Below are 144,179 nucleotides of genomic sequence, written 5' to 3'. Positions count from 1 at the left end.
GCATTGTAGCATGTAACATTTTGTTTTCTGCCAGCAAATGCTAATTGGTTCCACATGGATTTAAATCGTCCACACATTGAGTTTTCTAGGCGGAAAGCTTCAGAAACCTGAGAAAATATGCTATTTCTGTTTGAAAACATGACATTGGATCCACTTTTCAAACAGAAAGAATGTGCTTTTTTCCAAAACCAATTAGATGGTTATTTTCTGGTTAAATTTCACCCGAATTCCGCAACACTTTGTCTGGATATGCCTGGATGAAAGCAGACATATCCCGTGTGTTGTGGCTATCTCAATTCCAGATCTTGCTACAGCCTCCGTGTTTGTTTGTGTTTTCTGGACATTTTCTAAGGATTTTAGGCTTTTGAATACATTTTATCATGCAACTTTTTGTTTTCTGCCTGCAAATGCTAATTGGTTCTACATGGAGTCAAATCCTCCACACTTTCGAATTTTCTAGGCAGAAAGCTTCAGAAACCCAACAAAACATGCCATTACTGTTCGTAAACATGACATTGGATGTAATTTCCTAACACAAAGATTGTGCATTTATCCAAAACCACTTTGACGGTGATTTTTTGTTAAATTACACCCGAATTCCACAACACTTTGTCCAGATATGCCTGGATAAAAGCAGAAATATCCGGTGTGTTGTTGCTATCTTTATTCGACATCTTGCTGCAGCCTCCATGTTTGTTTGTGTTTGCTTGACTTTCTCTCGGGAATTGACGGTTTTCGTTGCATTGTAGCATGTAACATTTTGGTTTCTGCCTGTAAATGCTATTTTGTTCCGAATGGAGTCAAATCCTCCACACATTCGAGTTGTCTAGGCAGAAAGCTTAATGAACCCGAGAAAACATGCTATTTCTGTTTGTCAGCATGATATTGGATGTAATTTCTGAACAGAGACATTGTGCTTTTCTCCAAAACCACTTTGATGGTGATTTTCTGGTTAAATTTCACCCAAATTCCACAACACGTTGTCCGGATATGCCTGGAGGAAAGCAGAAATATCCGGTGTGTTGTGGCTAACTCAATCCCAGATGTTGCTACAGCCACCGTATTGGTGTTTTCTGGACATTATCTAAGAACTTCACCGTTTTGAATGCATTGTAGCATGTAACTTTTTGTTTTATGCCGGCAAATGCTAATTGGTTCCACATGGAGTCAAGTGCTCAACACATTTGAGTTCACTAGGCAGAAAGCTTCAGAAACCTGAGAAAACATGCTATTTCTGTTTGTAAACATGACATTGGATCCACTTGAAAACAGAAAGATTATGATTTTCTCCAAAACCACTTTGATGGTGATGTTTTGGTTAAATCTCACCCGAATTAAATAACACATTGTCCGGATATGCCTGGATGAAAGCAGAAATATCCAATGTATTTTGGCTATCTCAATCCCAGATCTTTTTACAGACATTGTGTTTGTTTTTGTTTTCTGGACTTCATCTAGGGAATTGACGGTTTTGAATGCTTTTTAGCATGTAACTTTCTGTTTTATGCCGGCAGAAGATAATTACTTCCACATGCAGTCAATTCCTACACGCTTTTGAGTTTTCTAGGAAGAAAGCTTCAGAAACCATAGAAAACATGCTATTTCTGTTTGTCAACATGACATTCGATGTAATTTCTGAACAGAAAGATTGTGCTTCTCTCCAAAACCACTTTGATGGTTATGTTTCAGTTAAATTTCACCCAAATTCCACAATTGTTCCAATAAGCATGGATGAAAGCAGAAATATCCAATGTGTTGTGGCTATCTCAATCCCACCTTTTGCTACTGCCTCCATGTTTGTTTGTGTGTTCTGTACATTATCTAAGGACTTTACGGTTTTGATTGCATTGTACATTGTGACTTTTGGTTTTCTGCCAGCAAACGCTAATTGGTTCCACATGGAGTCAAATCCTCCACTCATTCGAGTTTTCTAGGCAACAAGCTTCAGAAACCCGACAAAACATGCTATTTCTGTTTGTAAACATGACTTTGGTCCACTTGCCTATCAGAAAGGTTGTGCTGTTCTCCAAAACCACTTTGACAGTGATGCTTTGATTAAATTTCACCTGAATTCCACAACAGTTTGTCCGCATATGCCTAGATGAAAGCAGAAATATCCGGTGTGTTGTGGCTATCTCTATCCCAGATCTTGCTACAGCCTCTGTGTGTGTTTGTGATTTCTGTACTTTATCTAGGGAATTGATGGTTTTGAATGCATTTTAGCATGTAACTTTTTGTTTTCTGCCAACAAATGCTAATTGGTACCACATGGATTCAATCCTCCACACATTCGAGTTTTCTAGGCAGAACGCTTCAGAGACGCAACAAAACATGCTATTTCTGTTTGTAAACATGACATTGGTTTACTTACCAAACAGAACGATTGTGCTTTTCTCCAAAACCACTTTCACGGTTATGTTTTGGACAAATTTCACCCGAATTCCACAACACTTTGTCCGGATATGCATGGATTAAAGCAGAAGTATCTGATGTCTTGTGGCTATCTCAATCCCAGATCTTTCTACAGCCTCTGTATTTGTTTGTTTTTTTCTGGACATTATCTAAGAACTTCACGGTTTTGAATGCATTGTAGCATGTAACTTTTTCTTTTCTGCTGGCAAACACTAATTGGTTCCACATGCTGTGAATTCCTCCACACTTTCGAGTTTTCTAGGCCGAAAGCTTCAGAAACCCAACTAAACATGCTATATCTGTTTGTTAACATGACATTGGATGTAATTTCTGAACATAAAGATTGTGTTTTCCTCCAAAACCATCTTCACAGTTATGTTTTAATTAAATTTCACCCGAATTCCACAACACTTTGTCCGGATACACCTGGATGAATGCAGAAATATCCAGTGTGTTGTGGCTATCTCAATCCCAGATTTTGCTACCGCCTCCATGTTTCTTTGTGTTTTCTGAACACTATCTAAGGACGTGATGGGTTTGAATGCATTGTAGCATGTAACTTTTTGTTTTCTGCCGGCAAACGCTGATTGGTTCCAAATGGAGTCAAATCCTCCAAACAAGCTGGCGCCGTGGCTCACTAGGATAATCCTCCGCATAGCGGCGCTGGCACACCGGGTTCTAGTCCCGCTTGGGGCACCGGATTCTGTCCCAGTTGCCCCTCTTCCAGGCCAGCTCTCTGCTGTGGCCAGGGAGTGCAGTGGAGGATGGCCCAGGTGCTTGGGCCCTGAAACCCATGGGAGACCAGGAAAAGCACCTGGCTCCTGGCTCCTGCCATCGGATCAGCGCGGTGCGCCAGCTGCAGTGCGCTGGCCTTGGCGGCCATTGGAGGGTGAACCAACGGCAAAGGAAGACCTTTCTCTCTGTCTCTCACTGTCCACTCTGCCTGTCAAAAAATAAAAAAAAAAAACTAAAAAAAATAATAAAATAAAAAAAATAAAAAAAAAATCCTCCACACATTCGCGTTTTCTAGGCAGAAAGGTTAAAAAACACAGAAAACATGCTATTTCTGTTTGTAAACATGACATTGGATCCACTTGCCGAACAGAAAGATTGTGCTTTTCTCAAAAACCATTTTGACGGTGATTTTTTGATTGAATATCACCCGAATTCCACAACACATTTTCCGGATATGCATGGATGAAAGCAGAAATATCTGGTGTGTTCTGGCTAACTCAATCCCAGATGTTGCTACAGCCGCCGTATTGCTGTTTTCTGGACATTATCTAAGGACTTGACGGTTTTGAATGCATTGAAGCATGTAACTTTTTGTTTTCTGCCGGCAAACGCTAATTGCTTCCACATGCAGTGAAATCCTCCACACTTTCGAATTCTAAGCAGAAAGGTTCAGAAACCCGAGAAAACATACTATTTCTGTTTCTAAACATGACATTGGATGTAATTTCTGAACAGAAAGATTGTGCTTTTCTCAAAAACAACTTTGACAGTGATATTTTGGTTAAATTTCACCCGAATTCCGCAATACTTTTTCCGGATATGCATTGATAAAAGAAGAAATATCCGGTGTGTTGTGGCTTTCTCAATCCCAGATGTTGATACAGCCTCCGTATTTGTTTGTGTTCTCTGGACATTATCTAAGGACTCGACTGTTTTGAATGCATTGTACCATGTAACCTTTTATTTTCTGACGGCAAATGCTAATTGGTTCCACATGAAATCAAATGCTCTACTCATTTGGTTTTTCTAGGCAGAAAGCTCAGAAACCCGAGAAAACATGCTATTTCTGTTTCTAAACATGACATTGGATCCAGTTGCCGAATAGAAAGATTATGCTTTACTCCAAAACCACTTTGAAGGTGATGTTTTGGTTAAATTTCACCCAAATTCCACAACACTTTGTCCGGATATGCCTGGAAGAAAGCAGAAATATCTCATGTGTTTTGGCTATCTCAATCCCAGATCTTGCTACAGCCTTCCTATTTGTGTTTTCTGGATATTATCTAAGAATGACGGTTTTGAATGCATTGTAGCATGTAATTTTTTTTTTCTGCCGGCAAACGCTAATTGGTTTCACATGCAGTAAATTCTTCCACACATTCGAGTTTTCTAGGCAGAAAGCTTCAGAAACCCGACAAAACATGCTATTTCTGGTTGTAAACATGACATAGGATCCACTTACTGAACAGAAAGATTGTGCTTTTCTCCAAAACCACTTTGACGGACATTTTTTGGTTAAATTTCACCCAAATTCCACAACACTTTTTTCGGATATGCCTTGGTGAAAGCAGAAATATCCGGTGTTTTGTGGCTAAATCAATCCCAGATCTTGCTACAGCCTATGTGTCTGTTTGTGATTTCTGGACTTTATCTAGGGAATTGACGGTTTTGAATGCATTTTAGCATATAACTCTTTGTTTTCTCCCGGTAAAAGCTAATTGGTTCCACATGAACGCAATTCCTCCGCACTTTCGATTTTTCTAGGAAGAAAGCTCTTCAGAAACCCAAGAAAACATGCTATTTCTGTTTGTCAACATGACATTGGATGTAATTTCTGAACAGAGAGATGGTGCTTTTCTTGAAAACCACTTTTACTAATATGTTTTAGTTAAATTTCACCCGAATTCCACAACACGTTGTTCGGATATGCATGGATGAAAGCAGAAATTTTCAGTGTGTTGTGGCTATCTCAATTCCAGATTTAGCTACAGCCTCCGTGTTTGTTTGTGTTTTCTGCACATTATCTAATGACTTGACGGTTTTGAATGCACTTTAGCATGTAACTTTTTGTTTTCTACTGGAAAACGCTAATTGGTACCACAGTGATACAAATCCTCCACACATTCGCATTTTCTATTCAGAAAGCTTCAGAAAACCGAGAAAACATGCTATTTCTGTTTCTAAACATGACATTGGTCCACTTGCCGAACAGAAAGATTGTGCTTTTCTCCAAATCCACTTTGACGGTGATATTTTGGTTAAATTTCACCCAAATTCCACAACACTTTGTCTGGATATGCATGGATGAAAGCAGAAATATCTGGTGTGTAGTGGCTATCACAATTCCAGATTTTGCTACAGCCTCTGTGTTTCTTTGTGTTTTCTGGACATTATCTAAGGTCTTGACGGTTTTGAATTCATTGTATTATGTAACTTTTTGTTTTCTACCAGCAAACGCTAATTAGTTCCACATGGAGTCAAATCCTCCACACATTAGAGTTCTCTAGGCAGAAAGCTTCAGATGCCCGACACAACATGCTATTTCTGTTTGTCAACATGACATTGGATTTAATTTCTGAACAGAAAGATTGTGCTTTTCTCCAAAACCACTTTGACAGTTATCTTTTGGTTAAATTTCAACCGAACTCCACAACACATTGTCCGGATATGCCTGGATGAAAGCAGAAGTATCCAGTATCTTGTGGCTATCTCAATCCCAGATCCTCCCAAGGCCTCCGTATTTGTTTGTCTTTTGTGGACATTAGCTAAGGACTTGACGGTTTTGAATGCATTCTAGCATGTCACTTTTTGTTTTCTGCGGCAAACACTAATTGGATTCACCTGGAGTCAAATCCTCCACACATTCGCGTTTTCTAGGCAGAAAGCTTCAGAAACCCGAGATAACATGCTATTTCTGTTTGTCTACATGACATTGGATCCACTTGCCGAACAGAAAGATTGTGCTTTTCTCCAAAACCACTTTGACGGTGATATTTTTGTTAAATTTGACCCGAATTCCACAAGTCTTTGTCCGGATATGCCTGGATGAAAGCAGAAATATCTGGTGTTTAGTGGCTATCTCAATTCCAGATTTTGCTACAGCCTCTGTGTTTCTTTGTGTTTTCTGGACATTATCTAAGGACTTGTCGGTTTTGAATTCATTGTATTATGTAACATTTTGTTTTCTACCAGCAAACGCTAATTGATTCCACAGGGAGTGAAATCCTCCACACATTCGTGTTTTCTAGGCAGAAAGCTTCAGAAACCCGAGAAAACATGATATTTCTGTTTTTAAACATGACATTGGATCCACATTCCGAAAAGAAAGATTGTGCTTTTCTCCAAAACCACTTTGACAGTTATCTTTTGGTTAAATTTCAACCGAATTCCACAACACATTGTCCGGCTATGCCTGGATGAAAGAAATATCCGTTGTGTTGTGGCTATCTCAATCCCAGATCTTGCTACAGCCTCTGTGTTTGTTTGTGTTTTCTGGACATTATCTAAGGATTTGATTGTTTTGAATGCATTTTAGCAAGCAACTTTTTGATTTCTGCTAATTGGTACCTCCTGGAGTCAAATACTCCACAAATTCGAGTTTTTTAGGAAGAAAGCTTCAGAAACACGACAAAACATGCTATTTCTGTTTGTAAACATGACATTGGAACACTTGCTGAACAGAAGTATTGTGCTTTTTTCCAAAACCACTTTGACAGTGATGCTTTGGATAAATTTCCACCAAATTCCACAACACGTTGTCCGGATATGCATGGATGAAAGCAGAAATATCCGGTGTGTTGTGGCTATCTCAATTCCCGATCTTTCAACAGCCTCTGTGTTTGTTTGTGTTTTCTGCACATTACCTAAGGACTAGACGGTTTTGAGTGCATTGTAGCATGTCACTTTTTGTTTTCTGCCCGCAAATGCCAATTGTTCCGCATGCAGTCAAATGCTCCACACATTTGAGTTTTCTAGGCAGAAAGCTTCAGAAACACGACAAAACATGCTATTTGTTAGTAAACATGACATTGGATCCACTTGCCAAACAGAAAGATTGTGCTTTTCTCCAAAACCACTTTGAAGGTGATGTTTTGGTTAACTTTCACCCGAATTCCACAACACTTTCTCTGGATATGCCTGGATGAAAGCAGAAATATCCGCTGTGTTGTAGCTAAATCAATCCCAGACCTTGCAACAGCCTATGTGTTTTTTTTGTTTTCGGACTTTATCTAGGGAATTGACGGTTTTGAATGCATTTTAGCATGTAACTTTTTGTTTTCTACCAGCAAAATCTAATTGGTTCGACATGCATTCAATTCCTCCACACTTTCAAGTTTTCTAGGCAGAAAGCTTCAGAAACCCGAGGAAACATGGTATGTCTCTTTGTCACCATGACATTTGATGTTATTTCTGAACAGAAACATGGTGCTTTTCTCGAAAACCGCTTTCACTGTTATGTTTTCACCCCAATTCCACAACACTTTTTCCGAATATGCATGGATGAAAGCAGAAATATCCGGTATGTTGTGGCTATCTCAATTCCAGATTTTGCTACAGCCTCCGTGTTTCTTTGTGTTTTCTGGACATTATCTAATTACTTCACGGTTTTGAATGCATTGCAGCATGTCACTTTTTGTTTTCTGCCGTCAAACGCTAATTGGTTCCACATGGAGTCAAATCCTCCACACATTCGGGTTTTCTAGGCAAAAATCTTCAGAAACACGACAAAACATGCTATTTCTGTTTGTAAAAATGACATTGGATCCACTTGCAGGACAGAAATATTGTGCTTTTCTCCAAAACCACTTTGACGGTCATGTTTTGGTTAAATTTCACCCGAATTCCACAGCACTTTCTCCGGATATGCCTGGAGGCAAGCGGAAATATCCAGTGTGTTGTGGATATCTCTGTCCCACGTCTTGCTACAGCCTCTGTGTTTGTTTGTGCTTTCTGGACATTACCTAAGGATTTGATTGTTTTGAATGCATTGTAGCATGTAACTTTTTGTTTTCTGCCCGCAAATGCTAATTGGATTCACCTGGAGTCAAATACTCCGCAAATTCAAGTTTTCTAGGCAGAAAGCTTCAGAAACATGACAAAACATGCTATTTCTGTTATTAAAGATGACATTGGATCCCCTTGCCAAACAGAAAGATTGTGCTTTTCTCCAAAACCACTTTGAAGGTGATGTTTTGATTAAATTTCACCCAAATTCCACAACAGTTTGTTCGGATATGCCTGGATGAAAGCAGAAATATCTGCTGTGTTGTGGCTAAATCAATCCCAGATCTTGCTACAGCCTCTGTGTTTCTTTGTGTTTTCTGACTTTATCTAGGGAATTGATGGTTTTCAATGCATTTTAGCATGTAACTTTTTGTTTTCTTCCAGCAAAATCTAATTGGTTCCACATGGAGTCAATTCTCCACACATTCGCGTTTTCTATTCAGAAAGCTTCAGAAACCCGAGAAAACATGATATGTCTCTTTGTCAACATGACATTGGATGTAATTTCTGAACAGAAAGATGGTGCTTTTATTGAAAACAACTTTCATTGTTATGTTTTAGTTAAATTTCACCAGAATTCCACAACTCTTTTTCAATATATGCCTGGATGAAAGCAGAAGTATCCAGTATCTTGTAGCCATCTCAATCCCAGATCTTCCTAAAGCCTCCGTATTTGTTTGTGTTTTCTGGACATTATCTAATTACTTGATGGTTTTGAATGCATTGAAGCAGGTAACTTTTTGTTTTCTGCCGGCAAAAGCTAATGGGTTCCATATGGAGTGAAATCCTACACACAATGGAGCTTTCTATTCAGAAAGCTTCAGAAACAAGAGAAAACATGCTATTTCTGTTTGTAAACATGACATTGGATCCACTTGCCAAACAGAAAGATTGTGCTTTTCCCCAAAACTACTTTGACGGTCATTTTTTGGTTATTTTACCCGAATTCCACAACACTTTGTCTGGGTATGGTTTCACCTCACCCCAGTTAGAATGGCTCACATACAGAAATCTACCAACAACAGATGCTGGCGAGGATGTGGGGAAAAAGGGACACTAACCCAATGTTGGTTGGATGCAAACTGGTCAAGCCACTATGGAAATCAGTCTGGAGATTCCTCAGAAACCTGAATATAACCCTACCATTCGACCCAGCCATCCCACTCCTTGGAATTTACCCAAAGGAGTTTAAATTGGCAAACAAAAAAGTGGTCTGCACCCTAATGTTTATTGCAGCTCAATTCACAATAGCCAAGACCTGGAACCAACCTAAATGCCCATCAACAGTAGAATGGATAAAGAAATTATGGGATATGTATTCTTTAGAATATTATACTGCAGTAAGAAACAACGAAATCCAGTCATTTGCAACAAAATGGAGCAATCTGGAACACATCATGCTGAGTGAAATAAGCCAGTCCCAAAGGGGCAAATACCATATGTTCTCCCTGATCGGTGACAACTGACTGAACACCAAAAAGGAAACCTGTTGAAGTGAAATGAACACTATGGGAAACGGTGACTTGATCGGCATAGCCCTGACTGTTAATGGACAACTTAATACATTATCCCTCCTAGTATTTTTTTTGTCTGTTCTACTTAATATGACTGGTTTAATTCTGCAATTATCACACAGTTATTCTTAAGTGTTGAAAATTAACTGAAATGTGATCCCTGTTAAACATAAGAGTGGGAATAAGAGAGGGAAGAGATGTATAACTTGGGGCATGCTCGGGCTGACTTGCCCCAAATGGTAGATTTGGAAACATACCAGGGGATTCCAGTTCAATCCCATCAAGGTGGCATGTACCAATGCCATCTCACTATTCCAAGTGATCAATTTCAGTTCACAATTGATCATAATGAAAGGACTAAGAGTCAAAGGGAGCACATAAACAAGTCTAGTACCTGCTAACACTAACCAATAGAATAAATAAAGGGGAGAGTGATCCAACATGGGAAGTGAGATACTCAGCAGACTCATAGAATGGCGGATGTCCTAAATAGCACTCTGGCCTCAGAATCAGCCCTAAAGTCACTCGGATCTGGCTGAAAAGCCCATGAGAGTATTTCAGAGATGGAAAGCCAAGACACTCTGGCAAAAAGATCTCTGTGAGTGAGATCCCAGTGGAAAGAACAGGTCTTCAAAGAGGGAGGTGCCTTTCTCTGAAGGGAGGAGAGAACCTCCACTTTGACTATGAGCTTGTCTAAACAAGATAAGAATCGGAGAACTCAGAGGGCTTCCATAGCCTTGGAAACTCATGACTGGAGCATAGGGAGATTACTGATGCCATAAACAGGAGTGTCAATTTGTAAAGTCAACAACAGGACTCACTGTGCACTTACTCCTCATGTAGGATTTCTGTCCTTAATGTGCTGTACATTGAGATTTAATGCTATAACGAGTACTCAAACAGTATATTTCACTTTGTGTTTCTATGGGGGTGCAAATGGTTGAAATCTTTACTTAACTTACACTAAACTGATCTTCTGTAAAAAAAAAACGAAATTATCAATTCCCAACTTGACTCTCACTGGGATTAAACAGGACAATAGGTCTGATCTGATTTCATCATCATTTAAAAAATCATCTATTATTTTTCACTTTATGTCTCTGTGTGGGAGTAAACTGTTGAAATCCTTACTTAATGTATACTAAGCTGATCTTCTGTATATTAAGATAATTGAAAATGAATCTTGATGTGAATGGAAGGGGAGAGGGAGTGGGAAATGGAGGGTTATGGGTGGGAGGGACGGTATGGGGAGGAAGCCATTGTAATCCATAAATCGTACTTTGGAAATTTATATTCATTAAATAAAAGTTAAAAAAAAAAGCTAATGGGTTCCATATGGAGTCAAATCCTACACACAATGGAGTTTTCTAGGCAGAAAGCTTCAGAAACAAGAGAAAACATGGTATTTCTGTTTGTAAACATGACATTGGATCCACTTGCCAAACAGAAGGATTGTGCTTTTCTCCAAAACCACTTTGACGGTCATTTTTTGGTTATTTTACCCGAATTCCACAACACTTTGTCTGGGTATGCCTGGATTAAAGCATAAATATCCTGTGTGTTTTGGCTAGCTCAACCAGATCTTGCTACAGCCTCTGTGTGTGTTTGTGTTTTCTGGACATTATCTACGGACTTGACGGTTTTGAATGCATTTTAGCATGTAACTTTTTGTTTTCTGCCAGGAAATCATAATTGGTTCCAGATGAAGTCAAATCCTCCACACATTCGAGTTTTCTAGGGAGAAAGGTTCAGATACCTGACAAAACATGCTATTTCTGTTTGTTGACATGACAGTTGATGTAAGTTCTGAAGAGAAACATTGTGCTTTCCTCCAAAACCACTTTGACAGTGATTATTTTAGATAAATTTCACCCGAATTCCACAAAATGTTTTCCCGATATGCATAGATGAAAGCAGAAATATCCAGTGTGTTGTGGCTATCTCAAACCCAGATCTTGCTAAGGCCTCCATATTTGTTTGTGTTTTCTGGACATTATCTAATTACTTGATGGTTTTGAATGCATTGTAGCATTTAACTTTTTGTTTTCTGTGGGCAAATGCTAGTTGGTTTCACATGGAGTCTAATCCTCCACACATTCGAGTTTTCTAGGCAGAAAGCTTCAGAAACCCAACAAAACATGCTATTTCTCTTCGTAAACATGACATTGGATATAATTTCTGAACAGAAAGATTGTGCTTCTCTCGAAAACCACTTTCACTGCTATGTTTTAGTTAAATTTCAACCGAATTCCACAACACTTTGTCCAGATATGCCTGGATGAAAGCACAAATATCCGGTGTGTTGTGGCTATCTCAATCCCAGATCTTGCTACAGCCTCCGTGTTTGTTTGTGTTTTCTTTTTTTTTCGTTTCTGTTTCATTTATTTCATAACCTGCCACCATGGCACATATTTCCAAGACTCTTTTTTTAAAAAAAGATTTATTTATATTTGAAAAGCAGAGTTACACAGAGATACAAGGTGAGGCAGAGAGAGAGAGGTCTTCCATCTGATGGTTCACTCTGCAGTTGGCTGTAATGGCTGGAGCTGTGCCTATCTGAAGCCAAGAGCCAGGAGCTTCTTCTGGGTCTCCCATGCCAGTGCAGGGGCCCAGGGACTTGGGCCATCTTTTGCTGCTTTCCCAGGCCATAGCAGAGAGCTGAATCAAAAGTGGAATAGCCAGGTCTCGAACTGGCACCCATATGGGATGCCGGCACTGCAGGCAGCAGCTTTACCCGCTATGCCACAGCACCGGCCCCCTAGGCCTCTGTTGCCTCATACATAGATGAGGACCTGGGGTTGACAGATTTCTGAGGTCCCTTCTCATGTCAGTGCTTAATGACTAGGGGCTTAACAGTTTTTTAAAATTATCTTTAATGATTAATCACAAAGATGCAGGTAAATGGATAAAGCTCTAAAGCTAGTCATATTTATAAATGTGAACGATGCAAACAATGGTAAAAAAGCACAAAGGAAAAGCATTCCAGAAACCTTCACCAAAAAAAAAATGACAGAATTATGACATCTAGGTTTGTTTTTCCAACTGTCTCTTTAAGGGTCCTACACTGAGGCAGCCACCCGGGAGTCTCGTCCTCTGCTTCTTCTGGATGTGGTAGTTCGAGATGCTGTAAGGCACTTCCTCCAGATGCATCACGTTTTAAAGCACTTACTCTCAAGAACTTTTTGAAGTTCGGCTGGTCCTACTTTACTCACTGACTCATGTTTAGATTACAGAAACAAATGATCAAGTTGAAACTCATTCTCAAACAGAATTCCTTCCCCTCAAAATATAGTACATAAACTGAGCTCCAGGCTTTGCATTTTCACCATCTGGCCCACAGTGTGAGATGATATTAGTTGCATGTCAGGGAATTTTTCCCCTTCTTCTTTCAAAAAAAAAAAAAGAAAAAAGAATCCTAATCTATAGTATGAAAAGTATTAAATGAAACATCTGCCTCGCTGAATGAGTAGATGAACTTTGCAGTCCGCATGCTGCTGGCGTTTGTCAAGAACATGTTTACATTGCTGACTGGTGTAAATTTTCAAGATGGTGACATGAAATTCATTTACTAAAATATCTTATTCAAATCTCTTAAAACACATGTTTCATTTCATTTTTTTTTGTTTTTTTCTTTCCCCTTTAATGTTCTTCTATTTGACAAAAGCCATTGCCAATTATGACAGTGAGAGGTGGCTGAGATTCTGGGCAAGCTGAGGTCACCGATTATTTAAAGAAAAAATATATAATAAAATGTTCCAGGAGCCAGCACCACGTCTTGTTAATGTAGAGCTAATATTTTTCCCATTCTGTCGGTTGTCTCTTCACTCTCCTGACTGTTTCTTTTGCAGTACAGAAACTTCTCAATTTGATGCAATCCCAATAGTTGATTTTGGCTTTGACTGCCTGTGCCTCCTGGGTCTTTTCCAGAAATTCTCTGCCTGTGCCAATATCTTGAAGGGTTTCTCCAATGTTCTCTAGTAACTTGATGGTGTCAGGTCGTAGATTTAGGTCTTTAATCCATGTTGAGTGGATTTTTGTGTAAGGTGTAAGGTAGGGGTCTTGCTTCATGATTCTGCATGTGGAAATCCAATTTTCCCAGCACCATTTATTGAATAGACTGTCCTTGCTCCAGGAATTAGTTTTAGATCCTTGATCAAATATGAGTTGGTTTGTAGATGTTTGGGTTGATTTCTGGTGTTTCAATTCTGTTCCATTGGTCTATCCATCTGTTTCTGTACCAGTACCATGCTGTTTTGATTACAACTGCCCTGTAGTATGTCTTGAAATCTGGTATTGTGATGCCTCCGGCTTTGTTTTTGTTGTACAAGATTGCTTTAGCTATTCGAGGTCTCTTGTGCCTCCATATAAATTTCAGCACCATTTTTTCCAGATCTGAGAAGAAGGTCTTCGGTATCTTGATTGGTATTGCATTGAATCTATAAATTGCTTTTGGGAGAATGGACATTTTGATGATATTGATTCTTTTTTTTCAGTTTTTTATATTATAATTTTTTTAAAACTTTTATTTAATGAATATAAATTTCCAAAGTACGATTTATGGATTACAATGGCTTCCCCCCATACGGTCCCTCCCATTCCTTCTCCCCTTCCATTCACATCAAGATTCATTTTCAATTATCTTAATACACAGCAGATCAGCTTAGTATACATTAAGTAAGGATTTCAACAGTTTGCTCCCACACAGAATCATAAAGTGAAAAATAATAGATGATTTTTTTAAATGATGATGAAATCAGATCAGACCTATTGTCATGTTTAATCCCAGTGAGAGTCAAGTTGGGAATTGATAATTTCTTTTTGTTTAACAGAAGATCAGTTTAGTATGCATTAAGTAAAGATTTCAACAGTTTCCACCCCCATAGAAACACAAAGTGAAATATATTGTTTGAGTACTCGTTATAGCATTAAATCTCAATGCACAGCACATTAAGGAGAGATCCTACATGAGGAGTAAGTGCACAGTGACTCCTGTTGTTGACTTTACCAATTGACACTCCTGTCTATGCCATCAGTAGTCTCCCTATGCTCCAGTCATGAGTTTCCAAGGCTATGGAAGCCTGAGTTCTCCGATTCTTATCTTGTTTAGACAAGCTCATAGTCAAAGTGGAGGTTCTCTCCTCCCTTCAGAGAATGGTACCTCCTTCTTTGAAGACCTGTTCTTTCCACTGGGATCTCACTCACAGAGATCTTTTTGCCAGAGTGTCTTGGCTTTCCATCTCTGAAATACTCTCATGGGCTTTTCAGCCAGATCCGAGTGCCTTTAGGGCTGATTCTGAGGCCAGAGTGATTTAGGACATCTGCCATTCTATGAGTCTGCTGAGTATCTCACTTCCCATGTTGGATCACACTCCCCTTTATTTATTCTATCGGTTAGTGTTAGCAGGTACTAGACTTGTTTATGTGCTGCTCCCTTTGACTCTTAGTCCTTTCATTATGATGAATTGTGAACTGAAATTGATCTCTTGGACTAGTGAGATGGCATTGGTACATGCCACCTTGATGGGATTCAATTGGAATCCGCTGGTATGTTTCTAACTCCACCATTTGGGGCAAGTCAGCTTGAGCATGCCCCAAATTATACATCTCTTCCCTCTCCTATTCCCACTCTTATGTTTAACAAGGATCACATCTCAGTTAATTTTCAACACCCAAGAATAACTGTGTATTAATTACAGAATTAAACCAGTCATATTAAGTAGAACAGACAAAAAGAACTACTGAGAGGTATAATGTATTAAGTTGTTCATTAACAGTTAGGGCTATGCTGATCAAGTCACCGTTTCCCATAGTGTCCATTTCACTTCAACAGGTTTCCTTTTTGGTGTTCAGTCAGTTGTCACCGATCAGGGAGAACATATGGTATTTGCCCCTTTTCGACTGGCTTACTTCACTCAGCATGATGTGTTCCAGATTCCTCCATTTTGTTGCAAATGACTGGATTTCATTGTTTCTTACTGCGGTATAGTATTCTAAAGAGTACATATCCCATAATTTCTTTATCCATTCTACCGTTGATGGGCATTTAGGTTGGTTCCAGGTCTTAGCTATTGTGAATTGAGCTGCAATAAACATTACGGTGCAGACCGCTTTTTTGTTTGCCAATTTAAATTCCTTTGGGTAAATTCCAAGGAGTGGGATGGCTGGGTCGAACGGTAGGGTTATCTTCAGGTTTCTGAGGAATCTCCAGACTGACTTCCATAGTGGCTTGACCAGTTTGCATTCCCACCAACAGTGGGTTAGTGTCCCTTTTCCCCACATCCTCGCCAGCATCTGTTGTTGGTAGATTTCTGCATGTGAGCCATTCTAACCTGGCTGAGGTGAAACCTCATTGTGGTTTTGATTTTCATTTCCCTGATTGCTAATGACCTTGAACATTTTTTCATGTGCCTGTTGGTCATTTGGATTTCCTCTTTTGAAAAATGTCTATTGAAGTTCTTGGCCCATCTCTTAAGTGGGTTGTTGGTTTTGTTTTTGTGGAGTTTCTTGATCTCTTTGTAGATTCTGGTTATTAACCCTTTATCTGTTGCATAGTTTGCAAATATTTTTTCCCATTCTGTCGGTTGTCTCTTCACTCTCCTGACTGTTTCTTTTGCAGTACAGAAACTTCTCAATTTGATGCAATCCCAATAGTTGATTTTGGCTTTGACTGCCTGTGCCTCCTGGGTCTTTTCCAGAAATTCTCTGCCTGTGCCAATATCTTGAAGGGTTTCTCCAATGTTCTCTAGTAACTTGATGGTGTCAGGTCGTAGATTTAGGTCTTTAATCCATGTTGAGTGGATTTTTGTGTAAGGTGTAAGGTAGGGGTCTTGCTTCATGATTCTGCATGTGGAAATCCAATTTTCCCAGCACCATTTATTGAATAGACTGTCCTTGCTCCAGGAATTAGTTTTAGATCCTTGATCAAATATAAGTTGGCTGTAGATGTTTGGGTTGATTTCTGGTGTTTCAATTCTGTTCCATTGGTCTATCCATCTGTTTCTGTACCAGTACCATGCTGTTTTGATTACAACTGCCCTGTAGTATGTCCTGAAATCTGGTATGGTGATGCCTCCGGCTTTGTTTTTGTTGTACAAGATTGCTTTAGCTATTCGAGGTCTCTTGTGCCTCCATATAAATTTCAGCACCATTTTTTTCCAGATCTGAGAAGAAGGTCTTCGGTATCTTGATTGGTATTGCATTGAATCTATAAATTGCTTTTGGGAGAATGGACATTTTGATGATATTGATTCTTCCACCCCATGAGCATGGAAGATTTTTCCATTTCTTGGTATCCTCTTCTATTTCTTTCTTTAAGGTTTTGTAATTTTCATCGTAGAGATCTTTAACGTCCTTGGTTAAGTTTATTCCAAGGTATTTGATTGTTTTTGTAGCTATTGTGAATGGGATTGATCTTAGAAGATCTTCCTCAGCCATGGCATTGTCTGTGTATACAAAGGCTGTTGATTTTTGTGCATTGATTTTATACCCTGCTACTTTGCCAAAATCTTCTATGAGTTCCAATAGTCTCTTAGTAGAGTTCTTTGGGTCCCCTAAATAAAGAATCATGTCATCTGCAAAGAGGGATAGTTTGAGTTCTTCCTTCCCAAATTGTATATATTTAATTTCTTTTTCTGGCCTAATAGCTCTGGCTAGAACCTCCAGAACTATATTGAATAGTAGTGGTGAGAGTGGACATCCCTGTCTGGTGCCAGATCTCAGTGGAAATGCTTCAAGCTTTTCCCCATTCAATAGGATGTTGGCTGTGGGTTTTTCGTAGATTGCTTTGATTGTATTGAGGAATGTTCCTTCCAAACCCAGTTTGCTTAGAGTTTTCATCATGAATGGGTGTTGTATTTTATCAAATGCTTTCTCGGCATCTATTGAGATAATCATATGGTTTTTCTTCTGCAGTCTGTTAATGTGGTGTATCACATTGATTGTCTTGCGCACATTAAATCATCCCTGCATACCAGGGATAAATCCCACTTGGTCTGGGTGGATGATCTTTCTGATGTGTTGTTGCATTCTATTGGCGAGAATTTTATTGAGGATTTTTGCATCTATGTTCATCAGGGATATTGGTCTGTAATTCTCTTTCAGTGCTGCATCTTTTTCTGGCTTAGGAATTAAGGTGATGCTGGCTTCATAGAAAGAATTTGGGAGGATTCCCTCTTCTTCGATTGTTCTGAATAGTTTGAGAAGAATTGGAGTTAGTTCTTCTTTAAATGTCTGGTAGAATTCAGCAGTGATTCCATCTGGTCCTGGGCTTTTCTTTGTTGGGAGGGCCTTTATTACTGTTTCAATTTCTGTCTCAGTTATGAGTCTGTTTAGGTTTTCGATGTCTTCCTGGTTCAATTTAGGTAGGTTGCATGTGTCCAGGAATCTATCCATTTCTGATAGGTTTCCCTGTTTGCTGGCATACAAGTCCTTGTAGTAATTTCTGATGATTCTTTTTATTTCTGTGGTGTCTGTTGTTACATTTCCTTTTTAATCTCTGATTTTATTGATTTGGGTCTTTTCTCTTCTTTTTTTAGTTAGTTGGGCCAATGCGGTGTCAATTTTGTTTATTTTTTCAAAAAACCAGCTCCTTGTTTGGCTGATTTTTTGGAATGTTTTTCTTGATTCAATCCTGTTGATTTCTTCTCTGATTTTAATTATTTCTCTTCTCCTACTAGATTTGGGTCTGGTTTGCTGTAGGTTTTCTAGATCCTTGAGGTGAATTGAAAGCTCATCTATTTGGTGCCTTTCCAATTTCTTGATGTAGACACCTATTGATATAAACTTTCCTCTTAACACTGCTTTTGCTGCGTCCCATAAGTTTTGGTATGTTGTGCTGTTATCCTCATTTACTTCCAGAAAATTTTTGATATCTCTTTTGATTTCTGAATGACCCATTGTTCATTCAGGAGCATGTTGTTCAATCTGCATGTGTTTGCATATGCTCTAGGGATTCCTGAGTTGCTAATTTCCAACTTCATTCCTTTATGGTCTGAGAAGCTGCATGGTATGATTCTAATTCTTTTGAATTTGCTGAGACTTGCTTTATGACCTAGTATGTGGTCAATCCTAGAGAAGCTTCCATGTCCTGCTGAGAAGAATGTAAAATCTTTGGCTGTAGGATTGAAAGTTCTGTATATATCTGTTAGATCCATTTGGGCTATAGTGTCGTTTAAATCTACTGTATCCTTGTTGATCTTCTGACCGGATGATCTGTCTATTTCTGAGAGTGGAGTATTGAAGTCCCCCAGTACTATTGTATGGGGGTCTAAGTCTCCCTTTAAGTCCCTTAACAAATCTTTTAGATAAACCGGTGCCCTGTAGTTAGGTGCATATACATTGAGAATTGTTATATCTTCCTGTTGAATTGATCCCTTAATCATTATGTAGTGTCCCTCTTTGTCTCTCTTAACGGTTTTTGTGGTAAAGTTTATGTTGTCTGATATTAAGATGGCTACGCCCGCTCTTTTTTCATTTCTGTTGGCATGGTATATCTTTTTCCAGCCTTTTTCCAGCCTTTCACTTTCAGTCTGTATGGAGATTGTTGGAAAGATGTGTTTCTTGTAAGCAGCAAATAGATGGGTTTTGTTCCTTAACCCAATCAGCCAATCGGTGTCTTTTAACTGGACAGTTCAGGCCATTCACGTTCAATGTGACTAATGATAAGTGGTAACTTTGCCCTGCCATTTGCCAAAGATAAGTTCTAATATATGCTTTGAATTCCCTGTGATCTTTTGCTGTGAGGTTTCCTTCCTTGGTTTCCTTCCTTTACCTTCTTTCATATTGATGACCGTGTTTCTGTGTTTCTGTGTGTAACACATCTTTAAGCATCTTTTGCAGGGCTGGACGAGTGGCAACAAATTCTTTCAATTTCTGTTTGCAACGAAAAGTCTTTATTTCACCTTCATTCACAAATGATAGCTTTGCAGGATATAATATTCTGGGCTGGCAATTTTTCTCTCTTAGTACCTGGGCTATATCTCGCCATTCCCTCCTAGCTTGTAGGGTTTCTGATGAGAAGTCAGCTGTGAGTCTGATTGGAGTTCCTCTGAGAGTAATCTGACATTTCTCTCTTACACATTTTAGGATCTTTTCTTATGTTTCACTGTGGAGAGTTTAATTACAACGTGTCGTGGTGAGGATCTCTTTTGGATGTGTTTATTAGGGGTTCTGTGAGCTTCCTGTACTAGGATTTCTCTGTCCTTCTCCAAACCTGGGAAATTTTCTGCTAATATCTCACTAAAAAGGCCTTCTAATCCTTTCTCCCTCTCCATGCCTTCAGGAACTCCTAGAACCCGAATGTTGGGTTTTTTTAATAGTATCCTGAAGATTCCCGACAATATGTTTTAGATTTCTAATTTCCTCTTCTTTTCTTTGGTCTGACTGTATCCTTTCCTGTTCTCTGTCTTCTAAGTCCGATATTCTCTCTTCTGCTTCACCCATTCTGTTTGTAAGGCTCTCTATTGTGTTTTTCATTTGATCTATGGAATTCTTCACTACAGTCACTGTCACAGTTTCCTGTTGTACTAGTTGTTTCGTTTCATTTTGATTCCTCCTTAATATTTCATTTTCATGAGAGAGATTTTCTATCTTGTCCATTAAGGATTTCTGTAGTTCAAGAATTTGTTTTTGAGAACTTCTTAATGTTCTTATCAATTTTTTGAGATTTGCTTCTTGCATTTCTTCTATGTCATCATCTTCATAATCTTGAATTGGGGTGTCTTTTTCATTTGAGGGCGTCATAGTGACTTCCTTGTTTTTATTACCTCGGTTTTTGCATTTGTTATTTGGCATATTGAAGATATTTAGTTTCTTCACTGTGGTGCTTTTTCTTGTTATAGTATGACTCTAGATTAAGTGGACTATCTGTTTTTGATGGAGACTTAGGGCTTGAGATGGGTGCGGCCTGAGAGCTTTGTTTGGTGTGCCAAAGGTGACACTCCCAGGTTAGGCGTGGTAATTCTCTCTCTCTCTCTTTCTTTTTTTTTTTTTATTGATTCAAAAGGGAAGTAATTCTGCACAGCTGAACGAAGTTGCAGGTAGTTAGCAGGCAAATGATATACCCACAGGAGCCAGAGATCGGAAGCTCTTTCCCAAGATCCCCACAGGGAATCTGTTCGGCCCGCAGAGTGGGCTCAAATTCTCCTTCAGCCTCCGACTGGGTTGCCAAAGTTACGGAATTGTAGCATCTCTGGAGAGTGCTCATGTGAATTCAGTGAGTTCTCTCCCCCACCGTCTTTTTTTTCACAGTCTCAGTTCAGTAGCACCACAAATTTACTAGGTCCTAATCTCCTGTTAATTCACCCCACCCAGAGTCAGGTTTTTCTGCTAGGCTCAGGGCCGGTGCAGACCTGAGGTCGCTCTGCTTATGACGTATGTCCAAGATGGCGCCTGCTCTTTGTCTTGCTCGCCCTTGAGAGGTGAGCGGAGAGAGAGAAACCCATGTCACCTTTTTTTTTCTCTCTCTCTCTCTTCCAGTTAGCCTGGTGAACTTCCCCCCCACCAGGGATCATTCCCTATAGTCTCCTCTCTCCGCTTGCCTGCCGGTTCAGCTATTGAGGTTCAGCTCACCTCACGTTACAGCGCTGGTTTGTTGAGTCTGTCGCTGGTGTCCTGAACTGTGGGCTCCCACGCTCTCCACGCAGGTCTGCTGTGAATCACGCGTTCCGGAAGAGTTTCTTCTGCTGTTTCTTCCCCTACTCTTCCTTGAACCTGCAGTATCTCCACTTTTATTAAACTATCTCTCCCCGGACTATCAGTGTGTTCCCTTCCTATTATGCCATCTTGCCTCGTTTGTTTGTGTTTTCTAACATTATCTAATTACTTGAAGGTTTTGAATGCATTGTAGCATTAAACTATTTTAATGCCAGCAAACGCTAATTGGTTCCACATGGAGTCAAATCCTCCACACATTCGAGTTTTCTAGGCAGAAAGCTTCAGAAACTTGAGAGAACATGCTATTTCTGTTTGTAAATTTGACATTAGATCCACTTGCTGAACAGAAAGATTGTTCTTTTATCCAAAATAACTTTGACAGTGATTTTTTTGGTGAAATTTCAACCGAATTCCACAACATTTTGTCTGGGTAAGCCTGGATGAAAGCAGAAATATCTGCTGCGTTGTGGATATCTAAATCCCAGATAGTGAAACAAACTCCGTGTTTGCTTTCTGGACATTTTCTAAGGACTTTAGGCTTTTGAATGCATTTTAGCATGCAACTTTTTGTTTTCTGCTGGCAAACGCTAATTTGACTCCACATGGAGTCAAATCCTCCACACATTCGCGTTTTCTAGCCCGAAAGCTTCAGAAACCCGAGAAAACATGCTATTTCTGTTTGACAACATGACATTGGATGTAATTTCTTAACAGAAAGATTGTGCTTTTCTCAAAAAACACTTTGATGGTGATTTTTGGATAAATTTCACCCGAATTCCACAACACTTTGTCCGGATATGCTTGGATGAAAGCAGAAATATCCGGTGTGTTGTTGGTATCTCAACCCCAGATCTTGCTACTGCCTCTATTTTTCTTTGCGTTTTCTGGAAATTATCTGGGGATTTTAGTTTTTCAATGCATTTTTGGATATATATTTTTGTTTTCAACCAACTAATGCTATTTGGTTCGACATGGAGTCAAATCCTCCACACATTCGAATTTTCTAGGCAGAAAGCTTCAGAAACCAGAGAAAACATGCTTTTTCTGTTTCTAAACATGACATTGGATCCACTTGCTCACAGAAAGATTTTGCATCTCCAAAACCACTTTGATGGTGATTTTTAGGTTAAATTTCACCCGAATTGTGCAACACTTTGCCCGGATATGCCTGGATGAAAGCAGAAATATCCAGTGTGTTGTGGCTATCTCAATTCCAGATCTTGCTACAGCCTCCGTATTTGTTTGTGTATTCTGGACATTATCTAATGACTTGACAGTTTTGAATGCATTGTAGCTTGTAACTTTTTTTTTTCTGCCGCAAATGCTATTTGGTTCAACATGGAGTCAAATCCTCCACACCTTCGAGTTTTCTAGGCAGAAAGCTTCAGAAGCCCAAGAAAACATGCTATTTCTGTTTAAAAACATGAAATTGGATGTACTTTCTTAACAGAAAGATTGTGCTTTTATCAAAAACCACTTTTATGGTGATTTTTTGGTTAAATTTCACCCAAATTCCACAACTCTTTGTCCAATATGACTGGATGAAAGCAGAAATATCTGGTGTGTTGTGGCTATCTCAACCCCAGATCTTCCTACAGCCTCTGTTTTTCTTTGTGTTTTCTGGAAATTATCTGGGGATTTTAGGCTTTAAAATGCATTTTAGGATGCATATTTTTGTTTTCAGCCCGCTAATGCTAATTGGTTCCTAATGGAGTCAAATCCTCCACACATTCGAGTTTTCTAGGCAAAATACTGCAGAAACCCAAAAAACATGCTATTTCTGTTTGTAAACAAAACATTGGAGCCACTTGCCAAACAGAAAGATTGTGCTTTTCTCCCAAACCACTTTAAGAGTGATGTTTTGGTTAAAGTTCACGCGAATTCCAGAAAACTTTGTCAGAATATGCCTGGATGAAAGCAGAAATATCTGGTGTGTTGTGGCTATCTCATTCTTAGGTGTCGCTACATCCTCCATGTTTCTTTGGGTTTTCTGGACTTTATCTATGGACTTGATGGTTTTGAATGCATTTTAGCATGTAACATTTTATTTCTGCCGGCAAACGATAATTGGTACCAATGGAGTCAAATGCTACACACATTCGAGTTTTCTAGGCAGAAAGCTTCAGAAACCCGTGAAAACATGCTATTTCTGTTTGTAAATTTGACATTAGATCCACTTGCTGAACAGAAAGATTGTTCTTTTATCCAAAATAACTTTGACGGTGATTTTTTTGGTTAAATTTCAACCAAATTCCACAACAATTTGTCAGGGTAAGCCTGGATGAAAGCAGAAATATCTGCTGCATTGTGGATATCTAAATCCCAGATAGTGAAACAACCTCCGTGTTTGTATGCTTTCTGGACATTTTCTAAGGACTTTAGGCTTTTTTTTTAACTTTTATTTAATGCATATAAATTTCCAAAGTACGACTTATGGATTACAATGGCTTTCCCCCCCATACCGTCCCTCCCACCCACAACCCTCCCCTTTCCCACTCCCTCTCCCCTTCCATTCACATCAAGATTCATTTTTGATTATCTTAATATACAGAAGATCAGCTTAGTATACCTCAAGTATGGATTTCAACAGTTTGCTCCCACACAGAACATAAAGTGAAAAATAATAGATGATTTTTTTAAATGATGATGAAATCAGAGCAGACCTATTATCATGTTTAATCCCAGTGAGAGTCAAGTTGGGAATTGATAATTTCTCTCTCTCTCTTTTTTTTTTTAGAGAGGATCAGTTTAGTATGCATTAAGTAAGGATTTCAACAGTTTGCACCCCCATAGAAACACAAAGTGAAATATATTGTTTGAGTACTCGTTATAGCATTAAATCTCAATGTACAGCACATTAAGGATAGAGATCCTACATGAGGAGTAAGTGCACAGTGACTCCTGTTGTTGACTTTACCAATTGACACTCCTGTTTATGGCATCAGTAATCTCCCTATGCTCCAGTCATGAGTTTCCAAGGCTATGGAAGCCCTCTGAGTTCTCCGATTCTTCTTGTTTAGACAAGGTCATAGTCAAAGTGGAGGTTCTCTCCTCCCTTCAGAGAAAGGTACCTCCTTCTTTGATGACCTGTTCTTTCCACTGGGATCTCACTCGCAGAGATCTTTTGCCAGAGTGTCTTGGCTTTCCATGCCTGAAATACTCTCATGGGCTTTTCAGCCAGATCCGAATGCCTTTAGGGCTGATTCTGAGGCCAGAGTGCTATTTAGGGCATCTGCCATTCTATGAGTCTGCTGAGTATCTCACTTCCCATGTTGGATCACTCTCCCCTTTATTTACCCTATCGGTTAGCGTTAGCAGGTACTAGACTTGTCTATGTGCTCCCTTTGACTCCCAGTCCCTCCACCATGACCAACTGTGAACTGAAACTGATCACCTGGAACAGTGAGATGGCATTGGTACATGCCATCTTGATGGGATTGAATTGGAATCCCCTGGTATGCTTCCAACTCCACCACTTGGGGCAAGTCAGCCTGAGCATGTCCCAAATTATACATCTCTTCCCTCTCCCATTCCCACCACCATGTTCAACAGGGATCACATTTCAGTTAATTTTCAACACTTAAGAATAACTGTGCATCAATTACAGATCTAAACCTGTCATATTAAGTAGAACAGATAAAAAAACTACTAAGAGGGATAATATATTAAGTTGTTCATTAACAGTCAGGGCTATGCTGATCAAGTCACCATTTCCCATAGTGTCCACCTCACTCCAACAGGTTTCCCTCTTGGTGTTCAGTCAGTCGTCACAGATCAGGGAGAACATATGGTATTTGTCCCTTTTCGACTGGCTTACTTCACTCAGCATGATGTGTTCCAGATTCCTCCATTTTGTTGCAAATGACTGGATTTCATTGTTTCTTACTGCGGTATAGTATTCTAAAGAGTACATATCCCATAATTTCTTTATCCAGTCTATCGTTGATGGGCATTTAGGTTGGTTCCAGGTCTTAGCTATTGTGAATTGAGCTGCAATAAACATTATGGTGCAGACCGCTTTTTTGTTTGCCAATTTAAATTCCTTTGGGTAAATTCCAAGGAGTGGGATGGCTGGGTCGAACGGTAGGGTTATCTTCAGGTTTCTGAGGAATCTCCAGACTGACTTCCATAGTGGCTTGACCAGTTTGCATTCCCACCAACAGTGGGTTAGTGTCCCTTTTTCCCCTCATCCTCGCCAGCATCTGTTGTTGGTAGATTTCTGCATGTGAGCCATTCTAACCGGGGTGAGGTGAAACCTCATTGTGGTTTTGATTTGCATTTCCCTGATTGCTAATGACCTTGAACATTTTTTCATGTGCCTGTTGGCCATTTGGATTTCCTCTTTTGAAAATGTCTATTGAGGTCCTTGGCCCATCTCTTAAGTGGGTTGTTGGTTTTGTTTTTGTGGAGTTTCTTGATCTCTTTGTAGAATCTGGTTATTAACCCTTTATCTGTTGCATAGTTTGCAAATATTTTTTCCCATTCTGTCGGTTGTCTCTTCACTCTCTTGACTGTTTCTTTTGCAGCACAGAAACTTCTCAATTTGATGCAATCCCAATAGTTGATTTTGGCTTTGACTGCCTGTGCCTCCCGGGTCTTTTCCAGAAATTCTTTGCCTGTGCCAATATCTTGAAGGGTTTCTCCAATGTTCTCTAGTAACTTGATGGTGTCAGGTCGTAGATTTAGGTCTTTAATCCATGTTGAGTGGATTTTTGTGTAAGGTGTAAGGTAGGGGTCTTGCTTCATGATTCTGCATGTGGAAATCCAATTTTCCCAGCACCATTTATTGAATAGACTGTCCTTGCTCCAGGAATTAGTTTTAGATCCTTGATCAAATATAAGTTGGCTGTAGATGTTTGGGTTGATTTCTGGTGTTTCAATTCTGTTCCATTGGTCTATCCATCTGTATCTGTACCAGTACCATGCTGTTTTAATTACAACTGCCCTGTAGTATGTCTGAAATCTGGTATTGTGATGCCTCCGGCTTTGTTTTTGTTGTACAAGATTGCTTTAGCTATTCGAGGTCTCTTGTGCCTCCATATAAATTTCAGCACCATTTTTTCCATATCTGAGAAGAAGGTCTTCGGTATCTTGATTGGTATTGCATTGAATCTATAAATTGCTTTTGGGAGAATGGACATTTTGATGATATTGATTCTTCCAATCCATGAGCATGGAAGATTTTTCCATTTCTTGGTATCCTCTTCTATTTCTTTCTTTAAGGTTTTGTAATTTTCATCGTAGAGATCTTTAACATCCTTGGTTAAGTTTATTCCAAGGTATTTGATTGTTTTTGTACCTATTGTGAATGGGATTGATCTTAGAAGTTCTTCCTCATCCATGGCATTTTCTGTGTATCTTCCTGGTTCAAATTAGGCAGGTTGCATGTGTCCAGGAATCTATCCATTTCTGATAGGTTTCCCTGTTTACTGGCATACAAGTCCTTGTAGTAATTTCTGATGATTCTTTTTATTTCTGTGGTGTCTGTTGTTACATTTCCTTTTTCATCTCTGATTTTATTGATTTGGGTCTTTTCTCTTCTTTTTTTAGTTAGTTGGGCCAATGGGGTGTCAATTTTGTTTATTTTTTCAAAAAACCAGCTCTTCGTTTGGCTGATTTTTTGTAATGTTTTTCTTCATTCAATCCTGTTGATTTCTTCTCTGATTTTAATTATTTCTCTTCTCCTACTAGATTTGGGTCTGGTTTGCTGTAGGTTTTCTAGATCCTTGAGGTGAATTGAAAGCTCATCTATTTTGTGTCTTTCCAATTTCTTGATGTAGGCACCTATTGACATAAACTTTCCTCTTAACACTGCTTTTGCTGCGTCCCATAAGTTTTGGTATGTTGTGCTGTTATCCTCATTTACTTCCAGAAAGTTTTTGATTTCACTTTTGATTTCTTCTATGACCCATTGTTCATTCAGGAGCATGTTGTTCAATCTCCATGTGTTTGTGATGCTCTAGGGATTCCTGAGTTGCTAATTTCCAACTTCATTCCTTTATGGTCTGAGAAGCTTCATGGTGTGATTCTAATTCTTTTGAATTTGCTGAGACTTGCTTTATGACCTAGTATGTGGTCAATCCTAGAGAAGCTTCCATGTCCTGCTGAGAAGAATGTAAAATCTTTAGCTGTAGGATTGAGAGTTCTGTATATATCTGTTAGATCCATTTGGACTATAGTGTTGTTTAAATCTACTGTATCCTTGTTGATCTTCTGACCGGATGATCTGTCTATTTCTGAGAGTGGAGTATTGAAGTCCCCCAGTACTACTGTATTGGGGTCTAAGTCTCCCTTTAAGTCCGTTAATAAATCTTTTAGATAAACTGGTGCCCTGTAGTTAGGTGCATATACATTGATAATTGTTATATCTTCCTGTTGAATTGATCCGTTAATCATGATATAGTGTCCCTCTTTGTCTCTCTTAACGGTTTTTGTGGTAAAGTTTATGTTGTCCGATATTAAGATGGCTACGCCCACTCTTTTTTCATTTCTGTTGGCATGGTATATCTTTTTCCAGCCTTTCACTTTCAGTCTGTATGGATCTTTGTTGGAAAGATGTGTTTCTTGTAAGCAGCAAATAGATGGGTTTTGTTCCTTAACCCAATTAGCCAATCGGTGTCTTTTAACTGGACAGTTCAGGCCATTCACGTTCAAAGTCACTAATGATAAGTGGTAACTTTGCCCTGCCATTTGCCAAAGATAAGTTCTAATATATGCTTTGAATTCCCTGTGATCTTTTGCTGTGAGGTTTCCTTCCTTGGTTTCCTTCCTTTACCTTCTTTCATATTGATGACCGTGTTTCTGTGTTTCTGTGTGTAACACATCTTTAAGCATCTTTTGCAGGGCTGGACGAGTGGCAACAAATTCTTTCAATTTCTGTTTGCAACGAAAAGTCTTTATTTCACCTTCATTCACAAATGATAGCTTTGCAGGATATAATATTCTGGGCTGGCAGTTGTTCTCTCTTAGTACCTGGGCTATATCTCGCCATTCCCTCCTAGCTTGTAGAGTTTCTGATGAGAAGTCAGCTGTGAGTCTGATTGGAGTTCCTCTGAGAGTAATCTGACGTTTCTCTCTTACACATTTTAGGATCTTTTCTTTATGTTTCACTGTGGAGAGTTTAATTACAACGTGTCGTGGTGAGGATCTCTTTTGGTCGTGTTTATTAGGGGTTCTGTGAGCTTCCTGTACTAGGATTTCTCTGTCCTTCTCCAAACCTGGGAAATTTTCTGCTAATATCTCACTAAAAAGGCCTTCTAATCCTTTCTCCCTCTCCATGCCTTCAGGAACTCCTAGAACCCGAATGTTGGGTTTTTTTAATAGTATCCTGAAGATTCCCGACAATATGTTTTAGATTTCTAATTTCCTCTTCTTTTCTTTGGTCTGACTGTATCCTTTCCTGTTCTCTGTCTTCTAAGTCCGATATTCTCTCTTCTGCTTCACCCATTCTGTTTGTAAGGCTCTCTATTGTGTTTTTCATTTGATCTATTGAATTCTTCACTTCAGTCACTATCACAGTTTCCTGTTGTACTAGTTGTTTCGTTTCATTTTGATTCCTCCTTAATATTTCATTTTCATGAGAGAGATTTTCTATCTTGTCCATTAAGGATTTGTGTAGTTCAAGAATTTGTTTTTGAGAACTTCTTAATGTTCTTATCAATTTTTTGAGATCTGCTTCTTGCATTTCTTCTATGTCATCATCTTCATAATCTTGAATTGGGGTGTCTTTTTCATTTGAGGGCGTCATAGTGACTTCCTTGTTTTTATTACCTCGGTTTTTGCGTTTGTTATTTGGCATATTGAAGATATTTGGTTTCTTCACTGTGGTGCTTTTTCTTGTTATACTATGACTCTAGATTAAATGGACTATCTGTTTTTGATGGAGCCTTAGGGCTTGAGATGGGTGTGCCCTAGAGCTCTGTTTGGTGTGCCAAAGGTGACACTTCCAGGTTAGGCGTGGTAATTCTCTCTCTCTCTCTTTCTTTTTTTTTTTTTATTGATTCAAAAGGGAAGTAATTCTGCACAGCTGAACGAAGTTGCAGGTAGTTAGCAGGCAAATGATATACCCACAGGAGCCAGAGATCGGAAGCTCTTTCCCAAGATCCCCACAGGGAATCTGTTCGGCCCGCAGAGTGGGCTCAAATTCTCCTTCAGCCTCCGACTGGGTTGCCAAAGTTACGGAATTGTAGCATCTCTGGAGAGTGCTCATGTGAATTCAGTGAGTTCTCTCCCCCACCGTCTCTTTTTTCACAGTCTCAGCTCAGTAGCACCACAAATTTACTAGGTCCTAATCTCCTGTTAATTCGCCCCGCCCAGAGTCAGGTTTTTCTGCTAGGCTCAGGGCCGGTGCAGACCTGAGGTCGCTCTGCTTTTGACGTATGTCCAAGATGGTGCCTTCTCTTTGTCTTGCTCGCCCTTGAGAGGTGAGCGGAGAGAGAGAAACCCGTGTCCGTACTAGTCACCCTTTTTTTTTCTCTCTCTCTCTCTCTCTTCCAGTTAGCCTTGTGAACTTCCCCCCCTGGGGGTCGTTCCCTCTAGTCTCTCTCTGCTTGCCTGCCGGTGTCTCGGGCTATTGAGGTTCGGCTCACCTCGCGTTCCAGCGCTGGTGTGTTGAGTCTGCCGCTGATGTCCCGAACTGTGGGCTCCCACGCTCTCCACGCAGGTCTGCTGTGAGTCATGCGTTCCAGAAGAGTTTCTTCTGCTGTTTCCTCCCCTACTCTTCCTTGAACCTGCAGTATCTCCATTTTTATTAAACTATCTCTCCCCAGACTATCAGCGTGCTCCCTTCCTATTCCGCCATCTTGCCGGAAATCCTCGGACTTCAGGCTTTTGAATGCATTTTTGGATGTATATTTTTGTTTTCTGCCAGAAAAAGCTAATTGGTACCACATGCAGTCAATTCCTACACACATTCCAGTTTTCCAGGAAGAAAGCCTCATAAAGCAGAGAAAACACACTTTTTCTGTTTGTAAACACGACATTGGATCCACTTGCCGAACAGAAGGATTGTGCTTTTGTCCAAACTACTTTGATGGTGATTTTTGGTTAAATTTCAACTGAATTCCACAACACTTTGTCCAGGTAAGCCTGGATGAAAGCAGAAATATCCGGTGCGTTGTGGCTATCTCAATCCCAGATCTCGTTACAGCCTCCATGGTTGTTTGTTTTCTGGACATTTTCTAAGGAATCTAGGCTTTTCAATGCATTTTAGCATGCAACTTTTTGTTTTCTGCTGGCAAACGCTAATTGGTAACACATGGAGTCAAATCCTCCACACATTCAAGTTTTCTAGCCAGAAAGCTTCAGAAACAAGACAAAACATGCTATTTCTGTTTGTCAACATGACATTGGAAGTAATTTCCGAACAGAAAGATTGTGCTTTTCTCAAAAAACACTTTGACGGTGATTTTTTGTTAAATTTCACCCGAATTCCACAACACTTTGTCCGGATATGCCTGGATGAAAGCAGAAATATCCGGTCTGTTGAGGCTATTTCAATCCCAGAACTTGCTACAGCCTCTGTGTTTGTTTGTGTTTTCTGGACTTTATCTGTGGACTTGACGGTTTTAAATGCATTTTAGCATGTAACTCTTGGTTTTCTGCCGTAAAACCTAATTGGTTCCACATGCCGTCAATTCCTCCACACTTTAGAGTTCTCTACATAGAAAGCTTCAAAAACCCAAGAAAACATGGTATTTCTGTTTCTCAACATGACATTGGATGTAATTTCTGAACAGAAAGATTGTGCTTTTCTCAAAAACCACTTTGATGAAGATTTTTGGTTAATTTTCACTGAATTCCACAACACTTTGTCTGGATATGCCTGGATGAAAACAGAAATATCCAGTGTGTTATGGCTATCTCAACCCCAGATCTTGCTACAGCCTCTGTGTTTGTTTGTGTTTTCTGGACTTTATCTATGGAATTAACAGTTTTGAATGCATTGTTGCATGTAACTTTTTGTTTTCTGCCAGCAAATGCTAATAGGTTGCATATGGTGTCAAATCCTGCAAACATTTGAGTTTTCATGGCAAAAAGCTTCAGAAACTGGAGAAGAAAATGCTATTTGTGTTTGTCAACATGACATTGGATGTAAATTCCGAACACAAAGATTGTGCTTTTCTCCAAAACCACTTTGACGGTGATGTTTTGCTTAAATTTCACTCGAATTCCACAACACTTTGACCGGATATGCCTGGATGAAAGCTGCAGTATCCGGTGTGTTGTGTCTATCTCAATTTCAGATCTTGCTACAGCCTCTGTGTGTGTTTGGTTTTCTGGTATTTATGTACGAACTTGACGGTTTTGAATGCATTTTAGCACATAACATTTTCTTTTTTGTCCGGAAAACTAATTGCTTCCACATGCAGTCAATTCCTCCCCACATTTGATTTTTCTAGGCAGAAAGCCTAAGAAACCCAAGAAAACAGGCCATTTCTCTTTGTAAACATGACACTGGATCCACTTGCCAAACAGAAAGATTGTGCTTTTCTCCAAAACAACTTTGACGGTGATTTTTTGGTTAAATTTCAAGCGAATTCCACATCATTTTGTCCGGATATGCCTGGATAAAAGCAGAATTATCCGCTGTGTTGTGGCTATCTCAGTCACACATATTGCTACAGTCTCCATGTTTGTTTGTGTTTTCTGGACTTCATCTATGGACTTCAAGGTTTTGAATGCATTGTAGCATGTAACTTTTTGTTTTCTGTCCAAAAATGCTATTTGGTTCCACATTTAGTCAAAATCTCCACACATTCGAGTTTTCTAGACAGAAAGTTTCAGAAACCTGAGAAAACATGCTATTTCTGTTTGTAAACATGACATTGGATCCACTAGCCGAACAGAAAGATTGTGCTTTTCTCCAAAACAAGTTTGATGGTGATTTTTTGGTTAAATTTCACCCAAATTCCACAACACTTTGTCCGGATATGCATGGATGAAAGCAGAAATATCCCAAGTGTTGTGGCTATCTCAATCCCAAATTTTGCTACTGCCTCCGTGTTTGTTTGTGTTTTCTGGACACTATCTAAGGACTTGAAGGTTTTGAGTGCATTGTAGCATGTAACTTTTTGTTATCTGCCGGCAAATGCTAATTGGTTCCACATGGAGTCAAATTCTCCACACATTCGAGTTTTCTAGGCAGAAAGCTTCAGAAACCCGATAAAACATGCAATTTCTGTTGCTAAACATGACATGGATCCACTTGCCAAACAGAAAAATTGTGCTTTTCACCAAAACCACTTTGATGGAGATATTTTGTTAAAGTTCACCCGAATTCCACAACACTTTGTCCGGATATGCCTGGATGAAAGCAGAAATATCCGGTGTCTTGTGGCTATCTCAATCCCAGATCTTGCTACCGCCTCCGTGTTTGTTTGTGTTTTCTGGACATATCTAAGGGCTTAACAGTTTAGAATGCATTGCTGCATGTAACTTTTTGTTTTCTGCCTGCAAACACTATTTGGTTCCACAGGAAGTCAAATCCTCCACACATTCGAGTTTTCTAAGCAGAAAGATTCAGAAACCCGAGAAAGCATCTTATTTCTGTTTGAAACCTAACATTTGTCCACTTGACGAACAGAAAGATTGTGCTTTTCTCCAAAACCACTTTGACGGTGATTTTTTGGTTGAAGCTCACCTGAATTTAACAACACTTTGTCCGGATATGCCTGGATGAAAGCAGAAATATCCGGTGTGTTATGGCTATCTCAATCCCACATCTTGCTACAGCCTCCGTATTTCTTTGTGTTATCTGGACTTTATCTAAGGACTTGACGGTTTTGAGTGCATTGTAGCATGTAACTTTTTGTTTTCTGACGGCAACTGCTATTTCGTTCCACGTGGAGTCAATTCCTTCACTCATTCGAGTTTTCTAGGTAGAAAGTAAAGCTATGGATTACAATGGCTTCCCCCCCTTAACGTCCCTCCCTCTGCCACCCTCCGCTTTCCCACTCCCCCTCCCCTTCCATTGACATCAAGATTCGTTTTCTATTCTCTTTATATACAGAAGATCAGTTTAGCATACATTAAGTAAAGATTTCAACAGTTTGCTCCCACACAGAAACATAAAGTCAAAAATACTGTTTGAGTACTAGTTATAGCATTAAATCTCAATGTACAGCACACTAAGGACAAAGATCCTACATGAGGAGTAAGTGCACAGTGACTCCTGTTGTTGACTTAACATACTGACACTCTTGTTTATGGCATCAGTAATCACCCTAGGCTCTTGTCATGAGCTGCCAAGGCTATGGAAGCCCCCTGAGTTCACTGACTCTGACCATATTTAGACAAGGCCATGGTCAAAATGGAAGTTCTCTCCTCCCTTCAGAGAAAGGTACCTCCTTCTTTAATGACACATTCTTTCCACTGGGTTCTCACTCGCAGAGATCTTTCATTTAGTTTTTTATTTCCCCCAGAGTGTCTTGGCTTTCCATGCCTGAAATGCTCTCATGGGCTTTTCAGCCGGATCCGCATGCCTTAAGGGCTGATTCTGAGGCCAAAGTGCTGTTTAGGACATCTGCCATTCTATGGGTCTGCTGTGTATCTCACTTTGCATGTTGGATCATTCTCTCCCTTTTTTATTCTATCAGCTAGTATTTGCAGACACTATTCTTGTTTATGTGATCCCTTTGGTTCTTATTCCTATCATTATGATCAATTGTGAACAGAAATTGATCACTGGGACTAGTGAGATGGCATTGGTACATGCCACCTTGATGGGATTGAATTGGAATCCCCTGGTATGTTTCTAACACGACCATTTGAGGTAAGTCAGCTTGAGCATGTCCCGAATTGCACAACTCTTCCCTCTCTTATTCCCACTCTTACATTTAACAGCGATACTTTTCAGTTAAGTTTCAGCACTTAAGAATAATTGTGTATTGATTTCAGTATTCAACCAAAAGTATTAAGTAGAACAAACAAAAAAAATACTAAGAGGGATAACATATCAAGTTGTTCATCAACAGTCAGGGTGAGGGCTGATCAAGTCACCGTTTCTCCTAGTGTTCATTTCACTTTAACAGGTTTCCTTTTTGGTGCTCAGTTAGTTGTCACCTATCAAGGAGAACAAGTGGTATTTGTCCCTTTGGGACTGGCTTATTTCACTCAACATAAAGTTTTCCAAATTCCTAACAGGGATCGCTTTTCAGTTAAAATTTAAACACCTAAGAATAATTGTGTGTTAATTACAGAGTTCAACCAATGGTACTAGAACAAAAAAAATACTAAAATGGATAAAGTATTACATTGTACTTCAACCGTCAGGACAAGAGCTGATCAAGTCACTGTTTCTCATAGTGTCCATTTCAATTCAACATGTTTCACCCTTTGTGCTCAGTTAGTAGTTGCTGATCAGGGAGAACATATGATATTTCTCCCTTTGGGCCTGGCACAATTCACTCAGCATGATGTGTTCCAAATTCCTCCATCTTGTTGCTAATGATCGGGTTTCATTGTTTTTGACTACTCTATAGTATTTGATAGAGTACATGTCCCATAATTTCTTTATCAAGTCTTTATCCAGTCTACTGTTGATGGGCATTTGCATTGTTGGTTCCAGGTCTTAGCTATTGTGAATTGAGCTGCAATAAACATTATGGTGCAGACCGCTTTTTTGTTTGCCAATTTAAATTCCTTTGGGTAAATTCCAGGGAGTGGGATGGCTGGGTTGAATGGTAGGGATATCTTCAAGTTTCTGAGGAATCTCCATACTGACTTCCACAGTGGCTTGACCAGTTTGCATTCCCACCAACAGTGGGTTAGTGTCCCTTTTTCCCCACATCCTCGCCAGCATCTGTTGTTGGTAGATTTCTGCATGTGAGCCATTCTAACCGGGGTGAGGTGAAACCTCATTGTGGTTTTGATTTGCATTTCCCTGATTGCTAATGACCTTGAACATTTTTTCATGTGCCTGTTGGCCATTTGGATTTCCTCTTTTGAAAATGTCTATTGAGGTCCTTGGCACACCCATTAAGTGGGTTTTTTTTTTTTTGTGGAGTTTCTTGATCTCTTTGTAGATTCTGGTTATTAACCCTTTATCTGTTGCATAGTTTGCAAATATTTTTTCTCATTCTGTCGGTTGTCTCTTCACTCTCCTGACTGTTGCTTTTGCAGTACAGAAACTTCTCAACTTGATGCAATCCCAATAGTTGATTTTGGCTTTGACTGCCTGTGCTTCTGGGGTCTTTTCCAAGAAGTCATTGCCGGTACCTATATCTTGCAGGGTTTTTCCAATGCTCTCTAATAATTTGATGGTGTCAGGTCGTAAATTTAAGTCTTTAATCCATGTTGAGTGAATTTTTGTGTAAGGTGTAAGGTAGGGGTCTTGCTTCATGATTCTGCATGTGGAAATCCAATTTTCCCAGCACCATTTATTGAATAGACTGTCCTTACTCCAGGGATTGGTTTTGGTCCTTGATCAAATATGAGTTGGCTGTAGATGTTTGGGTTGATTTCTGGTGTTTCTATTCTGTTGCATTGGTCTATCCATCTGTTTCTGTACCAGTACCATGCTGTTTTGATTACAACTGCCCTGTAGTATGTCCTGAAATCTGGTATTGTGATGCCTCCGGCTTTGTTTTTGTTGTACAAGATTTCTTTAGCTATTCGAGGTCTCCTGTGTCTCCATATGAATTTCAGCATGATTTTTTCTAGATCTGAGAAGAATGTCTTCGGTATTTTGATTGGCATTGCATTGAATCTGTAAATTGCTTTTGGGAGAATGGACATTTTGATGATATTGATTCTTCCAATCCATGAGCATGGAAGATTCTTCTATTTCTTTCTTTAAGGTTTTGTAATTTTCATCGTAGAGATCTTTAACGTCCTTGGCTAAGTTTATTCCAAGGTATTTGATTGTTTTTGTAGCTATTGTGAATGGGATTGATCTTAGAAGTTCTTCCTCAGCCATGGCATTGCCTGTGTATACAAAGGCTGTTGATTTCTGTGCATTGATTTTATACCCTGCTACTTTGCCCAACTCTTCCATGAGTTCCAATAATCTCTTAGTAGAGTTCTTTGGGTGCCCTAATAAAGAATCATATCATCTGCAAAGAGAGATAGTTTGAGTTCTTCCCTCCCAATTTGTATCCCTTTAATTTCTTCTCTTGCCTAATAGCTCAGGCTATAACTTCCAGAACTATATTGAATAGCAGTGGTGAGAGTGGGCATCCCTGTCTGGTACCAGATCTCAGTGAAAATGCTTCAAGCTTTTCCCCATTCAATAGGATGTTGGCTGTGGGTTTTTCATAGATTGCTTTGATTGTATTGAGGAATGTTCCTTCCAAACCCAGTTTGCTTAGAGTTTCCATCATGAATGGGTGTTGTATTTTATCAAATGCTTTCTCGGCATCTATTGAGATAATCATATGGTTTTTCTTCTGCAGTCTGTTAATGTGGTGTATCACATTGATTGTCTTGCGCACATTAAATCATCCCTGCATACCAGGGATAAATCCCACTTGGTCTGGGTGGATGATCTTTCTGATGTGTTGTTGCATTCTATTGGCGAGAATTTTATTGAGGATTTTTGCATCTATGTTCATCAGGGATATTGGTCTGTAATTCTCTTTCAATGCTGCATCTTTTTCCGGCTTAGGAATTAAGGTGATGCTGGCTTCATAGAAAGAATTTGGGAGGATTCCCTCTTCTTCGATTGTTCTGTATAGTTTGAGAAGAATTGGAGTCAGTTCTTCTTTAAATGTCTGGTAGAATTCAGCAGTGAATCCATCTGGTCCTGGGCTTTTCTTTGTTGGGAGGGCCTTTATTACTGTTTCAATTTCTGTCTCATTATGTGTGTGTTGAGATTTTCTATATCTTCCTGGTTCAATTTAGGTAGGTTGCATGTGTCCAGGAATCTATCCATTTCTGATAGGTTTCCCTGTTTGCTGGCATACAAGTCCTTGTAGTAATTTCTGATGATTCTTTTTATTTCTGTGGTGTCTGTTGTTACATTTCCTTTTTAATCTCTGATTTTATTGATTTGGGTCTTTTCTCTTCTTTTTCTAGTTAGTTGGGCCAGTGGGGTGTCAATTTTGTTTATTTTTTTCAAAAAACCAGCTCTTCGTTTGGCTGATTTTTTGGAATGTTTTTCTTGATTCAATCCTGTTGATTTCTTCTCTGATTTTAATTATTTCTCTTCTCCTACTAGATTTGGGTCTGGTTTGCTGTAGGTTTTCTAGATCCTTGAGGTGAATTGAAAGCTCATCTATTTGGTGCCTTTCCAATTTCTTGATGTAGGCACCTATTGATATAAACTTTCCTCTTAACACTGCTTTTCCTGCGTACCATAAGTTTTGGTGTGTTGTGCTGTTATCTTCATTTACTTCCAGAAAGTTTTTGATTTCACTTTTGATTTCTTGAATGACCCATTGTTCATTCAGGAGCATGTTGTTCAATCTGCATGTGTTTGCGTATGCTCTAGGGATTCCTGAGTTGCTAATTTCCAACTTCATTCCTTTATGGTCTGAGAAGCTGCATGGTATGATTCTAATTCTTTTGAATTTGCTGAGACTTGCTTTATGACCTAGTATGTGGTCAATCCTAGAGAAGCTTCCATGTCCTGCTGAGAAGAATGTAAAATCTTTAGCTGTAGGATTGAGAGTTCTGTATATATCTGTTAGATCCATTTGGACTATAGTATTGTTTAAATCTACTGTATCCTTGTTAATCTTCTGTCCTGTTGATCTGTCTATTTCTGAGAGTGGAGTATTGAAGTCCCCCAGTACTATCGTATTGGGGACTAAGTCTCCCTTTAAGTCCCTTAACAAATCTTTTAGATAAACTGGTGCCCTGTAGTTAGGTGCATATACATTGAGAATTGTTATATCTTCCTGTTGAATTGATCCCTTAATCATTATATAGTGTCCCGTCCCTCTTTGTCTCTCAACAGTTTTTGTGGTAAAGTTTATGTGGTCCGATATTAAGATTGCTACGGCTGCTCTTTTTTCATTTCTGTTGGCATGGTATATCTTTTTCCAGCCTTTCACTTTCAGTCTGTGTGGATCTTTGTTGGAAAGATGTGTTTCTTGTAAGCAGCAAATAGATGGGTTTTGTTCCTTAACCCAATCAGCCAATCGGTGTCTTTTAACTGGACAGTTCACGCCATTCACGTTCAATGTGACTAATGATAAGTGGTAACTTTGCCCTGCCATTTGCCAAAGATAAGTTCTAATATATGCTTTGAATTCCCTGTGATCTTTTGCTGTGAGGTTTCCTTCCTTTACCTTCTTTCATATTAATGACCATGTTTCTGTGTTTCTGTGTGCAACACATCTTTAAGCATCTATTGCAGGGCTGGACTAGTGGCGACAAATTCTTTCAATTTCTGTTTGCTACGAAAAGTCTTTATTTCACCTTCATTCACAAATGATAGCTTTGCAGGATATAATATTCTGGGCTGGCAGTTGTTCTCTCTTAGTACCTGGGCTATATCTCGCCATTCCCTCCTAGCTTGTAGGGTTTATGATGAGAAGTCAACTGTGAGTCTGATTGGAGATCCTCTGAGAGTAATCTGATGTTTCTCTCTTGCACGTTTTAGGATCTTTTCTTTATGTTTCACTGTGCAGAGCTTAATTACAATGTGTTGTGGTGAGGATCTCTTTTGGTCGTGTTTATTAGGGGTTCTGTGAGCTTCCTGTACTAGGATTTCTCTGTCCTTCTCCAAACCTGGGAAATTTTCTGCTAATATCTCACTAAAAAGGCCTTCTAATCCTTTCTCCCTCTCCATGCCTTCAGGAACTCCTAGAACCCGAATGTTGGGTTTTTTAATAGTATCCTGAAGATTCCGGACAATATGTTTTAGATTTCTAATTTCCTCTTCTTTTCTTTGGTCTGACTGTATCCTTTCCTGTTCTCTATCTTCTAAGTCCAATATTCTCTCTTCTGCTTCACCCATTCTTTTTGTAAGGCTCTCTAATGTGTTTGTCATTTGATCTATTGAATTCTTCACTTCATTATGATTTCTCATCACTATCACAGTTTCCTGTTGTACTAGTTGTTTCGTTTCATTTTGATTCCACCTTAATATTTCATTTTCATGAGAGTGATTTTCTATCTTGTCCATTAAGAATTTCTGTAGTTCAAGAAGTTGTTTTTGAGAACTTCTTAATATTCTTATCAATTTTTTGAGATCTGCTTCTTGCATTTCTTCTATCTCATCATCTTCATAATCTTGAATTGGGGTGTTTTCTTCATTTGGGGGCGTCATAGTGACTTCCTCATTTTTATTACCTTGGTTTTTGCGTTTGTTATTTGGCATATTGAAGATATTTGGTTTCTTCACTGTGGTGCTTTTTCTTGGTATACTATGACTCTAGAAAGTGCACTGTCTGTTTTTGATGGAGCCTTAGAGGCTTGAGATGGGTGTGGCCTGAGAGCTCAGTTGGTGTGCCAAAAGTGACACTCCCAGTTTAGGCGTGGTAGAACTCTCTCTCTTTCTTTCTTTTTTGATTAAAAAGGGAATTAATTCCACACAGCTGAATGAGGTTGGAGGTAGTTAGCAGGCAAATGATATACCCACAGGAGCCAGAGATCAGAAGCTCTTTCCCAAGGACCACACAAGTAATCTGTTCTGCCCTCAGAGTGGGCTCAAATTCTCCTTCAGTCTCCCACTGGGTTGCCAAAATTATGGAATTGTAGCATCTCTGGAAAGTACTCACATGAATTCCATGAGTTCTCTCCCCCACCGTCTTTTTTCACAGTCATGGTTCACTTTGAATTCATTTTAACAAGTAACTTTTTGTTTGCTGCTGGAAAATGCTAATTGATTTCACATGGAGACAAATCCTCCACACATTCGAATTTTCTAGGCAGAAAGCTTCAGAAACCCAAGAAAACATGCTATTTCTGTTTGTAAACATGACATTGGATCCACGTGGCAAACAGAAAAATTGTGCTTTTCACGAAAACCACTTTGACGGTCATTTTTTGGTTAAATTTCACCTGAATTCCACAATATTTTGCCCGGATATGCCTGGATGAAAGCAAAAATATCCGGTGTCTTTTGGCTATCTCAATTCCAGATCTTGCTATAGCCTCCATGTTTGTTTGTGTTTTCTGGACATTATGTAAGGAATTTAAGATTTTAAATTCATTTTAACATGTAACATTTTGTTTTCTGCCAACAAACTCTAATTGCTTCCACATGGAGTCAAATCCTCCACACATTCGAGTTTCTAGGCAGAAAGCTTCAGAAGCCAGAGAAAACATGCTGTTTCTGTTTGAAACATGACATTGGGTCCACTTGCCGAACAGAAAGATTGTGCTTTTCTCCAAAACCACTTTGAAGGTGATTTTTTGGATAAATTTCACCCAAATTCTACAACAATTTATCCAGATATGTCTGGATGAAAGCAGAGACATCTGGTGTGTTGTGGCTATCTCAATCCCAGATCTTGCTACAGCCTCTGTGTTTGTTTGTGTTCTGGACTTTATCTACGGACTTTAGTTTTTGAATGCTTTTTATCATGTAACTTTTTGTTTTTTGCCGGCAAACGCTAATAGTCCACATGGAGTCAAATCCTTCACATTCGAGTTTTCTAAGCAGAAAGCTTCAGAAGCCCGAGAAAATATGTTATTTCATTTGTAAACATGACATTGGATGCACTTGCTGAACAGAAAGATTGTGCTTTTATCCAAAACGACTTTGACAGTGATGTTTTTGGTTCAATTTCACCCGAATTCCACAACACTTTGTCCGGATATGCATGGATGAAAGCAGAAATATCCAGTGTTTTGTGCCTATAGCAATCCCAGATCTTGCTACAGCCTCCGTGTTTGTTTGAATTAACTGGACAGTATCTAAGGAATTTATGCTTTTGAATTCATTTTAACATGTAACTTTTTGTTTTCTGCCAGCAACAGCTAATTGCTTCCTCATGGAGACAAATCCTCCACATTTTTGAGTTTTCTAGGCAGAAAGCTTCAGAAACCCAAAAAAACATGCTATTTTTCCATTTGTAAACATGACATTGGAATCACTTGCTGAACAGAGAGATTGTGCTTTTCTCCAAAACCACTCTGATGGTGATTTTTTGGTTAACGTTCACCCGAATTCCAAAACACTTTGTCTGTTTATTCCTGGATGAAAGCAGAAATGTCCGGTGTGTTGTGGCTATCTCAGTCCCAGTCCTTGCCACAGTCTCTCTGTTTGTTTGTGTTTTCTCAACTTTATCTACGGACTTGACGGCTTTGAATGGAATTTAGCAACTAACTTTTTGTTTTCTGCCGGGAAAAGCTAATTGCTGCCACCTGGAGTCAATTCCTCCACACATTTGAGTTTTCTAGGCAGAAAGCTTCAGAAACCCGAGAAAACATGCTATTTCTGTTTGTAAACATGACATTGGATCCACTTGCCAGACAGAAAGATTGTGCTTTTACCCAAAACCACTTTGATGGTGATTTTTTGGTTATCTTTCACCTGAATTCCACAACACTTTGTTCAGATATGCCTGGATGAAAGCAGAAACACCTGGTGTGTTGTGGCTATCTTAATTGCAGATCTTGCTACAGACACTGTTTGTTTGTGTTTTCTGGACTTTATCTACAGACGTGACGGTTTTGAATGCATTTTAGCATGTAACTTTTTGTTTTCTGCCAGCCAATGCTAATTGTTTCCACATGGAGTCAAATCCTACACACATTCGAGTTTTCTAGGCATTATGATTCAGAAAGTGAGAAAACATGCTATTTCTGTTCGTAAACATGACATTGGATCCACTTGCCGAAAAGAAAGATTGTGCTTTTCTCTAAATCCCCTTTGATGATGATTTTTTGGTTAAATTTCACCTGAATTCCACAACAATTTGTCTAGAAATGCCTGGATGAAAGCAGAACTATCTGGTGTGTTGTGGCTATCTCAATCCCAGATCTTGCTACAGCCTCTGTGTTTGTTTGTGTTTTCTGGACATTATCTACAGACTTTATGGTTTTGAATTCATTTTAACATGTAACTTTTTGTTTTTTGTCGACAAACGCTAATTACTTCCACATGAAGTCAAATCCTCCATACATTCGATTTTCTGGCAGAAAGTTTAAGAAACGTAAAAAAACTTGATATTTCTGTTTGAAAACATGACATTTGTCCACTTGCCAAACAGAAAGATTGTGCTTTTCTCCAAAATCACTTTGACGGTACTTTTTGATTAGATTTCACCCGAATCCCACAATACTTTTCCAGATATGCCTAGATCAAAGCAGAAATATCTGAGGTGTTAGGGCTATCTCAATCCCAGATCTTGTGGCAGCCTCTGTGTTTGTTTGTGTTTTCTGGACATAATCTACAGACTTTATGCTTTTGAAAGCATTTGAGCATGTAATTTTGTTTTTTACCAGAAAACGCTAATGGGTTCCACATGGAGTCAAATCCTCCACACATTCAATTTTCTGTTTAGAAAGCTTCAGAAACCCATGAAAACTTGATATTGGTGTTTCTTAACAAGATATTGGATACACTTTCTAAACAGAAAGATTGTGCTTTTCTCCATAACCACTTTGATGGTAATTTTTGGTTAAATATCACCCGAATACCTCAACACTTTTCCGTATATTCCTGGAGGAAAGCAGAAATATCTGGTGTGTTGTGGCTATCTCCATCCCAGATCTTGCTGCAGCCTCTTTATTTCTTTTTGTTTTCTGAACATTATCTACATACTTTACTGTATTGAATGCATTTTAACATGTAACATTTTGTTTTCTGCTAGCAAACGCTAATTGGTTCAACATGGAGTCAAATCCAGCACACATTCAATTTTCTGGGCAGAAAGCTTCAGAAACCTGAGAAAACTTGATATTGGTGTTTGTAAACATGACCTTGGATACACTATCCGAAGAGAAAGGTTTTGCTTTTCTCCAAAATCACTTTGACAGTAATTTTTTGGTTAAATTTAACCCAAATTCCACAACATGTTGTCCAGATATGCCTGGATGAAAGCAGAAATATCTGGTGTATTGTGGTATCTAAATCCGAGATCTTGCTACAATCTCTGTGTTTGTATTCTCTGGACATTATCTACGGACTTAACGGTTTTGAATGCATTTTAGCATATAAGTTTTTGGTTTCTGCCGGGAAACCCTAATTGTTTCCAAATGGAGTCGAATCCCCCACACAATCAATTTTCTGGGCAGAAAGCTTCAATAACCCGAGAAAACATGATATTTGTGTTTGTACTCTTGACATTTGATCCACCTGCCGAAAAGAAAGATTGTGCTTTTCTCCAAATTCCCTTTGATGTTGATTTTTTGGTTAAATTTCACCTGAATTCCACAACAATTTGTCTGGAAATGCCTGGATGAAAGCAGAACTATCTGGTGTGTTGTGGCTATCTCAATCCCAGATCTTGCTACAGCCTCTGTGTTTCTTTATGTTTTCTGGACATTTTCTAAGAACCTTATGGATGTGAATGCATTTTAGCATGTGAATTTTTGGTTTCTGCCTGCAAAATCTAATTGTGGGAATTCACGTGAACACTCTCCAGAGATGCTACAATTCCATAACTTTGGCAACCCAGTGGGAGACTGAAGGAGAAGTTGAGCCCACTCTGATGGCAGAACAGATTCCATGTGTGGTCCTTGGGAAAGAGCTACCGATCTCTGGCTCCTGTGGGTATATCATTTGCCTGCTAACTACCTCCAACATCATTCAGCTGTGCAGAATTACTTCCCTTTTAATCAAAAAAAGAAAGAGAGAGAGAGAGAGAGGTTTACCATGCCTAACCTGTGAGTGTCACCTTTGGCACATCAAACAGAGCTCCCAGGCCACACCCATCTCAAGCCCTAAGGCTCCATCAAAAACAGATAGTCCACTTAATCTAGAGTCATAGTATAACAAGAAAAAGCACCACAGTGAAGAAACCAAATATCTCCAATATGCCAAATAACAAACGCAAAAACCGAGGTAATAAAAACAAGGAAGTCACCATGACGCCCTCAAATGAAAAAGACACCCCAATTCAAAATTATGAAGATGATGACATAGAAGAAATGCAAGAAGCAGATCTCAAAAAATTGATAAGAATATTAAGAAGTTCTCAAAAACAAATTCTTGAACTACAGAAATCCTTAATGGACAAGATAGAAAATCTCTCTCGTGAAAATGAAATATTAAGGAGGAATCAAAATGAAATGAAACAACTAGTACAACAGGAAACTGTGACAGTGACTGTAGTGAGGAATTCAATAGATCAAATGAAAAACACAATAGAGAGCCTTACAAACAGAATGGGTGAAGCAGAAGAGAGAATATCGGACTTAGAAGACAGAGAACAGGAAAGGATACAGTCAGACCAAAGAAAAGAAGAGGAAATTAGAAATCTAAAACATATTGTCCGGAATCTTCAGGATACTACTAAAAAACCCAACATTCGGGTTCTAGGAGTTCCTGAAGGCATGGAGAGGGAGAAAGGATTAGAAGGCCTTTTTAGTGAGATATTAGCAGAAAATTTCCCAGGTTTGGAGAAGGACAGAGAAATCCTAGTACAGGAAGCTCACAGAACCCCTAATAAACACGACCAAAAGAGATCCTCACCACAATACATTGTAATTAAGCTCTGCACAGTGAAACATAAAGAAAAGATCCTAAAATGTGTAAGAGAGAAACATCAGATTACTCTCAGAGGATCTCCAATCAGACTCACAGCTGACTTCTCATCAGAAACTCTACAAGCTAGGAGGGAATGGCGAGATATAGCCCAGGTACTAAGAGAGAACAACTGCCAGCCCAGAATATTATATCCTGCAAAGCTATCATTTGTGAATGAAGGTGAAATAAAGACTTTTCATTGCAAACAGAAATTGAAAGAATTTGTGGCCACTCGTTTAGCCCTGCAGAAGATGCTTAAAGATGTGTTGCACACAGAAACACAGAAACACGGTCATCAATATGAAAGAAGGTAAAGGAAGGAAACCAAGGAAGGAAACCTCACAGCAAAAGATCACAGGGAATTCAAAGCATATATTAGAACTTATCTTTGGCAAATGGCAGGGCAAAGTTACCACTTATCATTAGTCACATTGAACGTGAATGGCGTGAACTGTCCAGTTAAAAGACACCGATTGGCTGATTGGGTTAAGGAACAAAACCCATCTATTTGCTGCTTACAAGAAACACATCTTTCCAACAAAGATCCATACAGACTGAAAGTGAAAGGCTGGAAAAAGATATACCATGCCAACAGAAATGAAAAAAGAGTGGGCGTAGCCATCTTAATATCGGACAACATAAACTTTACCACAAAAACCGTTAAGAGAGACAAAGAGGGACACTACATAATGAATAAGGGATCAATTCAACAGGAAGATATAACAATTCTCAATGTATATGCACCTAACTACAGGGCACTGGTTTATCTAAAAGATTTGTTAACGGACTTAAAGGGAGACTTAGTCCCCAATACAATAGTACTGGGGGACTTCAATACTCCACTCTCAGAAATAGACAGATCAACAGGACAGAAGATTAACAAGGATACAGTAGATTTAAACAACACTATAGTCCAAATGGATCTAACAGATATATACAGAACTCTCAATCCTACAGCTAAAGATTTTACATTCTTCTCAGCAGGACATGGAACCTTCTCTAGGATTGACCACATACTAGGTCATAAAGCAAGTCTCAGCAAATTCAAAAGAATTAGAATCATACCATGCAGCTTCTCAGACCATAAAGGAATGAAGTTGGAAATTAGCAACTCAGGAATCCCTAGAGCATACGCAAACACATGCAGATTGAACAACATGCTCCTGAATGAACAATGGGTCATTCAAGAAATCAAAAGTGAAATCAAAAACTTTCTGGAAGTAAATGAAGATAACAGCACAACATACCAAAACTTATGGGACGCAGGAAAAGCAGTGTTAAGAGGAAAGTTTATATCAATAGGTGCCTACATCGAGAAATTGGAAAGGCACCAAATAGATGAGCTTTCAATTCACCTCAAGGATCTAGAAAACCTACAGCAAACCAGACCCAAATCTAGTAGGAGAAGAGAAATAATTAAAATCAGAGAAGAAATCAACAGGATTGAATCAAGAAAAACATTCCAAAAAATCAGCCAAACCAGGAGCTGGTTTTTTGAAAAAAATAAACAAAATTGACACCCCATTGGCCCAACTAACTAAAAAAAGAAGAGAAAAGACCCAAATCAATAAAATCAGAGATTAAAAAGGAAATGTAACAACAGACACCACAGAAATAAAAAGAATCATCCGAAATTACTACAAGGACTTGTATGCCAGCAAACAGGGAAACCTATCAGAAATGGATAGATTCCTGGACACATGCAACCTACCTAAATTAAACCAGGAAGACATCGAAAACCTCAACAGACCCATAACTGAAACAGAAATTGAAACAGTAATAAAGGCCCTCCCAACAAAGAAAAGCCCAGGACCAGATGGATTCACTGCTGAATTCTACCAGACATTTAAAGAAGAACTAACTCCAATTCTTCTCAAACTATACAGAACAATCGAAGAAGAGGAAATCCTCCCAAATTCTTTCTATGAAGCCAGCATCACCTTAATTCCTAAGTCGGAAAAAGATGCAGCACTGAAAGAGAATTACAGACCAATATCCCTGATGAACATAGATGCAAAAATCCTCAATAAAATTCTTGCCAATAGAATGCAACAACACATCAGAAAGATCATCCACCCAGACCAAGTGGGATTTATCCCTGGTATGCAGGGATGGTTTAATGTGCGCAAGACAATCAATGTGATACACCACATCAACAGACTGCAGAAGAAAAACCATATGATTATCTCAATAGATGCCGAGAAAGCATTTGATAAAATACAACACCCATTCATGATGGAAACTCTAAGCAAACTGGGTTTGGAAGGAACATTCCTCAATACAATCAAAGCAATCTACGAAAAACCCACAGCCAACATCCTATTGAATGGGGAAAGGCTTGAAGCATTTTCACTGAGATCTGGTACCAGACAGGGATGTCCACTCTCACCACTGCTATTCAATAAAGTTCTGGAGGTTCTAGCCAGAGCTATTAGGTAAGAAAAAGAAATTAAATAGATACAAATTGGGAAGGAAGAACTCAAACTATCCCTCTTTGCAGATGACATGATTCTTTATTTAGGGGACCCAAAGAACTCTACTAAGAGACTATTGGAACTCATAGAAGATTTTGGCAAAGTAGCAGGGTATAAAATCAATGCACAGAAATCAACAGCCTTTGTATACACAGGCAATGCCATGGCTGAGGAAGAACTTCTAAGATCAATCCCATTCACAATAGGTACAAAAACAATCAAATACCTTGGAATAAACTTAACCAAGATGTTAAAGATCTCTACGATGAAAATTACAAAACCTTAAAGAAAGAAATAGAAGAGGATACCAAGAAATGGAAAAATCTTCCATGCTCATGGATTGGAAGAATCAATATCATCAAAATGTCCATTCTCCCAAAAGCAATTTATAAATTCAATGCAATACCAATCAAGATACCGAAGACATTCTTCTCAGATCTGGAAAAAATGGTGCTGAAATTTATATGGAGGCACAAGAGACCTCGAATAGCTAAAGCAATCTTGTACAACAAAAACAAAGCCAGAGGCATCACCATACCAGATTTCAAGACATACTACAGGGCAGTTGTAATCAAAACAGCATGGTACTGGTACAGAAACAGATGGATAGACCAATGGAACAGAATTGAAACACCAGAAATCAATCCAAACATCTACAGCCAACTTATATTTGATCAAGGATCTAAAACTAATTCCTGGAGCAAGGACAGTCTATTCAATAAATGGTGCTGGGAAAATTGGATTTCCACATGCAGAATCATGAAGCAAGACCCCTACCTTACACCTTACACAAAAATCCACTCAACATGGATTAAAGACCTAAATCTACGACCTGACACCATCAAGTTACTAGAGAACATTGGAGAAACCCTTCAAGATATTGGCACAGGCAGAGAATTTCTGGAAAAGACCCAGGAGGCACAGGCAGTCAAAGCCAAAATCAACTATTGGGATTGCATCAAATTGAGAAGTTTCTGTACTGCAAAAGAAACAGTCAGGAGAGTGAAGAGACAACCGACAGAATGGGAAAAAATATTTGCAAACTATGCAACAGATAAAGGGTTAATAACCAGATTCTACAAAGAGATCAAGAAACTCCACAAAAACAAAACCAACAACCCACTTAAGAGATGGGCCAAGGACCTCAATAGACATTTTCAAAAGAGGAAATCCAAATGGCCAACAGGCACATGAAAAAATGTTCAAGGTCATTAGCAATCAGGGAAATGCAAATCAAAACCACAATGAGGTTTCACCTCACCCCGGTTAGAATGGCTCACATGCAGAAATCTACCAACAACAGATGCTGGCGAGGATGAGGGGAAAAAGGGACACTAACCCACTGTTGGTGGGAATGCAAACTGGTCAAGCCACTATGGAAGTCAGTCTGGAGATTCCTCAGAAACCTGAAGATAACCCTACCGTTCGACCCAGCCATCCCACTCCTTGGAATTTACCCAAAGGAATTTAAATTGGCAAACAAAAAAGCGGTCTGCACCCTAATGTTTATTGCAGCTCAATTCACAATAGCTAAGACCTGGAACCAACCTAAATGCCCATCAACGGTAGACTGGATAAAGAAATTATGGGATATGTACTCTTTAGAACACTATACCACAGTAAGAAACAATGAAATCCAGTCATTTGCAACAAAATGGAGGAATCTGGAACACATCATGCTGAGTGAAATAAGCCAGTCGAAAAGGGACAAATACCATATGTTCTCCCTGATCGGTGACAACTGACTGAACACCAAAAAGGAAACCTGTTGAAGTGAAATGGACACTATGAGAAACGGTGACTTGATCAGCATAGCCCTGACTGTTAATGAACAACTAAATACATTATCCCTCTTAGTAGTTTTTTTGTATGTTCTAGTTAATATGACTGGTTTAATTATGTAATTAATACACAGTTATTCTTAAGTGTTGAAAATTAACTGAAATGTGATCCCTGTTAAACATAAGAGTGGGAATAAGAGAGGGAAGAGATGTATAATTTGGGGCATGCTCAAGCTGACTTGCCCCAAATGGTAGAGTTAGAAACATACCAGGGGATTCCAATTCAATCCCATCGAGGTGGCATATACCAATGCCATCTCACTATTCCAAGTGATCAATTTCAGTTCACAATTGATCATAATGAAAGGACTAAGAGTCAAAGGGAGCACATAAACAAGTCTAGTACCTGCTAACACTAACCGATAGAATAAATAAAGGGGAGAGTGATCCAACATGGGAAGCGAGATACTCAGCAGACTCATAGAATGGCAGATGTCCTAAACAGCACTCTGGCCTCAGAATCAGCCCTAAAGGCATTCCGATCTGGCTGAAAAGCCCATGAGAGTATTTCAGGCATGGAAATCCAAGACACTCTGGCAAAAGATCTCTGTGAGTGAGATCCCAGTGGAAAGGACAGGTCTTCAAAGAAGGAGGTACCTTTCTCTGAAGGGAGGAAAGAACCTCCACTTTGACTATGACCTTGTCTAAACAAGATAAGAATCGGAGAACTCAGAGGGCTTCCATAGCCTTGGAAACTCATGACTGGAGCATAGGGAGATTACTGATGCCATAGACAGGAGTGTCAATTGGTAAAGTCAACAACAGGAGTCACTGTGCACTTACTCCTCATGTAGGATCTCTGTCCTTAATGTGCTGTGCATTGAGATTTAATGCTATAACGAGTACTCAAACAATATATTTCACTTTGTGTTTCTATGTGGGTGCAAACTGTTGAAATCTTTACTTAATGCATACTTAACTGATCCTCTGTAAAAAAAAAAAAAAAAAGAAATTATCAACTCCCAACTTGACTCTCACTGGGATTAAACAGGACAATAGGTCTGATCTGATTTCATCATCATTTAAAAAAATCATCTATTATTTTTCACTTTATGTTTCTGTGTGGGAGCAAACTGTTGAAATCCTTACTTAATGTATACTAAGCTGATCTGCTGTGTATTAAGATAATTGAAAATGAATCTTGATGTGAATGGAAGGGGAGAGAGAGTGGGAAATGGAGGGTTATGGGTGGGAGGGACGGTATGGGGAGGAAGCCATTTAATCCATAAATCGTACTTTGGAAATTTATATTTATTAAATAAAAGTTAAAATAAAAAAGAAGTGAAGCAGCTGAGACTCACTCCAATATGGGTTGTGGATTTCCCAAGGGTCCCAAGGGTCAGCTTAACATGCTGTACCACAATGCCCGACGCAGTGTATACGTTCTTGTGTGGAACCAGGAGTCAGATATGATCCAAAATCCCCAGCCTCAACAACCAGTTTCATAAGTATCCATATGGAAAGAAGTAGATATGGTCTCTGTTTTTTGTTTTTGTTTTTGTTTGTTGCCTTCTTCCTAAAAGACTTATCACTTTAAATTGTACTTAAGCATTTGTTATTATTCAAAATACATTTGCTGAATATGAATGCTGTTTCCAGAACTAAGTAACAGTGAAAAAGCCCAAATAAAGGCAAAAAAGCGAGAAGCAAGCATACTAGTGTAATTCATAAATTCTTATTGTAAAACTGCTCTTTCTAATGGATGTAAAGAGGTAAAAAAAAATCTAATTGGTCCCACATGGAATCAAATCGTGCATGCATGTGATTTTCTGGGCAGAAAGCTTCAGAAATCGAGGAAACTTAATATTGTTGTTTGTAAACATGACTTTGGATTTACTTTCCTAACAGAAAGATTGTGCTCTTCTCCACAACCACTTTGACGGTGATTTCTTGGTTAAAATTCACCCGAATCCCACAACACTTTGTCTGGATATTCCTGGATGAAAACAGAAGTATCTGGTGAGTTGTGGCTATCTCAATCCAAGATCATTCTGCAGACTCTGTTTTTGATTGTTTTTTTTCTGGACATTATATACGGACTTTATGGTTTTGAATGCATATAACTTTTTGGTTTCTACTGGCAAATGCTAACTGGTTCCACATGCAAACTAATCCTCCACACATTCGAGTTTTTAGGCAGAAAGTTTCAGAAACCCGAGAAAACACTATATTTCAGTGTGTAATATGACATTGGATCCAGTCCCAAACAGAAAGATTGTGCTTTTCTCCAAAACCACATTGATGGTGATTTTTTGGTTACATTTCACCCGAATTCCATAACACTTTGGATATGCCTGGATGAAAGCAGAAATATCTGGTGTGTTGTGGCTATCTCCATCCCAGATCTTGTTGCAGCCTCTGTGTGTGTTTGTGTTTTCTGGACCTTCTCTACGAATTTTATGGTTTTGAATGCGTTTTGGCATGTAAATTTTTGTTTTCTACTGGCAAATGCTAATTCGTTCCACATGGAGTCAAATCCTCCACACATTTGACTGTTCTAGGCAGTGAGCTTCAGAAACCCAAGAAAACATGATATTGGTGTTTATAAACATGACATTGGATCCAATTGCTGAACAGAAAGACTGTGGTTTTCTCCAAAACCACTTTGACGGTGATTTTTTGGTTAAAATTCACCCGAATTCCACAACACTTTGTCTGTATATGCATGGATGAAAGCAGAAATATCTGGTGTGTTGTGGCTATCTCAATCCCAGATCTTGCTATAGCCTCTGTGTTTGTTTGTGTTTTCTGGACATTCTCTATGGACTCTATGGTTTTGAATGCATTTTAGCATGTAAGTTTTTGTTTTCTGCTGGCAAACGCTGATTGGTTCCACATGGAGTCAAATCCTCCACACATTCGAGTTTTCTAGGCAGAGAGCTTTATAGACCTGAGAAAACATGATATTTCTCTTTGTAAACATGACATTGGATCCACTTCCTGAACAGAAAATTGTGCTTTTCTCCAAACGACTTTTACGGTGATTTTTTGATTCAATTTCACCCAAATTCCACAACACTTTGTCTGGATATGCCTGGATGAAAGCAGAAATATCTGATGTGTGTGGCTATCTCAATCCCAGATCTTGCTACAGCCTCTGTGCTTGTTTGTGTTTTGTGGACACTCTCTACGAACTTTACGGTTTTGAATGCATTTTAGCATGTATCTTTTTGTTTTCCACCTGCAAACGCTAATTGTTTCTACATGGAGTCAAATCCTCCACACATTCGAGTTTTCTAGTCAGAAAGCTTCAGATACCTGAGAAAACATGATATTTGTATTTGTATGTCCCGTCCTGTGGGACAGGTACTGGGGCCGAGCACCTAGAAGGGACACCTAGAGCACCTAGAAGGGACAGGAGACACAAAGATGGCAGCCAGACAGGTGCTGATCAAGCTGCGACTTTATTTTTCAACCACACACTTATATATCATAGAGGCAGGGTATCAGACGGGGGAAGGAGGGGATCTTATCTTGTAGCTGCAATGCTACTGCAAGTAGGGGAAAGGTTACAAGGCTTTAAGGCATGAGGTCACACAAGGTTGCGTTATCAGCACTATCTGGTCTGGCATGTCTAGCCCTGTCTCTCCACTAAGAGATCACATGCTGTGTGGTCCCTGACATATCCCCCTTTCTTATCAATTAAACAGAAATTGCTACCGGTTAGGCCAAGCATGATGAGTGAGCAGTGCCTGTCTTAGGAATTGACCTGGAGCTCCAGCACCTCTTACCCATCATTGGATTTCCTTGCCAGTCCCCAAGGACTCCTGTCTTAGGTGGGTGAGGTTCCAGGAAGGTGCCCATCATTGGCTTACTGCTCATTTTATTGATAGGCCTGGGGCCCTTCCTGGGCTCCCAACTGGGGCAGTGGCAGACTGAAGGAGAGAGTCAGTTGTTAGAGGGACTGTGACCTCACCGGCCAGGCTTCACCGGGCAGAGAGATAACATTCTCCATGGGATCTTCCATGACCAGACTTTGGTAATGTATTTGAATTGGTCTGGCTGCTAAATTATCTACTTGTTGTCTGATAAATGTCATCAGCCTATTGAGGAGACAAGGACCTATAGATAGCACAACAAGCAACCCAACAATGGGGCCTAAAAGCGGTAGCAAATAGGGAAGCAGTCCATTCCATCCCGTCCAAGAGAGATTTTCAACCATGGCACGGTGATGATGCTCCAGATCTTCTTGAAGTGTCTTGATTTTATCACAAACAATGCCGGATTTGTTAGCATAAAAACAGCATTTTTCCTGTAAAGCCAAGCAAATACCTCCCCATTCAGCAGTAAGCAAGTCTAAGCCTCGACAATTTTGTAAAACCACTTCTGTTAGGGAGTCAATTTGATCTTGAAGGTCCTGAATGGTGGTGGATAGGGTCTGCACATCATTAATAAGTTGTTGGGACAATTCTCTATATTTGTGGACCGTGAATCCTAGTCCTGTGGATCCTGTAACCATAGCTGAGGAAATTCCCAATGTGACTAATAAAGGAATAAATTGAATAGCTCGTTTCTGTCTCCCTGCAATATAATCAAGGGAGGGGATAGGAACAGGAGTATCTCCATTGATAATCTCTATATCAGGAAAAAATATAGCATGCATGCAATTACTGGTCCAATTTGTTGGTAAAATGGTATAAGCTAAATTATCCCTACATACAAAAACGGTGGAATTAGGGGCATAAAGAGGGTAATTTAGTGTTACATTATTTGTATAGAAAGGAGCAAGGCCTACATCGATATCGAAGGGATTGTTGTTGGGAGGTTTATAAAGGCAAGTGATATTTTCTGTTGGGACAGGAAGAACAGGAAAGGGCTGCATAGGGGGGTGGCCCAAGAAGATATTAAACCCAAGGGTATTATTAAGCGGTAGAAAAATGGCAAGAGGAAGGGGGGGTCCCTGGTGTAAACAGAGCCAGCAGTCTCTTGCAAGGTTTGGGGCAGAGAGATTAAGCAGTTTATGGGTGTTGGTAAGGATATCGATGGTATTGACATCCAAGTCTTTATTTCCTCTGGAATGAACTTTAGCCAGGGGGTGGTATTGGAGGGAAGGGTAAAGGCTTTCAAATACGGTACCTTTTGTACCTTTTGTGTTTTTAATTTAGTAAGGGTATCCTGAGGGCCTCCACTGTCAGACACTCCCACAGGGGCTATAGGGTACCAGCAGGCTACTTGTCCCTTAGAGGGGCAGGAGGGGGAGCTGAAGCGTGAAGACGACAACTCTCCTCCAAACGTTCCCTCATAATCTCCTGATATAACAGCAAACAATAAATGCTGATTTCCCTTGTTACAGGTTTGATACTGTGTATAACAGGAAGAGTGCACGGAGTAATGGATAGTTTTATTGCACTCTGACGGGCACTGATCCCCAGTGCGGTAAGAGTCTAGCTTAGGTTTGGGAGCACAGAACCATCGGGAACCTGGGACGGTCAGATAAGCAGTTTTATCTCCGCAGTCTTGTGTAAAATGCAGCTTTTGAGCACGGCCACGTGTTCGTGGGAAGGATACTATTATGCCCCCTGAGCAGGTACAAGGGTGATGCTGTTGAAGGGGTTGTCAAGCCCTGCAAAGACTGGTGGAGCCCAATGGATGGTGTGGATTGCCATCATCAGGAGAGCAAGGCTGAGGGCCATTGTATTAGGGCCCTTTGGAGGGGTTAATCAGTGAGCCCTCAGGAAATGTAGCAGGGGAGGAGAGAATAGAGAGAAGATAAGATACACAAATAGCAACAATGGCAACAATTCCGGCAATAATAAGGAGTCCTGTAATGAGTCCCAGTAGCGTCCAGCAGGGTCTTTTCATTCCTGTGGGTATAAAGAAAAGGCATTCTCAAGGGCCAAGTACAGGCTCTGGAACAACATCATTATTTGTAGGAATTGGTGAATTAACTTGTTTAATTAATCTTTTGGGTAGCCATCTTGGTGCTGATTGTTTTTTGTCCAAGATGCAGGCTGAGCCACGTCCCCAAATGAGTACTGGATCTGGGCCGTGCCAGCTACTGGTGAGGGGGTCTCACCACATTACCATAGGCGGAGCCGTATCAGGGGAAGGGTGCCAATGACGGTCCGCAGCTGAATGATTATTATTATCCAAGGTCAGGAAGCTTAGCACAAAGAGTGCATGATTCAATCGGTCGCGGGGAGAGGCAAAAGACAAGGAAGTGGCTTCAAGCCGAGTGAGCCAAGTTTTTAGTGTTTGATGGGCTCTTTCAACGATTCCCTGTTCCTGGGGATTGTAGGGAATTCCTGTAATGTGGTTAATATGGAGCACCTCACAAAATTGTTTAAACTTAGTGCTGACATAGGCAGGACCATTGTCTGTCTTAATCTTAACAGGTTTTCCCAGTACAGAAAGAGCTGTGATAAGGTGCGAGATAACATCCTTAGCAGCTTCTCCTGTATGGGGGGAGGCAAAGACAAAGCCACTATAGGTGTCTATAGAGACACGGAGATACTTTAGTTTGCCAAATTTTGGGAAGTGTGTGGCATCCATTTGCCACAGTTGATTAGGGAGAAGACTACATGGATTGACTCCCAAATGCGGTACAGGTTGGCTTGTAATGCATGAGGGGCATTTTTTGACTATTTCATGAGCCTGTTCTTGTGAAATTTTACAAAACAAATGGAGCGATTGAGCATTTAAGTGATGCAACCTATGCAAGTTTTGAGCTTCCTGTACTGATCCCACAATTATGGGGAAGGTAAGCCTTGTAGCAGCATCTGCCTGGGCATTGCCTTCTGAGAGTGATCCTGGTAGGCTTGTGTGTGCCCTAATATTTCCCAAATAGAAGGGCTGTTGTCTTCCTCGTATTAGCTTTTGAATTTGTATAAACAAGGGCATAGCATTGGAAGTTGTTTTAAGAAAAGGAGAAGTCTCAAGCAGCGGAATGGAGTGAGCTACATATGCACTATCAGTATAAATATTTACAGCCTGACTGGAAAACTGTGTAAAGACTTGAAGTATTGCATACAGCTCAACCAACTGGGCTGACTGATAGGATGTTTTAAACACATGGGAACGGTTATCTGCCATGAAGGCAGCCATTCCATTGGAGGACCCATCTGTAAACACCATAACAGCCTTTGGAATGGGGTTACTTTTTGTATTTTTTGGGAAAATAAAGGAATAGGATTGGGCAAACTGTAACACGAGGTCATCAGGGAGGTGATTGTCAATGACTCCCATAAATCCTGACATGGCTATTCCCCAGTCATCAGAAGTTTGAAGAAGGAACTGGGTCTGTTCTCAGGTATATGGCACTACTAAAACATTGGGGTCTTTTCCAAAATATTGGCAGGAAAGGAAACGAGCCTTGATGATTATTGAAGCAACCTGAGACAAATATACCTTAGATGAGGAAATAGGGAGATGAACCCAGAAAAGAGGTTGACCCTTTTTATTGGGCATGAGGGATTTTTGCCAAAAAACTCCAGTGGGCATATGTGGTGTGGCTAAAACTACAAAAAGCAGGGGGAGAGTATAAGAAATCTGTGAAACAAACTGTTGGCTGATGGCTTGCATTACTTGGTTTAATGCGTCTCCTGTAGCAGGGGTGAGCTCGTGGGGGAAGAGGGATCTGAGTCGCCTCACAGAATGTCATTGAGGGGCAAAAGGACATTATTAGATATTTTTAAATAGTGCCTGAGCCATTGAATATCTCCTAGAAGTTTTTGAAAATCATTAAGGGTATGGAGGCAATCAAAGTGGAACTGGATGTGGGGCACAAATATCAAATCCTGTTGTAATTTTAAACCCAAATAGGTAAAGGGGTCTTGTAACTGGACCTTATCAGGAGCAATTTGTAAACCAAGGGTAAGAAAGGCTTTAGAAAGTGCTGTAAAGCAATCTTGTAGGTCTGACTTGTTTTGAGCCACCAGTAAAATGTCATCCATATAATGTAGAATATAAATGTGTGGCCAGTGTAAACGAACCGGGTCCACTGCTTGTGCTACAAACTTTTGACAAAGGGTGGGGCTATTGGCCATTCCCTGGGGCAAGACTTTCCAATGAAATCTTTGCATCAGTCCTTGGAAATTAACACGGGGGAGGCTAAAGGCAAAATAAGGACGATCATCAGGGTGTAGAGGAATAGTGAAAAAGCAGTCTTTGAGATCTATAATTATTTTGTAATAACCATTTGGGATGGCCACGGGGGTTGGGATGCCAGGTTGGAGGGCACCCATTGGTGTCATGACCTTATTAACGGTGTGCAAATCCTGTAAAAGGCGCCATTTACCAGATTTTTTCTTTATGACAAAAATGGGCATATTCCAGGGAGAATTGGAAGGCTCTAGGTGTCCAGCCACGAGCTGCTCCTGTACAAGCGCTATAGCAGCATTTAGCTTTTCTTGATTAAGTGGCCACTAATCCACCCAAACAGGAGTTTGAGTATTCCATGTGATTTTATCTGCATGGGATACAGGAAGGCCAGTGGCCGTTACTAAAAATCCAAATATCCGAGCCCATGTCTATCTGTTTTAGAGGGGGCTGTAATAGGTTGAGTTATGCCCTGTCTCATTTTTCCAAGTCCTGTGCCAGGCACATAATCCATGTGCAGCATTTGTTGTGTGACCACAGCATTAGGGCTGCACAGGATAACTTCCATTTGGGAGAGAATGTCACGTCCCCACAGGTTAACAGGAAGGCCTGGTAATACAAAAGGAGTCACAGTGCCCTGATTGCCTTCCTTATCTTTCCAGCGTAATACCCTTGAGCTGACTTGGGGGTTATTGGACTGGCCTATACCTCACAAATCAGTGAGCAATGCGGTCAGCGGCCAATGGGCGGGCCAATGATCTTGAGATATGACTGTGGCATCTGCCCCTGTATCCAAAATGCCCTTGAAATCCTTTCCTTCAATAGTAAGGGTTAACACAGGCCTATTTTTTGTAATTGGCTGGACCCAATAAGCATCCGAGGAGCCCAAAGGGGTAATGCCTTGGGGCCTGGAAGAAATTGAGGATGTACTTCCAGTAATCAAAGGCAGAAGAACCAGTTGTGCTAGACGGGTGCCCTGTGGAACGGCAGCTACTCCATTGATAGCGGCTGCTAGGATTTTTATTTCCCCAGTAAAGTCACCGTCAATAATAACGGGAAAAACTTGAATGCCTTTAAGGGTGGCTGATGCTTGTCCAAGAATAAAAGCACAGGTACCCGAAGGCAAGGGGCCCCACACTCCTGTAGGGATAATTTGTGGGCCCTGGGTGGAATCTAATATTGTATTGGAGGTGGCACAGAGGTCCAGTCCTGTACTACCTGGGGTTGCTCGTTGGAGGGAAGCAATTGTTGAGGTATTTGCTGAGCTTGAGGCTGGGAAGGGACAAACCGTACTGCCCCAGGGTTTGTCCTTTGAGAAACTGGGGCCAGGGGCTGGCCCCTCTGGGAGTTTCCCAGCACATGAGGAGGGAGGGGTTGGCCTGAAGAATTAGTCTTTGACCTGCATTCGTTTGCCCAGTGATAACCCCTATGACATCGGGGGCATGGGGTGGAGGGGAGCAGCCTGTCTGGGGGTGATGGATCCGGGCCTTGGGCCATGGGCCTGTTTGATAAGGCAAGTGGACATTCGCAGGCAAAATATCCAGGCTGTTTACAGGCGTAGCAAGTGGAGGTCCCCTTGGAGGGATTTTGGGTCAGTTTGAGTGCAGCCCTAATTGCCAAGCCCATGGCATGGGCCGATCCCACACCAGCGCAGAGCCTCACATATTCTGAAAGATCACACTTATGTTTATGAGGCTGAAGAATATCTCTACAAGCTGGGTTGGCATTTTCAAAGGCGAGGTGTGTAACAAATGCACTTCCATTTTCTCCTGGGCCAACTAGTCTCTCAGCTGCAATATTAAGGCGTGAGACAAAATCACTATAAGGCTCGCCGGGGCCCTGCTGAATCTTAGTCAAGGAGGTGGTGACTGCTCCCCTTTGAGGAAGCTTTCTCCAAGCCCCTAGTCTGGCAGTTTTAATTTGCGCCAGAAGTCCATCAGGGAACTGGGCTTGTGAATTGTTGGAATTATACGGGGCATCTCCCAAAAGTTTTTTGAGGGTCCAATTTTTAGATGAAGTTTTAGCAAAATTTTTTTGGGCTATTTCTTTGCAAATTTGAACATAGTCAGCCCTCCACAGGACATAATCACCTCCGCTGAGAGCAGCTCTGGCGAGGAAGTCCCAATCATTAGGTGTAAGCCACCGGGCACTCTGGCTTTCCAATAAGGCCTGAGTATACGGGGCAGTGGGACCATACTGGGTGCAAGCAGTTTTAAGTTTTTCAATAAATCTGAGACTAAGTTTTTTATAGGGTGGCAACTGTCCATTACCAGGTCCTTGATTGGGGACCTGATCTTCCTCCTCCGACCCAGGTTCCTCAATATCTTCCTCAGAGTGGTGGGGTGAATTCTCCTTAGCCTCATTTTCCCCATCAGTGGCAGGCACAGAATGACCTCTGGCTTGCCTCCTGGTTACAGGGAAAGCTAGAAGGGGTTGGGTTTTGGACCTGACTTTACCTTGTTTAGGTTTTGGAAGGGGCTGCTCTAAGGCAAGGTGGCGGAGCTCCTCATCTAGGGATTTTATTTCCTTAAGGAGTTGGATGTGCTCTCATCTGTGTTGAAGTGACTGTTGCAAGGCCGACAAGTCAGGCACAGGAGGGTTAAAGTCATAGAGAGCCGAGGCACAAATGGGAAAGTGCAGATGAGTATTGTATGGTGGGGGATTTTTAACATTTTGAGGCCAATTGGAATTATGATAGTGCACGACCTCTTCCCCTGGGGCAGCTTCCTCATCTGAATCTAATTTGTCTTGGATGGCAGGATATAGTTGGCTCACTTCATTTGTAGGGGTTAAAATGGGCTCTTTAATTTTATTGTTAGGGTCATCATCAGTGGAGGGTATATCCAGAATGACAGATGGGCATTTAGATGCAGGTCAGGAAGATTGCTGAAACGTCTCCTCACCATCCCTTACTAGGGCATCAATAGTCTTATCTAGGTGACAGGTTTTTAGAATGTCATTAATCAGGTTCCAATATGAAAAAATTGTAATAGGCACCTTTTCAGGCCAAAAGTTTCATGAAAATCCTTTAAACAACTTCCAACTCTTTCCCACTTGACCTCATCAATTGTTCCTCACTTGGGGAACCAGGGACACAATTTTTCTACAATCTCAAAAAATACCTTTAGATCCTTATTTTTAACTCGAACTCCTTGTGTCTTGAGGGCCTCCCTGAGACCCGAAATGAACATTTCCCATGATGATAATACCTGTCCCATGGCCATCACTTACCTTGCACTGTCTCCACTCCGCAGCATCGACCGATGCTAATGATCTCGGGTGGGCAGTTCCGAGCTGGTCGCACAATCACTTGGATCCAAGTTTTCCTCCAGGAAGGCAGCATTCCTCCAATCTTACAGGCACTCGAACCCCAAGAGCTGCACTCGAGCCCCACGTTGGGTGCCAGTTGTCCCGTCCCTGGGACAGCAACTGGGGCCAAGAACCTAGAAGGAGAAATGAAAGGGATAGGAGACACAAAGATGGCAGCCAGACAGGTGCCGATCAAGCTGCGACTTTATTTTTCAACCACACATTTATATATCATAGAGGCAGGGAATAGGGCGGGGGAAAGAAGGGGAGCTTATCTTGTAGCTGCAATGCTACTGCAAGTAGGGGAAAGGTTACAAGGCCTTAAGGCATGTGGTCACACAAGGTTGCATTATCAGCACTATCTGATCTGGCATGTCTAGCCCTGTCTCTCCACTAAGAGGTCACATGCTGCGTGATCCCCGACATTTGAAAATTGATATTGAATCCACTTGCAGAACAGAAAGATTGTGCTTTTCTCCAAAACCACCTTGACGGTGATTTTGTGGTTCAATTTCAACCGAATTCCACAACACTTTGTCTGGATACGACTGGACGAAAGCAGAAATATCCGGTGTGTTGTGGCTATCTCCATCTGAGATCTTGCTACAGCCTGTGTGTTTGTTTGTGTTCTCTGGACATTCTCTACGGACTTGAAGTTTTAAATGCATTTTAGCATGTAACATTTTTTTTTCTACCGACAAACGCTAATTGGTTCCACATGGAGTCAAATCCTCCACACATTCGAGTGTTCTAGGCAGAAAGCTTCAGAAACCAAGAAAACATGATATTTCTCTTTATGAACATGACATTGGATCCACATGCCAAAAAGAAAGATTGTGCTTTTCAACAAAACCACTTTGACAGTGATTTTTTGGTTAAATTTCACCCAAATTCCACAACACATTGTCCTGTTTATGCCTGGATGAAAGCAGAAATATCTGGGGTATTGTGGCTATCTCATTCCCAGATCTTGCTACAGCCTCTGTGCTTGTGTGTGTTTGCTGGAAATTATCTCGGATTATATTTTTGAATGCATTTTAGCATGTAAGTTTTTGTTTTCTGCTGGCAAATGCTAATTGGTTCCACATGGAGTCAAATCCTCCACACATTTGAGGATTCTAGTCAGAAAGCTTCAGAAACCCGAGAAAACATGACATTTCTGTTGTAAATGTGACAGTGGATCACTTGCAGTATGGAAAGGTTGTGCTTGTCACCAAAACCAATTTAACGGTGACATTTTGGCTAAATTTCACTGAAATTCCACAACAATTTTTCTGCATTTGCCTGGAAGTAAGCAGCAATATCTGGTGTGTTGTGGCTATCTCAATCCCAGATCTTGCTACAGCCTCTGTGTTTGTTTGTGTTTTCTTGACATTATCTATGGACTTGACAGTTTTTAATGCATTTTAGCATATAACATTTTGTTTTCTGCCAGCAAACACTAATTGGTTCCACATGGAGTCAAATCCTCTACACCGTCCAGTTTTCTAGGCAGAAAGCTTCAGAAACCTGAGAAAACGTGATATTTCTGTTTGGAAACATGACATTGTCCACGTGCGGAACAGAAAGATTGTGTTTTCTCCAAAACCACTTTGACGGTGATTTTTTGGTTAAATTTCACCCAAATTCCACAAGACTTTGTCCGTTTATGCCTGGATGAAAGCAGAAATATCTGGTGTGTTGGTGTCTATCTCCATCCAAGATCTTGCTACAGCCTCTAGGTTTGCTTGTGTTTTCTGGACATTACCTACGGACTTGATGTTTTTGAATGCATTTTAGCATGTAACGTTTGTTTTTCTGCCGACAAACGCTAATTGGTGTCACATGCAGTCAAATCCTCCACACATTCGAGTGTTCTAGGCAGAATACTTCAGAAACCCGAGAAAACATGATATTTATGTTTCTAAAGATGACATTGGATCCACATGCCGAACGGAAGTGTTGTGCATTTCTCCAAAACCACTTGGGTGGTGATTTTTTTGGTTAAATTTCACCCGAATTCCACAAAAAGTTTTCTGCTTATGCCTGGATGAAAGCAGAAAAATCTGGTGTGTTGTGGCTATCTCCATCCCAAATCTTGCAACAGCCTCTGTGTTTGTTTTTGTTTTCTGGGAATTATCTATGCACTTGATGGTTTTGAATGCATTTTAGCATGTAACTTTTTCTTTTCGTCCTGCAAAGGCTAATTCATTCCACATGGAATAAAACCTCCACGTATTCGAGAGTTCTAGGCTGAAACCTTCAGAAACCCGAGAAAACATGCTATTTCTGTTTGTGAACATGACATTGGATCCACTTGCCGAACAGAAAGATTATGCTTTGCTCCAAAACGACTTTGACAGTGATGATTTCGTTCAATTCACCCGAATTCCACAACACATTGTCTGTATATGCCTGGATGAAAGGAGAAATATCCGGTGAGTTGTGGCTATCTCCATCCCAGATCTTGCTACATACTCTGTGTTTGTTTGTGTTTTCTGGACATTCTCTATGAACTTGACAGTTTTGAATGCATTTTAGGATGTAATTTTTTGTTATTCTTCTGACAAATGCTAATTGGTTCCACATGGTGTCAAATCCTCCACACATTTGAGTTTTCTAGGCAGATAGCTTTAGAATCCTGAGAAAACACTATATTTCTTTTTGTAAACATGACATTGCATCCACTTTCTGAACAAAAAGATTGTGCTTTTCTGCAAAACCATTTTGATGGTGCTTTTTTGATTAAATTAAACCTGAATTCGACAACACTTTTTCTGGATATGCTTGGATGAAAGCTAAAATATTTGGTGTATTGTGGCTATCTCCATCCCAGATCTTGCTACAGCATCTGTGTTTGTTTGTGTTTTTTGGACATTCTCTACAAACTTGACGGTTTTTAATGCATTTTAGCATGTAACTTTTGTTTTTCTGCCGACAAATGCTAATTGGTTCCACATGGTGTCAAATCCTCCACACACTCAAATGTTCTAGGCAGAAAGCTTCAGAAACCCAAGAAAACACGATATTTCTGTTGATAAACATGACATTGGTTCCACTTGCCAAACAGAAAGATTGTGCTTTTCTCCAAAACCACTTTGATGGTGATTTTTTTGGTTATATTTCACCAGAATTCCACCACTCTTTGTCTGTATATGACTGGACAAAAGCAATATATCTGGTGTATTGTGGCTATCTCCATCCCAGATCTTGCTACAGCCTCTGTGTTTGTTTGTGTTTTCTGAACATTATCTACGGACTTGACGTTTTTCAAAGCATTTTAGAATGGAACTTTTGTTTTTCTGCCGACAAATGCTAATTGTTTTCACATGGAGTCAAATCCTCCACACATTTGAGTGTTCTAGGCAGAAAACTTCAGAAACCCAAGACAACATGATATTTCTGTTTATAAAGATGCCATTGGTTCCACTTGCCCAACAGAAGGATTGTGCATTTCTGCAAAACCACGTTGACGGTCATTTTTTGGATAAATTTCACCCGAATTCCACAAAAAGTTTTCTGCTTATGCCTGGATGAAAGCAGAAATATCTGGTGTGTTGTGGCTATCTCCATCCCAGATCTTAACAGCCTCTCTAATTGTTTGTGTTACCTGGACATCATGCACTTGAGGGTTTTGAAAGCATTTTAGCATGTAACTTTTTGTTTTATGCTGGCAAACGCTAATATTTCCACACGCAGTCATATCCTGCACACATTCAATTTTTCTATGCAGAAAGCTTTAGAAACCTAAGAAAACATGCTATTTCTGTTTGTGAACATGACATTGAATTCACTTCCAGAACAGAACGATAGTGCTTTTCTACAAAACCAATTGACGGTGATTTTTTGGTTAAATTTACCCGAATTGCACAACACATTGTCCATTATGCCTGGATGAAAGCAGAAATATCTGGTGTGTTGTGGCTATCTCCATCCCAATCTTACTACAGCCTCTGTGTTTGTTTGTGTTTTCTGGTTGTGATCCATGAACTTGACAGTTTTGAATGCATTTACGCATGTAACTATTAGTTTTCTGCTGGCAAATGCTAATTGGTTCCAAAGCTGTCAAATCTTCCTCACATTCGAGTTTTCTAGGCAGAAAACTTCAGAAACTGAGAAAACATGATATTTCTGCTTTGAAACATGACACTGGATCCACTTGCCGAACAGAAAGATTGTGCTTTTCTCCAAAAGAACTTTGACGGTGATTTTTTGGTTAAATTTCACCTGAATTCCACAAAAAGTTATCTGCTTATTCCTGGATAAAAGCAGAAATATCTGGTGTGTTGTGGCTATCTTCATCGCAGATCTTGCTACAGCCTCTGTGTTTGTTTGTGTTTTCTGGACATTATCTACGGACTTGACGTTTTTCAATGCATTTTAGCACGTAACTTTTGTTTTTCTGACGGCAAGCACTAATTGGTTCTAAGTGGAGTCAAATCCTCCACAAATTTGACTGTTCTAGGCAGAATAATAAAAAACCTGAGAAAACATGCTATTTCTGTTTATAGAGGTGACATTGGATCCACGTGCTGAACAGAAAGATTGTGCCTTTTTTCCAAAACCACTTTTACATTGATATTTAGGCAAAAGTACACCGAATTCACCAAAACATTGTCCAGATGTGCCTGGACGAAAGCAGAAATATCTGGTGCGTTGTGGCTATCTCCATCCCAGATCTTTATACAGCCTCCGTATTTGTTTGTGTTTTCTAGTATTTACCTGCGGACTTGACGGTATTGAATGCATTATAGCATGTAACTTTTGTTTTCTGTAGACACACGCTCATTGGTGGCACATGGTACAAACCCTCCGCACATTTGAGTTTTCTATGCAGAAAGCTTGAGAAACAAAGGAAACATGATATGTGTGTTGTAAACATGACATTGGATCCACCTGCCGTACGGAAAGATTGTGCTTTTCTCCAAACCACTTTGACTGTGATTTTTTGGTTAATTTCACCTGAATTCCACAACACTTCTCTGGATATGCCTGGATGAAAGCAGAAGTAGCTGGTGTGTTGTGGCTATATCCATCCCAGATCTTGCTACAGCCTCTGTGTTTGTTGGTGTTTTCTGGACATTCTCTACAGACTTGACAGTTTTGAATGCACTTTAGCATGTAACTATTTCTTTTCTGCCTGCAAAGGCTAATTCGTTCCACATGGAGTCAAATCCTCCACACATTCTAGCTTTTTAGTCAGAAAGCTTCAGATACCTGAGAACACATGATATTTGTGTTTGTAAACTTGACATTGGATCCACTTGCAGAATAGAAAGATTGTGCTTTTCTCCAAAACCACTTTGACAGCGATAGTTTGGTTAAATTTCACCTGAATTCCTCAACACTTTGTCTGTATATGTCCGGATGAAAGCAGAAATATCTGGTGTGTTGTGGCTATTTCAATCCCGGATCTTGCCTCAGACTCTGTGTTTGTGTTTCTGCACTTTCTCTATGAACTTTACAATTTGAAAGCATTTTAGCATGTGACTTTTTATTTTCTGCTGGCAAACGCTAATTGGTTCCACATGCAGTCAAATCCTGCACACATTCGATTTTTCTATGCAGAAAGCTTTAGAAACCTGAGAAAACATGATATTTCTGTTTGTAAACATGACATTGGATCCACTTCCCGAACAGAAATTTGTGCTTTGCTCCAAAACCACTTTGACGGTGATTATTTTTGGAAAATTACACCGAATTCCACAACACTTGGTCTGGATATGCCTGGATGAAAGCAGAAATATCTGGTGTGTTCTGGCTCTCTGAAAGCCAGATCTTGCTATAGCCTCTATGTTTCTTTGTGTTTTCTGGACATTCCCTCGGTCTTGATGGTTTGGAATGCATTTTAGTATGTAACTTTTTGTTTTCTGCCTGAAAACGCTAATTGCTTCCACATGGAGTCAATTCCTCCACACACTCAGATTTTCTAGGCAGAAGGCTTCAGAAACCTGAGAGAAAATTATTTCAGTTGAAAAATATGATATTGGATACATTTGCCGAACAGAAAGATTCGGCTTTTCTCCAAAAACACTTTGACATTGATGTTTAGGCAAAAGTACACTGAATTCACCAAAACTTTGTCCGGATATGCCTGGATGAAAGCAGAACTATCTGGTGTGTTGTGGCTATCTCCATCCCAGATCTTGCTACAGCCTCTGTGTGTGTTTGTGTTTTCTGGACAATCTTTATGGACTTGACGGTTTTGAATGCATTTTAGCATGTAACATTTTGTTTTCTGACGGCATAGGCTACTTTGTTCCACATGGAGTCAAATCCTCCACACATTCGAGTTTTCTATGCAGAAAACATCAGAAACCCGAGAAAACATGATATTTGTGTTGTCAACATGACATTGGATCCACCTGCCGTACGGAAAGATTGTGCTTTTCTCCAAACCACTTTGACTGTGATTTTTTGATTAAATTTCACTGAATTCCCCCCAAATTTTTCGGTTTCTGCCTGGAGGAAAGCAGAATTATCTGGTGTGCTGTGGCTATCTCCATCCCAGATCTTGTTACATCCTCTGTGTGTGTTTGTGTTTTCTGGACATTCTCTACGAACTTGATGGTTTGGAATGCATGTTAGCATGTAACTTTTGTTTTTCTGCCGACAAATGCTAATTGGTTACACACGGAGTCAAATCCTCCACACATTCGAGTGTTGTAGGCAGAAAGCTTCAGAAACCCGAGAAAACACGATATTTATGTTTATAAAGATGCCATTGGATCCACTTGCCCAACAGAAAGAGTGTGCATTTCTCCAAAACCACTGTGACGGTGATTTTCTGGTTAAATTTCACCTGAATTCCACAAAAAGTTTTCTGCTTATGCCTGGATGAAAGCAGAACTATCTGGTGTGTTGTGGCTATCTCCATCCCAGATCTTGCAACAGCCTCTCTGTTTGTGTTTTCTGGACATTATCTATGGACTTGACGGTTTTGAGTGCACTTTAGCATGTAACTATTTCTTTTCTGCCTGCAAAGGCTAATTCGTTCCACATGGAGTCAAATCCTCCACATATTCGAGTTTTCTAGGAAGAAAGCTTCAGATACCTGAGAAAACATGATATTTGTGTTTGTAAACTTGACATTGGATCCACTTGCAGAATAGAAAGATTGTGCTTTTCTCCAAAACCACTTTGACAGCGATAGTTTGGTTAAATTTCACCTGAATTCCTCAACACTTTGTCTGTATATGTCCAGATGAAAGCAGAAATATCTGGTGTGTTGTGGCTATTTCAATCCCGGATCTTGCCTCAGACTCTGTGTTTGTGTTTCTGCACTTTCTCTACGAACTTTACGATTTGGAATGCATTTTAGCATGTGACTTTTTATTTTCTGCTGGCAAACGCTAATTGGTTCCACATGCAGTCAAATCCTGCACACATTCGATTTTTCTATGCAGAAAGCTTTAGAAACCTGAGAAAACATGATATTTCTGTTTGTAAACATGACATTGGATCCACTTCCCGAACAGAAATTTGTGCTTTGCTCCAAAACCACTTTCACGGTGATTTGTTTTGGAAAATTACACCGAATTCCACAACACTTGGTCTGGATATGCCTGGATGAAAGCATGACTATTTGGTGTCTGTGGCTATCTCAATCCCAGACCTTGCTACAGCCTCTATGTTTGTTTCTGCTTTCTCGACATTCTCTACGGACTTTATGGTTTTGAATGTATATTAGCATGTAACTTTTTGTTTCCTGCCTGCAAACGCTAATTCGTTCCACATGGTGTCAAATCCTCCACACATTCAAATTTTCAAGTGAGAAAGCTTGAGAAACCCGAGAAAACATGATATTTGTGTTGTCAACATGACATTGGATCCACCTGCCGTACGGAAAGATTGTGCTTTTCTCCAAACCACTTTGACTGTGATTTTTTGGTTAATTTCACCTGAATTCCACAACACTTCTCTGGATATGCCTGGATGAAAGCAGAAGTAGCTGGTGTGTTGTGGCTATATCCATCCCAGATCTTGCTACAGCCTCTGTGTTTGTTGGTGTTTTCTGGACATTCTCTTCGGACTTGATGGTTTGGAATGCATTTTAGCATCTAACACTTTCTTTTCTGCTGGCAAACGCTAATAGGCTCCACATGGAGTCAAATCCTCCACACCTTCGAGTGTTCTAGGCAGAAAGCTTAAGAAAACCGAGAAAACACGATATTTGTGCTTGTAAACATGACATTGGCTCCACTTCCTGAACAGAAAGATTGTGCTTTTCTCCAAAACCAATTTGACGGTCATATTTTTGGTTAAATTTCACCCAAATTCCACAACACTTTGTCCGGATATGCCTGGATGAAAGCAGAAATATCTGGTGTTTGTGGCTATCTCGATCCCAGATCTTGCTACAGCCTGTGTGTGTGTTTGTATTTTCTGGACAGTCTCTACGGACTTTATGGTTTTGAATGCATTTTGGCATGTAACTTTTTGTTTTCTGCCTGCAAACGCTAATTCGTTCCATATAGAGTCAAATCCTCCCCATATTTGAGTTTTCTACACAGAAAGTGCCAGAAACCAAAGAAAACATGATATTCGTGTGTGTAAACATGCTCTTGAATCCACTTGCAGAATAGAAAGTTTGTGCCTTTCTCCAAAACCACTTTGACGGTGATTTTCTGGTTAAATTACACCGAATTCCACAACACTTGGTCTGGATATGCCTGGATGAAAGCAGAAATATCTGGTGTGTTCTGGCTACCTGAAAGCCAGATCTTGCTATAGCCTCTGTGTTTCTTTGTGTTTTCTGGACATTCCCTCGGTCTTGATGGTTTGGAATGCATTTTAGTATGTAACTTTTTGTTTTCTGCCTGAAAACGCTAATTGGTTCCACATGGAGTCAAATCCTCCACACATTCAGATTTTCTAGGCAGAAGGCTTCAGAAACCCGAGAGAAAAATTATTTCCGTTGAAAAATAAAACCACTTTGACATTGCTATTTAGGCAAAAGTACACTGAATTCACCAAAACTTTGTCCGGATATGCCTGGATGAAAGCAGAACTATCTGGTGTGTTGTGGCTATCTCCATCCCAGATCTTGCTACAGCCTCTGTGTGTGTTTGTGTTTTCTGGACAATCTTTATGGACTTGACGGTTTTGAATGCATTTTAGCATGTAACATTTTGTTTTCTGACGGCATAGGCTAATTTGTTCCACATGGAGTCAAATCCTCCACACATTCGAGTTTTCTATGCAGAAAACATCAGAAACCCGAGAAAACATGATATTTGTGTTGTCAACATGACATTGGATCCACCTGCCGTACGGAAAGATTGTGCTTTTCTCCAAACCACTTTGACAGTGATTTTTTGATTAAATTTCACTGAATTCCCCCCAAATTTTTCGGTTTCTGCCTGGAGGAAAGCAGAATTATCTGGTGTGCTGTGGCTATCTCCATCCCAGATCTTGCTACAGCCTCTGTGTGTGTTTGTGTTTTCTGGACATTCTCTACGAACTTGATGGTTTGGAATGCATGTTAGCATGTAACTTTTGTTTTTCTGCCGACAAATGCTAATTGGTTACACACGGAGTCAAATCCTCCACACATTCGAGTGTTGTAGGCAGAAAGCTTCAGAAACCCGAGAAAACACGATATTTATGTTTATAAAGATGCCATTGGATCCACTTGCCCAACAGAAAGATTGTGCATTTCTCCAAAACCACTGTGACGGTGATTTTCTGGTTAAATTTCACCTGAATTCCACAAAAAGTTTTCTGCTTATGCCTGGATGAAAGCAGAACTATCTGGTGTGTTGTGGCTATCTCCATCCCAGATCTTGCAACAGCCTCTCTGTTTGTGTTTTCTGGACATTATCTATGGACTTGACAGTTTTGAGTGCACTTTAGCATGTAACTATTTCTTTTCTGCCTGCAAAGGCTAATTCGTTCCACATGGAGTCAAATCCTCCACATATTCGAGTTTTCTAGGAAGAAAGCTTCAGATACCTGAGAAAACATGATATTTGTGTTTGTAAACTTGACATTGGATCCACTTGCAGAATAGAAAGATTGTGCTTTTCTCCAAAACCACTTTGACAGCGATAGTTTGGTTAAATTTCACCTGAATTCCTCAACACTTTGTCTGTATATGTCCAGATGAAAGCAGAAATATCTGGTGTGTTGTGGCTATTTCAATCCCGGATCTTGCCTCAGACTCTGTGTTTGTGTTTCTGCACTTTCTCTACGAACTTTACGATTTGGAATGCATTTTAGCATGTGACTTTTTATTTTCTGCTGGCAAACGCTAATTGGTTCCACATGCAGTCAAATCCTGCACACATTCGATTTTTCTATGCAGAAAGCTTTAGAAACCTGAGAAAACATGATATTTCTGTTTGTAAACATGACATTGGATCCACTTCCCGAACAGAAATTTGTGCTTTGCTCCAAAACCACTTTCACGGTGATTTTTTTTGGAAAATTACACCGAATTCCACAACACTTGGTCTGGATATGCCTGGATGAAAGCATGACTATTTGGTGTCTGTGGCTATCTCAATCCCAGACCTTGCTACAGCCTCTATGTTTGTTTCTGCTTTCTCGACATTCTCTACGGACTTTATGGTTTTGGATGCATTTTGGCATGTAACTTTTTGTTTTATGCCTGCAAACGCTAATTCGTTCCATATAGAGTCAAATCCTCCCCATATTTGAGTTTTCTACACAGAAAGTGCCAGAAACCAAAGAAAACATGATATTTGTGTGTGTAAACATGCTCTTGAATCCACTTGCAGAATAGAAAGTTTGTGCCTTTCTCCAAAACCACTTTGACGGTGATTTTCTGGTTAAATTACACCGAATTCCACAACACTTGGTCTGGATATGCCTGGATGAAAGCATGACTATTTGGTGTCTGTGGCTATCTCAATCCCAGACCTTGCTACAGCCTCTATGTTTGTTTCTGCTTTCTCGACATTCTCTACGGACTTTATGGTTTTGAATGTATATTAGCATGTAACTTTTTGTTTCCTGCCTGCAAACACTAATTCGTTCCACATGGAGTCAAATCCTCCACACATTCAAATTTTCAAGTGAGAAAGCTTCAGAAACCCGAGAAAACATGATATTTGTGTTGTCAACATAACATTGGGTCCACCTGCCATACGGAAAGATTGTGCTTTTCTCCAAACCACTTTGACTGTGATTTTTTGGTTAATTTCACCTGAATTCCACAACACTTCTCTGGATATGCCTGGATGAAAGCATGACTATTTGGTGTCTGTGGCTATCTTAATCCTAGACCTTGCTACAGCCTCTATGTTTGTTTCTGCTTTCTCGACATTCTCTACGGACTTTATGGTTTTGAATGTATATTAGCATGTAACTTTTTGTTTCCTGCCTGCAAACGCTAATTCGTTCCACATGGTGTCAAATCCTCCACACATCCAAATTTTCAAGTGAGAAAGCCTCAGAAACCCGAGAAAACATGATATTTGTGTTGTCAACATGACATTGGATCCACCTGCCATACGGAAAGATTGTGCTTTTCTCCAAACCACTTTGACTGTGATTTTTTGGTTAATTTCACCTGAATTCCACAACACTTCTCTGGATATGCCTGGATGAAAGCAGAAGTAACTGGTGTGTTGTGGCTATCTCCATCCCAGATCTTGCTACAGCCTCTGTGTGTGTTTGTGTTTTCTGGACAATCTTTATGGACTTGACGGTTTTGAATGCATTTTAGCATGTAACATTTTGTTTTCTGACGGCATAGGCTAATTTGTTCCACATGGAGTCAAATCCTCCACACATTCGAGTTTTCTATGCAGAAAACATCAGAAACCCGAGAAAACATGATATTTGTGTTGTCAACATGACATTGGATCCACTTGCCATTCAGTAAGATTGTGCTTTTCTCCAAATCCACTTTGACAGTGATTTTTTGATTAAATTTCACTGAATTCCCCCCAAATTTTTCAGTTCTGCCTGGATGAAAGCAGAATTATCTGGTGTGCTGTGGCTATCTCCATCCCAGATCTTGCTACAGCCTCTGTGTGTGTTTGTGTTTTCTGGACATTCTCTACGAACTTGATGGTTTGGAATGCATGTTAGCATGTAACTTTTGTTTTTCTGCCGACAAATGCTAATTGGTTACACACGGAGTCAAATCCTCCACACATTCGAGTGTTGTAGGCAGAAAGCTTCAGAAACCCGAGAAAACACGATATTTATGTTTATAAAGATGCCATTGGGTCCACTTGCCCAACAGAAAGAGTGTGCATTTCTCCAAAACCACTGTGACGGTGATTTTCTGGTTAAATTTCACCTGAATTCCACAAAAAGTTTTCTGCTTATGCCTGGATGAAAGCAGAACTATCTGGTGTGTTGTGGCTATCTCCATCCCAGATCTTGCAACAGCCTCTCTGTTTGTGTTTTCTGGACATTATCTATGGACTTGACGGTTTTGAGTGCACTTTAGCATGTAACTATTTCTTTTCTGCCTGCAAAGGCTAATTCGTTCCACATGCAGTCAAATCCTCCACATATTCGAGTTTTCTAGGAAGAAAGCTTCAGATACCTGAGAACACATGATATTTGTGTTTGTAAACTTGACATTGGATCCACTTGCAGAATAGAAAGATTGTGCTTTTCTCCAAAACCACTTTGACAGCGATAGTTTGGTTAAATTTCACCTGAATTCTTCAACACTTTGTCTGTATATGTCCGGATGATACCAGAAATATCTGGTGTGTTGTGGCTATTTCAATCCCAGATCTTGCCTCAGACTCTGTGTTTGTGTTTCTGCACTTTCTCTACGAACTTTACGATTTGGAATGCATTTTAGCATGTGACTTTTTATTTTCTGCTGGCAAACGCTAATTGGTTCCACATGCAGTCAAATCCTGCACACATTCGATTTTTCTATGCAGAAAGCTTTAGAAACCTGAGAAAACATGATATTTCTGTTTGTAAACATGACATTGGATCCACTTCCCGAACAGAAATTTGTGCTTTGCTCCAAAACCACTTTCACGGTGATTTTTTTTGGAAAATTACACCGAATTCCACAACACTTGGTCTGGATATGCCTGGATGAAAGCATGACTATTTGGTGTCTGTGGCTATCTCAATCCCAGACCTTGCTACAGCCTCTATGTTTGTTTCTGCTTTCTCGACATTCTCTACGGACTTTATGGTTTTGAATGTATATTAGCATGTAACTTTTTGTTTCCTGCCTGCAAACGCTAATTCGTTCCACATGGAGTCAAATCCTCCACACATTCAAATTTTCAAGTGAGAAAGCTTCAGAAACCCGAGAAAACATGATATTTGTGTTGTCAACATGACATTGGGTCCACCTGCCGTACGGAAAGATTGTGCTTTTCTCCAAACCACTTTGACTGTGATTTTTTGGTTAATTTCACCTGAATTCCACAACACTTCTCTGGATATGCCTGGATGAAAGCAGAAGTAGCTGGTGTGTTGTGGCTATCTCCATCCCAGATCTTGCTACAGCCTCTGTGTTTGTTGGTGTTTTCTGGACATTCTCTTCGGACTTGACGGTTCGGAATGCACTTTAGCATCTAACACTTTCTTTTCTGCTGGCAAACGCTAATAGGCTCCACATGGAGTCAAATCCTCCACACCTTCGAGTGTTCTAGGCAGAAAGCTTAAGAAAACCGAGAAAACACGATATTTTTTGTGCTTGTAAACATGACATTGGCTCCACTTCCTGAACAGAAAGATTGTGCTTTTCTCCAAAACCAATTTGACGGTCATATTTTTGGTTAAATTTCACCCAAATTCCACAACACTTTGTCCGGATACGCCTGGATGAAAGCAGAAATATCTGGTGTTTGTGGCTATCTCGATCCCAGATCTTGCTACAGCCTGTGCGTGTGTTTGTATTTTCTGGACATTCTCTACGGACTTTATGGTTTTGAATGCATTTTGGCATGTAACTTTTTGTTTTCTGCCTGCAAACGCTAATTCGTTCCATATAGAGTCAAATCCTCCCCATATTTGAGTTTTCTACACAGAAAGTGCCAGAAACCAAAGAAAACATGATATTCGTGTGTGTAAACATGCTCTTGAATCCACTTGCAGAATAGAAAGTTTGTGCCTTTCTCCAAAACCACTTTGACGGTGATTTTCTGGTTAAATTACACCGAATTCCACAACACTTGGTCTGGATATGCCTGGATGAAAGCAGAAATATCTGGTGTGTTCTGGCTCTCTGAAAGCCAGATCTTTCTATAGCCTCTGTGTTTCTTTGTGTTTTCTGGACATTCTCTACTGTCTTGATGGTTTGGAATGCATTTTAGTATGTAACTTTTTGTTTTCTGCCTGAAAACGCTAATTGGTTCCACATGGAGTCAAATCCTCCACACATTCAGATTTTCTAGGCAGAACGCTTCAGAAACCCGAGAGAAAAATTATTTCCGTTGAAAAATAAAACCACTTTGACATTGCTATTTAGGCAAAAGTACACTGAATTCACCAAAACTTTGTCCGGATATGCCTGGATGAAAGCAGAACTATCTGGTGTGTTGTGGCTATCTCCATCCCAGATCTTGCTACAGCCTCTGTGTGTGTTTGTGTTTTCTGGACAATCTTTATGGACTTGACGGTTTTGAATGCATTTTAGCATGTAACATTTTGTTTTCTGACGGCATAGGCTACTTTGTTCCACATGGAGTCAAATCCTCCACACATTCGAGTTTTCTATGCAGAAAACATCAGAAACCCGAGAAAACATGATATTTGTGTTGTCAACATGACATTGGATCCACCTGCCGTACGGAAAGATTGTGCTTTTCTCCAAACCACTTTGACTGTGATTTTTTGATTAAATTTCACTGAATTCCCCCCAAATTTTTCGGTTTCTGCCTGGAGGAAAGCAGAATTATCTGGTGTGCTGTGGCTATCTCCATCCCAGATCTTGCTACAGCCTCTGTGTGTGTTTGTGTTTTCTGGACATTCTCTACGAACTTGATGGTTTGGAATGCATGTTAGCATGTAACTTTTGTTTTTCTGCCGACAAATGCTAATTGGTTACACACGGAGTCAAATCCTCCACACAATCGAGTGTTGTAGGCAGAAAGCTTCAGAAACCCGAGAAAACACGATATTTATGTTTATAAAGATGCCATTGGATCCACTTGCCCAACAGAAAGAGTGTGCATTTCTCCAAAACCACTGTGACGGTGATTTTCTGGTTAAATTTCACCTGAATTCCACAAAAAGTTTTCTGCTTATGCCTGGATGAAAGCAGAACTATCTGGTGTGTTGTGGCTATCTCCATCCCAGATCTTGCAACAGCCTCTCTGTTTGTGTTTTCTGGACATTATCTATGGACTTGACGGTTTTGAGTGCACTTTAGCATGTAACTATTTCTTTTCTGCCTGCAAAGGCTAATTCGTTCCACATGGAGTCAAATCCTCCACATATTCGAGTTTTCTAGGAAGAAAGCTTCAGATACCTGAGAAAACATGATATTTGTGTTTGTAAACTTGACATTGGATCCACTTGCAGAATAGAAAGATTGTGCTTTTCTCCAAAACCACTTGGACAGTGATAGTTTGGTTAAATTTCACCTGAATTCCTCAACACTTTGTCTGTATATGTCCAGATGAAAGCAGAAATATCTGGTGTGTTGTGGCTATTTCAATCCCGGATCTTGCCTCAGACTCTGTGTTTGTGTTTCTGCACTTTCTCTACGAACTTTACGATTTGGAATGCATTTTAGCATGTGACTTTTTATTTTCTGCTGGCAAACGCTAATTGGTTCCACATGCAGTCAAATCCTGCACACATTCGATTTTTCTATGCAGAAAGCTTTAGAAACCTGAGAAAACATGATATTTCTGTTTGTAAACATGACATTGGATCCACTTCCCGAACAGAAATTTGTGCTTTGCTCCAAAACCACTTTCACGGTGATTTTTTTTGGAAAATTACACCGAATTCCACAACACTTGGTCTGGATATGCCTGGATGAAAGCATGACTATTTGGTGTCTGTGGCTATCTCAATCCCAGACCTTGCTACAGCCTCTATGTTTGTTTCTGCTTTCTCGACATTCTCTACGGACTTTATGGTTTTGAATGTATATTAGCATGTAACTTTTTGTTTCCTGCCTGCAAACGCTAATTCGTTCCACATGGAGTCAAATCCTCCACACATTCAAATTTTCAAGTGAGAAAGCTTGAGAAACCCGAGAAAACATGATATTTGTGTTGTCAACATGACATTGGATCCACCTGCCGTACGGAAAGATTGTGCTTTTCTCCAAACCACTTTGACTGTGATTTTTTGGTTAATTTCACCTGAATTCCACAACACTTCTCTGGATATGCCTGGATGAAAGCAGAAGTAGCTGGTGTGTTGTGGTTATCTCCATCCCAGATCTTGCTACAGCCTCTGTGTTTGTTGGTGTTTTCTGGACATTCTCTTCGGACTTGACGGTTTGGAATGCATTTTAGCATCTAACACTTTCTTTTCTGCTGGCAAACGCTAATAGGCTCCACATGGAGTCAAATCCTCCACACCTTCGAGTGTTCTAGGCAGAAAGCTTAAGAAAACCGAGAAAACACGATATTTTTTGTGCTTGTAAACATGACATTGGCTCCACTTCCTGGACAGAAAGATTGTGCTTTTCTCCAAAACCAATTTGACGGTCATATTTTTGGTTAAATTTCACCCAAATTCCAAAACACTTTGTCCGGATATGCCTGGATGAAAGCAGAAATATCTGGTGTTTGTGGCTATCTCGATCCCAGATCTTGCTACAGCCTGTGTGTGTGTTTGTATTTTCTGGACATTCTCTTCGGATTTATGGTTTTGAATGCATTTTGGCATGTAACTTTTTGTTTTCTGCCTGCAAACGCTAATTCGTTCCATATAGAGTCAAATCCTCCCCATATTTGAGTTTTCTACACAGAAAGTGCCAGAAACCAAAGAAAACATGATATTTGTGTGTGTAAACATGCTCTTGAATCCACTTGCAGAATAGAAAGTTTGTGCCTTTCTCCAAAACCACTTTGACGGTGATTTTCTGGTTAAATTACACCGAATTCCACAACACTTGGTCTGGATATGCCTGGATGAAAGCATGACTATTTGGTGTCTGTGGCTATCTCAATCCCAGACCTTGCTACAGCCTCTATGTTTGTTTCTGCATTCTCGACATTCTCTACGGACTTTATGGTTTTGAATGTATATTAGCATGTAACTTTTTGTTTCCTGCCTGCAAACGCTAATTCGTTCCACATGGAGTCAAATCCTCCACACATTCAAATTTTCAAGTGAGAAAGCTTCAGAAACCCGAGAAAACACGATATTTATGTTTATAAAGATGCCATTGGATCCACTTGCCCAACAGAAAGAGTGTGCATTTCTCCAAAACCACTGTGACGGTGATTTTCTGGTTAAATTTCACCTGAATTCCACAAAAAGTTTTCTGCTTATGCCTGGATGAAAGCAGAACTATCTGGTGTGTTGTGGCTATCTCCATCCCAGATCTTGCAACAGCCTCTCTGTTTGTGTTTTCTGGACATTATCTATGGACTTGACGGTTTTGAGTGCACTTTAGCATGTAACTATTTCTTTTCTGCCTGCAAAGGCTAATTCGTTCCACATGGAGTCAAATCCTCCACATATTCGAGTTTTCTAGGAAGAAAGCTTCAGATACCTGAGAACACATGATATTTGTGTTTGTAAACTTGACATTGGATCCACTTGCAGAATAGAAAGATTGTGCTTTTCTCCAAAACCACTTGGACAGTGATAGTTTGGTTAAATTTCACCTGAATTCCTCAACACTTTGTCTGTATATGTCCAGATGAAAGCAGAAATATCTGGTGTGTTGTGGCTATTTCAATCCCGGATCTTGCCTCAGACTCTGTGTTTGTGTTTCTGCACTTTCTCTACGAACTTTACGATTTGGAATGCATTTTAGCATGTGACTTTTTATTTTCTGCTGGCAAACGCTAATTGGTTCCACATGCAGTCAAATCCTGCACACATTCGATTTTTCTATGCAGAAAGCTTTAGAAACCTGAGAAAACATGATATTTCTGTTTGTAAACATGACATTGGATCCACTTCCCAAACAGAAATTTGTGCTTTGCTCCAAAACCACTTTCACGGTGATTATTTTTGGAAAATTACACCGAATTCCACAACACTTGGTCTGGATATGCCTGGATGAAAGCATGACTATTTGGTGTCTGTGGCTATCTCAATCCCAGACCTTGCTACAGCCTCTATGTTTGTTTCTGCTTTCTCGACATTCTCTACGGACTTTATGGTTTTGAATGCATTTTGGCATGTAACTTTTTGTTTTCTGCCTGCAAACGCTAATTCGTTCCATATAGAGTCAAATCCTCCCCATATTTGAGTTTTCTACACAGAAAGTGCCAGAAACCAAAGAAAACATGATATTCGTGTGTGTAAACATGCTCTTGAATCCACTTGCAGAATAGAAAGTGTGTGCCTTTCTCCAAAACCACTTTGACGGTGATTTTCTGGTTAAATTACACCGAATTCCACAACACTTGGTCTGGATATGCCTGGATGAAAGCAGAAATATCTGGTGTGTTCTGGCTCTCTGAAAGCCAGATCTTTCTATAGCCTCTGTGTTTCTTTGTGTTTTCTGGACATTCTCTACTGTCTTGATGGTTTGGAATGCATTTTAGTATGTAACTTTTTGTTTTCTGCCTGAAAACGCTAATTGGTTCCACATGGAGTCAAATCCTCCACACATTCAGATTTTCTAGGCAGAAGGCTTCAGAAACCCGAGAGAAAAATTATTTCCGTTGAAAAATAAAACCACTTTGACATTGCTATTTAGGCAAAAGTACACTGAATTCACCAAAACTTTGTCCGGATATGCCTGGATGAAAGCAGAACTATCTGGTGTGTTGTGGCTATCTCCATCCCAGATCTTGCTACAGCCTCTGTGTGTGTTTGTGTTTTCTGGACAATCTTTATGGACTTGACGGTTTTGAATGCATTTTAGCATGTAACATTTTGTTTTCTGACGGCATAGGCTAATTTCTTCCACATGGAGTCAAATCCTCCACACATTCGAGTTTTCTATGCAGAAAACATCAGAAACCCGAGAAAACATGATATTTGTGTTGTCAACATGACATTGGATCCACCTGCCGTACGGAAAGATTGTGCTTTTCTCCAAACCATTTGACTGTGATTTTTTGATTAAATTTCACTGAATTCCCCCCAAATTTTTCGGTTTCTGCCTGGAGGAAAGCAGAATTATCTGGTGTGCTGTGGCTATCTCCATCCCAGATCTTGCTACAGCCTCTGTGTGTGTTTGTGTTTTCTGGACATTCTCTACGAACTTGATGGTTTGGAATGCATGTTAGCATGTAACTTTTGTTTTTCTGCCGACAAATGCTAATTGGTTACACACGGAGTCAAATCCTCCACACAATCGAGTGTTGTAGGCAGAAAGCTTCAGAAACCCGAGAAAACACGATATTTATGTTTATAAAGATGCCATTGGATCCACTTGCCCAACAGAAAGAGTGTGCATTTCTCCAAAACCACTGTGACGGTGATTTTCTGGTTAAATTTCACCTGAATTCCACAAAAAGTTTTCTGCTTATGCCTGGATGAAAGCAGAACTATCTGGTGTGTTGTGGCTATCTCCATCCCAGATCTTGCAACAGCCTCTCTGTTTGTGTTTTCTGGACATTATCTATGGACTTGACGGTTTTGAGTGCACTTTAGCATGTAACTATTTCTTTTCTGCCTGCAAAGGCTAATTCGTTCCACATGGAGTCAAATCCTCCACATATTCGAGTTTTCTAGGAAGAAAGCTTCAGATACCTGAGAACACATGATATTTGTGTTTGTAAACTTGACATTGGATCCACTTGCAGAATAGAAAGATTGTGCTTTTCTCCAAAACCACTTGGACAGTGATAGTTTGGTTAAATTTCACCTGAATTCCTCAACACTTTGTCTGTATATGTCCAGATGAAAGCAGAAATATCTGGTGTGTTGTGGCTATTTCAATCCCGGATCTTGCCTCAGACTCTGTGTTTGTGTTTCTGCACTTTCTCTACGAACTTTACGATTTGGAATGCATTTTAGCATGTGACTTTTTATTTTCTGCTGGCAAACGCTAATTGGTTCCACATGCAGTCAAATCCTGCACACATTCGATTTTTCTATGCAGAAAGCTTTAGAAACCTGAGAAAACATGATATTTCTGTTTGTAAACATGACATTGGATCCACTTCCCGAACAGAAATTTGTGCTTTGCTCCAAAACCACTTTCACGGTGATTTTTTTTGGAAAATTACACCGAATTCCACAACACTTGGTCTGGATATGCCTGGATGAAAGCATGACTATTTGGTGTCTGTGGCTATCTCAATCCCAGACCTTGCTACAGCCTCTATGTTTGTTTCTGCTTTCTCGACATTCTCTACGGACTTTATGGTTTTGAATGTATATTAGCATGTAACTTTTTGTTTCCTGCCTGCAAACGCTAATTCGTTCCACATGGAGTCAAATCCTCCACACATTCAAATTTTCAAGTGAGAAAGCTTGAGAAACCCGAGAAAACATGATATTTGTGTTGTCAACATGACATTGGATCCACCTGCCGTACGGAAAGATTGTGCTTTTCTCCAAACCACTTTGACTGTGATTTTTTGGTTAATTTCACCTGAATTCCACAACACTTCTCTGGATATGCCTGGATGAAAGCAGAAGTAGCTGGTGTGTTGTGGTTATCTCCATCCCAGATCTTGCTACAGCCTCTGTGTTTGTTGGTGTTTTCTGGACATTCTCTTCGGACTTGACGGTTTGGAATGCATTTTAGCATCTAACACTTTCTTTTCTGCTGGCAAACGCTAATAGGCTCCACATGGAGTCAAATCCTCCACACCTTCGAGTGTTCTAGGCAGAAAGCTTAAGAAAACCGAGAAAACACGATATTTTTTGTGCCTGTAAACATGACATTGGCTCCACTTCCTGGACAGAAAGATTGTGCTTTTCTCCAAAACCAATTTGACGGTCATATTTTTGGTTAAATTTCACCCAAATTCCAAAACACTTTGTCCGGATATGCCTGGATGAAAGCAGAAATATCTGGTGTTTGTGGCTATCTCGATCCCAGATCTTGCTACAGCCTGTGTGTGTGTTTGTATTTTCTGGACATTCTCTTCGGATTTATGGTTTTGAATGCATTTTGGCATGTAACTTTTTGTTTTCTGCCTGCAAACGCTAATTCGTTCCATATAGAGTCAAATCCTCCCCATATTTGAGTTTTCTACACAGAAAGTGCCAGAAACCAAAGAAAACATGATATTTGTGTGTGTAAACATGCTCTTGAATCCACTTGCAGAATAGAAAGTTTGTGCCTTTCTCCAAAACCACTTTGACGGTGATTTTCTGGTTAAATTACACCGAATTCCACAACACTTGGTCTGGATATGCCTGGATGAAAGCATGACTATTTGGTGTCTGTGGCTATCTCAATCCCAGACCTTGCTACAGCCTCTATGTTTGTTTCTGCATTCTCGACATTCTCTACGGACTTTATGGTTTTGAATGTATATTAGCATGTAACTTTTTGTTTCCTGCCTGCAAACGCTAATTCGTTCCACATGGAGTCAAATCCTCCACACATTCAAATTTTCAAGTGAGAAAGCTTCAGAAACCTGAGAAAACACGATATTTATGTTTATAAAGATGCCATTGGATCCACTTGCCCAACAGAAAGAGTGTGCATTTCTCCAAAACCACTGTGACGGTGATTTTCTGGTTAAATTTCACCTGAATTCCACAAAAAGTTTTCTGCTTATGCCTGGATGAAAGCAGAACTATCTGGTGTGTTGTGGCTATCTCCATCCCAGATCTTGCAACAGCCTCTCTGTTTGTGTTTTCTGGACATTATCTATGGACTTGACGGTTTTGAGTGCACTTTAGCATGTAACTATTTCTTTTCTGCCTGCAAAGGCTAATTCGTTCCACATGGAGTCAAATCCTCCACATATTCGAGTTTTCTAGGAAGAAAGCTTCAGATACCTGAGAACACATGATATTTGTGTTTGTAAACTTGACATTGGATCCACTTGCAGAATAGAAAGATTGTGCTTTTCTCCAAAACCACTTGGACAGTGATAGTTTGGTTAAATTTCACCTGAATTCCTCAACACTTTGTCTGTATATGTCCAGATGAAAGCAGAAATATCTGGTGTGTTGTGGCTATTTCAATCCCGGATCTTGCCTCAGACTCTGTGTTTGTGTTTCTGCACTTTCTCTACGAACTTTACGATTTGGAATGCATTTTAGCATGTGACTTTTTATTTTCTGCTGGCAAACGCTAATTGGTTCCACATGCAGTCAAATCCTGCACACATTCGATTTTTCTATGCAGAAAGCTTTAGAAACCTGAGAAAACATGATATTTCTGTTTGTAAACATGACATTGGATCCACTTCCCAAACAGAAATTTGTGCTTTGCTCCAAAACCACTTTCACGGTGATTATTTTTGGAAAATTACACCGAATTCCACAACACTTGGTCTGGATATGCCTGGATGAAAGCATGACTATTTGGTGTCTGTGGCTATCTCAATCCCAGACCTTGCTACAGCCTCTATGTTTGTTTCTGCTTTCTCGACATTCTCTACGGACTTTATGGTTTTGAATGCATTTTGGCATGTAACTTTTTGTTTTCTGCCTGCAAACGCTAATTCGTTCCATATAGAGTCAAATCCTCCCCATATTTGAGTTTTCTACACAGAAAGTGCCAGAAACCAAAGAAAACATGATATTTGTGTGTGTAAACATGCTCTTGAATCCACTTGCAGAATAGAAAGTGTGTGCCTTTCTCCAAAACCACTTTGACGGTGATTTTCTGGTTAAATTACACCGAATTCCACAACACTTGGTCTGGATATGCCTGGATGAAAGCATGACTATTTGGTGTCTGTGGCTATCTCAATCCCAGACCTTGCTACAGCCTCTATGTTTGTTTCTGCATTCTCGACATTCTCTACGGACTTTATGGTTTTGAATGTATATTAGCATGTAACTTTTTGTTTCCTGCCTGCAAACGCTAATTCGTTCCACATGGAGTCAAATCCTCCACACATTCAAATTTTCAAGTGAGAAAGCTTCAGAAACCCGAGAAAACACGATATTTATGTTTATAAAGATGCCATTGGATCCACTTGCCCAACAGAAAGAGTGTGCATTTCTCCAAAACCACTGTGACGGTGATTTTCTGGTTAAATTTCACCTGAATTCCACAAAAAGTTTTCTGCTTATGCCTGGATGAAAGCAGAACTATCTGGTGTGTTGTGGCTATCTCCATCCCAGATCTTGCAACAGCCTCTCTGTTTGTGTTTTCTGGACATTATCTATGGACTTGACGGTTTTGAGTGCACTTTAGCATGTAACTATTTCTTTTCTGCCTGCAAAGGCTAATTCGTTCCACATGGAGTCAAATCCTCCACATATTCGAGTTTTCTAGGAAGAAAGCTTCAGATACCTGAGAACACATGATATTTGTGTTTGTAAACTTGACATTGGATCCACTTGCAGAATAGAAAGATTGTGCTTTTCTCCAAAACCACTTGGACAGTGATAGTTTGGTTAAATTTCACCTGAATTCCTCAACACTTTGTCTGTATATGTCCAGATGAAAGCAGAAATATCTGGTGTGTTGTGGCTATTTCAATCCCGGATCTTGCCTCAGACTCTGTGTTTGTGTTTCTGCACTTTCTCTACGAACTTTACGATTTGGAATGCATTTTAGCATGTGACTTTTTATTTTCTGCTGGCAAACGCTAATTGGTTCCACATGCAGTCAAATCCTGCACACATTCGATTTTTCTATGCAGAAAGCTTTAGAAACCTGAGAAAACATGATATTTCTGTTTGTAAACATGACATTGGATCCACTTCCCAAACAGAAATTTGTGCTTTGCTCCAAAACCACTTTCACGGTGATTTTTTTTGGAAAATTACACCGAATTCCACAACACTTGGTCTGGATATGCCTGGATGAAAGCATGACTATTTGGTGTCTGTGGCTATCTCAATCCCAGACCTTGCTACAGCCTCTATGTTTGTTTCTGCTTTCTCGACATTCTCTACGGACTTTATGGTTTTGAATGCATTTTGGCATGTAACTTTTTGTTTTCTGCCTGCAAACGCTAATTCGTTCCATATAGAGTCAAATCCTCCCCATATTTGAGTTTTCTACACAGAAAGTGCCAGAAACCAAAGAAAACATGATATTTGTGTGTGTAAACATGCTCTTGAATCCACTTGCAGAATAGAAAGTTTGTGCCTTTCTCCAAAACCACTTTGACGGTGATTTTCTGGTTAAATTACACCGAATTCCACAACACTTGGTCTGGATATGCCTGGATGAAAGCATGACTATTTGGTGTCTGTGGCTATCTCAATCCCAGACCTTGCTACAGCCTCTATGTTTGTTTCTGCATTCTCGACATTCTCTACGGACTTTATGGTTTTGAATGTATATTAGCATGTAACTTTTTGTTTCCTGCCTGCAAACGCTAATTCGTTCCACATGGAGTCAAATCCTCCACACATTCAAATTTTCAAGTGAGAAAGCTTCAGAAACCCGAGAAAACACGATATTTATGTTTATAAAGATGCCATTGGATCCACTTGCCCAACAGAAAGAGTGTGCATTTCTCCAAAACCACTGTGACGGTGATTTTCTGGTTAAATTTCACCTGAATTCCACAAAAAGTTTTCTGCTTATGCCTGGATGAAAGCAGAACTATCTGGTGTGTTGTGGCTATCTCCATCCCAGATCTTGCAACAGCCTCTCTGTTTGTGTTTTCTGGACATTATCTATGGACTTGACGGTTTTGAGTGCACTTTAGCATGTAACTATTTCTTTTCTGCCTGCAAAGGCTAATTCGTTCCACATGGAGTCAAATCCTCCACATATTCGAGTTTTCTAGGAAGAAAGCTTCAGATACCTGAGAACACATGATATTTGTGTTTGTAAACTTGACATTGGATCCACTTGCAGAATAGAAAGATTGTGCTTTTCTCCAAAACCACTTTGACAGCGATAGTTTGGTTAAATTTCACCTGAATTCTTCAACACTTTGTCTGTATATGTCCGGATGATAGCAGAAATATCTGGTGTGTTGTGGCTATTTCAATCCCAGATCTTGCCTCAGACTCTGTGTTTGTGTTTCTGCACTTTCTCTACGAACTTTACGATTTGGAATGCATTTTAGCATGTGACTTTTTATTTTCTGCTGGCAAACGCTAATTGGTTCCACATGCAGTCAAATCCTGCACACATTCGATTTTTCTATGCAGAAAGCTTTAGAAACCTGAGAAAACATGATATTTCTGTTTGTAAACATGACATTGGATCCACTTCCCGAACAGAAATTTGTGCTTTGCTCCAAAACCACTTTCACGGTGATTTTTTTTGGAAAATTACACTGAATTCCACAACACTTGGTCTGGATATGCCTGGATGAAAGCATGACTATTTGGTGTCTGTGGCTATCTCAATCCCAGATCTTGCTACAGCCTCTATGTTTGTTTCTGCTTTCTCGACATTCTCTACAGACTTTATGGTTTTGAATGTATATTAGCATGTAACTTTTTGTTTCCTGCCTGCAAACGCTAATTCGTTCCACATGGAGTCAAATCCTCCACACATTCAAATTTTCAAGTGAGAAAGCTTCAGAAACCCGAGAAAACATGATATTTGTGTTGTCAACATGACATTGGATCCACCTGCCGTACGGAAAGATTGTGCTTTTCTCCAAACCACTTTGACTGTGATTTTTTGGTTAATTTCACCTGAATTCCACAACACTTCTCTGGATATGCCTGGATGAAAGCAGAAGTAGCTGGTGTGTTGTGGCTATCTCCATCCCAGATCTTGCTACAGCCTCTGTGTTTGTTGGTGTTTTCTGGACATTCTCTTCGGACTTGACGGTTTGGAATGCATTTTAGCATCTAACACTTTCTTTTCTGCTGGCAAACGCTAATAGGCTCCACATGGAGTCAAATCCTCCACACCTTCGAGTGTTCTAGGCAGAAAGCTTAAGAAAACTGAGAAAACACGATATTTTTTGTGCCTGTAAACATGACATTGGCTCCACTTCCTGAACAGAAAGATTGTGCTTTTCTCCAAAACCCATTTGACGGTCATATTTTTGGTTAAATTTCACCCAAATTCCACAACACTTTGTCCGGATATGCCTGGATGAAAGCAGAAATATCTGGTGTTTGTGGCCATCTCGATCCCAGATCTTGCTACAGCCTGTGTGTGTGTTTGTATTTTCTGGACATTCTCTACGGACTTTATGGTTTTGAATGCATTTTGGCATGTAACTTTTTGTTTTCTGCCTGCAAACGCTAATTCGTTCCATATAGAGTCAAATCCTCCCCATATTTGAGTTTTCTACACAGAAAGTGCCAGAAACCAAAGAAAACATGATATTCGTGTGTGTAAACATGCTCTTGAATCCACTTGCAGAATAGAAAGTTTGTGCCTTTCTCCAAAACCACTTTGACGGTGATTTTCTGGTTAAATTACACCGAATTCCACAACACTTGGTCTGGATATGCCTGGATGAAAGCATGACTATTTGGTGTCTGTGGCTATCTTAATCCCAGACCTTGCTACAGCCTCTATGTTTGTTTCTGCTTTCTCGACATTCTCTACGGACTTTATGGTTTTGAATGTATATTAGCATGTAACTTTTTGTTTCCTGCCTGCAAACGCTAATTCGTTCCACATGGAGTCAAATCCTCCACACATTCAAATTTTCAAGTGAGAAAGCTTCAGAAACCCGAGAAAACATGATATTTGTGTTGTCAACATGACATTGGATCCACCTGCCGTACGGAAAGATTGTGCTTTTCTCCAAACCACTTTGACTGTGATTTTTTGGTTAATTTCACCTGAATTCCACAACACTTCTCTGGATATGCCTGGATGAAAGCAGAAGTAGCTGGTGTGTTGTGGTTATCTCCATCCCAGATCTTGCTACAGCCTCTGTGTTTGTTGGTGTTTTCTGGACATTCTCTTCGGACTTGACGGTTTGGAATGCATTTTAGCATCTAACACTTTCTTTTCTGCTGGCAAACGCTAATAGGCTCCACATGGAGTCAAATCCTCCACACCTTCGAGTGTTCTAGGCAGAAAGCTTAAGAAAACCGAGAAAACACGATATTTTTTGTGCCTGTAAACATGACATTGGCTCCACTTCCTGGACAGAAAGATTGTGCTTTTCTCCAAAACCAATTTGACGGTCATATTTTTGGTTAAATTTCACCCAAATTCCACAACACTTTGTCCGGATATGCCTGGATGAAAGCAGAAATATCTGGTGTTTGTGGCTATCTCGATCCCAGATCTTGCTACAGCCTGTGTGTGTGTTTGTATTTTCTGGACATTCTCTTCGGACTTTATGGTTTTGAATGCATTTTGGCATGTAACTTTTTGTTTTCTGCCTGCAAACGCTAATTCGTTCCATATAGAGTCAAATCCTCCCCATATTTGAGTTTTCTACACAGAAAGTGCCAGAAACCAAAGAAAACATGATATTCGTGTGTGTAAACATGCTCTTGAATCCACTTGCAGAATAGAAAGTGTGTGCCTTTCTCCAAAACCACTTTGACGGTGATTTTCTGGTTAAATTACACCGAATTCCACAACACTTGGTCTGGATATGCCTGGATGAAAGCATGACTATTTGGTGTCTGTGGCTATCTTAATCCCAGACCTTGCTACAGCCTCTATGTTTGTTTCTGCTTTCTCGACATTCTCTACGGACTTTATGGTTTTGAATGTATATTAGCATGTAACTTTTTGTTTCCTGCCTGCAAACGCTAATTCGTTCCACATGGAGTCAAATCCTCCACACATTCAAATTTTCAAGTGAGAAAGCTTCAGAAACCCGAGAAAACATGATATTTGTGTTGTCAACATGACATTGGATCCACCTGCCATACGGAAAGATTGTGCTTTTCTCCAAAACCAATTTGACGGTCATATTTTTGGTTAAATTTCACCCAAATTCCACAACACTTTGTCCGGATATGCCTGGATGAAAGCAGAAATATCTGGTGTTTGTGGATATCTCGTTCCCAGATCTTGCTACAGCCTGTGTGTGTGTTTGTATTTTCTGGACATTCTCTACGGACTTTATGGTTTTGAATGCATTTTGGCATGTAACTTTTTGTTTTCTGCCTGCAAACGCTAATTCGTTCCATATAGAGTCAAATCCTCCCCATATTTGAGTTTTCTACACAGAAAGTGCCAGAAACCAAAGAAAACATGATATTCGTGTGTGTAAACATGCTCTTGAATCCACTTGCAGAATAGAAAGTGTGTGCCTTTCTCCAAAACCACTTTGACGGTGATTTTCTGGTTAAATTACACCGAATTCCACAACACTTGGTCTGGATATGCCTGGATGAAAGCAGAAATATCTGGTGTGTTCTGGCTCTCTGAAAGCCAGATCTTTCTATAGCCTCTGTGTTTCTTTGTGTTTTCTGGACATTCTCTACTGTCTTGATGGTTTGGAATGCATTTTAGTATGTAACTTTTTGTTTTCTGCCTGAAAACGCTAATTGGTTCCACATGGAGTCAAATCCTCCACACATTCAGATTTTCTAGGCAGAAGGCTTCAGAAACCCAAGAGAAAAATTATTTCCGTTGAAAAATAAAACCACTTTGACATTGCTATTTAGGCAAAAGTACACTGAATTCACCAAAACTTTGTCCGGATATGCCTGGATGAAAGCAGAACTATCTGGTGTGTTGTGGCTATCTCCATCCCAGATCTTGCTACAGCCTCTGTGTGTGTTTGTGTTTTCTGGACAATCTTTATGGACTTGACGGTTTTGAATGCATTTTAGCATGTAACATTTTGTTTTCTGACGGCATAGGCTACTTTGTTCCACATGGAGTCAAATCCTCCACACATTCGAGTTTTCTATGCAGAAAACATCAGAAACCCGAGAAAACATGATATTTGTGTTGTCAACATGACATTGGATCCACCTGCCGTACGGAAAGATTGTGCTTTTCTCCAAACCACTTTGACTGTGATTTTTTGATTAAATTTCACTGAATTCCCCCCAAATTTTTCAGTTCTGCCTGGATGAAAGCAGAATTATCTGGTGTGCTGTGGCTATCTCCATCCCAGATCTTGCTACAGCCTCTGTGTGTGTTTGTGTTTTCTGGACATTCTCTACGAACTTGATGGTTTGGAATGCATGTTAGCATGTAACTTTTGTTTTTCTGCCGACAAATGCTAATTGGTTACACACGGAGTCAAATCCTCCACACATTCGAGTGTTGTAGGCAGAAAGCTTCAGAAACCCGAGAAAACACGATATTTATGTTTATAAAGATGCCATTGGATCCACTTGCCCAACAGAAAGAGTGTGCATTTCTCCAAAACCACTGTGACGGTGATTTTCTGGTTAAATTTCACCTGAATTCCACAAAAAGTTTTCTGCTTATGCCTGGATGAAAGCAGAACTATCTGGTGTGTTGTGGCTATCTCCATCCCAGATCTTGCAACAGCCTCTCTGTTTGTGTTTTCTGGACATTATCTATGGACTTGACGGTTTTGAGTGCACTTTAGCATGTAACTATTTCTTTTCTGCCTGCAAAGGCTAATTCGTTCCACATGGAGTCAAATCCTCCACATATTCGAGTTTTCTAGGAAGAAAGCTTCAGATACCTGAGAAAACATGATATTTGTGTTTGTTAACTTGACATTGGATCCACTTGCAGAATAGAAAGATTGTGCTTTTCTCCAAAACCACTTGGACAGTGATAGTTTGGTTAAATTTCACCTGAATTCCTCAACACTTTGTCTGTATATGTCCAGATGAAAGCAGAAATATCTGGTGTGTTGTGGCTATTTCAATCCCGGATCTTGCTTCAGACTCTGTGTTTGTGTTTCTGCACTTTCTCTACGAACTTTACGATTTGGAATGCATTTTAGCATGTGACTTTTTATTTTCTGCTGGCAAACGCTAATTGGTTCCACATGCAGTCAAATCCTGCACACATTCGATTTTTCTATGCAGAAAGCTTTAGAAACCTGAGAAAACATGATATTTCTGTTTGTAAACATGACATTGGATCCACTTCCCGAACAGAAATTTGTGCTTTGCTCCAAAACCACTTTCACGGTGATTTTTTTTGGAAAATTACACCGAATTCCACAACACTTGGTCTGGATATGCCTGGATGAAAGCATGACTATTTGGTGTCTGTGGCTATCTCAATCCCAGACCTTGCTACAGCCTCTATGTTTGTTTCTGCTTTCTCGACATTCTCTACGGACTTTATGGTTTTGAATGCATTTTGGCATGTAACTTTTTGTTTTCTGCCTGCAAACGCTAATTCGTTCCATATAGAGTCAAATCCTCCCCATATTTGAGTTTTCTACACAGAAAGTGCCAGAAACCAAAGAAAACATGATATTCGTGTGTGTAAACATGCTCTTGAATCCACTTGCAGAATAGAAAGTTTGTGCCTTTCTCCAAAACCACTTTGACGGTGATTTTCTGGTTAAATTACACCGAATTCCACAACACTTGGTCTGGATATGCCTGGATGAAAGCATGACTATTTGGTGTCTGTGGCTATCTTAATCCCAGACCTTGCTACAGCCTCTATGTTTGTTTCTGCTTTCTCGACATTCTCTACGGACTTTATGGTTTTGAATGTATATTAGCATGTAACTTTTTGTTTCCTGCCTGCAAACGCTAATTCGTTCCACATGGAGTCAAATCCTCCACACATTCAAATTTTCAAGTGAGAAAGCTTCAGAAACCCGAGAAAACATGATATTTGTGTTGTCAACATGACATTGGATCCACCTGCCGTACGGAAAGATTGTGCTTTTCTCCAAACCACTTTGACTGTGATTTTTTGGTTAATTTCACCTGAATTCCACAACACTTCTCTGGATATGCCTGGATGAAAGCAGAAGTAGCTGGTGTGTTGTGGTTATCTCCATCCCAGATCTTGCTACAGCCTCTGTGTTTGTTGGTGTTTTCTGGACATTCTCTACGGACTTGACGGTTTGGAATGCATTTTAGCATCTAACACTTTCTTTTCTGCTGGCAAACGCTAATAGGCTCCACATGGAGTCAAATCCTCCACACCTTCGCGTGTTCTAGGCAGAAAGCTTAAGAAAACCGAGAAAACACGATATTTTTTGTGCCTGTAAACATGACATTGGCTCCACTTCCTGGACAGAAAGATTGTGCTTTTCTCCAAAACCAATTTGACGGTCATATTTTTGGTTAAATTTCACCCAAATTCCACAACACTTTGTCCGGATATGCCTGGATGAAAGCAGAAATATCTGGTGTTTGTGGCCATCTCGATCCCAGATCTTGCTACAGCCTGTGTGTGTGTTTGTATTTTCTGGACATTCTCTACGGACTTTATGGTTTTGAATGCATTTTGGCATGTAACTTTTTGTTTTCTGCCTGCAAACGCTAATTCGTTCCATATAGAGTCAAATCCTCCCCATATTTGAGTTTTCTACACAGAAAGTGCCAGAAACCAAAGAAAACATGATATTCGTGTGTGTAAACATGCTCTTGAATCCACTTGCAGAATAGAAAGTGTGTGCCTTTCTCCAAAACCACTTTGACGGTGATTTTCTGGTTAAATTACACCGAATTCCACAACACTTGGTCTGGATATGCCTGGATGAAAGCATGACTATTTGGTGTCTGTGGCTATCTTAATCCCAGACCTTGCTACAGCCTCTATGTTTGTTTCTGCTTTCTCGACATTCTCTACGGACTTTATGGTTTTGAATGTATATTAGCATGTAACTTTTTGTTTCCTGCCTGCAAACGCTAATTCGTTCCACATGGAGTCAAATCCTCCACACATTCAAATTTTCAAGTGAGAAAGCTTCAGAAACCCGAGAAAACATGATATTTGTGTTGTCAACATGACATTGGATCCACCTGCCATACGGAAAGATTGTGCTTTTCTCCAAAACCAATTTGACGGTCATATTTTTGGTTAAATTTCACCCAAATTCCACAACACTTTGTCCGGATATGCCTGGATGAAAGCAGAAATATCTGGTGTTTGTGGATATCTCGTTCCCAGATCTTGCTACAGCCTGTGTGTGTGTTTGTATTTTCTGGACATTCTCTACGGACTTTATGGTTTTGAATGCATTTTGGCATGTAACTTTTTGTTTTCTGCCTGCAAACGCTAATTCGTTCCATATAGAGTCAAATCCTCCCCATATTTGAGTTTTCTACACAGAAAGTGCCAGAAACCAAAGAAAACATGATATTCGTGTGTGTAAACATGCTCTTGAATCCACTTGCAGAATAGAAAGTGTGTGCCTTTCTCCAAAACCACTTTGACGGTGATTTTCTGGTTAAATTACACCGAATTCCACAACACTTGGTCTGGATATGCCTGGATGAAAGCAGAAATATCTGGTGTGTTCTGGCTCTCTGAAAGCCAGATCTTTCTATAGCCTCTGTGTTTCTTTGTGTTTTCTGGACATTCTCTACTGTCTTGATGGTTTGGAATGCATTTTAGTATGTAACTTTTTGTTTTCTGCCTGAAAACGCTAATTGGTTCCACATGGAGTCAAATCCTCCACACATTCAGATTTTCTAGGCAGAAGGCTTCAGAAACCCAAGAGAAAAATTATTTCCGTTGAAAAATAAAACCACTTTGACATTGCTATTTAGGCAAAAGTACACTGAATTCACCAAAACTTTGTCCGGATATGCCTGGATGAAAGCAGAACTATCTGGTGTGTTGTGGCTATCTCCATCCCAGATCTTGCTACAGCCTCTGTGTGTGTTTGTGTTTTCTGGACAATCTTTATGGACTTGACGGTTTTGAATGCATTTTAGCATGTAACATTTTGTTTTCTGACGGCATAGGCTACTTTGTTCCACATGGAGTCAAATCCTCCACACATTCGAGTTTTCTATGCAGAAAACATCAGAAACCCGAGAAAACATGATATTTGTGTTGTCAACATGACATTGGATCCACCTGCCGTACGGAAAGATTGTGCTTTTCTCCAAACCACTTTGACTGTGATTTTTTGATTAAATTTCACTGAATTCCCCCCAAATTTTTCAGTTCTGCCTGGATGAAAGCAGAATTATCTGGTGTGCTGTGGCTATCTCCATCCCAGATCTTGCTACAGCCTCTGTGTGTGTTTGTGTTTTCTGGACATTCTCTACGAACTTGATGGTTTGGAATGCATGTTAGCATGTAACTTTTGTTTTTCTGCCGACAAATGCTAATTGGTTACACACGGAGTCAAATCCTCCACACATTCGAGTGTTGTAGGCAGAAAGCTTCAGAAACCCGAGAAAACACGATATTTATGTTTATAAAGATGCCATTGGATCCACTTGCCCAACAGAAAGAGTGTGCATTTCTCCAAAACCACTGTGACGGTGATTTTCTGGTTAAATTTCACCTGAATTCCACAAAAAGTTTTCTGCTTATGCCTGGATGAAAGCAGAACTATCTGGTGTGTTGTGGCTATCTCCATCCCAGATCTTGCAACAGCCTCTCTGTTTGTGTTTTCTGGACATTATCTATGGACTTGACGGTTTTGAGTGCACTTTAGCATGTAACTATTTCTTTTCTGCCTGCAAAGGCTAATTCGTTCCACATGGAGTCAAATCCTCCACATATTCGAGTTTTCTAGGAAGAAAGCTTCAGATACCTGAGAAAACATGATATTTGTGTTTGTAAACTTGACATTGGATCCACTTGCAGAATAGAAAGATTGTGCTTTTCTCCAAAACCACTTGGACAGTGATAGTTTGGTTAAATTTCACCTGAATTCCTCAACACTTTGTCTGTATATGTCCAGATGAAAGCAGAAATATCTGGTGTGTTGTGGCTATTTCAATCCCGGATCTTGCTTCAGACTCTGTGTTTGTGTTTCTGCACTTTCTCTACGAACTTTACGATTTGGAATGCATTTTAGCATGTGACTTTTTATTTTCTGCTGGCAAACGCTAATTGGTTCCACATGCAGTCAAATCCTGCACACATTCGATTTTTCTATGCAGAAAGCTTTAGAAACCTGAGAAAACATGATATTTCTGTTTGTAAACATGACATTGGATCCACTTCCCGAACAGAAATTTGTGCTTTGCTCCAAAACCACTTTCACGGTGATTTTTTTTGGAAAATTACACCGAATTCCACAACACTTGGTCTGGATATGCCTGGATGAAAGCATGACTATTTGGTGTCTGTGGCTATCTCAATCCCAGACCTTGCTACAGCCTCTATGTTTGTTTCTGCTTTCTCGACATTCTCTACGGACTTTATGGTTTTGAATGCATTTTGGCATGTAACTTTTTGTTTTCTGCCTGCAAACGCTAATTCGTTCCATATAGAGTCAAATCCTCCCCATATTTGAGTTTTCTACACAGAAAGTGCCAGAAACCAAAGAAAACATGATATTCGTGTGTGTAAACATGCTCTTGAATCCACTTGCAGAATAGAAAGTTTGTGCCTTTCTCCAAAACCACTTTGACGGTGATTTTCTGGTTAAATTACACCGAATTCCACAACACTTGGTCTGGATATGCCTGGATGAAAGCATGACTATTTGGTGTCTGTGGCTATCTTAATCCCAGACCTTGCTACAGCCTCTATGTTTGTTTCTGCTTTCTCGACATTCTCTACGGACTTTATGGTTTTGAATGTATATTAGCATGTAACTTTTTGTTTCCTGCCTGCAAACGCTAATTCGTTCCACATGGAGTCAAATCCTCCACACATTCAAATTTTCAAGTGAGAAAGCTTCAGAAACCCGAGAAAACATGATATTTGTGTTGTCAACATGACATTGGATCCACCTGCCGTACGGAAAGATTGTGCTTTTCTCCAAACCACTTTGACTGTGATTTTTTGGTTAATTTCACCTGAATTCCACAACACTTCTCTGGATATGCCTGGATGAAAGCAGAAGTAGCTGGTGTGTTGTGGTTATCTCCATCCCAGATCTTGCTACAGCCTCTGTGTTTGTTGGTGTTTTCTGGACATTCTCTACGGACTTGACGGTTTGGAATGCATTTTAGCATCTAACACTTTCTTTTCTGCTGGCAAACGCTAATAGGCTCCACATGGAGTCAAATCCTCCACACCTTCGCGTGTTCTAGGCAGAAAGCTTAAGAAAACCGAGAAAACACGATATTTTTTGTGCCTGTAAACATGACATTGGCTCCACTTCCTGGACAGAAAGATTGTGCTTTTCTCCAAAACCCATTTGACGGTCATATTTTTGGTTAAATTTCACCCAAATTCCACAACACTTTGTCCGGATATGCCTGGATGAAAGCAGAAATATCTGGTGTTTGTGGCCATCTCGATCCCAGATCTTGCTACAGCCTGTGTGTGTGTTTGTATTTTCTGGACATTCTCTACGGACTTTATGGTTTTGAATGCATTTTGGCATGTAACTTTTTGTTTTCTGCCTGCAAACGCTAATTCGTTCCATATAGAGTCAAATCCTCCCCATATTTGAGTTTTCTACACAGAAAGTGCCAGAAACCAAAGAAAACATGATATTTGTGTGTGTAAACATGCTCTTGAATCCACTTGCAGAATAGAAAGTTTGTGCCTTTCTCCAAAACCACTTTGACGGTGATTTTCTGGTTAAATTACACCGAATTCCACAACACTTGGTCTGGATATGCCTGGATGAAAGCATGACTATTTGGTGTCTGTGGCTATCTCAATCCCAGACCTTGCTACAGCCTCTATGTTTGTTTCTGCTTTCTCGACATTCTCTACGGACTTTATGGTTTTGAATGTATATTAGCATGTAACTTTTTGTTTCCTGCCTGCAAACGCTAATTCGTTCCACATGGAGTCAAATCCTCCACACATTCAAATTTTCAAGTGAGAAAGCTTCAGAAACCCGAGAAAACATGATATTTGTGTTGTCAACATGACATTGGATCCACCTGCCATACGGAAAGATTGTGCTTTTCTCCAAAACCAATTTGACGGTCATATTTTTGGTTAAATTTCACCCAAATTCCACAACACTTTGTCCGGATATGCCTGGATGAAAGCAGAAATATCTGGTGTTTGTGGATATCTCGTTCCCAGATCTTGCTACAGCCTGTGTGTGTGTTTGTATTTTCTGGACATTCTCTACGGACTTTATGGTTTTGAATGCATTTTGGCATGTAACTTTTTGTTTTCTGCCTGCAAACGCTAATTCGTTCCATATAGAGTCAAATCCTCCCCATATTTGAGTTTTCTACACAGAAAGTGCCAGAAACCAAAGAAAACATGATATTCGTGTGTGTAAACATGCTCTTGAATCCACTTGCAGAATAGAAAGTGTGTGCCTTTCTCCAAAACCACTTTGACGGTGATTTTCTGGTTAAATTACACCGAATTCCACAACACTTGGTCTGGATATGCCTGGATGAAAGCAGAAATATCTGGTGTGTTCTGGCTCTCTGAAAGCCAGATCTTGCTATAGCCTCTATGTTTCTTTGTGTTTTCTGGACATTCCCTCGGTCTTGATGGTTTGGAATGCATTTTAGTATGTAACTTTTTGTTTTCTGCCTGAAAACGCTAATTGGTTCCACATGGAGTCAAATCCTCCACACATTCAGATTTTCTAGGCAGAAGGCTTCAGAAACCCGAGAAAAAAATTATTTCCGTTGAAAGATAAAACCACTTTGACATTGCTATTTAGGCAAAAGTACACTGAATTCACCAAAACTTTGTCCGGATATGCCTGGATGAAAGCAGAACTATCTGGTGTGTTGTGGCTATCTCCATCCCAGATCTTGCTACAGCCTCTGTGTGTGTTTGTGTTTTCTGGACAATCTTTATGGACTTGACGGTTTTGAATGCATTTTAGCATGTAACATTTTGTTTTCTGACGGCATAGGCTACTTTGTTCCACATGGAGTCAAATCCTCCACACATTCGAGTTTTCTACGCAGAAAACATCAGAAACCCGAGAAAACATGATATTTGTGTTGTCAACATGACATTGGATCCACCTGCCGTACGGAAAGATTGTGCTTTTCTCCAAACCACTTTGACTGTGATTTTTTGGTTAATTTCACCTGAATTCCACAACACTTCTCTGGATATGCCTGGATGAAAGCAGAAGTAGCTGGTGTGTTGTGGCTATCTCCATCCCAGATCTTGCTACAGCCTCTGTGTTTGTTGGTGTTTTCTGGACATTCTCTACGGACTTGACGGTTTGGAATGCACTTTAGCATCTAACACTTTCTTTTCTGCTGGCAAACACTAATAGGCTCCACATGGAGTCAAATCCTCCACACCTTCGCGTGTTCTAGGCAGAAAGCTTAAGAAAACCGAGAAAACACGATATTTTTTGTGCTTGTAAACATGACATTGGCTCCACTTCCTGGACAGAAAGATTGTGCTTTTCTCCAAAACCCATTGGACGGTCATATTTTTGGTTAAATTTCACCCAAATTCCACAACACTTTGTCCGGATACGCCTGGATGAAAGCAGAAATATCTGGTGTTTGTGGCTATCTCGATCCCAGATCTTGCTACAGCCTGTGCGTGTGTTTGTATTTTCTGGACATTCTCTACGGACTTTATGGTTTTGAATGCATTTTGGCATGTAACTTTTTGTTTTCTGCCTGCAAACGCTAATTCGTTCCATATAGAGTCAAATCCTCCCCATATTTGAGTTTTCTACACAGAAAGTGCCAGAAACCAAAGAAAACATGATATTCGTGTGTGTAAACATGCTCTTGAATCCACTTGCAGAATAGAAAGTGTGTGCCTTTCTCCAAAACCACTTTGACGGTGATTTTCTGGTTAAATTACACCGAATTCCACAACACTTGGTCTGGATATGCCTGGATGAAAGCAGAAATATCTGGTGTGTTCTGGCTCTCTGAAAGCCAGATCTTGCTATAGCCTCTATGTTTCTTTGTGTTTTCTGGACATTCCCTCGGTCTTGATGGTTTGGAATGCATTTTAGTATGTAACTTTTTGTTTTCTGCCTGAAAACGCTAATTGGTTCCACATGGAGTCAAATCCTCCACACATTCAGATTTTCTAGGCAGAAGGCTTCAGAAACCCGAGAGAAAAATTATTTCCGTTGAAAGATAAAACCACTTTGACATTGCTATTTAGGCAAAAGTACACTGAATTCACCAAAACTTTGTCCGGATATGCCTGGATGAAAGCAGAACTATCTGGTGTGTTGTGGCTATCTCCATCCCAGATCTTGCTACAGCCTCTGTGTGTGTTTGTGTTTTCTGGACAATCTTTATGGACTTGACGGTTTTGAATGCATTTTAGCATGTAACATTTTGTTTTCTGACGGCATAGGCTACTTTGTTCCACATGGAGTCAAATCCTCCACACATTCGAGTTTTCTACGCAGAAAACATCAGAAACCCGAGAAAACATGATATTTGTGTTGTCAACATGACATTGGATCCACCTGCCGTACGGAAAGATTGTGCTTTTCTCCAAACCACTTTGACTGTGATTTTTTGGTTAATTTCACCTGAATTCCACAACACTTCTCTGGATATGCCTGGATGAAAGCAGAAGTAGCTGGTGTGTTGTGGCTATCTCCATCCCAGATCTTGCTACAGCCTCTGTGTTTGTTGGTGTTTTCTGGACATTCTCTACGGACTTGACGGTTTGGAATGCACTTTAGCATCTAACACTTTCTTTTCTGCTGGCAAACGCTAATAGGCTCCACATGGAGTCAAATCCTCCACACCTTCGCGTGTTCTAGGCAGAAAGCTTAAGAAAACCGAGAAAACACGATATTTTTTGTGCTTGTAAACATGACATTGGCTCCACTTCCTGGACAGAAAGATTGTGCTTTTCTCCAAAACCCATTGGACGGTCATATTTTTGGTTAAATTTCACCCAAATTCCACAACACTTTGTCCGGATACGCCTGGATGAAAGCAGAAATATCTGGTGTTTGTGGCTATCTCGATCCCAGATCTTGCTACAGCCTGTGCGTGTGTTTGTATTTTCTGGACATTCTCTACGGACTTTATGGTTTTGAATGCATTTTGGCATGTAACTTTTTGTTTTCTGCCTGCAAACGCTAATTCGTTCCATATAGAGTCAAATCCTCCCCATATTTGAGTTTTCTACACAGAAAGTGCCAGAAACCAAAGAAAACATGATATTCGTGTGTGTAAACATGCTCTTGAATCCACTTGCAGAATAGAAAGTGTGTGCCTTTCTCCAAAACCACTTTGACGGTGATTTTCTGGTTAAATTACACCGAATTCCACAACACTTGGTCTGGATATGCCTGGATGAAAGCAGAAATATCTGGTGTGTTCTGGCTCTCTGAAAGCCAGATCTTGCTATAGCCTCTATGTTTCTTTGTGTTTTCTGGACATTCCCTCGGTCTTGATGGTTTGGAATGCATTTTAGTATGTAACTTTTTGTTTTCTGCCTGAAAACGCTAATTGGTTCCACATGGAGTCAAATCCTCCACACATTCAGATTTTCTAGGCAGAAGGCTTCAGAAACCCGAGAGAAAAATTATTTCCGTTGAAAGATAAAACCACTTTGACATTGCTATTTAGGCAAAAGTACACTGAATTCACCAAAACTTTGTCCGGATATGCCTGGATGAAAGCAGAACTATCTGGTGTGTTGTGGCTATCTCCATCCCAGATCTTGCTACAGCCTCTGTGTGTGTTTGTGTTTTCTGGACAATCTTTATGGACTTGACGGTTTTGAATGCATTTTAGCATGTAACATTTTGTTTTCTGACGGCATAGGCTACTTTGTTCCACATGGAGTCAAATCCTCCACACATTCGAGTTTTCTACGCAGAAAACATCAGAAACCCGAGAAAACATGATATTTGTGTTGTCAACATGACATTGGATCCACCTGCCGTACGGAAAGATTGTGCTTTTCTCCAAACCACTTTGACTGTGATTTTTTGGTTAATTTCACCTGAATTCCACAACACTTCTCTGGATATGCCTGGATGAAAGCAGAAGTAGCTGGTGTGTTGTGGCTATCTCCATCCCAGATCTTGCTACAGCCTCTGTGTTTGTTGGTGTTTTCTGGACATTCTCTACGGACTTGACGGTTTGGAATGCACTTTAGCATCTAACACTTTCTTTTCTGCTGGCAAACGCTAATAGACTCCACATGGAGTCAAATCCTCCACACCTTCGCGTGTTCTAGGCAGAAAGCTTAAGAAAACCGAGAAAACACGATATTTTTTGTGCTTGTAAACATGACATTGGCTCCACTTCCTGGACAGAAAGATTGTGCTTTTCTCCAAAACCCATTTGACGGTCATATTTTTGGTTAAATTTCACCCAAATTCCACAACACTTTGTCCGGATACGCCTGGATGAAAGCAGAAATATCTGGTGTTTGTGGCTATCTCGATCCCAGATCTTGCTACAGCCTGTGCGTGTGTTTGTATTTTCTGGACATTCTCTACGGACTTTATGGTTTTGAATGCATTTTGGCATGTAACTTTTTGTTTTCTGCCTGCAAACGCTAATTCGTTCCATATAGAGTCAAATCCTCCCCATATTTGAGTTTTCTACACAGAAAGTGCCAGAAACCAAAGAAAACATGATATTCGTGTGTGTAAACATGCTCTTGAATCCACTTGCAGAATAGAAAGTGTGTGCCTTTCTCCAAAACCACTTTGACGGTGATTTTCTGGTTAAATTACACCGAATTCCACAACACTTGGTCTGGATATGCCTGGATGAAAGCAGAAATATCTGGTGTGTTCTGGCTCTCTGAAAGCCAGATCTTGCTATAGCCTCTATGTTTCTTTGTGTTTTCTGGACATTCCCTCGGTCTTGATGGTTTGGAATGCATTTTAGTATGTAACTTTTTGTTTTCTGCCTGAAAACGCTAATTGGTTCCACATGGAGTCAAATCCTCCACACATTCAGATTTTCTAGGCAGAAGGCTTCAGAAACCCGAGAGAAAAATTATTTCCGTTGAAAGATAAAACCACTTTGACATTGCTATTTAGGCAAAAGTACACTGAATTCACCAAAACTTTGTCCGGATATGCCTGGATGAAAGCAGAACTATCTGGTGTGTTGTGGCTATCTCCATCCCAGATCTTGCTACAGCCTCTGTGTGTGTTTGTGTTTTCTGGACAATCTTTATGGACTTGACGGTTTTGAATGCATTTTAGCATGTAACATTTTGTTTTCTGACGGCATAGGCTACTTTGTTCCACATGGAGTCAAATCCTCCACACATTCGAGTTTTCTACGCAGAAAACATCAGAAACCCGAGAAAACATGATATTTGTGTTGTCAACATGACATTGGATCCACCTGCCGTACGGAAAGATTGTGCTTTTCTCCAAACCACTTTGACTGTGATTTTTTGGTTAATTTCACCTGAATTCCACAACACTTCTCTGGATATGCCTGGATGAAAGCAGAAGTAGCTGGTGTGTTGTGGTTATCTCCATCCCAGATCTTGCTACAGCCTCTGTGTTTGTTGGTGTTTTCTGGACATTCTCTACGGACTTGACGGTTTGGAATGCACTTTAGCATCTAACACTTTCTTTTCTGCTGGCAAACGCTAATAGGCTCCACATGGAGTCAAATCCTCCACACCTTCGCGTGTTCTAGGCAGAAAGCTTAAGAAAACCGAGAAAACACGATATTTTTTGTGCTTGTAAACATGACATTGGCTCCACTTCCTGGACAGAAAGATTGTGCTTTTCTCCAAAACCCATTGGACGGTCATATTTTTGGTTAAATTTCACCCAAATTCCACAACACTTTGTCCGGATACGCCTGGATGAAAGCAGAAATATCTGGTGTTTGTGGCTATCTCGATCCCAGATCTTGCTACAGCCTGTGCGTGTGTTTGTATTTTCTGGACATTCTCTACGGACTTTATGGTTTTGAATGCATTTTGGCATGTAACTTTTTGTTTTCTGCCTGCAAACGCTAATTCGTTCCATATAGAGTCAAATCCTCCCCATATTTGAGTTTTCTACACAGAAAGTGCCAGAAACCAAAGAAAACATGATATTCGTGTGTGTAAACATGCTCTTGAATCCACTTGCAGAATAGAAAGTGTGTGCCTTTCTCCAAAACCACTTTGACGGTGATTTTCTGGTTAAATTACACCGAATTCCACAACACTTGGTCTGGATATGCCTGGATGAAAGCAGAAATATCTGGTGTGTTCTGGCTCTCTGAAAGCCAGATCTTGCTATAGCCTCTATGTTTCTTTGTGTTTTCTGGACATTCCCTCGGTCTTGATGGTTTGGAATGCATTTTAGTATGTAACTTTTTGTTTTCTGCCTGAAAACGCTAATTGGTTCCACATGGAGTCAAATCCTCCACACATTCAGATTTTCTAGGCAGAAGGCTTCAGAAACCCGAGAGAAAAATTATTTCCGTTGAAAGATAAAACCACTTTGACATTGCTATTTAGGCAAAAGTACACTGAATTCACCAAAACTTTGTCCGGATATGCCTGGATGAAAGCAGAACTATCTGGTGTGTTGTGGCTATCTCCATCCCAGATCTTGCTACAGCCTCTGTGTGTGTTTGTGTTTTCTGGACAATCTTTATGGACTTGACGGTTTTGAATGCATTTTAGCATGTAACATTTTGTTTTCTGACGGCATAGGCTACTTTGTTCCACATGGAGTCAAATCCTCCACACATTCGAGTTTTCTACGCAGAAAACATCAGAAACCCGAGAAAACATGATATTTGTGTTGTCAACATGACATTGGATCCACCTGCCGTACGGAAAGATTGTGCTTTTCTCCAAACCACTTTGACTGTGATTTTTTGGTTAATTTCACCTGAATTCCACAACACTTCTCTGGATATGCCTGGATGAAAGCAGAAGTAGCTGGTGTGTTGTGGCTATCTCCATCCCAGATCTTGCTACAGCCTCTGTGTTTGTTGGTGTTTTCTGGACATTCTCTACGGACTTGACGGTTTGGAATGCACTTTAGCATCTAACACTTTCTTTTCTGCTGGCAAACGCTAATAGGCTCCACATGGAGTCAAATCCTCCACACCTTCGCGTGTTCTAGGCAGAAAGCTTAAGAAAACCGAGAAAACACGATATTTTTTGTGCTTGTAAACATGACATTGGCTCCACTTCCTGGACAGAAAGATTGTGCTTTTCTCCAAAACCCATTTGACGGTCATATTTTTGGTTAAATTTCACCCAAATTCCACAACACTTTGTCCGGATACGCCTGGATGAAAGCAGAAATATCTGGTGTTTGTGGCTATCTCGATCCCAGATCTTGCTACAGCCTGTGCGTGTGTTTGTATTTTCTGGACATTCTCTACGGACTTTATGGTTTTGAATGCATTTTGGCATGTAACTTTTTGTTTTCTGCCTGCAAACGCTAATTCGTTCCATATAGAGTCAAATCCTCCCCATATTTGAGTTTTCTACACAGAAAGTGCCAGAAACCAAAGAAAACATGATATTCGTGTGTGTAAACATGCTCTTGAATCCACTTGCAGAATAGAAAGTGTGTGCCTTTCTCCAAAACCACTTTGACGGTGATTTTCTGGTTAAATTACACCGAATTCCACAACACTTGGTCTGGATATGCCTGGATGAAAGCAGAAATATCTGGTGTGTTCTGGCTCTCTGAAAGCCAGATCTTGCTATAGCCTCTATGTTTCTTTGTGTTTTCTGGACATTCCCTCGGTCTTGATGGTTTGGAATGCATTTTAGTATGTAACTTTTTGTTTTCTGCCTGAAAACGCTAATTGGTTCCACATGGAGTCAAATCCTCCACACATTCAGATTTTCTAGGCAGAAGGCTTCAGAAACCCGAGAGAAAAATTATTTCCGTTGAAAGATAAAACCACTTTGACATTGCTATTTAGGCAAAAGTACACTGAATTCACCAAAACTTTGTCCGGATATGCCTGGATGAAAGCAGAACTATCTGGTGTGTTGTGGCTATCTCCATCCCAGATCTTGCTACAGCCTCTGTGTGTGTTTGTGTTTTCTGGACAATCTTTATGGACTTGACGGTTTTGAATGCATTTTAGCATGTAACATTTTGTTTTCTGACGGCATAGGCTACTTTGTTCCACATGGAGTCAAATCCTCCACACATTCGAGTTTTCTACGCAGAAAACATCAGAAACCCGAGAAAACATGATATTTGTGTTGTCAACATGACATTGGATCCACCTGCCGTACGGAAAGATTGTGCTTTTCTCCAAACCACTTTGACTGTGATTTTTTGGTTAATTTCACCTGAATTCCACAACACTTCTCTGGATATGCCTGGATGAAAGCAGAAGTAGCTGGTGTGTTGTGGCTATCTCCATCCCAGATCTTGCTACAGCCTCTGTGTTTGTTGGTGTTTTCTGGACATTCTCTACGGACTTGACGGTTTGGAATGCACTTTAGCATCTAACACTTTCTTTTCTGCTGGCAAACGCTAATAGGCTCCACATGGAGTCAAATCCTCCACACCTTCGCGTGTTCTAGGCAGAAAGCTTAAGAAAACCGAGAAAACACGATATTTTTTGTGCTTGTAAACATGACATTGGCTCCACTTCCTGGACAGAAAGATTGTGCTTTTCTCCAAAACCCATTGGACGGTCATATTTTTGGTTAAATTTCACCCAAATTCCACAACACTTTGTCCGGATACGCCTGGATGAAAGCAGAAATATCTGGTGTTTGTGGCTATCTCGATCCCAGATCTTGCTACAGCCTGTGCGTGTGTTTGTATTTTCTGGACATTCTCTACGGACTTTATGGTTTTGAATGCATTTTGGCATGTAACTTTTTGTTTTCTGCCTGCAAACGCTAATTCGTTCCATATAGAGTCAAATCCTCCCCATATTTGAGTTTTCTACACAGAAAGTGCCAGAAACCAAAGAAAACATGATATTCGTGTGTGTAAACATGCTCTTGAATCCACTTGCAGAATAGAAAGTGTGTGCCTTTCTCCAAAACCACTTTGACGGTGATTTTCTGGTTAAATTACACCGAATTCCACAACACTTGGTCTGGATATGCCTGGATGAAAGCAGAAATATCTGGTGTGTTCTGGCTCTCTGAAAGCCAGATCTTGCTATAGCCTCTATGTTTCTTTGTGTTTTCTGGACATTCCCTCGGTCTTGATGGTTTGGAATGCATTTTAGTATGTAACTTTTTGTTTTCTGCCTGAAAACGCTAATTGGTTCCACATGGAGTCAAATCCTCCACACATTCAGATTTTCTAGGCAGAAGGCTTCAGAAACCCGAGAAAAAAATTATTTCCGTTGAAAGATAAAACCACTTTGACATTGCTATTTAGGCAAAAGTACACTGAATTCACCAAAACTTTGTCCGGATATGCCTGGATGAAAGCAGAACTATCTGGTGTGTTGTGGCTATCTCCATCCCAGATCTTGCTACAGCCTCTGTGTGTGTTTGTGTTTTCTGGACAATCTTTATGGACTTGACGGTTTTGAATGCATTTTAGCATGTAACATTTTGTTTTCTGACGGCATAGGCTACTTTGTTCCACATGGAGTCAAATCCTCCACACATTCGAGTTTTCTACGCAGAAAACATCAGAAACCCGAGAAAACATGATATTTGTGTTGTCAACATGACATTGGATCCACCTGCCGTACGGAAAGATTGTGCTTTTCTCCAAACCACTTTGACTGTGATTTTTTGGTTAATTTCACCTGAATTCCACAACACTTCTCTGGATATGCCTGGATGAAAGCAGAAGTAGCTGGTGTGTTGTGGCTATCTCCATCCCAGATCTTGCTACAGCCTCTGTGTTTGTTGGTGTTTTCTGGACATTCTCTACGGACTTGACGGTTTGGAATGCACTTTAGCATCTAACACTTTCTTTTCTGCTGGCAAACGCTAATAGGCTCCACATGGAGTCAAATCCTCCACACCTTCGCGTGTTCTAGGCAGAAAGCTTAAGAAAACCGAGAAAACACGATATTTTTTGTGCTTGTAAACATGACATTGGCTCCACTTCCTGGACAGAAAGATTGTGCTTTTCTCCAAAACCAATTGGACGGTCATATTTTTGGTTAAATTTCACCCAAATTCCACAACACTTTGTCCGGATACGCCTGGATGAAAGCAGAAATATCTGGTGTTTGTGGCTATCTCGATCCCAGATCTTGCTACAGCCTGTGCGTGTGTTTGTATTTTCTGGACATTCTCTACGGACTTTATGGTTTTGAATGCATTTTGGCATGTAACTTTTTGTTTTCTGCCTGCAAACGCTAATTCGTTCCATATAGAGTCAAATCCTCCCCATATTTGAGTTTTCTACACAGAAAGTGCCAGAAACCAAAGAAAACATGATATTCGTGTGTGTAAACATGCTCTTGAATCCACTTGCAGAATAGAAAGTGTGTGCCTTTCTCCAAAACCACTTTGACGGTGATTTTCTGGTTAAATTACACCGAATTCCACAACACTTGGTCTGGATATGCCTGGATGAAAGCAGAAATATCTGGTGTGTTCTGGCTCTCTGAAAGCCAGATCTTGCTATAGCCTCTATGTTTCTTTGTGTTTTCTGGACATTCCCTCGGTCTTGATGGTTTGGAATGCATTTTAGTATGTAACTTTTTGTTTTCTGCCTGAAAACGCTAATTGGTTCCACATGGAGTCAAATCCTCCACACATTCAGATTTTCTAGGCAGAAGGCTTCAGAAACCCGAGAGAAAAATTATTTCCGTTGAAAGATAAAACCACTTTGACATTGCTATTTAGGCAAAAGTACACTGAATTCACCAAAACTTTGTCCGGATATGCCTGGATGAAAGCAGAACTATCTGGTGTGTTGTGGCTATCTCCATCCCAGATCTTGCTACAGCCTCTGTGTGTGTTTGTGTTTTCTGGACAATCTTTATGGACTTGACGGTTTTGAATGCATTTTAGCATGTAACATTTTGTTTTCTGACGGCATAGGCTACTTTGTTCCACATGGAGTCAAATCCTCCACACATTCGAGTTTTCTATGCAGAAAACATCAGAAACCCGAGAAAACATGATATTTGTGTTGTCAACATGACATTGGATCCACCTGCCGTACGGAAAGATTGTGCTTTTCTCCAAACCACTTTGACTGTGATTTTTTGGTTAATTTCACCTGAATTCCACAACACTTCTCTGGATATGCCTGGATGAAAGCAGAAGTAGCTGGTGTGTTGTGGCTATCTCCATCCCAGATCTTGCTACAGCCTCTGTGTTTGTTGGTGTTTTCTGGACATTCTCTACGGACTTGACGGTTTGGAATGCACTTTAGCATCTAACACTTTCTTTTCTGCTGGCAAACGCTAATAGGCTCCACATGGAGTCAAATCCTCCACACCTTCGCGTGTTCTAGGCAGAAAGCTTAAGAAAACCGAGAAAACACGATATTTTTTGTGCTTGTAAACATGACATTGGCTCCACTTCCTGGACAGAAAGATTGTGCTTTTCTCCAAAACCAATTGGACGGTCATATATTTGGTTAAATTTCACCCAAATTCCACAACACTTTGTCCGGATACGCCTGGATGAAAGCAGAAATATCTGGTGTTTGTGGCTATCTCGATCCCAGATCTTGCTACAGCCTGTGCGTGTGTTTGTATTTTCTGGACATTCTCTACGGACTTTATGGTTTTGAATGCATTTTGGCATGTAACTTTTTGTTTTCTGCCTGCAAACGCTAATTCGTTCCATATAGAGTCAAATCCTCCCCATATTTGAGTTTTCTACACAGAAAGTGCCAGAAACCAAAGAAAACATGATATTCGTGTGTGTAAACATGCTCTTGAATCCACTTGCAGAATAGAAAGTGTGTGCCTTTCTCCAAAACCACTTTGACGGTGATTTTCTGGTTAAATTACACCGAATTCCACAACACTTGGTCTGGATATGCCTGGATGAAAGCAGAAATATCTGGTGTGTTCTGGCTCTCTGAAAGCCAGATCTTGCTATAGCCTCTATGTTTCTTTGTGTTTTCTGGACATTCCCTCGGTCTTGATGGTTTGGAATGCATTTTAGTATGTAACTTTTTGTTTTCTGCCTGAAAACGCTAATTGGTTCCACATGGAGTCAAATCCTCCACACATTCAGATTTTCTAGGCAGAAGGCTTCAGAAACCCGAGAGAAAAATTATTTCCGTTGAAAGATAAAACCACTTTGACATTGCTATTTAGGCAAAAGTACACTGAATTCACCAAAACTTTGTCCGGATATGCCTGGATGAAAGCAGAACTATCTGGTGTGTTGTGGCTATCTCCATCCCAGATCTTGCTACAGCCTCTGTGTGTGTTTGTGTTTTCTGGACAATCTTTATGGACTTGACGGTTTTGAATGCATTTTAGCATGTAACATTTTGTTTTCTGACGGCATAGGCTACTTTGTTCCACATGGAGTCAAATCCTCCACACATTCGAGTTTTCTACGCAGAAAACATCAGAAACCCGAGAAAACATGATATTTGTGTTGTCAACATGACATTGGATCCACCTGCCGTACGGAAAGATTGTGCTTTTCTCCAAACCACTTTGACTGTGATTTTTTGGTTAATTTCACCTGAATTCCACAACACTTCTCTGGATATGCCTGGATGAAAGCAGAAGTAGCTGGTGTGTTGTGGCTATCTCCATCCCAGATCTTGCTACAGCCTCTGTGTTTGTTGGTGTTTTCTGGACATTCTCTACGGACTTGACGGTTTGGAATGCACTTTAGCATCTAACACTTTCTTTTCTGCTGGCAAACGCTAATAGGCTCCACATGGAGTCAAATCCTCCACACCTTCGCGTGTTCTAGGCAGAAAGCTTAAGAAAACCGAGAAAACACGATATTTTTTGTGCTTGTAAACATGACATTGGCTCCACTTCCTGGACAGAAAGATTGTGCTTTTCTCCAAAACCCATTGGACGGTCATATTTTTGGTTAAATTTCACCCAAATTCCACAACACTTTGTCCGGATACGCCTGGATGAAAGCAGAAATATCTGGTGTTTGTGGCTATCTCGATCCCAGATCTTGCTACAGCCTGTGCGTGTGTTTGTATTTTCTGGACATTCTCTACGGACTTTATGGTTTTGAATGCATTTTGGCATGTAACTTTTTGTTTTCTGCCTGCAAACGCTAATTCGTTCCATATAGAGTCAAATCCTCCCCATATTTGAGTTTTCTACACAGAAAGTGCCAGAAACCAAAGAAAACATGATATTCGTGTGTGTAAACATGCTCTTGAATCCACTTGCAGAATAGAAAGTGTGTGCCTTTCTCCAAAACCACTTTGACGGTGATTTTCTGGTTAAATTACACCGAATTCCACAACACTTGGTCTGGATATGCCTGGATGAAAGCAGAAATATCTGGTGTGTTCTGGCTCTCTGAAAGCCAGATCTTGCTATAGCCTCTATGTTTCTTTGTGTTTTCTGGACATTCCCTCGGTCTTGATGGTTTGGAATGCATTTTAGTATGTAACTTTTTGTTTTCTGCCTGAAAACGCTAATTGGTTCCACATGGAGTCAAATCCTCCACACATTCAGATTTTCTAGGCAGAAGGCTTCAGAAACCCGAGAGAAAAATTATTTCCGTTGAAAGATAAAACCACTTTGACATTGCTATTTAGGCAAAAGTACACTGAATTCCCCAAAACTTTGTCCGGATATGCCTGGATGAAAGCAGAACTATCTGGTGTGTTGTGGCTATCTCCATCCCAGATCTTGCTACAGCCTCTGTGTGTGTTTGTGTTTTCTGGACAATCTTTATGGACTTGACGGTTTTGAATGCATTTTAGCATGTAACATTTTGTTTTCTGACGGCATAGGCTACTTTGTTCCACATGGAGTCAAATCCTCCACACATTCGAGTTTTCTATGCAGAAAACATCAGAAACCCGAGAAAACATGATATTTGTGTTGTCAACATGACATTGGATCCACCTGCCGTACGGAAAGATTGTGCTTTTCTCCAAACCACTTTGACTGTGATTTTTTGGTTAATTTCACCTGAATTCCACAACACTTCTCTGGATATGCCTGGATGAAAGCAGAAGTAGCTGGTGTGTTGTGGCTATCTCCATCCCAGATCTTGCTGCAGCCTCTGTGTTTGTTGGTGTTTTCTGGACATTCTCTACGGACTTGACGGTTTGGAATGCACTTTAGCATCTAACACTTTCTTTTCTGCTGGCAAACGCTAATAGGCTCCACATGGAGTCAAATCCTCCACACCTTCGCGTGTTCTAGGCAGAAAGCTTAAGAAAACCGAGAAAACACGATATTTTTTGTGCTTGTAAACATGACATTGGCTCCACTTCCTGGACAGAAAGATTGTGCTTTTCTCCAAAACCAATTTGACGGTCATATTTTTGGTTAAATTTCACCCAAATTCCACAACACTTTGTCCGGATACGCCTGGATGAAAGCAGAAATATCTGGTGTTTGTGGCTATCTCGATCCCAGATCTTGCTACAGCCTGTGCGTGTGTTTGTATTTTCTGGACATTCTCTACGGACTTTATGGTTTTGAATGCATTTTGGCATGTAACTTTTTGTTTTCTGCCTGCAAACGCTAATTCGTTCCATATAGAGTCAAATCCTCCCCATATTTGAGTTTTCTACACAGAAAGTGCCAGAAACCAAAGAAAACATGATATTCGTGTGTGTAAACATGCTCTTGAATCCACTTGCAGAATAGAAAGTGTGTGCCTTTCTCCAAAACCACTTTGACGGTGATTTTCTGGTTAAATTACACCGAATTCCACAACACTTGGTCTGGATATGCCTGGATGAAAGCAGAAATATCTGGTGTGTTCTGGCTCTCTGAAAGCCAGATCTTGCTATAGCCTCTATGTTTCTTTGTGTTTTCTGGACATTCCCTCGGTCTTGATGGTTTGGAATGCATTTTAGTATGTAACTTTTTGTTTTCTGCCTGAAAACGCTAATTGGTTCCACATGGAGTCAAATCCTCCACACATTCAGATTTTCTAGGCAGAAGGCTTCAGAAACCCGAGAGAAAAATTATTTCCGTTGAAAGATAAAACCACTTTGACATTGCTATTTAGGCAAAAGTACACTGAATTCCCCAAAACTTTGTCCGGATATGCCTGGATGAAAGCAGAACTATCTGGTGTGTTGTGGCTATCTCCATCCCAGATCTTGCTACAGCCTCTGTGTGTGTTTGTGTTTTCTGGACAATCTTTATGGACTTGACGGTTTTGAATGCATTTTAGCATGTAACATTTTGTTTTCTGACGGCATAGGCTACTTTGTTCCACATGGAGTCAAATCCTCCACACATTCGAGTTTTCTATGCAGAAAACATCAGAAACCCGAGAAAACATGATATTTGTGTTGTCAACATGACATTGGATCCACCTGCCGTACGGAAAGATTGTGCTTTTCTCCAAACCACTTTGACTGTGATTTTTTGGTTAATTTCACCTGAATTCCACAACACTTCTCTGGATATGCCTGGATGAAAGCAGAAGTAGCTGGTGTGTTGTGGCTATCTCCATCCCAGATCTTGCTACAGCCTCTGTGTTTGTTGGTGTTTTCTGGACATTCTCTACGGACTTGACGGTTTGGAATGCACTTTAGCATCTAACACTTTCTTTTCTGCTGGCAAACGCTAATAGGCTCCACATGGAGTCAAATCCTCCACACCTTCGCGTGTTCTAGGCAGAAAGCTTAAGAAAACCGAGAAAACACGATATTTTTTGTGCTTGTAAACATGACATTGGCTCCACTTCCTGGACAGAAAGATTGTGCTTTTCTCCAAAACCCATTGGACGGTCATATTTTTGGTTAAATTTCACCCAAATTCCACAACACTTTGTCCGGATACGCCTGGATGAAAGCAGAAATATCTGGTGTTTGTGGCTATCTCGATCCCAGATCTTGCTACAGCCTGTGCGTGTGTTTGTATTTTCTGGACATTCTCTACGGACTTTATGGTTTTGAATGCATTTTGGCATGTAACTTTTTGTTTTCTGCCTGCAAACGCTAATTCGTTCCATATAGAGTCAAATCCTCCCCATATTTGAGTTTTCTACACAGAAAGTGCCAGAAACCAAAGAAAACATGATATTCGTGTGTGTAAACATGCTCTTGAATCCACTTGCAGAATAGAAAGTGTGTGCCTTTCTCCAAAACCACTTTGACGGTGATTTTCTGGTTAAATTACACCGAATTCCACAACACTTGGTCTGGATATGCCTGGATGAAAGCAGAAATATCTGGTGTGTTCTGGCTCTCTGAAAGCCAGATCTTGCTATAGCCTCTATGTTTCTTTGTGTTTTCTGGACATTCCCTCGGTCTTGATGGTTTGGAATGCATTTTAGTATGTAACTTTTTGTTTTCTGCCTGAAAACGCTAATTGGTTCCACATGGAGTCAAATCCTCCACACATTCAGATTTTCTAGGCAGAAGGCTTCAGAAACCCGAGAGAAAAATTATTTCCGTTGAAAGATAAAACCACTTTGACATTGCTATTTAGGCAAAAGTACACTGAATTCACCAAAACTTTGTCCGGATATGCCTGGATGAAAGCAGAACTATCTGGTGTGTTGTGGCTATCTCCATCCCAGATCTTGCTACAGCCTCTGTGTGTGTTTGTGTTTTCTGGACAATCTTTATGGACTTGACGGTTTTGAATGCATTTTAGCATGTAACATTTTGTTTTCTGACGGCATAGGCTACTTTGTTCCACATGGAGTCAAATCCTCCACACATTCGAGTTTTCTACGCAGAAAACATCAGAAACCCGAGAAAACATGATATTTGTGTTGTCAACATGACATTGGATCCACCTGCCGTACGGAAAGATTGTGCTTTTCTCCAAACCACTTTGACTGTGATTTTTTGGTTAATTTCACCTGAATTCCACAACACTTCTCTGGATATGCCTGGATGAAAGCAGAAGTAGCTGGTGTGTTGTGGCTATCTCCATCCCAGATCTTGCTACAGCCTCTGTGTTTGTTGGTGTTTTCTGGACATTCTCTACGGACTTGACGGTTTGGAATGCACTTTAGCATCTAACACTTTCTTTTCTGCTGGCAAACGCTAATAGGCTCCACATGGAGTCAAATCCTCCACACCTTCGCGTGTTCTAGGCAGAAAGCTTAAGAAAACCGAGAAAACACGATATTTTTTGTGCTTGTAAACATGACATTGGCTCCACTTCCTGGACAGAAAGATTGTGCTTTTCTCCAAAACCAATTGGACGGTCATATTTTTGGTTAAATTTCACCCAAATTCCACAACACTTTGTCCGGATACGCCTGGATGAAAGCAGAACTATCTGGTGTTTGTGGCTATCTCGATCCCAGATCTTGCTACAGCCTGTGCGTGTGTTTGTATTTTCTGGACATTCTCTACGGACTTTATGGTTTTGAATGCATTTTGGCATGTAACTTTTTGTTTTCTGCCTGCAAACGCTAATTCGTTCCATATAGAGTCAAATCCTCCCCATATTTGAGTTTTCTACACAGAAAGTGCCAGAAACCAAAGAAAACATGATATTCGTGTGTGTAAACATGCTCTTGAATCCACTTGCAGAATAGAAAGTGTGTGCCTTTCTCCAAAACCACTTTGACGGTGATTTTCTGGTTAAATTACACCGAATTCCACAACACTTGGTCTGGATATGCCTGGATGAAAGCAGAAATATCTGGTGTGTTCTGGCTCTCTGAAAGCCAGATCTTGCTATAGCCTCTATGTTTCTTTGTGTTTTCTGGACATTCCCTCGGTCTTGATGGTTTGGAATGCATTTTAGTATGTAACTTTTTGTTTTCTGCCTGAAAACGCTAATTGGTTCCACATGGAGTCAAATCCTCCACACATTCAGATTTTCTAGGCAGAAGGCTTCAGAAACCCGAGAGAAAAATTATTTCCGTTGAAAGATAAAACCACTTTGACATTGCTATTTAGGCAAAAGTACACTGAATTCACCAAAACTTTGTCCGGATATGCCTGGATGAAAGCAGAACTATCTGGTGTGTTGTGGCTATCTCCATCCCAGATCTTGCTACAGCCTCTGTGTGTGTTTGTGTTTTCTGGACAATCTTTATGGACTTGACGGTTTTGAATGCATTTTAGCATGTAACATTTTGTTTTCTGACGGCATAGGCTACTTTGTTCCACATGGAGTCAAATCCTCCACACATTCGAGTTTTCTACGCAGAAAACATCAGAAACCCGAGAAAACATGATATTTGTGTTGTCAACATGACATTGGATCCACCTGCCGTACGGAAAGATTGTGCTTTTCTCCAAACCACTTTGACTGTGATTTTTTGGTTAATTTCACCTGAATTCCACAACACTTCTCTGGATATGCCTGGATGAAAGCAGAAGTAGCTGGTGTGTTGTGGCTATCTCCATCCCAGATCTTGCTACAGCCTCTGTGTTTGTTGGTGTTTTCTGGACATTCTCTACGGACTTGACGGTTTGGAATGCACTTTAGCATCTAACACTTTCTTTTCTGCTGGCAAACGCTAATAGGCTCCACATGGAGTCAAATCCTCCACACCTTCGCGTGTTCTAGGCAGAAAGCTTAAGAAAACCGAGAAAACACGATATTTTTTGTGCTTGTAAACATGACATTGGCTCCACTTCCTGGACAGAAAGATTGTGCTTTTCTCCAAAACCCATTGGACGGTCATATTTTTGGTTAAATTTCACCCAAATTCCACAACACTTTGTCCGGATACGCCTGGATGAAAGCAGAAATATCTGGTGTTTGTGGCTATCTCGATCCCAGATCTTGCTACAGCCTGTGCGTGTGTTTGTATTTTCTGGACATTCTCTACGGACTTTATGGTTTTGAATGCATTTTGGCATGTAACTTTTTGTTTTCTGCCTGCAAACGCTAATTCGTTCCATATAGAGTCAAATCCTCCCCATATTTGAGTTTTCTACACAGAAAGTGCCAGAAACCAAAGAAAACATGATATTCGTGTGTGTAAACATGCTCTTGAATCCACTTGCAGAATAGAAAGTGTGTGCCTTTCTCCAAAACCACTTTGACGGTGATTTTCTGGTTAAATTACACCGAATTCCACAACACTTGGTCTGGATATGCCTGGATGAAAGCAGAAATATCTGGTGTGTTCTGGCTCTCTGAAAGCCAGATCTTGCTATAGCCTCTATGTTTCTTTGTGTTTTCTGGACATTCCCTCGGTCTTGATGGTTTGGAATGCATTTTAGTATGTAACTTTTTGTTTTCTGCCTGAAAACGCTAATTGGTTCCACATGGAGTCAAATCCTCCACACATTCAGATTTTCTAGGCAGAAGGCTTCAGAAACCCGAGAAAAAAATTATTTCCGTTGAAAGATAAAACCACTTTGACATTGCTATTTAGGCAAAAGTACACTGAATTCCCCAAAACTTTGTCCGGATATGCCTGGATGAAAGCAGAACTATCTGGTGTGTTGTGGCTATCTCCATCCCAGATCTTGCTACAGCCTCTGTGTGTGTTTGTGTTTTCTGGACAATCTTTATGGACTTGACGGTTTTGAATGCATTTTAGCATGTAACATTTTGTTTTCTGACGGCATAGGCTACTTTGTTCCACATGGAGTCAAATCCTCCACACATTCGAGTTTTCTACGCAGAAAACATCAGAAACCCGAGAAAACATGATATTTGTGTTGTCAACATGACATTGGATCCACCTGCCGTACGGAAAGATTGTGCTTTTCTCCAAACCACTTTGACTGTGATTTTTTGGTTAATTTCACCTGAATTCCACAACACTTCTCTGGATATGCCTGGGTGAAAGCAGAAGTAGCTGGTGTGTTGTGGCTATCTCCATCCCAGATCTTGCTACAGCCTCTGTGTTTGTTGGTGTTTTCTGGACATTCTCTACGGACTTGACGGTTTGGAATGCACTTTAGCATCTAACACTTTCTTTTCTGCTGGCAAACGCTAATAGGCTCCACATGGAGTCAAATCCTCCACACCTTCGCGTGTTCTAGGCAGAAAGCTTAAGAAAACCGAGAAAACACGATATTTTTTGTGCTTGTAAACATGACATTGGCTCCACTTCCTGGACAGAAAGATTGTGCTTTTCTCCAAAACCCATTGGACGGTCATATTTTTGGTTAAATTTCACCCAAATTCCACAACACTTTGTCCGGATACGCCTGGATGAAAGCAGAAATATCTGGTGTTTGTGGCTATCTCGATCCCAGATCTTGCTACAGCCTGTGCGTGCGTTTGTATTTTCTGGACATTCTCTACGGACTTTATGGTTTTGAATGCATTTTGGCATGTAACTTTTTGTTTTCTGCCTGCAAACGCTAATTCGTTCCATATAGAGTCAAATCCTCCCCATATTTGAGTTTTCTACACAGAAAGTGCCAGAAACCAAAGAAAACATGATATTCGTGTGTGTAAACATGCTCTTGAATCCACTTGCAGAATAGAAAGTGTGTGCCTTTCTCCAAAACCACTTTGACGGTGATTTTCTGGTTAAATTACACCGAATTCCACAACACTTGGTCTGGATATGCCTGGATGAAAGCAGAAATATCTGGTGTGTTCTGGCTCTCTGAAAGCCAGATCTTGCTATAGCCTCTATGTTTCTTTGTGTTTTCTGGACATTCCCTCGGTCTTGATGGTTTGGTATGCATTTTAGTATGTAACTTTTTGTTTTCTGCCTGAAAACGCTAATTGGTTCCACATGGAGTCAAATCCTCCACACATTCAGATTTTCTAGGCAGAAGGCTTCAGAAACCCGAGAGAAAAATTATTTCCGTTGAAAGATAAAACCACTTTGACATTGCTATTTAGGCAAAAGTACACTGAATTCACCAAAACTTTGTCCGGATATGCCTGGATGAAAGCAGAACTATCTGGTGTGTTGTGGCTATCTCCATCCCAGATCTTGCTACAGCCTCTGTGTGTGTTTGTGTTTTCTGGACAATCTTTATGGACTTGACGGTTTTGAATGCATTTTAGCATGTAACATTTTGTTTTCTGACGGCATAGGCTACTTTGTTCCACATGGAGTCAAATCCTCCACACATTCGAGTTTTCTACGCAGAAAACATCAGAAACCCGAGAAAACATGATATTTGTGTTGTCAACATGACATTGGATCCACCTGCCGTACGGAAAGATTGTGCTTTTCTCCAAACCACTTTGACTGTGATTTTTTGGTTAATTTCACCTGAATTCCACAACACTTCTCTGGATATGCCTGGATGAAAGCAGAAGTAGCTGGTGTGTTGTGGCTATCTCCATCCCAGATCTTGCTACAGCCTCTGTGTTTGTTGGTGTTTTCTGGACATTCTCTACGGACTTGACGGTTTGGAATGCACTTTAGCATCTAACACTTTCTTTTCTGCTGGCAAACGCTAATAGGCTCCACATGGAGTCAAATCCTCCACACCTTCGCGTGTTCTAGGCAGAAAGCTTAAGAAAACCGAGAAAACACGATATTTTTTGTGCTTGTAAACATGACATTGGCTCCACTTCCTGGACAGAAAGATTGTGCTTTTCTCCAAAACCCATTGGACGGTCATATTTTTGGTTAAATTTCACCCAAATTCCACAACACTTTGTCCGGATACGCCTGGATGAAAGCAGAAATATCTGGTGTTTGTGGCTATCTCGATCCCAGATCTTGCTACAGCCTGTGCGTGTGTTTGTATTTTCTGGACATTCTCTACGGACTTTATGGTTTTGAATGCATTTTGGCATGTAACTTTTTGTTTTCTGCCTGCAAACGCTAATTCGTTCCATATAGAGTCAAATCCTCCCCATATTTGAGTTTTCTACACAGAAAGTGCCAGAAACCAAAGAAAACATGATATTCGTGTGTGTAAACATGCTCTTGAATCCACTTGCAGAATAGAAAGTGTGTGCCTTTCTCCAAAACCACTTTGACGGTGATTTTCTGGTTAAATTACACCGAATTCCACAACACTTGGTCTGGATATGCCTGGATGAAAGCAGAAATATCTGGTGTGTTCTGGCTCTCTGAAAGCCAGATCTTGCTATAGCCTCTATGTTTCTTTGTGTTTTCTGGACATTCCCTCGGTCTTGATGGTTTGGAATGCATTTTAGTATGTAACTTTTTGTTTTCTGCCTGAAAACGCTAATTGGTTCCACATGGAGTCAAATCCTCCACACATTCAGATTTTCTAGGCAGAAGGCTTCAGAAACCCGAGAGAAAAATTATTTCCGTTGAAAGATAAAACCACTTTGACATTGCTATTTAGGCAAAAGTACACTGAATTCACCAAAACTTTGTCCGGATATGCCTGGATGAAAGCAGAACTATCTGGTGTGTTGTGGCTATCTCCATCCCAGATCTTGCTACAGCCTCTGTGTGTGTTTGTGTTTTCTGGACAATCTTTATGGACTTGACGGTTTTGAATGCATTTTAGCATGTAACATTTTGTTTTCTGACGGCATAGGCTACTTTGTTCCACATGGAGTCAAATCCTCCACACATTCGAGTTTTCTACGCAGAAAACATCAGAAACCCGAGAAAACATGATATTTGTGTTGTCAACATGACATTGGATCCACCTGCCGTACGGAAAGATTGTGCTTTTCTCCAAACCACTTTGACTGTGATTTTTTGGTTAATTTCACCTGAATTCCACAACACTTCTCTGGATATGCCTGGATGAAAGCAGAAGTAGCTGGTGTGTTGTGGCTATCTCCATCCCAGATCTTGCTACAGCCTCTGTGTTTGTTGGTGTTTTCTGGACATTCTCTACGGACTTGACGGTTTGGAATGCACTTTAGCATCTAACACTTTCTTTTCTGCTGGCAAACGCTAATAGGCTCCACATGGAGTCAAATCCTCCACACCTTCGCGTGTTCTAGGCAGAAAGCTTAAGAAAACCGAGAAAACACGATATTTTTTGTGCTTGTAAACATGACATTGGCTCCACTTCCTGGACAGAAAGATTGTGCTTTTCTCCAAAACCCATTGGACGGTCATATTTTTGGTTAAATTTCACCCAAATTCCACAACACTTTGTCCGGATACGCCTGGATGAAAGCAGAAATATCTGGTGTTTGTGGCTATCTCGATCCCAGATCTTGCTACAGCCTGTGCGTGTGTTTGTATTTTCTGGACATTCTCTACGGACTTTATGGTTTTGAATGCATTTTGGCATGTAACTTTTTGTTTTCTGCCTGCAAACGCTAATTCGTTCCATATAGAGTCAAATCCTCCCCATATTTGAGTTTTCTACACAGAAAGTGCCAGAAACCAAAGAAAACATGATATTCGTGTGTGTAAACATGCTCTTGAATCCACTTGCAGAATAGAAAGTGTGTGCCTTTCTCCAAAACCACTTTGACGGTGATTTTCTGGTTAAATTACACCGAATTCCACAACACTTGGTCTGGATATGCCTGGATGAAAGCAGAAATATCTGGTGTGTTCTGGCTCTCTGAAAGCCAGATCTTGCTATAGCCTCTATGTTTCTTTGTGTTTTCTGGACATTCCCTCGGTCTTGATGGTTTGGAATGCATTTTAGTATGTAACTTTTTGTTTTCTGCCTGAAAACGCTAATTGGTTCCACATGGAGTCAAATCCTCCACACATTCAGATTTTCTAGGCAGAAGGCTTCAGAAACCCGAGAGAAAAATTATTTCCGTTGAAAGATAAAACCACTTTGACATTGCTATTTAGGCAAAAGTACACTGAATTCACCAAAACTTTGTCCGGATATGCCTGGATGAAAGCAGAACTATCTGGTGTGTTGTGGCTATCTCCATCCCAGATCTTGCTACAGCCTCTGTGTGTGTTTGTGTTTTCTGGACAATCTTTATGGACTTGACGGTTTTGAATGCATTTTAGCATGTAACATTTTGTTTTCTGACGGCATAGGCTACTTTGTTCCACATGGAGTCAAATCCTCCACACATTCGAGTTTTCTACGCAGAAAACATCAGAAACCCGAGAAAACATGATATTTGTGTTGTCAACATGACATTGGATCCACCTGCCGTACGGAAAGATTGTGCTTTTCTCCAAACCACTTTGACTGTGATTTTTTGGTTAATTTCACCTGAATTCCACAACACTTCTCTGGATATGCCTGGGTGAAAGCAGAAGTAGCTGGTGTGTTGTGGCTATCTCCATCCCAGATCTTGCTACAGCCTCTGTGTTTGTTGGTGTTTTCTGGACATTCTCTACGGACTTGACGGTTTGGAATGCACTTTAGCATCTAACACTTTCTTTTCTGCTGGCAAACGCTAATAGGCTCCACATGGAGTCAAATCCTCCACACCTTCGCGTGTTCTAGGCAGAAAGCTTAAGAAAACCGAGAAAACACGATATTTTTTGTGCTTGTAAACATGACATTGGCTCCACTTCCTGGACAGAAAGATTGTGCTTTTCTCCAAAACCCATTGGACGGTCATATTTTTGGTTAAATTTCACCCAAATTCCACAACACTTTGTCCGGATACGCCTGGATGAAAGCAGAAATATCTGGTGTTTGTGGCTATCTCGATCCCAGATCTTGCTACAGCCTGTGCGTGCGTTTGTATTTTCTGGACATTCTCTACGGACTTTATGGTTTTGAATGCATTTTGGCATGTAACTTTTTGTTTTCTGCCTGCAAACGCTAATTCGTTCCATATAGAGTCAAATCCTCCCCATATTTGAGTTTTCTACACAGAAAGTGCCAGAAACCAAAGAAAACATGATATTCGTGTGTGTAAACATGCTCTTGAATCCACTTGCAGAATAGAAAGTGTGTGCCTTTCTCCAAAACCACTTTGACGGTGATTTTCTGGTTAAATTACACCGAATTCCACAACACTTGGTCTGGATATGCCTGGATGAAAGCAGAAATATCTGGTGTGTTCTGGCTCTCTGAAAGCCAGATCTTGCTATAGCCTCTATGTTTCTTTGTGTTTTCTGGACATTCCCTCGGTCTTGATGGTTTGGAATGCATTTTAGTATGTAACTTTTTGTTTTCTGCCTGAAAACGCTAATTGGTTCCACATGGAGTCAAATCCTCCACACATTCAGATTTTCTAGGCAGAAGGCTTCAGAAACCCGAGAGAAAAATTATTTCCGTTGAAAGATAAAACCACTTTGACATTGCTATTTAGGCAAAAGTACACTGAATTCACCAAAACTTTGTCCGGATATGCCTGGATGAAAGCAGAACTATCTGGTGTGTTGTGGCTATCTCCATCCCAGATCTTGCTACAGCCTCTGTGTGTGTTTGTGTTTTCTGGACAATCTTTATGGACTTGACGGTTTTGAATGCATTTTAGCATGTAACATTTTGTTTTCTGACGGCATAGGCTACTTTGTTCCACATGGAGTCAAATCCTCCACACATTCGAGTTTTCTACGCAGAAAACATCAGAAACCCGAGAAAACATGATATTTGTGTTGTCAACATGACATTGGATCCACCTGCCGTACGGAAAGATTGTGCTTTTCTCCAAACCACTTTGACTGTGATTTTTTGGTTAATTTCACCTGAATTCCACAACACTTCTCTGGATATGCCTGGATGAAAGCAGAAGTAGCTGGTGTGTTGTGGCTATCTCCATCCCAGATCTTGCTACAGCCTCTGTGTTTGTTGGTGTTTTCTGGACATTCTCTACGGACTTGACGGTTTGGAATGCACTTTAGCATCTAACACTTTCTTTTCTGCTGGCAAACGCTAATAGGCTCCACATGGAGTCAAATCCTCCACACCTTCGCGTGTTCTAGGCAGAAAGCTTAAGAAAACCGAGAAAACACGATATTTTTTGTGCTTGTAAACATGACATTGGCTCCACTTCCTGGACAGAAAGATTGTGCTTTTCTCCAAAACCCATTGGACGGTCATATTTTTGGTTAAATTTCACCCAAATTCCACAACACTTTGTCCGGATACGCCTGGATGAAAGCAGAAATATCTGGTGTTTGTGGCTATCTCGATCCCAGATCTTGCTACAGCCTGTGCGTGTGTTTGTATTTTCTGGACATTCTCTACGGACTTTATGGTTTTGAATGCATTTTGGCATGTAACTTTTTGTTTTCTGCCTGCAAACGCTAATTCGTTCCATATAGAGTCAAATCCTCCCCATATTTGAGTTTTCTACACAGAAAGTGCCAGAAACCAAAGAAAACATGATATTCGTGTGTGTAAACATGCTCTTGAATCCACTTGCAGAATAGAAAGTGTGTGCCTTTCTCCAAAACCACTTTGACGGTGATTTTCTGGTTAAATTACACCGAATTCCACAACACTTGGTCTGGATATGCCTGGATGAAAGCAGAAATATCTGGTGTGTTCTGGCTCTCTGAAAGCCAGATCTTGCTATAGCCTCTATGTTTCTTTGTGTTTTCTGGACATTCCCTCGGTCTTGATGGTTTGGAATGCATTTTAGTATGTAACTTTTTGTTTTCTGCCTGAAAACGCTAATTGGTTCCACATGGAGTCAAATCCTCCACACATTCAGATTTTCTAGGCAGAAGGCTTCAGAAACCCGAGAGAAAAATTATTTCCGTTGAAAGATAAAACCACTTTGACATTGCTATTTAGGCAAAAGTACACTGAATTCACCAAAACTTTGTCCGGATATGCCTGGATGAAAGCAGAACTATCTGGTGTGTTGTGGCTATCTCCATCCCAGATCTTGCTACAGCCTCTGTGTGTGTTTGTGTTTTCTGGACAATCTTTATGGACTTGACGGTTTTGAATGCATTTTAGCATGTAACATTTTGTTTTCTGACGGCATAGGCTACTTTGTTCCACATGGAGTCAAATCCTCCACACATTCGAGTTTTCTACGCAGAAAACATCAGAAACCCGAGAAAACATGATATTTGTGTTGTCAACATGACATTGGATCCACCTGCCGTACGGAAAGATTGTGCTTTTCTCCAAACCACTTTGACTGTGATTTTTTGGTTAATTTCACCTGAATTCCACAACACTTCTCTGGATATGCCTGGGTGAAAGCAGAAGTAGCTGGTGTGTTGTGGCTATCTCCATCCCAGATCTTGCTACAGCCTCTGTGTTTGTTGGTGTTTTCTGGACATTCTCTACGGACTTGACGGTTTGGAATGCACTTTAGCATCTAACACTTTCTTTTCTGCTGGCAAACGCTAATAGGCTCCACATGGAGTCAAATCCTCCACACCTTCGCGTGTTCTAGGCAGAAAGCTTAAGAAAACCGAGAAAACACGATATTTTTTGTGCTTGTAAACATGACATTGGCTCCACTTCCTGGACAGAAAGATTGTGCTTTTCTCCAAAACCCATTGGACGGTCATATTTTTGGTTAAATTTCACCCAAATTCCACAACACTTTGTCCGGATACGCCTGGATGAAAGCAGAAATATCTGGTGTTTGTGGCTATCTCGATCCCAGATCTTGCTACAGCCTGTGCGTGCGTTTGTATTTTCTGGACATTCTCTACGGACTTTATGGTTTTGAATGCATTTTGGCATGTAACTTTTTGTTTTCTGCCTGCAAACGCTAATTCGTTCCATATAGAGTCAAATCCTCCCCATATTTGAGTTTTCTACACAGAAAGTGCCAGAAACCAAAGAAAACATGATATTCGTGTGTGTAAACATGCTCTTGAATCCACTTGCAGAATAGAAAGTGTGTGCCTTTCTCCAAAACCACTTTGACGGTGATTTTCTGGTTAAATTACACCGAATTCCACAACACTTGGTCTGGATATGCCTGGATGAAAGCAGAAATATCTGGTGTGTTCTGGCTCTCTGAAAGCCAGATCTTGCTATAGCCTCTATGTTTCTTTGTGTTTTCTGGACATTCCCTCGGTCTTGATGGTTTGGAATGCATTTTAGTATGTAACTTTTTGTTTTCTGCCTGAAAACGCTAATTGGTTCCACATGGAGTCAAATCCTCCACACATTCAGATTTTCTAGGCAGAAGGCTTCAGAAACCCGAGAGAAAAATTATTTCCGTTGAAAGATAAAACCACTTTGACATTGCTATTTAGGCAAAAGTACACTGAATTCACCAAAACTTTGTCCGGATATGCCTGGATGAAAGCAGAACTATCTGGTGTGTTGTGGCTATCTCCATCCCAGATCTTGCTACAGCCTCTGTGTGTGTTTGTGTTTTCTGGACAATCTTTATGGACTTGACGGTTTTGAATGCATTTTAGCATGTAACATTTTGTTTTCTGACGGCATAGGCTACTTTGTTCCACATGGAGTCAAATCCTCCACACATTCGAGTTTTCTACGCAGAAAACATCAGAAACCCGAGAAAACATGATATTTGTGTTGTCAACATGACATTGGATCCACCTGCCGTACGGAAAGATTGTGCTTTTCTCCAAACCACTTTGACTGTGATTTTTTGGTTAATTTCACCTGAATTCCACAACACTTCTCTGGATATGCCTGGATGAAAGCAGAAGTAGCTGGTGTGTTGTGGCTATCTCCATCCCAGATCTTGCTACAGCCTCTGTGTTTGTTGGTGTTTTCTGGACATTCTCTACGGACTTGACGGTTTGGAATGCACTTTAGCATCTAACACTTTCTTTTCTGCTGGCAAACGCTAATAGGCTCCACATGGAGTCAAATCCTCCACACCTTCGCGTGTTCTAGGCAGAAAGCTTAAGAAAACCGAGAAAACACGATATTTTTTGTGCTTGTAAACATGACATTGGCTCCACTTCCTGGACAGAAAGATTGTGCTTTTCTCCAAAACCAATTGGACGGTCATATTTTTGGTTAAATTTCACCCAAATTCCACAACACTTTGTCCGGATACGCCTGGATGAAAGCAGAAATATCTGGTGTTTGTGGCTATCTCGATCCCAGATCTTGCTACAGCCTGTGCGTGTGTTTGTATTTTCTGGACATTCTCTACGGACTTTATGGTTTTGAATGCATTTTGGCATGTAACTTTTTGTTTTCTGCCTGCAAACGCTAATTCGTTCCATATAGAGTCAAATCCTCCCCATATTTGAGTTTTCTACACAGAAAGTGCCAGAAACCAAAGAAAACATGATATTCGTGTGTGTAAACATGCTCTTGAATCCACTTGCAGAATAGAAAGTGTGTGCCTTTCTCCAAAACCACTTTGACGGTGATTTTCTGGTTAAATTACACCGAATTCCACAACACTTGGTCTGGATATGCCTGGATGAAAGCAGAAATATCTGGTGTGTTCTGGCTCTCTGAAAGCCAGATCTTGCTATAGCCTCTATGTTTCTTTGTGTTTTCTGGACATTCCCTCGGTCTTGATGGTTTGGAATGCATTTTAGTATGTAACTTTTTGTTTTCTGCCTGAAAACGCTAATTGGTTCCACATGGAGTCAAATCCTCCACACATTCAGATTTTCTAGGCAGAAGGCTTCAGAAACCCGAGAGAAAAATTATTTCCGTTGAAAGATAAAACCACTTTGACATTGCTATTTAGGCAAAAGTACACTGAATTCACCAAAACTTTGTCCGGATATGCCTGGATGAAAGCAGAACTATCTGGTGTGTTGTGGCTATCTCCATCCCAGATCTTGCTACAGCCTCTGTGTGTGTTTGTGTTTTCTGGACAATCTTTATGGACTTGACGGTTTTGAATGCATTTTAGCATGTAACATTTTGTTTTCTGACGGCATAGGCTACTTTGTTCCACATGGAGTCAAATCCTCCACACATTCGAGTTTTCTACGCAGAAAACATCAGAAACCCGAGAAAACATGATATTTGTGTTGTCAACATGACATTGGATCCACCTGCCGTACGGAAAGATTGTGCTTTTCTCCAAACCACTTTGACTGTGATTTTTTGGTTAATTTCACCTGAATTCCACAACACTTCTCTGGATATGCCTGGATGAAAGCAGAAGTAGCTGGTGTGTTGTGGCTATCTCCATCCCAGATCTTGCTACAGCCTCTGTGTTTGTTGGTGTTTTCTGGACATTCTCTACGGACTTGACGGTTTGGAATGCACTTTAGCATCTAACACTTTCTTTTCTGCTGGCAAACGCTAATAGGCTCCACATGGAGTCAAATCCTCCACACCTTCGCGTGTTCTAGGCAGAAAGCTTAAGAAAACCGAGAAAACACGATATTTTTTGTGCTTGTAAACATGACATTGGCTCCACTTCCTGAACAGAAAGATTGTGCTTTTCTCCAAAACCCATTGGACGGTCATATTTTTGGTTAAATTTCACCCAAATTCCACAACACTTTGTCCGGATACGCCTGGATGAAAGCAGAACTATCTGGTGTTTGTGGCTATCTCGATCCCAGATCTTGCTACAGCCTGTGCGTGTGTTTGTATTTTCTGGACATTCTCTACGGACTTTATGGTTTTGAATGCATTTTGGCATGTAACTTTTTGTTTTCTGCCTGCAAACGCTAATTCGTTCCATATAGAGTCAAATCCTCCCCATATTTGAGTTTTCTACACAGAAAGTGCCAGAAACCAAAGAAAACATGATATTCGTGTGTGTAAACATGCTCTTGAATCCACTTGCAGAATAGAAAGTGTGTGCCTTTCTCCAAAACCACTTTGACGGTGATTTTCTGGTTAAATTACACCGAATTCCACAACACTTGGTCTGGATATGCCTGGATGAAAGCAGAAATATCTGGTGTGTTCTGGCTCTCTGAAAGCCAGATCTTGCTATAGCCTCTATGTTTCTTTGTGTTTTCTGGACATTCCCTCGGTCTTGATGGTTTGGAATGCATTTTAGTATGTAACTTTTTGTTTTCTGCCTGAAAACGCTAATTGGTTCCACATGGAGTCAAATCCTCCACACATTCAGATTTTCTAGGCAGAAGGCTTCAGAAACCCGAGAGAAAAATTATTTCCGTTGAAAGATAAAACCACTTTGACATTGCTATTTAGGCAAAAGTACACTGAATTCCCCAAAACTTTGTCCGGATATGCCTGGATGAAAGCAGAACTATCTGGTGTGTTGTGGCTATCTCCATCCCAGATCTTGCTACAGCCTCTGTGTGTGTTTGTGTTTTCTGGACAATCTTTATGGACTTGACGGTTTTGAATGCATTTTAGCATGTAACATTTTGTTTTCTGACGGCATAGGCTACTTTGTTCCACATGGAGTCAAATCCTCCACACATTCGAGTTTTCTACGCAGAAAACATCAGAAACCCGAGAAAACATGATATTTGTGTTGTCAACATGACATTGGATCCACCTGCCGTACGGAAAGATTGTGCTTTTCTCCAAACCACTTTGACTGTGATTTTTTGGTTAATTTCACCTGAATTCCACAACACTTCTCTGGATATGCCTGGATGAAAGCAGAAGTAGCTGGTGTGTTGTGGCTATCTCCATCCCAGATCTTGCTACAGCCTCTGTGTTTGTTGGTGTTTTCTGGACATTCTCTACGGACTTGACGGTTTGGAATGCACTTTAGCATCTAACACTTTCTTTTCTGCTGGCAAACGCTAATAGGCTCCACATGGAGTCAAATCCTCCACACCTTCGCGTGTTCTAGGCAGAAAGCTTAAGAAAACCGAGAAAACACGATATTTTTTGTGCTTGTAAACATGACATTGGCTCCACTTCCTGGACAGAAAGATTGTGCTTTTCTCCAAAACCCATTGGACGGTCATATTTTTGGTTAAATTTCACCCAAATTCCACAACACTTTGTCCGGATACGCCTGGATGAAAGCAGAAATATCTGGTGTTTGTGGCTATCTCGATCCCAGATCTTGCTACAGCCTGTGCGTGTGTTTGTATTTTCTGGACATTCTCTACGGACTTTATGGTTTTGAATGCATTTTGGCATGTAACTTTTTGTTTTCTGCCTGCAAACGCTAATTCGTTCCATATAGAGTCAAATCCTCCCCATATTTGAGTTTTCTACACAGAAAGTGCCAGAAACCAAAGAAAACATGATATTCGTGTGTGAAAACATGCTCTTGAATCCACTTGCAGAATAGAAAGTGTGTGCCTTTCTCCAAAACCACTTTGACGGTGATTTTCTGGTTAAATTACACCGAATTCCACAACACTTGGTCTGGATATGCCTGGATGAAAGCAGAAATATCTGGTGTGTTCTGGCTCTCTGAAAGCCAGATCTTGCTATAGCCTCTATGTTTCTTTGTGTTTTCTGGACATTCCCTCGGTCTTGATGGTTTGGAATGCATTTTAGTATGTAACTTTTTGTTTTCTGCCTGAAAACGCTAATTGGTTCCACATGGAGTCAAATCCTCCACACATTCAGATTTTCTAGGCAGAAGGCTTCAGAAACCCGAGAGAAAAATTATTTCCGTTGAAAGATAAAACCACTTTGACATTGCTATTTAGGCAAAAGTACACTGAATTCACCAAAACTTTGTCCGGATATGCCTGGATGAAAGCAGAACTATCTGGTGTGTTGTGGCTATCTCCATCCCAGATCTTGCTACAGCCTCTGTGTGTGTTTGTGTTTTCTGGACAATCTTTATGGACTTGAGGGTTTTGAATGCATTTTAGCATGTGACATTTTGTTTTCTGACGGCATAGGCTACTTTGTTCCACATGGAGTCAAATCCTCCACACATTCGAGTTTTCTATGCAGAAAACATCAGAAACCCGAGAAAACATGATATTTGTGTTGTCAACATGACATTGGATCCACCTGCCGTACGGAAAGATTGTGCTTTTCTCCAAACCACTTTGACTGTGATTTTTTGGTTAATTTCACCTGAATTCCACAACACTTCTCTGGATATGCCTGGATGAAAGCAGAAGTAGCTGGTGTGTTGTGGTTATCTCCATCCCAGATCTTGCTACAGCCTCTGTGTTTGTTGGTGTTTTCTGGACATTCTCTACGGACTTGACGGTTTGGAATGCATTTTAGCATCTAACACTTTCTTTTCTGCTGGCAAACGCTAATAGGCTCCACATGGAGTCAAATCCTCCACACCTTCGCGTGTTCTAGGCAGAAAGCTTAAGAAAACCGAGAAAACACGATATTTTTTGTGCTTGTAAACATGACATTGGCTCCACTTCCTGAACAGAAAGATTGTGCTTTTCTCCAAAACCCATTTGACGGTCATATTTTTGGTTAAATTTCACCCAAATTCCACAACACTTTGTCCGGATACGCCTGGATGAAAGCAGAAATATCTGGTGTTTGTGGCTATCTCGATCCCAGATCTTGCTACAGCCTGTGCGTGTGTTTGTATTTTCTGGACATTCTCTACGGACTTTATGGTTTTGAATGCATTTTGGCATGTAACTTTTTGTTTTCTGCCTGCAAACGCTAATTCGTTCCATATAGAGTCAAATCCTCCCCATATTTGAGTTTTCTACACAGAAAGTGCCAGAAACCAAAGAAAACATGATATTCGTGTGTGTAAACATGCTCTTGAATCCACTTGCAGAATAGAAAGTGTGTGCCTTTCTCCAAAACCACTTTGACGGTGATTTTCTGGTTAAATTACACCGAATTCCACAACACTTGGTCTGGATATGCCTGGATGAAAGCAGAAGTAGCTGGTGTGTTGTGGCTATCTCCATCCCAGATCTTGCTACAGCCTCTGTGTTTGTTGGTGTTTTCTGGACATTCTCTACGGACTTGACGGTTTGGAATGCATTTTAGCATCTAACACTTTCTTTTCTGCTGGCAAACGCTAATAGGCTCCACATGGAGTCAAATCCTCCACACCTTCGCGTGTTCTAGGCAGAAAGCTTAAGAAAACCGAGAAAACACGATATTTTTTGTGCTTGTAAACATGACATTGGCTCCACTTCCTGAACAGAAAGATCGTGCTTTTCTCCAAAACCCATTTGACGGTCATATTTTTGGTTAAATTTCACCCAAATTCCACAACACTTTGTCCGGATACGCCTGGATGAAAGCAGAAATATCTGGTGTTTGTGGCTATCTCGATCCCAGATCTTGCTACAGCCTGTGCGTGTGTTTGTATTTTCTGGACATTCTCTACGGACTTTATGGTTTTGAATGCATTTTGGCATGTAACTTTTTGTTTTCTGCCTGCAAACGCTAATTCGTTCCATATAGAGTCAAATCCTCCCCATATTTGAGTTTTCTACACAGAAAGTGCCAGAAACCAAAGAAAACATGATATTCGTGTGTGAAAACATGCTCTTGAATCCACTTGCAGAATAGAAAGTGTGTGCCTTTCTCCAAAACCACTTTGACGGTGATTTTCTGGTTAAATTACACCGAATTCCACAACACTTGGTCTGGATATGCCTGGATGAAAGCAGAAATATCTGGTGTGTTCTGGCTCTCTGAAAGCCAGATCTTGCTATAGCCTCTATGTTTCTTTGTGTTTTCTGGACATTCCCTCGGTCTTGATGGTTTGGAATGCATTTTAGTATGTAACTTTTTGTTTTCTGCCTGAAAACGCTAATTGGTTCCACATGGAGTCAAATCCTCCACACATTCAGATTTTCTAGGCAGAAGGCTTCAGAAACCCGAGAGAAAAATTATTTCCGTTGAAAGATAAAACCACTTTGACATTGCTATTTAGGCAAAAGTACACTGAATTCACCAAAACTTTGTCCGGATATGCCTGGATGAAAGCAGAACTATCTGGTGTGTTGTGGCTATCTCCATCCCAGATCTTGCTACAGCCTCTGTGTGTGTTTGTGTTTTCTGGACAATCTTTATGGACTTGACGGTTTTGAATGCATTTTAGCATGTAACATTTTGTTTTCTGACGGCATAGGCTACTTTGTTCCACATGGAGTCAAATCCTCCACACATTCGAGTTTTCTATGCAGAAAACATCAGAAACCCGAGAAAACATGATATTTGTGTTGTCAACATGACATTGGATCCACCTGCCGTACGGAAAGATTGTGCTTTTCTCCAAACCACTTTGACTGTGATTTTTTGGTTAATTTCACCTGAATTCCACAACACTTCTCTGGATATGCCTGGATGAAAGCAGAAGTAGCTGGTGTGTTGTGGCTATCTCCATCCCAGATCTTGCTACAGCCTCTGTGTTTGTTGGTGTTTTCTGGACATTCTCTACGGACTTGACAGTTTGGAATGCACTTTAGCATCTAACACTTTCTTTTCTGCTGGCAAACGCTAATAGGCTCCACATGGAGTCAAATCCTCCACACCTTCGCGTGTTCTAGGCAGAAAGCTTAAGAAAACCGAGAAAACACGATATTTTTTGTGCTTGTAAACATGACATTGGCTCCACTTCCTGAACAGAAAGATTGTGCTTTTCTCCAAAACCAATTGGACGGTCATATATTTGGTTAAATTTCACCCAAATTCCACAACACTTTGTCCGGTTACGCCTGGATGAAAGCAGAAATATCTGGTGTTTGTGGCTATCTCGATCCCAGATCTTGCTACAGCCTGTGCGTGTGTTTGTATTTTCTGGACATTCTCTACGGACTTTATGGTTTTGAATGCATTTTGGCATGTAACTTTTTGTTTTCTGCCTGCAAACGCTAATTCGTTCCATATAGAGTCAAATCCTCCCCATATTTGAGTTTTCTACACAGAAAGTGCCAGAAACCAAAGAAAACATGATATTCGTGTGTGTAAACATGCTCTTGAATCCACTTGCAGAATAGAAAGTGTGTGCCTTTCTCCAAAACCACTTTGACGGTGATTTTCTGGTTAAATTACACCGAATTCCACAACACTTGGTCTGGATATGCCTGGATGAAAGCAGAAATATCTGGTGTGTTCTGGCTCTCTGAAAGCCAGATCTTGCTATAGCCTCTATGTTTCTTTGTGTTTTCTGGACATTCCCTCGGTCTTGATGGTTTGGAATGCATTTTAGTATGTAACTTTTTGTTTTCTGCCTGAAAACGCTAATTGGTTCCACATGGAGTCAAATCCTCCACACATTCAGATTTTCTAGGCAGAAGGCTTCAGAAACCCGAGAAAAAAATTATTTCCGTTGAAAGATAAAACCACTTTGACATTGCTATTTAGGCAAAAGTACACTGAATTCACCAAAACTTTGTCCGGATATGCCTGGATGAAAGCAGAACTATCTGGTGTGTTGTGGCTATCTCCATCCCAGATCTTGCTACAGCCTCTGTGTGTGTTTGTGTTTTCTGGACAATCTTTATGGACTTGACGGTTTTGAATGCATTTTAGCATGTGACATTTTGTTTTCTGACGGCATAGGCTACTTTGTTCCACATGGAGTCAAATCCTCCACACATTCGAGTTTTCTATGCAGAAAACATCAGAAACCCGAGAAAACATGATATTTGTGTTGTCAACATGACATTGGATCCACCTGCCGTACGGAAAGATTGTGCTTTTCTCCAAACCACTTTGACTGTGATTTTTTGGTTAATTTCACCTGAATTCCACAACACTTCTCTGGATATGCCTGGATGAAAGCAGAAGTAGCTGGTGTGTTGTGGTTATCTCCATCCCAGATCTTGCTACAGCCTCTGTGTTTGTTGGTGTTTTCTGGACATTCTCTACGGACTTGACGGTTTGGAATGCATTTTAGCATCTAACACTTTCTTTTCTGCTGGCAAACGCTAATAGGCTCCACATGGAGTCAAATCCTCCACACCTTCGCGTGTTCTAGGCAGAAAGCTTAAGAAAACCGAGAAAACACGATATTTTTTGTGCTTGTAAACATGACATTGGCTCCACTTCCTGAACAGAAAGATTGTGCTTTTCTCCAAAACCCATTTGACGGTCATATTTTTGGTTAAATTTCACCCAAATTCCACAACACTTTGTCCGGATACGCCTGGATGAAAGCAGAAATATCTGGTGTTTGTGGCTATCTCGATCCCAGATCTTGCTACAGCCTGTGCGTGTGTTTGTATTTTCTGGACATTCTCTACGGACTTTATGGTTTTGAATGCATTTTGGCATGTAACTTTTTGTTTTCTGCCTGCAAACGCTAATTCGTTCCATATAGAGTCAAATCCTCCCCATATTTGAGTTTTCTACACAGAAAGTGCCAGAAACCAAAGAAAACATGATATTCGTGTGTGTAAACATGCTCTTGAATCCACTTGCAGAATAGAAAGTGTGTGCCTTTCTCCACAACCACTTTGACGGTGATTTTCTGGTTAAATTACACCGAATTCCACAACACTTGGTCTGGATATGCCTGGATGAAAGCAGAAGTAGCTGGTGTGTTGTGGCTATCTCCATCCCAGATCTTGCTACAGCCTCTGTGTTTGTTGGTGTTTTCTGGACATTCTCTACGGACTTGACGGTTTGGAATGCATTTTAGCATCTAACACTTTCTTTTCTGCTGGCAAACGCTAATAGGCTCCACATGGAGTCAAATCCTCCACACCTTCGCGTGTTCTAGGCAGAAAGCTTAAGAAAACCGAGAAAACACGATATTTTTTGTGCTTGTAAACATGACATTGGCTCCACTTCCTGAACAGAAAGATCGTGCTTTTCTCCAAAACCCATTTGACGGTCATATTTTTGGTTAAATTTCACCCAAATTCCACAACACTTTGTCCGGATACGCCTGGATGAAAGCAGAAATATCTGGTGTTTGTGGCTATCTCGATCCCAGATCTTGCTACAGCCTGTGCGTGTGTTTGTATTTTCTGGACATTCTCTACGGACTTTATGGTTTTGAATGCATTTTGGCATGTAACTTTTTGTTTTCTGCCTGCAAACGCTAATTCGTTCCATATAGAGTCAAATCCTCCCCATATTTGAGTTTTCTACACAGAAAGTGCCAGAAACCAAAGAAAACATGATATTCGTGTGTGTAAACATGCTCTTGAATCCACTTGCAGAATAGAAAGTGTGTGCCTTTCTCCAAAACCACTTTGACGGTGATTTTCTGGTTAAATTACACCGAATTCCACAACACTTGGTCTGGATATGCCTGGATGAAAGCAGAAATATCTGGTGTGTTCTGGCTCTCTGAAAGCCAGATCTTGCTATAGCCTCTATGTTTCTTTGTGTTTTCTGGACATTCCCTCGGTCTTGATGGTTTGGAATGCATTTTAGTATGTAACTTTTTGTTTTCTGCCTGAAAACGCTAATTGGTTCCACATGGAGTCAAATCCTCCACACATTCAGATTTTCTAGGCAGAAGGCTTCAGAAACCCGAGAAAAAAATTATTTCCGTTGAAAGATAAAACCACTTTGACATTGCTATTTAGGCAAAAGTACACTGAATTCACCAAAACTTTGTCCGGATATGCCTGGATGAAAGCAGAACTATCTGGTGTGTTGTGGCTATCTCCATCCCAGATCTTGCTACAACCTCTGTGTGTGTTTGTGTTTTCTGGACAATCTTTATGGACTTGACGGTTTTGAATGCATTTTAGCATGTAACATTTTGTTTTCTGACGGCATAGGCTACTTTGTTCCACATGGAGTCAAATCCTCCACACATTCGAGTTTTCTATGCAGAAAACATCAGAAACCCGAGAAAACATGATATTTGTGTTGTCAACATGACATTGGATCCACCTGCCGTACGGAAAGATTGTGCTTTTCTCCAAACCACTTTGACTGTGATTTTTTGGTTAATTTCACCTGAATTCCACAACACTTCTCTGGATATGCCTGGATGAAAGCAGAAGTAGCTGGTGTGTTGTGGTTATCTCCATCCCAGATGGAGGCAAGCTACAGCCTCTGTGTTTGTTGGTGTTTTCTGGACATTCTCTACGGACTTGACGGTTTGGAATGCATTTTAGCATCTAACACTTTCTTTTCTGCTGGCAAACGCTAATAGGCTCCACATGGAGTCAAATCCTCCACACCTTCGCGTGTTCTAGGCAGAAAGCTTAAGAAAACCGAGAAAACACGATATTTTTTGTGCTTGTAAACATGACATTGGCTCCACTTCCTGGACAGAAAGATTGTGCTTTTCTCCAAAACCCATTTGACGGTCATATTTTTGGTTAAATTTCACCCAAATTCCACAACACTTTGTCCGGATACGCCTGGATGAAAGCAGAAATATCTGGTGTTTGTGGCTATCTCGATCCCAGATCTTGCTACAGCCTGTGCGTGTGTTTGTATTTTCTGGACATTCTCTACGGACTTTATGGTTTTGAATGCATTTTGGCATGTAACTTTTTGTTTTCTGCCTGCAAACGCTAATTCGTTCCATATAGAGTCAAATCCTCCCCATATTTGAGTTTTCTACACAGAAAGTGCCAGAAACCAAAGAAAACATGATATTCGTGTGTGTAAACATGCTCTTGAATCCACTTGCAGAATAGAAAGTGTGTGCCTTTCTCCAAAACCACTTTGACGGTGATTTTCTGGTTAAATTACACCGAATTCCACAACACTTGGTCTGGATATGCCTGGATGAAAGCAGAAATATCTGGTGTGTTCTGGCTCTCTGAAAGCCAGATCTTGCTATAGCCTCTATGTTTCTTTGTGTTTTCTGGACATTCCCTCGGTCTTGATGGTTTGGAATGCATTTTAGTATGTAACTTTTTGTTTTCTGCCTGAAAACGCTAATTGGTTCCACATGGAGTCAAATCCTCCACACATTCAGATTTTCTAGGCAGAAGGCTTCAGAAACCCGAGAAAAAAATTATTTCCGTTGAAAGATAAAACCACTTTGACATTGCTATTTAGGCAAAAGTACACTGAATTCACCAAAACTTTGTCCGGATATGCCTGGATGAAAGCAGAACTATCTGGTGTGTTGTGGCTATCTCCATCCCAGATCTTGCTACAGCCTCTGTGTGTGTTTGTGTTTTCTGGACAATCTTTATGGACTTGACGGTTTTGAATGCATTTTAGCATGTAACATTTTGTTTTCTGACGGCATAGGCTACTTTGTTCCACATGGAGTCAAATCCTCCACACATTCGAGTTTTCTACGCAGAAAACATCAGAAACCTCAGAAAACATGATATTTGTGTTGTCAACATGACATTGGATCCACCTGCCGTACGGAAAGATTGTGCTTTTCTCCAAACCACTTTGACTGTGATTTTTTGGTTAATTTCACCTGAATTCCACAACACTTCTCTGGATATGCCTGGATGAAAGCAGAAGTAGCTGGTGTGTTGTGGCTATCTCCATCCCAGATCTTGCTACAGCCTCTGTTTTGTTGGTGTTTTCTGGACATTCTCTACGGACTTGACGGTTTGGAATGCATTTTAGCATCTAACACTTTCATTTCTGCTGGCAAACGCTAATAGGCTCCACATGGAGTCAAATCCTCCACACCTTCGCGTGTTCTAGGCAGAAAGCTTAAGAAAACCGAGAAAACACGATATTTTTTGTGCTTGTAAACATGACATTGGCTCCACTTCCTGAACAGAAAGATTGTGCTTTTCTCCAAAACCCATTTGACGGTCATATATTTGGTTAAATTTCACCCAAATTCCACAACACTTTGTCCGGATACGCCTGGATGAAAGCAGAAATATCTGGTGTTTGTGGCTATCTCGATCCCAGATCTTGCTACAGCCTGTGCGTGTGTTTGTATTTTCTGGACATTCTCTACGGACTTTATGGTTTTGAATGCATTTTGGCATGTAACTTTTTGTTTTCTGCCTGCAAACGCTAATTCGTTCCATATAGAGTCAAATCCTCCCCATATTTGAGTTTTCTACACAGAAAGTGCCAGAAACCAAAGAAAACATGATATTCGTGTGTGTAAACATGCTCTTGAATCCACTTGCAGAATAGAAAGTGTGTGCCTTTCTCCAAAACCACTTTGACGGTGATTTTCTGGTTAAATTACACCGAATTCCACAACACTTGGTCTGGATATGCCTGGATGAAAGCAGAAATATCTGGTGTGTTCTGGCTCTCTGAAAGCCAGATCTTGCTATAGCCTCTATGTTTCTTTGTGTTTTCTGGACATTCCCTCGGTCTTGATGGTTTGGAATGCATTTTAGTATGTAACTTTTTGTTTTCTGCCTGAAAACGCTAATTGGTTCCACATGGAGTCAAATCCTCCACACATTCAGATTTTCTAGGCAGAAGGCTTCAGAAACCCGAGAAAAAAATTATTTCCGTTGAAAGATAAAACCACTTTGACATTGCTATTTAGGCAAAAGTACACTGAATTCACCAAAACTTTGTCCGGATATGCCTGGATGAAAGCAGAACTATCTGGTGTGTTGTGGCTATCTCCATCCCAGATCTTGCTACAGCCTCTGTGTGTGTTTGTGTTTTCTGGACAATCTTTATGGACTTGAGGGTTTTGAATGCATTTTAGCATGTGACATTTTGTTTTCTGACGGCATAGGCTACTTTGTTCCACATGGAGTCAAATCCTCCACACATTCGAGTTTTCTATGCAGAAAACATCAGAAACCCGAGAAAACATGATATTTGTGTTGTCAACATGACATTGGATCCACCTGCCGTACGGAAAGATTGTGCTTTTCTCCAAACCACTTTGACTGTGATTTTTTGGTTAATTTCACCTGAATTCCACAACACTTCTCTGGATATGCCTGGATGAAAGCAGAAGTAGCTGGTGTGTTGTGGTTATCTCCATCCCAGATCTTGCTACAGCCTCTGTGTTTGTTGGTGTTTTCTGGACATTCTCTACGGACTTGACGGTTTGGAATGCATTTTAGCATCTAACACTTTCTTTTCTGCTGGCAAACGCTAATAGGCTCCACATGGAGTCAAATCCTCCACACCTTCGCGTGTTCTAGGCAGAAAGCTTAAGAAAACCGAGAAAACACGATATTTTTTGTGCTTGTAAACATGACATTGGCTCCACTTCCTGGACAGAAAGATTGTGCTTTTCTCCAAAACCCATTTGACGGTCATATTTTTGGTTAAATTTCACCCAAATTCCACAACACTTTGTCCGGATACGCCTGGATGAAAGCAGAAATATCTGGTGTTTGTGGCTATCTCGATCCCAGATCTTGCTACAGCCTGTGCGTGTGTTTGTATTTTCTGGACATTCTCTACGGACTTTATGGTTTTGAATGCATTTTGGCATGTAACTTTTTGTTTTCTGCCTGCAAACGCTAATTCGTTCCATATAGAGTCAAATCCTCCCCATATTTGAGTTTTCTACACAGAAAGTGCCAGAAACCAAAGAAAACATGATATTCGTGTGTGTAAACATGCTCTTGAATCCACTTGCAGAATAGAAAGTGTGTGCCTTTCTCCAAAACCACTTTGACGGTGATTTTCTGGTTAAATTACACCGAATTCCACAACACTTGGTCTGGATATGCCTGGATGAAAGCAGAAATATCTGGTGTGTTCTGGCTCTCTGAAAGCCAGATCTTGCTATAGCCTCTATGTTTCTTTGTGTTTTCTGGACATTCCCTCGGTCTTGATGGTTTGGAATGCATTTTAGTATGTAACTTTTTGTTTTCTGCCTGAAAACGCTAATTGGTTCCACATGGAGTCAAATCCTCCACACATTCAGATTTTCTAGGCAGAAGGCTTCAGAAACCCGAGAAAAAAATTATTTCCGTTGAAAGATAAAACCACTTTGACATTGCTATTTAGGCAAAAGTACACTGAATTCACCAAAACTTTGTCCGGATATGCCTGGATGAAAGCAGAACTATCTGGTGTGTTGTGGCTATCTCCATCCCAGATCTTGCTACAGCCTCTGTGTGTGTTTGTGTTTTCTGGACAATCTTTATGGACTTGACGGTTTTGAATGCATTTTAGCATGTGACATTTTGTTTTCTGACGGCATAGGCTACTTTGTTCCACATGGAGTCAAATCCTCCACACATTCGAGTTTTCTATGCAGAAAACATCAGAAACCCGAGAAAACATGATATTTGTGTTGTCAACATGACATTGGATCCACCTGCCGTACGGAAAGATTGTGCTTTTCTCCAAACCACTTTGACTGTGATTTTTTGGTTAATTTCACCTGAATTCCACAACACTTCTCTGGATATGCCTGGATGAAAGCAGAAGTAGCTGGTGTGTTGTGGTTATCTCCATCCCAGATCTTGCTACAGCCTCTGTGTTTGTTGGTGTTTTCTGGACATTCTCTACGGACTTGACAGTTTGGAATGCATTTTAGCATCTAACACTTTCTTTTCTGCTGGCAAACGCTAATAGGCTCCACATGGAGTCAAATCCTCCACACCTTCGCGTGTTCTAGGCAGAAAGCTTAAGAAAACCGAGAAAACACGATATTTTTTGTGCTTGTAAACATGACATTGGCTCCACTTCCTGAACAGAAAGATCGTGCTTTTCTCCAAAACCCATTTGACGGTCATATATTTGGTTAAATTTCACCCAAATTCCACAACACTTTGTCCGGATACGCCTGGATGAAAGCAGAAATATCTGGTGTTTGTGGCTATCTCGATCCCAGATCTTGCTACAGCCTGTGCGTGTGTTTGTATTTTCTGGACATTCTCTACGGACTTTATGGTTTTGAATGCATTTTGGCATGTAACTTTTTGTTTTCTGCCTGCAAACGCTAATTCGTTCCATATAGAGTCAAATCCTCCCCATATTTGAGTTTTCTACACAGAAAGTGCCAGAAACCAAAGAAAACATGATATTCGTGTGTGTAAACATGCTCTTGAATCCACTTGCAGAATAGAAAGTGTGTGCCTTTCTCCAAAACCACTTTGACGGTGATTTTCTGGTTAAATTACACCGAATTCCACAACACTTGGTCTGGATATGCCTGGATGAAAGCAGAAATATCTGGTGTGTTCTGGCTCTCTGAAAGCCAGATCTTGCTATAGCCTCTATGTTTCTTTGTGTTTTCTGGACATTCCCTCGGTCTTGATGGTTTGGAATGCATTTTAGTATGTAACTTTTTGTTTTCTGCCTGAAAACGCTAATTGGTTCCACATGGAGTCAAATCCTCCACACATTCAGATTTTCTAGGCAGAAGGCTTCAGAAACCCGAGAAAAAAATTATTTCCGTTGAAAGATAAAACCACTTTGACATTGCTATTTAGGCAAAAGTACACTGAATTCACCAAAACTTTGTCCGGATATGCCTGGATGAAAGCAGAACTATCTGGTGTGTTGTGGCTATCTCCATCCCAGATCTTGCTACAGCCTCTGTGTGTGTTTGTGTTTTCTGGACAATCTTTATGGACTTGAGGGTTTTGAATGCATTTTAGCATGTGACATTTTGTTTTCTGACGGCATAGGCTACTTTGTTCCACATGGAGTCAAATCCTCCACACATTCGAGTTTTCTATGCAGAAAACATCAGAAACCCGAGAAAACATGATATTTGTGTTGTCAACATGACATTGGATCCACCTGCCGTACGGAAAGATTGTGCTTTTCTCCAAACCACTTTGACTGTGATTTTTTGGTTAATTTCACCTGAATTCCACAACACTTCTCTGGATATGCCTGGATGAAAGCAGAAGTAGCTGGTGTGTTGTGGTTATCTCCATCCCAGATCTTGCTACAGCCTCTGTGTTTGTTGGTGTTTTCTGGACATTCTCTACGGACTTGACGGTTTGGAATGCATTTTAGCATCTAACACTTTCTTTTCTGCTGGCAAACGCTAATAGGCTCCCCATGGAGTCAAATCCTCCACACCTTCGCGTGTTCTAGGCAGAAAGCTTAAGAAAACCGAGAAAACACGATATTTTTTGTGCTTGTAAACATGACATTGGCTCCACTTCCTGAACAGAAAGATCGTGCTTTTCTCCAAAACCCATTTGACGGTCATATATTTGGTTAAATTTCACCCAAATTCCACAACACTTTGTCCGGATACGCCTGGATGAAAGCAGAAATATCTGGTGTTTGTGGCTATCTCGATCCCAGATCTTGCTACAGCCTGTGCGTGTGTTTGTATTTTCTGGACATTCTCTACGGACTTTATGGTTTTGAATGCATTTTGGCATGTAACTTTTTGTTTTCTGCCTGCAAACGCTAATTCGTTCCATATAGAGTCAAATCCTCCCCATATTTGAGTTTTCTACACAGAAAGTGCCAGAAACCAAAGAAAACATGATATTCGTGTGTGTAAACATGCTCTTGAATCCACTTGCAGAATAGAAAGTGTGTGCCTTTCTCCAAAACCACTTTGACGGTGATTTTCTGGTTAAATTACACCGAATTCCACAACACTTGGTCTGGATATGCCTGGATGAAAGCAGAAATATCTGGTGTGTTCTGGCTCTCTGAAAGCCAGATCTTGCTATAGCCTCTATGTTTCTTTGTGTTTTCTGGACATTCCCTCGGTCTTGATGGTTTGGAATGCATTTTAGTATGTAACTTTTTGTTTTCTGCCTGAAAACGCTAATTGGTTCCACATGGAGTCAAATCCTCCACACATTCAGATTTTCTAGGCAGAAGGCTTCAGAAACCCGAGAAAAAAATTATTTCCGTTGAAAGATAAAACCACTTTGACATTGCTATTTAGGCAAAAGTACACTGAATTCACCAAAACTTTGTCCGGATATGCCTGGATGAAAGCAGAACTATCTGGTGTGTTGTGGCTATCTCCATCCCAGATCTTGCTACAGCCTCTGTGTGTGTTTGTGTTTTCTGGACAATCTTTATGGACTTGAGGGTTTTGAATGCATTTTAGCATGTGACATTTTGTTTTCTGACGGCATAGGCTACTTTGTTCCACATGGAGTCAAATCCTCCACACATTCGAGTTTTCTATGCAGAAAACATCAGAAACCCGAGAAAACATGATATTTGTGTTGTCAACATGACATTGGATCCACCTGCCGTACGGAAAGATTGTGCTTTTCTCCAAACCACTTTGACTGTGATTTTTTGGTTAATTTCACCTGAATTCCACAACACTTCTCTGGATATGCCTGGATGAAAGCAGAAGTAGCTGGTGTGTTGTGGTTATCTCCATCCCAGATCTTGCTACAGCCTCTGTGTTTGTTGGTGTTTTCTGGACATTCTCTACGGACTTGACGGTTTGGAATGCATTTTAGCATCTAACACTTTCTTTTCTGCTGGCAAACGCTAATAGGCTCCCCATGGAGTCAAATCCTCCACACCTTCGCGTGTTCTAGGCAGAAAGCTTAAGAAAACCGAGAAAACACGATATTTTTTGTGCTTGTAAACATGACATTGGCTCCACTTCCTGAACAGAAAGATCGTGCTTTTCTCCAAAACCCATTTGACGGTCATATATTTGGTTAAATTTCACCCAAATTCCACAACACTTTGTCCGGATACGCCTGGATGAAAGCAGAAATATCTGGTGTTTGTGGCTATCTCGATCCCAGATCTTGCTACAGCCTGTGCGTGTGTTTGTATTTTCTGGACATTCTCTACGGACTTTATGGTTTTGAATGCATTTTGGCATGTAACTTTTTGTTTTCTGCCTGCAAACGCTAATTCGTTCCATATAGAGTCAAATCCTCCCCATATTTGAGTTTTCTACACAGAAAGTGCCAGAAACCAAAGAAAACATGATATTCGTGTGTGTAAACATGCTCTTGAATCCACTTGCAGAATAGAAAGTGTGTGCCTTTCTCCAAAACCACTTTGACGGTGATTTTCTGGTTAAATTACACCGAATTCCACAACACTTGGTCTGGATATGCCTGGATGAAAGCAGAAATATCTGGTGTGTTCTGGCTCTCTGAAAGCCAGATCTTGCTATAGCCTCTATGTTTCTTTGTGTTTTCTGGACATTCCCTCGGTCTTGATGGTTTGGAATGCATTTTAGTATGTAACTTTTTGTTTTCTGCCTGAAAACGCTAATTGGTTCCACATGGAGTCAAATCCTCCACACATTCAGATTTTCTAGGCAGAAGGCTTCAGAAACCCGAGAAAAAAATTATTTCCGTTGAAAGATAAAACCACTTTGACATTGCTATTTAGGCAAAAGTACACTGAATTCACCAAAACTTTGTCCGGATATGCCTGGATGAAAGCAGAACTATCTGGTGTGTTGTGGCTATCTCCATCCCAGATCTTGCTACAGCCTCTGTGTGTGTTTGTGTTTTCTGGACAATCTTTATGGACTTGACGGTTTTGAATGCATTTTAGCATGTGACATTTTGTTTTCTGACGGCATAGGCTACTTTGTTCCACATGGAGTCAAATCCTCCACACATTCGAGTTTTCTATGCAGAAAACATCAGAAACCCGAGAAAACATGATATTTGTGTTGTCAACATGACATTGGATCCACCTGCCGTACGGAAAGATTGTGCTTTTCTCCAAACCACTTTGACTGTGATTTTTTGGTTAATTTCACCTGAATTCCACAACACTTCTCTGGATATGCCTGGATGAAAGCAGAAGTAGCTGGTGTGTTGTGGTTATCTCCATCCCAGATCTTGCTACAGCCTCTATGTTTGTTGGTGTTTTCTGGACATTCTCTACGGACTTGACGGTTTGGAATGCATTTTAGCATCTAACACTTTCTTTTCTGCTGGCAAACGCTAATAGGCTCCCCATGGAGTCAAATCCTCCACACCTTCGCGTGTTCTAGGCAGAAAGCTTAAGAAAACCGAGAAAACACGATATTTTTTGTGCTTGTAAACATGACATTGGCTCCACTTCCTGAACAGAAAGATTGTGCTTTTCTCCAAAACCAATTTGACGGTCATATATTTGGTTAAATTTCACCCAAATTCCACAACACTTTGTCCGGATACGCCTGGATGAAAGCAGAAATATCTGGTGTTTGTGGCTATCTCGATCCCAGATCTTGCTACAGCCTGTGCGTGTGTTTGTATTTTCTGGACATTCTCTACGGACTTTATGGTTTTGAATGCATTTTGGCATGTAACTTTTTGTTTTCTGCCTGCAAACGCTAATTCGTTCCATATAGAGTCAAATCCTCCCCATATTTGAGTTTTCTACACAGA

This window comes from Oryctolagus cuniculus, chromosome 11 (assembly GCF_964237555.1).
Source record: "Oryctolagus cuniculus chromosome 11, mOryCun1.1, whole genome shotgun sequence".
NCBI lineage: Eukaryota > Metazoa > Chordata > Mammalia > Lagomorpha > Leporidae > Oryctolagus > Oryctolagus cuniculus.
This window is presented reverse-complemented; position numbering follows the sequence as displayed.